Raw genomic sequence first — 144,179 nt, 5'->3', positions numbered from 1 at the left:
GCAGGAATCTTACTACAAACTCTTCCTGACCCCAAAGTTCCCCCCCGGCAGTACCCAAAAAGGCCCAATAGGAACGGAACGCCCCTTCATATGCCTTCCTCGTCCTGGGTGCTAAACTCTCTCCCACGAGGTTTTGTAGTTCGGGGCACCGAGAGACCAGAGAGCTTCGGGAAAGGGTGCCGCCACCGGGTCCGCTGTGGGCAGAAAACCCCAGAAGGCCTGCATACGGAAACGAGAAAGCGCATCAGCCGCTTGGTTCATCACCCCCGGCACGTGTCGCGCCCTAAACAGTACATTCAGTTGCATGCATAACAACACAATTTCCTTGAGCAGTCTCAGAACCAATTTGCATCGTGCTGCCTGACTATTGATACACTCAACCACGGTCATGTTATCAGACCAGAACACCACAGAGTGATCCCTAAACCCTTCTGGCCATGTTTTCAAAGCCACCAGAATAGGGAACAGTTCGAGAAAAGCAATGTTACTCGTCAACCCGCACTCATGCCACCATGACGGCCATTTTTGGGCCGACCATTGTGTACCCAATATGGCGCCAAAACCCATACTCCCCGCCGAGTCTGTCCAAAGCCCCAACTCCTCGGAAGACACCGCTGGTTTGTTCCAGACAATTCGACCATTGAAATCCGCCAGGAATGCAATCCAAATGCGCATGTCCTGGCGAACCTCTGCCGAGAGTCTCGTGCGATGATGTCCTTCCTTCAAGCCGACCATGGATTGTGCAATCGAGCGGGAAAAAGGGCGCGCCATCGGCACTACTCTTAGGGCAAAATTCAACTGACCCACCACCTGTTGCAATTGATGCAGGTTTACTTTCGTTGCACGAATACATGTCTCAAGGGATAACCTGAATTTTAACACTTTTTCCTTGGGTAATCGAAAACAACCTTCCACCGAGTCGAGCTCGATCCCCAGAAACTCGATCAAGGTCGAGGGACCCACAGTCTTACCTGGCGCCAAAGGCACACCGAATTGATTCATTAGGACACAAAATTCATGTAAAGCCTGTCCACACTCAGAATCCCCGGCTGCCCCCAAAAACAGAAAGTCATCGAGATAGTGCATTACATGTTGAAAACCTGTCTTCCTCGTGAATACCCACTGCAGAAAACAACTGAACTTCTCGAAATAGGCACATGAAATCGAGCATCCCATTGGCATACATCTATCCATGTAATAGCGACCCTGAAACTGAAAACCAAGTAGACGCTGATCGTCTGGGTGTACCGGGAGCAACCGGAACGCTGACTCGATGTCCAATTTGGCCATCAGCGTCCCGGGCCCCAGGCGATTCAACATGGCAACGGCCTCATCGAAAGATGCGTACCGCACCGAACATACTTCCGGGTCTATCGCGTCATTCACGGAAAGACCACGTGGGGCTGACAAATTATGTATCAGCCGAAACTCACCCGGGTCCTTCTTGGGGACCACCCCTAGAGGAGAACACACAAAATTAGCAACCGGTGGCAAATCGAATGGACCGGCAACACGACCTCGAGTCACCTCTTTCCCAATCTTTACCTGCACCACCGCCGTGTGCTGTAAGACCGACATTTGATTCTTACAGTTTGGTACCCCCTGAAAATCCCCCACTGGGATGCGGAAACCATATGAAAACCCGTTCCGTAACACCCCAGCGGAAGCATGATCCGGGTATTCGCTGAGCCAAGGAATCATTGCCATGGTATCAATCGGGGTCGGTAAAGGCGCCCCTCGGACTATATTAGACCTGTTTGGCGCCTCCCTTACCACCGTTATCACCCGTTTTGGCTCTGCACATGGACTCAGGATGGGATGGCTGCCCGCACCCACCACACTCATGTCTGAATTTGCATGACCCCTGGGGCCTGGTACATTTGCCTCTGTTAAAATTCCAACAGATCCCCCTTTTACCTGTGTTGCCACTCGGCTTCGAGTGGTACTCGTTACCTGCACCCGTCCGAAAGGGTGTCCCAGAGTTTTGGCGGGAGGATTCCCCCCCGTTACTCCCTACCAATGGCACCTTCAACATCCCCGTACTCTCCATTTTTTGCCAAGACAAGGAGTCGTAACAATCCCAAGACAACAATGGGTTGTGTTCTTTAGCTTTTCTAAACAGATTATCATAGCAGAACCACTGATTGCCCCCATATGCCACAGAATACTCCATAATACGCGACTGATAAATGGGTAACTCGGTCAACAACTCAGGCCTGCGCTCACCCATAATGGAAGTAAAAATGCCCCACGCTCTGCCCCAAGTACCAATGGTCTCGTCGACCTTAAAGGCGGCCATTTTTGCGCGCCAAACACTCGGATGCATGAGCTCCTTTTGACTCTTCACATGCTCGATCTCGTAATGGTCGGTAAGCAATGAAAACATGTTTACATATTTATCTGCCCAAATCAATTCCTTGATTTCTTGTGGGACGTGCTGGGCAATCTTCCCTTTCGAGAAGGTACAGACCCCTCCCCCGCAATCGGCAATGGCCGCTTACCTGAAGTAGACCCCACGCTTGTCGCCGAACTTGGGCCTGCTGTACTTCCAGCCGCCGGAACCTGTGGGGGAACAGAAGATGGCGCCTTCGCAGCCACACTAGATTCCCGCAGTTGCCTCATTACTGCCCGGGCGTCGTCAGCCGTGGCGCCCTCGCTATCGTTTCCCAACCACGCTGCCAATTGTGCCGCTAACTCGGGGGGCATATCCTCCCTGTTCACGGGGGTGACCACCACAGGGATTGGATTCCCCTCTTTCGGCACCGGGGTTGGCTCCTCTCGAAGGGTTTCGGGAACCGGGGTCTCTCCCCCAAGTGCTCCCCTTCTGGGCCTCTTGCTTTTTTCACCGGGAATTGTTCCCTTCAAAGGCCGTTTCGGTCCTCCCTCCCCGTCCTTAGCCTCAACCTTTTTCTTCAGATCGGCTATCTCCTTCATGAGTATGCGGAGCATCTCCTCGGTACCGACCCGCTTTCCGACTTTCTTGGGCATTCTCAGACGGGATACCTGTAAGACAAAAAGAGAGATTACAACGCTCAAAATTGGCTCTTCGTTCCGTCTCGAGCTCACGTGCAGCGGGGAGGTGCAGCTTCAGAGCACAGGAACAAGAGGATGCTTTCTTGGCTTCCGCTCCTTTTATCCGTCTTCAGGGTGGGCGTGAACCCGCCCCCGCCTGCCTCCGAGGGCGTGGCCGGCCGCGTCGGTGTCTAGGCCAGCCCACTCTAGGGCGGGAAAAAGGCGCGCCCCGGCTACGCCGCTTCGGGCATACCAGCCGAGACTCGCCTCCCGCCCAAGATGGCTTCCCGGGGGGATCGAGGTACTCCACCATACGTTCGGGGGGACCGAATGGTCGCCCCTTTCCAATAGTTTCACTTTTCTTTTACTTCCAAGAAAATTTTTTTTTCTAGAAAAACACGTGAGTAGGGTTGGGAAGTTGTGCCCCCATCCTGAAGAAGGAACACCAGTTCCGAAACATGTCGACGCACACCAGAGGTAATGTCCATAATAAAGACAATTAACTTCACCTTGCACTTCTTTTATTAGTACCAGCTCGAGGTCTCGAATAAAGTTTTTTCATAGAACCTACTAGCCAGGTACTTTTTAACCCTCACCACACCCTCCACTCACATTCTCAGATACCCCACCACTTACACCTTACACACACCACACATAGTCGACTCTGACAGTGCTCCTGCGTAGTCGCTGGTCGCAGCACGCCGCATCCCTCTAATGGGATGCGAAGACCCCGATGATGAAGCATGACACCAAGGGGCCTGTTGGTGTGTGAGGGGTATTTTTCACAACACTGAGTGTCCCCCATTTCTGGGGCCTGCACTCGGAGTAGGATTCTTTTTGTTTAATTAATAGGAAGATAGTGGGGCATGTTACCAAGGGCCATTATCGCCGCATCAGCGGGACTCTTTTCCGCTAATGCGGCTATAATTTCAGCGCCCTATTACCAAGCTGTTGCTAACACCAGTTAGCGACAGCTTGTAGGTGATAGCGGGCATTTAGGGGCCCACTTTGAAAAGCGATAATGACATGCAAAGGGGGCAAAGTGGGCGTGCCAAGATGCTAGCGACTGAAAGCAGTCGCTAACATCGCTATCTCCGATTACCAACTTTTGGAAATATTTGCGCTAAGCGTGAATATCTCCAAAAGCTAACGCCTGCCCTGAGCAGTTCTTAGCCATGTTATCCAATGGTGGGTGGATAACATGGCTAAGAGCATTAGCTCGGTAATGCATGAATATCGCTGACTTTTCAGCGATATTTATGCATTTCGGCCGATTTTTATCGCTTAGGAGATAATCTTTGATAATAGCAAGGATCCTAAGCGATAAAAATAGGCAACGCACGGCGATAAAATTATTGCTGCTAACCAAGCATAGCGATAATTATTGCTTATGCTTGGTAATATGCCCCTGTGTTCCCTGATGATTGGGAGTCCTCTGGTAAGCTATGGAGACAAAATATCTGATACCCACAGAAACACCCATAAAACGTCTAATAGTTAAACTTTAAACAATCTTTCAGTGAAATCATCTGTAATCAGCATCACAAAAATATAGTCTTCATAGATTTTACTTGCACATTGTCAAATGTTTTATTTTGAATAGCCAAGAATAAGGGGGCATATTACCAAGCAATAGCGATAATTATCGCTATTGCTTGGTTAGAGACAAAAATTTACCGCTGAGCTGCGGCGATTTTTATCGCAGATAAACCTTGGTATTACCAAGGTTTATTGCAAATGCGATAAAAATCGGCCGCAATCACTGAAAAGTAAGCGATATTCATGCATTATCGAGCTAATGCTCTTAGCCATGTTATCCAACTCCCATTGGATAACATGGCTAAGAACTGCTCAGGGCAGGTGTTATCTTTTGGAGATAGCGATCTTAGCGACTGTTTCCAGTCGCTAACATCTAGGCATGCCCACTTTGCATGTCATTAGTGATAAACATCACTGACATGCAAAGTGGGATCCAAGATGGTCGCTATCTCCTACTAGCTGTCGCTAACTGGTGTTAGCGACAGCTAGGTAATAGGGAGATAATTTTATCTCCGCTTTCTTGGCTTTTAAAGGCAAAAAAGCAGAGATAAACCCCCTTGATAATATGCCCCTCGATTCTTAATCACCTGTTGTTGTTCACATGTTTCAGTTTTTTTATTCATAAATCAATGCTCTGTGTACCGATTTCCTAGGTATGCCTGGCACGAATCGCCCACCGCTGAAACCACCCATCTGTTTCATACCACTTAAAGCTCTATGGTAGAGTGTAAGACGTGCAGCAGGTCTAGCACCAGTTTGCACTAAGCAGGGGAAACTGCCCAGAGCTTTTAGTAACTTTTATTTGTGGTTCTGCATAAAAGTTCCAGCATTACATTTTTCTGCAACCTTTTCTGATGGACAAGCACAGCAGAAATGTTAAAATCGAATCCGAGGCCTTAAACAAGTATCTGTGTGTTCTGAATATTAAACGATATAATACGGCATCTGGTCTATACCAAAAGATCCAGTGACTTTTCATTGATATTCAGCTGCTCTACTTTTAATCCAATTACTACAAATCACCAGTCAAAGTGTTCGCCTCAAATGTTTATTCTCATTTGGTTGCAATGACTTTGAAATCAATTGCTTGTGATTGCATGCAGTCGGTTTCTGATGGATTTTCATTAGGCGGCGTACACTGTCATTAAAAGCAATGGCTCTCTCCTCAGTTCAGTGGGCGCCATTTATTTCAGTAGACTTCCATCTTGTCTGAGCTGCCGATATTGACCAATCCGGAAAAAGTGGATTGCAACGAAATTCAATTAGACGAAGATAAACAGGAAGAGAATCAACTCGATGTCATTCATTACCCGACGCTAAAATCAGTGCATGCAATTTGAACTTGGTTGGAAGCAAAATATTAGATGAACTCCCCTTTTCTACTGATGTAAAGTCAGAGAAATATCCATTTCATCTAACAATTGTGTAGTATTCCAGACATGTTTATCTCGTCTAGTTCATTGGCCTGTAAAATGAGTTGCTAAAGAAATTCAAACATTGTTCTGCTCTTCATTTGAATGATCTATCTGGTGCCACGTTCCGTGGTGCCAAGGGAGGAGTAGTTTTATCAGTTTAAGGCAGTGAACACACCCAATGAATCCAAAGCCCATATTTATATTATTGTGAGTTTATGAAGTTTTTTGTTTCTTCGGATTTGAAAGAAAGAGTAATTAAAAAACCACTTGCCAGTGCGATTCTGCAGGAGGCAAGACCTTCTTTTATTTCAGGACTGCATTTAAGAGTGGTATGCAAATGTCTTTCCTTTGGTCACCTTTTCTGCATAGGAGGGGATGCAAAACCCGAATTACCTGTAGGTGGCTCACTTTTATCTTGGGTCTGGTAGGTGGGTGGAGTTACTGGGAATTATGCTGGGATCCTGAGTGTCCCCTAGAAATTTGAAATTACTTAGGAATCTGTAATTCAGGTCTGGATTCACCTAGTTGGTCATCATTTTGCATCTAGGGGCATATTCTCAAGGAGCTATTTCTGAGTTATCAGCACTTTATCGTAGCCAAAATGGCAATAAAACTATCCCCCCATTCACAAGGTGGTGATAACAGCCCATAGCACCAATTTACCTGCGATAGCAGCCACAAAAAACATCGACACAGATGACCCCGGCAACTGTCGCTAATGAGATGCACAGTAGGCGTTCCCGTGCCAAAAGCCGTGACAACACCACATCACAACATTCTCAACGACCAGCTAGATTGGCAATAAGATCCCAAAACAGGCGATAAGGCATGTTAGCAGCAGGAAATTAACACCTGCTCTGACCTGGTGTAAAGTCGGACGACAGCCTGCACCAGAAAAGGGAGCCCTGCCCAGAGCCACACCTGAAGGGCAACAGATGCCATTCATGGAGCCACTGATCATGCAGGCCGGACACCCAAGAGGGTCACAACACCCACCGCCACTACCCCCAGGACACCCCTACTACCCCCCTTGGACCAACACTGAGGCAGCGCAAAGACAGCAACCCTCTGAAAACGCAACAACCTCTTAGACCCAACACCAGAGAATGTCATTGCCCACTACAGGCCCAAAGGGACAACCATGCTCCGCATCCTGAACACCATTGCCCACAGGCTGAACGTACTAACACAGTGGACAGCCAACATCCCACCTCTGACAGTGCTTTTGGCCGTGCTGCATATGTTGGCCTCTGGTACCTTTCAACTAACAACTGCCAGAGTCGGAGGAGTCTCACAGCCAGCCCAAACCAAGTTCCTCACAACGGCCGTGGATGACATCATCGCCTTGATACCCCACTACCTATACTTCCCCATCATTGCGCAGGAACAACTGGAGACCAAGCAAGGCGTCTACGCGATAGCTGGCTTCCCGCACGTGTTGGGGGCAATTGACTGCACACATGTCCTACTTGTGCCCCTGTCAACACTGCACACAAAAACGGCAACAGAAAGAACACGTATTCCATCAATGTGCAGCAAAAGTGGTCCACAGGGGAATCTCCACCAACCACCCAGGCAGTGTGCAGGATTCCTGCATCTTCCGATAGTCCATCATCAACCAGCGCTACCAGGATGGCACCTATGGAAATGCACTGCTCGTTGACAAGTACCAAATGAACTCACCACACACCTCAACTCAACAATCATGCAACTCACAGCACTGGGAATGCACAGGTTACAAACTCACATACAACATGCCAAACAACATGACCACCCACCAGACACGACAGCACAACTTACTGTGGGAACCTGGGCCAGCATGCACATATGCCATCAACGGCACGACACCTCAGCCTTTAGGAAGAGTTTCAAGACTTATTTGTTGAGGGAAGCCCTGGCTATAGTCTAATACACTGCCCTGGTGCATTTCTGCGATATCAGTAGCTACCTGAGCTTTCTCTACAAGCGCTAAGAGACTTGCAGGTAATTACACGCTTTATAAACTACAATTAACATAAGATAACATAAGATAAGATAAGATAACATAACATAACATAACATTGTGGGAAGAAGTGGGGACCAGGCATGTGAGAAGGAGTGACTGATGAATGCGAATGTACACAATGCCAAGGGTGGCGTGGATGTGACGGCCAGACTGCAGTAAGTAGACCACACACATATCCATGTCAACATACACTGCTGGCGTTTGGAGTGTAGTGGACAGTGGACGCAACCATGTCACCTCAGCCAGAAGAGAAGATCACGGAAATGTAGCTTGTTACGTCCCCCCTGTAAGCGTGTGCGGAGTGGGCTGCCCCAGTGTATTATAGGCCAGCGTAGGGGTCTGAATAAAAAGCACGTAGCTCTGGGTATAGTTCTCTTCCAGAATGCCCAATGTCTCTGCCAGGGCGGCGCCCCTCTCCCCGCAACGAGGCCGATGCCATGAGCGGTGTTGCCTGCGATCCTGTGGGCCTGCTACATCCCAGACCACTTGTCCCAGAACCAGTCTTGGCCACCTCTGCACACCCATGCCTCAATGCTCACCTGCCGACACCAGCGTGTGTTGAAGAGGGCCCACCACGTGACGGTGCAAGCTCCAAACCCGAGGCCCGTGACCTTGTCAGCGTCCTCAGACCATCACGTCCTTCGTGAGCAAGGCCCGTGGTACTCCTTTCTCATTGACGTACTACACCGGCTTCCACAGCGGACTAGTAGGTCACACATTTGGAACTGAGTCTTGATTACACTATGGCAGCGGACATTATTTATGGCTGATTATATGTCACTATACTCCCTTCGATATGGTGCCACCAAGTCTGTGCATAGCTTTCCAACCACACGTGTGTGTGTGTGGGCCCACGCGGGCTACTGCCCTTAGGCCACACTACGCTTGAGTAGGTCTCACAGTTGGAACTGAGTCTTGATTTATTCATGGCAGAGTTCATATCGTTTCATACAAGAAGAGGTGTAAGAGGAAGACGCATGTAAGTCAGGCGGAATGAAGGATCATCGTTACGGAGTTGTTCAAACCCTACCAACAAGTGCCCTGGTGTTAAAAACTCTGTGCATCGCGCACCAATGGCACGTGGCTGTGGGCCCCAGCCGACCGCTGCCTCCGGTCTACACTGCGGTCGAGTAGGTCACTCATTTGGGAATGAGTCTTGATTTAGTAATGGCAGAGTTCATATCATTGTACAGGCCTCATTGCAGACTGCATCCCCTCTCATCCCCGGTGCCACTAAGTCTGTTCCCCGACATTCATGGACACTCTCTGGTTGAGCTTTGGTGGCGTCTGAGTCTATGGACTGGGGCTTGTCTTCATCCTCATGTAGCTGATACTGACCTGGTGGTAATAACAAGGCAGTAGCATTCCACTCCTCAGTTTGCCGCTTCCGGATGGCTTCTGCCCTCTGCCCTCTGCATCATGCCCCTGAGGACACATTCCACTGTCTCCAGCAGCCCTCCACTACATTCCCCATGGACATTGACAAGGACCCGCTCAGTCCGCGTTGCCCTACCTCACTGCACCGCAAGTCGCCCTCCTGTGGCGGTGTGCCTGTACCGGCCGCAGTGCATCCTTGGCCACTAACTTTGTGCAGCTCAAGTCAGGGACCCTGACTTCTGATATACTGGATGACCTCTGAGACGTTGGCCTTGGGGTCATCGACGCCATGTGTATGTGGCCCTGCACTATCCGCTGCCTCTGGCCTACACTGAGGTCCACCAGGGCTCATACATCAAATCGAGTCCTAACCGCCCGGACGTGGCATCACAGCAGCAGGCACAGGCCACCACTGCTAGGACCACCTCCAAACGCCAACTGCCAGAGTAAAAAATGTCTTACTGGCAGACTATCAGAGTTGCTCACACCTGTTGTGGATGCCCATCTCCCTGATACCCTGCTCAGCACTCCAGGTGCCACTAACACAGTCCACCACGACTCATCGTCCATTTTTGATAGAGTTTTGTGCTGTGGAGAGCTCACGCAGCAATGTTACATCAGGGAGTGTGGTACACCTGGGACGATGATTAAGAAGATGATGCAGGTGTAACACACCCCACTGCAGCTGCATCAGTAATATCCCGAAGGGACACAATCCTAGACATTTTCTTCACATGAGCATGCTCAGCTCTAATGCTCCAACCTCAGTTCACTGCAACTCACGAACACTTCTGTCTGCTCATTGGGTGACCTCTGTACTTGCACCAGCTACCACCATGATACTCCCCAGTTGTCTGGTGTTTTCTGTTTCTGTTGTAATAGTGTTCACTGTTATAGTTGTTGCCAGCACCAACCACTCCGTGAGGGCTGGCTTGCACTCACCCCACACACATCCAGCACAGGCATCACTGTACATGTGACCCTGCCAATAAAGACACCCGGCGCACATGCCCGTAGCCAGTCCCACAAACTATCTGCATGTGTTTGTGTGGTCATAATGTATGCATGAGGGCCCGTGCCTTACAACAATACATTGTGCTGTGTACAGCGGAGGCAACCATGCCCCGGCTGGCAGCGGGTAGGATCTTGGACATGTAGCTTTGTCGTCACCCACTTAATACATAAGAGGAGTGGAGTGGGCCATCGTACGGAGGTCCATTGTTGGTATGTGAATGGTAATTCTGGGACTCTGGGCGTGGTTCAGTACAGGGAATGTGCAAATGCACGTGTCTCTGTCGCAGTGTGGGTCTCCTTTGTGCGGTGTAGGTGGTCACTGATGGGACTTAGACACACAAATATGTGATGTAGTTTAGCTTCCATGTGCTCTGACCCCACCCGTACCTGTTTGGCCACCTCATATTGGCATTCTGACACCTGGCTTTTGAATGCGATGTGTGCCTAGGTAGAGTGTTGGGAGCCAGCCGTGGTGGTGGGTGCTTCCTTCTGTGGGGTCTGTGCAGGGGCTGGGGTCTCCGTTATGTGGCTTGTCTGCCCTGCTCCTGGGGTGGGTTGCCTAAGATGTCCATGAGCTGTAGTAGGGCGTCGGTGTCGAAGGTGTGGTGGTCCTCTCTAGCATCACTGATGAGTTGTCTGGTCTGCTCTGCTGGAGGTGTTGTTTGTCTCTCTGCAATGTGAAGGGGAGATGCATGTTGACATTGTGTTGACATGTATGTTGGCGCATTGTTCTGGTTTACATGCAGACTGTATGACAATGTACATTGTGGCTGTTTGGGAGGTGCTGCAAAATTGATGCGGGACAGTGGACATTTGGTGACGGTTGTGAGGTTGTACACATACATTTGAATGTACGCGAGTTTCCTGCTATGTTCGATGTGATTGGTCTGTTTCTGCGCATGAACGTATCCAATTGTGTCATCTGTTCTGCAGTGTCGGTGTTGCACAAGCTACCACATTGTCATGGGATGTGCTGTGATTGCTATGTGTGTGTGTGCTGCAGTGTCCCACAGGGATCAGTGACATGATCCTGGGTCATTGTGGGTGTCCAGTGTGCTACACATCGTTGTGCATGTGTGCCATTGTGCTCATCTCCCCTTATCCCCCCAGTCCTGGTCATTACTCACCCTGTTGATGTTGTGTCAGGACCTATCGAGCAGGGAGCTCCCAACTCCCTGCTCCGTCTCCACACTGATGTCTGTGGCCTCCGTTTCCTCCAGCTCCTGCAGTGACGCAGGACTCCCACCTCTTGTCCCTGTTGCTGCCTTCCTGTTGGCAGCGGGTTTGTGCTTGGTTTGGCTTTTCACATCATTCCAGCGCCTCTTGGCCTTCTCCATTGACCTCCTCGACACTCTGACTGCATTCATGTTAGTCTAATTGGGGGGCAGTTGATGGTGGTGTTCTGTCACCTCCGTGACGCTGATCTGGTTTTACTGCGGACTGCACCCCGTCTTCCTCTCCCTCTTCTCCTTAGCCTTCCCCATCCCCGCTGTTCCTTGCTGGTGTTCTGTGGGGCTTGTGGGGTTTGCGTTGACCTCTGCCCTCGGTCCGGGTGCATCCATGGTGGTACACACAATTGTTTTTGGTGTGTTCTTTTTGTAGCTTTTATAGTGCATTTTCCAGCATGATGCGTGATATTTGCAGGCCTGTCGCTGGTTTTCGCTGCATTAAGTATTGCTATTGGCCTCATCGCAACTTTTTTTGCGTTCGTGTTTTGCATTTTTGCAGCGTTGCGTTGACTTTTTCGCGGACATTTGACGCATTCTTGTGAGCCTTTCGCATGGCACCGCCATGTAGTAAATACTTAGTTAACACTGCGTTATTTGACCGCATTAGACTGCGATATGGAGAGCTGCTTTAAGCTAATGTTGCAGTAATTATCACACGTTCCTGAGAATATCCCACCTAGTATTTCATTCAGTAAAACTCTTCCAGTCGGTGGAGCTAATAGTGACCTGGTAATGAGGCCCTCAGGTATTTAAGGTTTAGTACTGAATTACAAGAATTTTGGAACTAGGCGGGGCATTTACCATGCCAAGTGCGTAAAATTACCCCAGGGTTCGGTACTTACCAACGTAATAAATACCTCCGATGGTGAGATTCCAACGTAACATGCGTATTTGTTTATTAACAAACCAAATTGTACATGTTTTTGACCTGCCTGACACTATTTGTAGAAAAACTGTGAGGGTGTGATAATTATCACACAACTGATCCCTGATTTTGCAGCCGATCATAATTTAGCCCTGAATTTGTTACGAGGACCTAAATCGAGTCTACTTTGGACTGAGGTCATGCAATCCATTTAGACTGTGCCAGCAGATAGCCTTTGAAAGTGGTGGATGCTGTGTAAGCAAAATAAATATATATAAAACAAACAGTAAATGCTTAATTAATAGATTGTGCCCTAACCCCTCTGCAAAAGGAATTCCATTTTGAAACACTGAATAGCTGCAAAATGGAATTCGTAATGCAGAAGACAGTCTATTTAAAAAGCATTTTCCATTTGTTAAAAGCATGGTGTACTGCAATAAATAAATTACTTTTATCCTACCCTCATTGCAGTACTCCCGAGGTTTGCTCCACCAGAGACCAATGAGGCTTTGTCTTTTCTATTCCAGCTCCTCCCAACATTGGCCCTAGAAGCCTGACCTGCCATCTTCGGCTGGCTGTGGTGAAAACAGCCGCCAGTCTCACATGCACAGTCCAGTTCCCATAACCTCAGCTGCTCATGGTCATCTCTCTCACTTTAGCCCCGCCCCTAGTGGAAAAATAGTGATGTCACAGGTAAATGAAAGTTTTAGTTTAAAAATGAGTCTCTTGGCCTGTGGGGGGCTCCCAGCAGAGGGTCAACGCCACCACGCTCATACAGAGGAACCACCTCTGCATTTAGCCGCACAACAGATGCCACTAGTTCAGAATTCTTCTACCCGATTATTAACAAGCATTTACAATGCAATGGTTTCGCCTTTTGAAAAGTTTGAGCTATTGGCATTGTAAATGACAACATTTGTATTTATGTGTTGGTTTTCGAAAACAGATAAATAAATGGCATTGTCATTTACAATGCCAATAGTTTAATCTCTGGCAAATGCCACACAAAAACACATAGACCCACACACACATACAGACCCACACACACCAACAGAGCCCCCCCCCCCACACACACACAGAGCCACACACACATATGGCTAGTAAGTAGTGTAAAACCCTAAAACTTTTTTACCTCTTGGGCATTGGTTGGAGTTTACTGATGAACTCTAGAATGGAGCAGCAGCCAGTCCCTGTTTTGCGTTAAATACTGCTCGGCATAGAGGTTTGTTTGAATTAATTTTACAGAAAAAAACATAATATACAAACAGATTGAAAAAAAAACAGTTGGGGTGAAATTGTCTGCATTCCCAGAACAGCTAACATCTCCAGTAAAAGGCGGTCAAACAGGTTAGACCTCACCCCATGTAATCAACATCAGCTGATCCACTGCCCGTGCTCCGGCAGACACAAGTCTAGTGTACTGAGGGTAAGCATGAGGCACCCTTACACTTGGAGCTTCCGCTTCCTGTTCTTCAGACAAAGACCCTGAAGAAACAAAACTGCGACAGGGTCCTCACTGACCCTTAGGCGCAAACTGCGCCCACTGCTGGAGCCACACAGGCTCTGACACCAAACACTGCAGCCAAATGCTGGAGCCACATAGGTTCTGGGCATATCACATGCCCAACGTTGGAATCCCCCCTCTGGGGACTCGTGAAAAAAAGGAATGCCCGTCGGAGCACTCAGGCTCTTAAAACACTCATGGGCCTTCTGGACCCCCACTGGGGCCTTTTAACAAAAATAGGGCATGTTGGAGCCTTCGCGGCTCGAGAGGAAATATGCCTCGTTGTTGGAGTCCCCCCTGGGGGTACTCAAAGTCACCAAATGCCCCCGGAGCCTCGCAGGCTCCCAAGATCCAAATGTGGCCCCTTCGGTGGAGCGGCCCCCTATCAGGCGGGGGCTGCTCAAGAACTAATGCGGGCGCGCTCCCCGCACTCACCGGGACTCTCCCTGGGCTCCTCTTGGTGCTCTCTCCTCCCCCACCTTCCTCCCCGGCAGCACCACTCACCAGCTGCTTCTCCGGGGCGGGGGCTCCCACCACGCTTCACCCGGTCCCCCATCTCGGGACCGGGACTTCAGAAGGTGGAGCCCTCGTGGCTCCAGGCTCATTCTTCTTCTCTCGGGGCTCCCTCTCGGTTACAGGAGCCCCGCAGAGGCCGCCGCCATCTTCCTCTCTCCCCCGGGACTTCCAGCCGGGCTACCCTGCAATTGGCCGGCCGGCCAACCACTTCCAGGTCGTCGCCGGCAGCGCGGCGGCCCGTTTCAGGCACTCGCAGGTGGGGGCTGAATTAACCGAGGAGTGGGCTCCCTCGAGTTTAAAATATTAAAAAATAACGGCCAGGTCCCCGGCAGGGTGAGCACCTGCCAGGGGATGAAATAATCGCAAATAAGCGAGGTGGGCACTTGCTAGGGCCACCATAAGCAGGGTGGGGACCTGCAAGGCAAATAAAGTGCTCCCAGCGCTAAAAGTTAAATAAAGCGCCTTTCAGCGCTAAAGGGACAAGAGAAAAGCGCCCTCCAGCGCTATAAGTAACATAAAGCGCTAGGCCCCTCAGAAAGGACCCCAATAGCAAGGAGGGTCCCAGCTTCCAGCAGGGAACCCTAGGAAAAGGTTTCCAGAGTCCAGAGTCCATCAGGTATCCAGGGGCTGGGCAGGGCTGAGGGAGCCAAGCCTTCCCCTGAGCCCAAGCAGCAGCACGCCCCTGGCAGGATTCAAGTCCAAAAACAAGAACATTTTTAGAGTGTCACAGCACCCTTTTTATACTCAAAATCCTTTGTCTAAAGGGTGCAGGCAGTGTGAGAACCAGCTAGAACTGGTTATAGGGAATTCCTTTCACTGGTCAGGCTAGGGACATCAGACGCATCCCAGGTGGTGGAGCCAGCATTGTGTGGGGAAAACCCAGCCTCATTCAGGACCCTCAAACCAGACGGTCAATCTACAAACAGGCCCAGGCTCACTCCTCCCCTCACATCAGCATGCTAAACACTCCATTCACCACCGGGGCAGACCCTCCCAGACTCTTGGAGCCAGGCTCACCAGCCAGCCTCGGCCAATCACACGCCAGACACAATTACACAAATATGCCAACTTCTAAAAGTGGCACTTCTACACTAGACACATTCATGCCGCATATATCATTACACAGCATTCAATCTCAAGGGTTCGCACATACCAAACTCGACCCTGCACTCCCCACACATCAGGAACTACCATGGGCATACATATTCCCCATTCATTCCTATGGGAGGGCAGGTCACTCACCACACATACACAGAGAGCTCACGCACGTTACACTGTACCACAGTGAAAAAGTGCGCAGAGGCCTAAAATCACCAACACCAGGTCACAGAAACAGGCTAGTACAAAGCAAAAAGTCTTGGGGTGAACCTGCCAAAAGGGCCGGGTCCAACACATGCCATGCAGAAAAAAACAATCCTTTTACGAGGTGCACGGTGAAGTAAAGGGAAAAATGAAACCAGAGCAATATCACTTATTTGAGCGCCATGGAATGGAGCAGGGCCCGGCTGACCTATCTTTGTATCTTTCAATGGCAGAAGTGCTGCTCGACAAGTAAGTGTGTAGGTTGGTGTTAAGGCTTTCTGTGGGATTGTTAGATGCCCTCGTGGGATGGTTTTTAATTTTGATTTACCCAATATTAACACAGATGTTCTCTGCAGCAAGCACAAAGGCTTGTTGTCTCCCATGCCTTGCAAAACACATATACTTTGTATTAATCTATTGCGATTTTTTTTAGCCTGAACTTGGCCTAAGGGCATTAGAGCGCTGTACATTTGCACCAATTACATTACAGAATGCGGGTGCATTTTCGAGGGAGGGGGAATAGACAGCGCGCTTTTACAAGTTCAAAACAGCCCGATTTTCAAATGGGGTAAACCTTTTCTATTTGAAATGGGGCCCTGGTAGGCATGCCAGGTAGAACACACCAGGGGTTAGCATAAAGTAGTTTAATGCTAGTGTCTGCATGCATTGGTCACTCATTGCCAACGGCTCGACAAGCCACTGTATACTGGAGCACAGTCGGATATAAAGTAAACGCAGCCGGCCTACTTTGGCTTGCTGTGCGCTGCTCCCCCAGCCAATAACGATGTTACTTTGTAATAAAGTACTTAGTTCCTGCAGCGCAATCAAAAAACAAAAATAAGTTGCACTGATCGGCTTGATAGTGTGCTGCACAACAGCGAGCAGCACAGAGGAAAGCAACCTCTCTCTCCCCAGGAGATGCCTAGCACCTTTCAAGGCTAGTCACAAAGAGGCCTCCGCAGATTGCTAAACCTAAATTATCAGCACTGCAGCCTGGCAGCAGTAACTGCAGGGCAGGTGAGTGGAGTCCAGCACTGAAGGCCGTGAGTATTTCACAGTGCCTGTCTGTGGGTCAGAAAACGGTGTTCAGACCACATGCCTGCCTGTTCTTGGCCCCTGCAGAGTCCACTGAGCGATTGTTAAACATGTCCTAATAGTAATTACTCTTGTATGTGAAAATGTGGGAAGGAGCTAAACGCAGCTGTTAAAATACTAAGCAGCTTCCAAGGAAGAGAAATCACTCTGTTTCCAGGTGAGGACAGATGGAGGATGCAAGGGGCTCAAGATATAACATGCAAAAAGAGTGAAAAGGCAGTGATGAAATGGAAGGAGATGACGTGTGAGCTATGCCGAGGGAGAATTTCAGAAAGAAGTCAGGAGACAAGATACATATTATAAGTAATCCCTGTTGCCGCAACATGAAGCTATAAAAGCAAGTTCCACTTCATGTATTAAACGAGCACCTATGGGCACACGGACAGCGGGAGGGGGGGCGGGAACACGAACAGCGGGAGGGGGGCAGGAACGGGCACACGGACAGCGGGAGGGGGGCAGGAACGGGAACACGGACAGCGGGGGGAGGGGCAGGAATGGGCACATGGCAGCGGGAGGAGGGGCAGGAACGGGCACACGGACAGCGGGAGTGGGGTCGGGAACGGACAGCAGGACATTGCGCAACCCACCCCTGCAAACAACACTTTCAAAATGGCCAAAACAAACATTTGGAAAAAAAAAAACACCGCCCAACGCCGCATGAGAGGGGCAAAAGCCTAAAATTCTCGGGAACGCCCACAAATCTGCTCCGGCATTGACGGACAGATCTCTGTTCCAATGGCTAGCCTCCATTTATGGAGATAGCTAATGGAACAGAGGTGCGGGACATGAGCACACATACTCTAGACATAAGATTTTGCCTGCGCGAAAGGCTGCTTGCGCTGCTTTCGACAGGCAAAACCTAAAAAGGAGGAATCTAGGGAGTGTATCTGTGTCAATATTTTACCATTAATAGCAGCATGATATCTAAGGTTAGGAAAATCACCTGCTAGACCATCTAGGAACCTTCTCTGGACTTTTTGTCTTAAACTCTGTATTCAATTAAGACAACCCTGTTCTAAATCTATTTTCAGTACAACAGCCATTCTATGTGTTGACAAATCAGAAACAGATGAGGGTTTGAGTTTTTTCTATGTCCATTCCTAGGTACTAGAAACATTTAAGACAGAGTGCCTTTGTGGGCCATCGTGACTCCTCAAATGTAGTAATGCTTTTAAAACATGGATTTCTGTTCAGCAGCTCCAACTCTCTAAAAGAATGATTTTACTGTTGTTTGTCGTGAACAGTTTTACAGAAATTATAGTTATTTTCTTAGCACCAAATATCTTCACAATTTCGGTGCTGTTTAAATATATTTATGCAGGAACAGGAGGATGAGACAGGACAGGGTAAAGAGGAGGAAAAGATAGAGGAAAGAGACTGCAGGGACAGGTGAGCGAAGGGTAAGGCAGTAAGGGAATAGATGGTGATGTGGTAAGGGTGAGGAGGGCGAGAGGTTAGAGGAGAGAAAAGGGCAAGGTGTGGAGATTGGGGAGGGTTAGGCTGAGAAGGGGAAAGAAGAGTGTTGGTAGGAAGCTGGGGCGCAACTAGCGCCAAATTGAGGGGGCTAATAGTTCCAGAAATGTAGAACCTAATTGGGGGGAGGGGTAATACTCTCAGCAATGTGTCCTTCTATAATGTAACTGGTGCTCATGTAAAGTGCCCCAATATCTTCGGTGGAGTTCAAGCTGTATGCAACTGCAAAAAACACAAGGCCTAAGGTTACTTTTCAGGAAATGCATTCTCACACAGTGGCAGCAAAAGTAGTTTGCACCTTTAAGGAATAGGCAGAGTGGAGGTGCAGGGGCTCTAGGAATGGATGAAAAAAACAACTAAGCTTCTTTAACAAGTAAATGGTCTTTTAAAAGACCTGTGAAGTACTTGGGTGCAGCAGCGATAAGACGCCATACCATCTTCAAACCATCACCAGGGTAGGAAAGTTAGCAGGAGAACTTGGGGCACTGTTAGGTTATTCTATGAACACAACTAAGGGGGTGAGTCGCCAACTCCCGAACGGTGGTGGCGACCCACCGGACATGTTTCCCCGCCCTCCCGCCAGTTACCTCCTGCCATATTACAACAAAAAGACCGTCGGCGACTTTTCCGCAGGCAGGCAATCTTTACGATTGCCTGCCATGCGTACCTGGGCCATGATATGGTGGCGATGCCTAGCAGGCACCGCCCGCCATATTATGATGTGTGCAGATTGAGGTCTTTCCATGGCGGCTGCCATGAAATGGCATGTGGTCATTGGCTTTGGTGTCTCGTTGTGGGCCCCCATGGTGTTGGGGTTGTGGGGGGTGTACTTGAGGGTACCATTGGTACCCCTCTTCATTGGCATGCACAAGGTGGCGGGCACCGCGTGGTGCCTGTCAGGTTAGGCATGTCAATGCACAACATGTTACTTTTACATTGCGGCGGGTGCTGCTTAATGCACCACCCACCGCAATGTAAAAGATGCGGGATGCGACCGCCAGGGTTCTGGCGGTCGGTCGCATTTTCTGTTAAGTTGGCGGGCGGCCCACCATCGTAATGGGGCCCTAAGTCGGAGATTTTTATGTGATGGAAAACTACCAATTGGGATCAGGAGATGACTGAGTTTAAGTATTTGGGTATCTCCATAGTTCATTCACTGGGGTGGTTTTAGTACCTAATTTAGTACAGATGGCAAAGGAGATTGCTTGGCTCCTTCTAAGGTAGAGAAACTTGCCACTGTTCATTTAATGGACGGTTGAACTTGATTAAAATTTCAGCTTTACCTAAGTTGACCTATCTTTTTAATTGTACCCCTCTCATGTTTCCCAAAAAAGAGAGGGAGAAAATACAGGGTAAAATAACAATTTTTATCTGGGCTTCAGAGGAGCAAGGCTCTCTTGGTAAAAATTGGGGAGGAGTTTGAAGTAAGGGGGTCTGGCCTTACCTGACTTAAACTTTAATTGCACGCCTTTCCAACCTAAAAACTGCAGGATGCTTCATAGGACACCGGATCGTTCAACATAGAGTTAGATTATATCAGAAATTATGACAGAACTGGGATCCACGGGCTTTCTATACAAATTTACAGCACCCATGTTTTTAAAAAAAGTCCCATTGAAAGTATTAAAAGCTGCAATTAGCCTTTGGTACAGGGTTAGGAAGATCTTGGGCATTAAGTATTATTCCAATTTCTTCCCAGTTTGGGATTCTCGGGGAGCCCCAGAATGTTTGTTGGATAGGCTGTCTTGCTTTGAGGGAGCCCGGGATGACCAGTTGGGGGGAATCATTATACAGGAGAAGGGCTTTCACCTTGGGAAGCAGCTAAGTCAAAGGCATGGGTTTCTCGTCTAGATTTAAATATGTACAGCGCTCTTCTTGGTATCTGAGTGCTAATTCCGAGATTGATAGTGCCTGGGAGGTTGAAGTACTCCTGAAAGATACGGAGGTTATAAGTAACGAAATCTCTATTTTGTATCGGAAGATGAGCATGAAATTTCGGAGGCACTGTATGGGACTTGGAAGGGAGTAATTCCTGAAATTGAGCTCCCACATTTGTGGTAAATCTCTTTGAAATTATTATATTCTTTGGTCAATCCAGCCAATCTGAAAAAGAATCACTTTTACACTATTAATAAAATATACGGGACACCTCAGAAGTTAGCAAGATGTGTGCGTCCCCTGACTCTAAGATTTAAAAGATGTGGTCATCTTGAAGTGAATGATGTGCATATGTTTGCCACTTGTGCTTCGATTAGTGGGTTCTTAAACAATGTGAGTAATACTATAGCGGGTTCTCGAACAATGTGAGCAATACTATAGCCAATATCCTGGGGCTCAGGATTGAGATGAGACCCGTGCTGGACTGATAGAAGTATATATACTTTTGTCTTGCTGACTGGGGCTAACAGCTGCATTCTCGGCTTTCTGACACACGACCGGGCTTAGCTCCGCCACAATCACCGCGACCGACCGGCCGGGCTTGGCTCCGCCGGTCACACCAAGACCACAATCCCCAGGATCCTTCGGGGCACAAGGCCCACGCCACGAATGAGCGCGCCAGGAGGCGCTTAAAGCAGAGACAGGTGCGGAGTCCTATGTAAACTTTCGTCTTGCTGACTGGGGCTAACTGCTGCATTCTCGGCTTTCTGACACACGGCCGGGCTTAGCTCCGCCACAATCACCGCGACCGACCGGCCGGGCTTAGCTCCGCCGGTCACACCAAGACCACAATCCCCAGGATCCTTCGGGGCACAACGCCTACACCACGAATGCACGCGCCAGGAGGCGCTTAAAGCAGAGACAGGTGCGGAGTCCTGTGGAAACTTTCGTCTTGCTGACTGGGGCTAACTGCTGCATTCTCTGCTTTCTGACACACGGCCGGGCTTAGCTCCGCCACAATCACCGCGACCGACCGGCCGGGCTTGGCTCCGGTGGTCACACCAAGACCACAATCCCCAGGATCATTCGGGGCACAACGCCCACGCCACGAATGAGCGCGCCAGGAGCGCTTAAAGCAGAGACAGGTGCGGAGTCCTATGTAAACTTTCGTCTTGCTGACTGGGGCTAACTGCTGCATTCTCGGCTTTCTGACACATTGCCGGGCTTAGCTCCGCCACAATCACCGCAACCGACCGGCCAGGCTTGGCTCCGCCGGTCACACCAAGACCACAATCCCCAGGATCCTTCGGGGCACAACGCCCTCGCCACGAATAAGCGCCAGGAGGCGCTTAAAGCAGAGACAGGTCCCTCGTCCCGCGAGGACGCGCGCGGGATGCACCGGACTAAGCCTGGACAAAGAGCGGACAGTCTTAGACAGTCCAAGACAGGATGCGACTGGACTGGGCCAACATCTTTGCCCGAAAATATCGTGAGTTGCACTACTTTCCACCCTCTAAGATTTTGAAAACTGTTGCTTTATTGTGGTGAAACTGAGTTTAATGTTTAATCCGGGACTCTAATCCACACTCGGGCATTAATTCATCAAGTTGCAAGCGGACTAAATATTATTCAGGTTGTCATGTCTAAACAAAAGACTCCTACTGTACCTAATAACACCATGGATAATTACCTAGTACACGTTGTTGCTAAGATTAATAGTGAGAGAAGGACTTCATTGGGTCTGAGCCTCTCCCCTACTACCATCATACCAGAGCCTACTTCAGTAGATTCACCGAATATGGATACTTGTAATGATAGTGCATGACTTGACCAATAATGATATCCTTATGCAGAATATATTGGCAACTGTTGTGTCTGAGGATGTTCCAGATATAGTAGAAAATATATCCCCGACCCAGTGCCCGTGCCTGCACCTAGAGTCACTAAAGGGAGTAATAAGGGTCAACCTAAACGTGGTGGGCTACGCTCGAGCAGAAAAAGACCAGCCTCGCCGCCCAAAAAATGTGATATGGACGAAGTAGGGGGGGAAAACGGGGGGAGTATATTTTTGAATGATGTCCAGCTTAAGAAATTAGTAAGCATGTTTGACTCCAAGATGAAGGGCATCATTAAACCATTGGTAGCAAAAATTGATCAACTAACAGAAGAGGTCCACAGATTAGGGGGACTTCTAAAGAAAACTATAGAAGAGGTGGGAGACATACCGAATCAAGTGGCAAGTAGAGTCAAGCCAAAAGGATTACCTGTGGGGCCAATGGTGGGGGGTGGAGAGTCTATAGCACCTAACCCTCCCCCTATTTATCATCAGGAGGTAGGGGACCACGTATTATCTGTAGATGGTACCCCTGTAAGGCTAGAGGGACAAACTGCATCATGCCCAGAAAAAGGCCCAGTAGAGCTCATCGTAGAAGCCTCCCCCCTTGTCTTGGTCCTGGCTAATGTACCTCCCTTGCAGCCAGGCCAGATGGAATCTGCACCGTCTTTGCTAAGTAAAGCACTACATTGGCTGCAGAGATAATCCCGCTTACTCTTGATTTGATTTGGTTGACTTGCTGGTACCCTTGAGGCGGAAGCCGGGGGTGTCGCTCTTCAATTTTTAAAACTGTATTTCACTTTGCACCACCAGTGTTTATTTTAAAAACGCTAACTGTGTTTAATTTGCTGAACCTACTTGAGCGCTGCTTGTTTGTGGGAAGACTAATTTCCCTGAGAATCGTCACCACCCACGTGAGTCGGGGCCACGCCCCTCCCAAATAGCCACGCCCCCTCCCGGAGGCTTAAAACCACCGCGCTGAGCTACAGCCGGTGTTGACTTGCTAGTACCCTTGAGGCGGAAGCCGGGGGTGTCGCTATTCAATTTTTAAAACTGTATTTCACTTTGCACCACCAGTGTTGATTTTAAAAACGCTAACTGTGTTTAATTTGCTGAACCTACTCGAGCGCTGCTTGTTTGTGGGAAGACTAATTTCCCTGAGAATCGTCACCACCCACATGAGTCGGGGCCACGCCCCTCCTAAATAGCCACGGCCCCTCCTCCACCTTATTACCATGCTCACTCCTCGGAAGCGCAGCGAACAAGCGCACGGGCACACCATCGGCACGCCGAAGACACGCCAAAGACTAGCCCGTCTGTGCCCGTCCGTGCCAGGACGGGGCACGGGGCAGAGGCTCATGCTCCACCTGAACAAATAAGGCTGGTAAGATCTTCGTCGGAAATGAAAGCGCTACGCCCTACTCCTAACCTTAGGTGCACTACACTTAATTTACATAAAACTGGAGTACGCTCCTGTGCTAACTGCAAATTAACCACTACAATATGTCAACCCGATCCTGACACCCCCAGAAGACACAGGAAACGCAAACTACAGCTTAAAAATGAGCCTCTAAAATACGTGTTCCTCAGTACCAACTGTCGCTCACTACCAAAACATAAACACAACATTTTTAACCTTTTATTAGACAACAATCCTAGCGTCCTCTTTTTAACTGAAACATGGCTACATGACAGCACCGGATCGGACGTTGCTACCGCCCTCCCTGACAACTATGCCATCGCCAGGATAGACAGGAACAAACAGCTAGGTGGCGGAATAGCAATTATTTTTCATAGAGATCTTAAATGCACGCTTGAACCAGTAGCTATCCCAGATTGTGAAGCGGGCCTTTTCAAAATTTCCTTGAACCCGAATTTCACGATGTCAGGCCTTTTGATATATCGCCCCCCCGGAAATTTCTCCCAATGGGCGTCAAATCTAGCTAATCTTATCACCCCATATCTTATCACCTTAAGTAACTTTTCCCTGCTGGGCGACTTTAATCTGCATCTAGAGGACCCCTCCGTCACCTCCTGTTCAAACCTACTTGATGACTTGAAGGCCCTTAACCTATCTCTGATCAACTCTGACCCTACCCACATAGCCGGCCATTTGCTGGACCCTATAATCTCCAACATTAAAGAGCTAAAATGTCTCGCCACCACGCTCATATGCTGGTCTGACCACCATCTAATAAAATTCAGCATTATTCTCCCACCCACCCCCAATTTGCAATACGACTTCCATGGCACATCCAGAAAAAATTGGAAATTAGTGGACCTAGAAATGCTCCGAGTAACAGCCTAAATATGGACAGCCTAGCGGCTGCCGCACAAAAGTGGCTCAGCGATGCCGCCAACCAATGCTTGCCCTCTTCTCGCATTAAAGGGAGCAGACATCGCCACCCGGCTCCATGGTTCAATGATATCTTAAAAACTGAACAATCTAACTGTAAAGCGCTTGAGCGCAAATGGCGAAAACACTACGCCCCTGAAGCTAAAAAAAGCTATCATGAAGCTAGGAATCTTTACCACACGGCCTGCGCAAAAGCACGAGCTGCATTCGTCTCAAAAACTATCATGGAAGCCAGTAATATGCCTAAAACCCTATTCAATAAAGTTAAAGAACTGGCTGGCGCTCACACTATAGCCTCAACAGTGCCAGGCGTTAGCATGCTTCTTCACGGAAAAAAATGAAAAAATCATCCTAGACATTAATGCTAACAATAAAGAACCACCCCCTTCCTCTGACTCAGAATTAACTCCCTCCTGTGCCAATGTACTGGAATCCTGGCCTGCCTTCTCAGTAGACAAACTGAAAATGATTCTTAAGACCATCAAATCCGGCTCCCCCAGGGACCCTATTCCAATCAAAATCATCAAGGAAGTTGACGACAGCTCCTTGGAGATTGCAAACCTTCTGAACTCCTCTCTTAACCTTGCCACTGTCCCAGCCATATGGAAACATGCCATGGTCACGCCTCTTCTAAAAAAACCTACAGCAAACCCGGAAATCCTTGCCAACTACAGACCTATATCCCTACTCCCTGCCTTCTCCAAATGTCTGGAGAGGCACGTGCACTCAGTTCTATCCAATTTTGCAGAAGAAAATTCTTTGCTGCACCCCTCACAGTCGGGTTTCAGGGCTGGTTTCTCCACAGAAACCGCCCTGCTTGGAGTCACTGAACACATTCGAAAGCTCCTTGACCAAGGTCAGACGGTCGCGCTTGTGCTACTAGATCTAAGCGCGGCCTTCGACACCATCTCCCACGAAACTCTCATCAAAGAACTGCACAAAAATGGTGTACGCGGAAAGGCCCTTGAATGGATCCGGTCTTTCCTGGCGGAACGAACCTTTCAAATTACATCCTCACGAGCCTCTTCTGATACCCTGCTGGCACCCCATGGAGTGCCACAGGGATCTATTCTAAGTCCTCTATTCTTTAATTTATATCTTAGACCCCTGTCCGACCTTGTGGAACAATCTGGTCTCACCCTTATGACCTACGCCGACGACTCCCAAATCATTTTTTCCCTATGCGAATCCTGTCCAAATTCCCCTTCTCTACTTAAAGTAGGACTCCAAAACATCCTAAACTGGATGACGAGAAACCAATTAAAACTCAATGGTGACAAGACAGAAATCTTGGTCCTGGGAAAACATCGAGATTTGTGGCCTGATCCGATGGGCGTTCTTCCTACCCTGGTGACCCATGTTCGGAACCTGGGATTTATTCTGGACAACTCCCTTTCCATGAATCAACAGGCCAGTAAAGTTACTGGTCTATGCCTCACCATAGTCAAATGGTTGAGGAAAATCCTTTGGATGCTGCCTCTTTCCACGTAAAAGACCGTAGTCAATGCCCTTATAACATCGCGGATTGACTACAGCAACATTCTGTATCTGGGAGCTAACAAATCAGTAGTCGGCCGACTACAATTGGTCCAGAACGCAGCAGTATGTCTACTGTGCAATATTCCTAAAAACTCCGGAGTCTCGAGTCACCGCCGGGAACTCCATTGGCTCAGGGTCGAAAACAGAATCCGCTTCAAAGCCCTGAACTATATGTTCAGAATTAAAGCGGGCACGGCACCTAAATACCTTCTAGCTCTAGCCCACCCCTACACTCCCAAGCGCAACCTGCGGTCGCAATCGGCGGCCAATTTCTGTGTGCCGAGATTCAAATTGGCAAGAGTAGGTGGCAGATCTTTCGCCCATCTGGGACCATCCCTCTGGAACACACTCCCTCCCTTCATTCGAAAGGAGGAAAATTATGCCAGGTTTAGAAGGCATGTTAAGACCTGGCTATTTGAACAATAATCTCAATAGCCAAAACCCTTCTTCTGGCTTCCTAACTAGCTGAGTCTAGGCGCCGGGAAACCCTTTTTGGGTAGCTGTTGCGCCCTACAAATTGAAAAAATAAATAATATTAAATTGATTTCTTCTATTCTAGAAGAGGAACTGTTCTGAATTCACGTAGACTACGTGGAATTTGGTGACAAAAAGAATGGTTAAGGGCGGCCAAATTAGTGACTGGGGTCTGAGTCTGGAAAATAGGTTCTCTGCACTATCCAATCTTAATGAATGCGATTGACTTGGCGGGGGTGAAAGCACCAAATTTAATGATTCAATAGTGCCTGATAGTTTCTGTACTACCACTGAGAAGGGCAGTGTGTCTATTGCACTCTCTGTAGGAGGGAGGGGACTACCTAACCTACCTAATCTCAATGACATAGGGCTAGAGAAAGAAGTCCCAGTTCAGCTCACTGTGAGCAACTTGGAGAGAAATATTGATCTTGGGCCCATATTCTCATCCTGTTAATCTAGACCCCGAAGCTGGTTTTGTGTCTACAAAACAAGATAGGCTGGCACCTCCAGGTCCAGGGCAAGCTTGCCTAACTACAGATAAGACAAGGCTGACTTTCCTTTCTTGGAATCTCGCTGGAATAGTCAATAAACTAACTTCCCCAGAATGGTGTGACTTCATTGACCAACACGATATTATCTTGTTTCAGGAAACATGGTCACTGAGTCCAGTCTATCGGCTTGGATTTCTTAACTTCTATACACCAGCCATTAAAAACACCAAAGGGCGCCCATCTGGAGGCTTGATAATTTGGGTACGGCAATCATTACAATGTAAAATCCAGCAAAGGACCCTTCCATCAAGTGATATATTGCCAGTCAACATTACGTGGGTTAATGCCAAAGGGGTGGCTATTTTCAATATCTATGCTAGGGGGGTTGGGAGGGGGAACACATCTGAAATAATATCTGTCCTTGACTATGAGCTTGAGTTGTTGCCAACTCAGCTATCTATTATAGTTGGAGGTGACATCAACACCACTTTCGAACCTTTACCACAAGAGGATCAGATTTTGGCCTCAGAGGAGGATAGTAAATGGGGAGTTCCCCAGCTCGAACTGGTTGTGATCAAGAGATGGTCTGCTGCGGCCATCCAAATTAAGAGTCTATGCCTAGTAAGGGGACTTAGAGCAGCAAATGGGCGCACCCCATCTGATCGCCAGGGGAGTAACACATTTGATAATGGAAGGTCAACTAGCCGAATAGATTACTTCCTGGTGGATATCAGGGATTGGCATATGCTGCTAGATATGATCCTAAAAAGTAGAATTGAAAGTGATCATAATCCTCTTTGCATGGATTTTAAAACTAATATAGGGTTGAGAGAATCAAGTCTCGGGGTGACAAGGTGACTTTAGATATAGTTCCCTCAAACAATCAGCGCCATTTAAAATGGGATAGATTGGTAGAAGATCCTGAGAAGTTTGAGGATATTAAAAGAGTAGTGGTCGAGGAAGTTAACAACTTGAAATTACATAGTAATAAACCAAATATTTTGGAAATTATGGCAGAGGCTCATACAATTTTTTTTACTAAGCTTCAAGGGTTCTTTTTGAAAACAATAAAACAAAGCAAGACTATGAAAAAGCTACCTAAGCGGGGCTGGTATGATCAATCCTGTAGAACAGCCCGCCAGAACCTTAGCACAGAACTCAGGTCTAGGAATATATCAGGAGTGAGAAAGTCCAGGGACATATATAGAAAAGCCCCAAAAAAAGCTAAGAAACAGTGGGACGAGGATCACTGGCGTGACTTGAAATTTGCTTGTGCTGCCAAAGATCAAAAGCAATTTTGGGCAATTGTTAAGTGGGACAGAGGAGGGACAGCAAAATCCCCACAAAATAATGTCGCTAAAAATCTGTGGATAGATTTTTTTAAGCCACAGTATGCCTGTAACCTAGATACAGATTGCCATATCTTACCCCCCACGGTCTTCTTCAACTGTAGAGTATTTACCATAAAAGATGTAAGTATTGCACTAGACTGTGTGACAGGGGGTAGAGCGCCAGGCATGGACGGCATTCCAGCCGAAGTGTTTTTAAGTGACCGGGAATCATGTTGTCAGTACTTTACATGACTAGCCAACTCTGTGGCCTAGGGTGCACTCATACCTAGTTCTTGGAAGGGTGCGGAAATAATTCCAGTTTTTAAAAAGGGCGACAAATCACTACCCAGCAATTACAGACCCATCAGTCTTATAGATTCTGCACAAAAACTGATGGGTCGATTAGTGCAGAACAAGCTTCAATCTTGGATAGTTGAGAAAGATATCTTGTCTCCATACCAAGCTGGTTTCCGACCCCTTACAAGTTCTATAGACCAGGTCTTCTTTTTTATAGCCCTCTATTGGAGGAATGTGACCCTGACTAATGGCCCTTTGTATGCTGTATTCGTTGATTTAAAATCAGCATTTGATCTAGTTCCACGGTCAAAACTTTGGAGTGTGCTTGCGGAAGTTGGTATAAGCCCAGAACTCCTAACGCTGCTCGTCCGCTTACATGAAAACAACTATGCTAGAATCAGGTGGGGGGTACAGGGTGAAGTGACTGACCGTTTCCCTGTGGAACGTGGGGTTAGACAGGGATGTGTCTTAGCACCCACACTGTTCTCCATATATATTAATGGCATTGTGGATTACCTAAGAAGGTCCCCCACCGATGCACCAGTACTAGCACGGGCCCGTTTGCCAGTCCTCATGTTTGCGGACGATACGCTGATAGTATCACAAACTCCTAGTGCACTTCAGAAGGCAGTAACTGCATTCGGTGAGTTTTGTCAGAATCGTGGTCTAGAGTTGAATACTTCTAAGACCAAGTTTATGTGTATGAACCAACGGAAGACATTCAAAGGTTCAATTACCTTTAATGGCACCCCATTAGAGCAGGTAGAGGCCTTTACATATTTGGGAATATCCCTTCAGGCTAACATGAGATGGAAAAACCATATTGACATGGCAGTTTTAAAATTTCATCAGCTAGCAGGTGTAGTAGCGCTTAAACATAGAGCCTCAATGACTAAACCAATCACCCCTGCTTTAGAAATTTATAGCATGAAGGTGATAACTGCTTCACTGTATGGATCGGAATTATGGGGATTTTCAAACTTGAAGGAACTGTCATTGGCAGAGAATAGGTTCTTGCGGCGCCTAGTTGGGGTACCACAAAGTACTCCTACCGTTCCTTTGTTGCTTGATCTCGGCAGGAAAAGTATAGAGGACTTAGCGCGTCTACGCCTTCTATTATATTGGAGACGGATAATGACAACCCCGGAATTACATCACTATGATACAGCACTAGTGGATATTATTAATGCTGACCGCTTTCATACCATCGTGTGGCTTAAAGAATTACGGGGTCTACTAACTAAGTTGGCCTTAGACCACCTTTGGGCTAATACTAATGCATCATGTTACCCATCAAAGATTATTTTGAAGAAAATGTATTGGGACATGGTTAGGACATCTGCTTTTTGTATTGGATCCAACTCCACATTAACCTGCCATTTTCTTGATATCAAAACAGTACCATCTTGTGAACCCTACTGGGACATTATCGAAAAGCCGCTCGACGAAAATTGTACTTTCAATTTAGACTTGGAACTCTGCCTGTAAACGCATTCACACAAAACTGGTCAGTGAATCGGGATGAGAAATGCCATCATTGTAAAGATCTAACTGAGAATGCTTCCCACTTACTGTTTGTTTGCCCTCTATATGTCTGCCCACGTCGTAAATGGATAAAACCAGTGTGCCTCAATCTAGGGACACGCAGGCACATAGAGTCGCTAAGAATACTGGAAACAGATTGTACACCCTACTTTGCGATTGCTGTTGCAAAATTCTTAGGATGGGCCTGGTCTATTCGATCTCGCACTTTACAATTATCGGATGTAGCTTGATGAATTACAGTCACCATGATTTTTATGTATGATCAATTCTTATAATAATTCTTGATGGAACATTTTAATTGCGTTATGGAAGTGACAGCATAAAGTGTTTAATGTGTGTTTTAAATATATATGAATTTTAGTATTAGTATTTATTGTGTAGTGATAGGATGTAAATTGCTTTTATGACTTGCTGTCGAATAAAGCTTTTGAAATTTGAATTTGAATTTGATATATAGAGTCACTTGGCCTTTTTGACAAGTCGCATAGGGGATTACTTTTGTATTTGGAGCTTCTTGTGAGAAGGCAGATCTGGAAAAATTGGCTAGAAGAATTATCTCCCCTCCCAGAGGATTAACTTAAAGATGTGCGGTGAACCTACAGGAAGGACTTGGGATGCACCCCAGGCAGAGTGGATACTATCTTGACAGATTTCTAAGGTGTAGTGGTGTGTCAGAATCAGAAAGTATACATAAGCTGGTTTACAAAATAAGGGATCACAGTGCATGGTAGTATGACCTACCTAATTCATATTAATTAGGGTGGTGGCAAATTGCAAATCAATCTAGTTGGCCAAAATTACAGGGATGGTGGCCTGCCAGGTCCAACAGACCACTGTCATTAGTTTTATATAAAATAAAACATTTTAAATCAGCTTGATTTTCTTGAAGGAAATAGAGGTGTTTAAACTTTTAAAAACATTTAAAAATTAAATTTTCAGGGAGAGTTTGCAGTTGTCCCCTGGACAACTGCCTATTCCTCCAGAAACATTTACTCCATTTCACAAAGGGAAAGGGGCCTACCTTCCCTGTTGCGTATAAGTTACCACCCCAACTTGGAAGTCAATAACTTTTCAAAGGTTGCAACTGGAAGGGACACCCACTGTATGCCTCTGCCAATTTATGATTTGGTAACCATTTAAAAACCCATTTTAGGAGTCAGTACATTTTCTATTTAAGAAATACCTATGTTGCAGTCGCAAACAGTCTGAATTTGAGAATTCAAGTGTTTGACACTTCAAAATAGTTTAGTACATGTGGCCCTTAGTCATGAAGTACCTTTCATCTCAAACTCAGAAGAAGCTACACACACAATACAACGTCACTTGAGCAGAAAGTAATGATCAGGTCACCATAGAATCTTCAGATAAAGATTATAGAGTTGTTGTCCAAGGCATTGAGCAATAGAATGATGGAATATGCCTTCATCTTATCAACATCGAGCATAATATACACCTTGACGATAATCCCCACTAAGTCATTATGGTTCTTTCTCACTGAGCAGGCCAGAGACAAAAGACATATTACTGAAAGAATTCCTGTTACTCAACAATAAATATTGAAAGATTTTTTGGAAGTCAGGAGTGCAAACCAGCAAGCTGAGTCTGACCTGCAGCTCGGCAGCGGTCTGGCGGTAGCCTGTGGTTCTTTCTGCAAAAGTCTTTGAACATTTTCTTAAGTCTCAGTGTATAAAATTAGGCAGAAGGAGTGCAATCTGACACTTATCCCAGGGCCCCAGTGATGGAGCAAGGACTCGTAGACGCTATCCTCTCAAGTAACTTTTAACCCTGTATTAACTTTGTATTGTGTAAATTAATATGCACAACAGACTACAGAAATAGAAAATGAAGCTTGCCTATGTGTTTTACTAACGAGTAACTTGGGTGAGATTCTAAAATGGCCGCAAACTGAAAATCTTTAGTATGTATGCTTCTACTGCATCTACGTAGTATGACTTACTTCCGCTTGGAGGGAATCTTTTGCGCTTGCGCAGTGGCTGACAAAATGGCTGCTTTGAACTTACATGCTTGGCATCTGCTTTGCCGAAGACTAAAACAAGTTATTTTCCTAGTGCTAGCGCGGGGAAAACATTAATAAGTAAATGGGGTTAGAATAGAGATAGGTGGTATATAGTGAAACCATTTATTTTTTATTTTTACCATTTTTTAAAAAACTTTTTCATTAGTGCTTATCATGGGCCTTTTTACATGAACCATAGTCTGTTCCCTCTTGATTGCTGCACATGCATAGTACAATCGAGCTGGAAGAAGCGATGTCATCTTGAACACCATCCAAGGTTAAGAAGGGATACTTTTCCTGGGAAATGGAACGACATGGATGGCAACCTGTGAACTTTTATAATTTGTGGCAATAATGTTGTGAATGCGGTGGGAATAAATACTTATGTATGAAGTTTGAATAAAGAATTAAGGTAATGGGTTTATTTACAAAGAGCGAACTGAAAAGAGTGAAATATAAGCATAGTGTGATGATCACCTCCCCTTGCCTGTCCACCTAGAGTTAGGAGTTTCATGATATTGAAACAATTTTGGGAGGTACACGAATATTGTAGGGTATAATTGAGGTAGTTCTTAGTTATTTAGCGTTTGAAATCGAGTTTCTGTCCAATGAGACGTCAATGCTGAATTCTGCAGAGGTCGGGATGCTGTCGGAGTGACGAGAGAAGCTGAAGAAGAATCAGATGCAGAGCCACTTTATCTTAAATTTATTTAATTAGAAGAAGATAGAACCTCAGCCTTTTGGTTCGTGAGGTGATACAGTTCGGGGGCTACTCTGTAATCCAGGTGAACTAGAATAAGTCCGTGTTGTCACCCCTCACTGAAGCCACGGTGGCTTTCACTCCAGACTACCCCTGGGCCCCACTTTCTGGCTGAACAGGGACGTGGACGAACTCTGGAGAGCTAATTTCGGCTGCGCTGTTGACTGGTTTGAGTCCAAGATTCCCCTCTGGAGCCGGTTGCCTTTGTCTTTGGCCAGTTGCATAGCTATCGCCAGATGGTGGTGCTCCCGAAGATTTTATATTTGTTCGTCAACATTTCCATCCCCCTCACTGCCCACATTTTTTGCAAAGTCCGCTCTTTGCTCATCACTTTGGTCTGGGCCGTTCGACAGCCTAGGATTGCATATAACATTCTTACCCTTCCGATGTCGCGCGGCAGACTTGGCGCCCCAGATTCGAAACTTTATGCCCTTAGTGCCCAGGCCAGTTTTCTTCATTTCTGGCTCCATCCCACTCCATTTCAGCTGCATGTCACAGTGGAAACTGACCCTGTGGCCGCTTATGACCACCTTGTTTGCCCCAGTGACACTCCCACGCACTGAGATTGATACGGTTGAGACCATACGCTGGGCCTGGGAAGGGCTCCGTACATTTTCCGGCTCTGGTGTGCTTTCCGCAAATACAATCAATCAATCAATCAGTGACACTTGTAAAGCGCGCTACATACCCGTAGGGTCTCAAGGCGCTTGGGGGGGGGGGTGCCGCTACTGCTCGAACAGCCAGGTCTTCAGCTTCTTCCTGAAGGAGAGGTGGTCTTGGGTCAGGCGTAGGTCGGACGGGAGGGAGTTCCAGGTCTTGGCGGCCAGGTAGGAGAAGGACCTTCCTCCTGTAGTCGCTCTTCGGATGCGGGGGACGGCGGCGAGGGCGTGGTTGGCCAATTGCCTCATCATCCGGCTTTCCCTTCTCTCCAAACATCTGGGATGGTTAAACATGCTACTCGCTTGGGGCTGTCTACAGTGTCGGATCTCTATCCTTGGGACACATTCTTCCTGCTCGCTGCTGACTACGGCCCCATGGACTCTCTACTTTACTATCAACTCAGGGCTGTTTGCAGGGAGCTTCGCCCCTCGTTTCCCCAGCCACCTCCCTCATTGGCCACTCTCGACTTCCTTTATATGTCCCCCTCCCCTCAGAAACTAGTCACTAAAATATATACCCTCACATTGGCAGCATCTTCCATTTCTACTGACTGGGAGTGTGGTAAGGACCTGGGTGTCGAAATTTCTCAAGCTGACTGGCTCTATTGTTGTAATCAGATTACACATCTGTCCCCAAACTACCGTCCATGCCTTATTCACTTTAAATATTTACATAGGCTCTACCGGACTCCCGCCCAGCTGCACAAGATGGAACTTTCTGGTGTGCTATTTCTGAGATCACCTCTTCGCTGGTCCAGCCCGATCCCCTGCTTTGCCTCTTAGGCTCCGTTAAATATTTCCCAGATGCCTCGTACCGCTTGATTGCCATGCTACTTGTCCTTGCACAGCATAGAGTTTCCATGTGCTGGGGCCGCAAGCCTGCACCTCAGGTCGCCCTTTGGCTTGAGGATGCATCGCGATATCAGACTCTCCTGTCCGAATTCTGGGACCTCATGCCAGCCAGATCCCGCCGACTTGACATATGGGGTCCACTTGTGTCTTACCTCCTAAGTCGCAACCCCAGCGCCCAGCAACCTCTCCTGCGCTCCTCGCCGGCATTCCGCCTACGTCGGCCGCCGGTGAAGGTCAATGAGTAGCTTGTCTCCAGCTCTCACTCCCCTCTGCTCGAACAACATCTCTCCCTTACTTAAGGTGTCTGTTTCCATGGTTCATCCTACTGTCCTGGTGCTCTCACAATATTTCTTCTTTGTATTGATTTCATGCGGTACGTATTTGAGGTAAATTTTGCTGAAATATATCGTCTGCCTGTACATGATGTCTTGATACAGTGTAATATTGTAACTTTGCTATGCAATTTTGTTCAATAAAGGTTTTTGAAAAATAACAAAATAAAATAAAAATTAGAAGAAGATCGCGGAACAATCTCGAGGAGGAAGAGAGTGTCAGAGAGGGGTGCTACGCAAGTGCAATTGCCACCTGACCCTATGCCAACATTTGTGAATCAGACACAGTACAGTACGGACACTGGATTTCAAGGAAGTGGTAAGAAACATTCTGTGGTTTCACAATATTTTCTGCAAAATAATAACGAAGAAAATAAATACGTGCAATGATGTTGCCTGTGGGGGGAGGAAGAGGAATGCGTACTTGGCGCGTCCTTGCCCGTAGATCAGTCAGGTCCATTTATTGATGGGAAGGTGGAAGGCAATTATATTACTTTCGTATGGGATACTGGTGCTACCCGTTCTACTGTGAGAACAGCAGACATTCCAAACTTATAGTTTAGGACAATGAAAGTGTAGAAGCATTTGGAAAATTATGAAACTGTTTATGTGAGGCCCCAGCATTAGATATGCCTGACTATATGAAAGAATTTGCACTATTTTTCTGTGAGAGAGAAGATTGTGCACTCTCAGACTTAACAGAAAGACACAAACTAAGTTGACGTCCAGTTGCATATTTTTCTGCTACTTTGGATCCTGTGGCTTCAGCATTACCTGGCTGCTTGAAAGCAGTAGCTGCTACTTGTATAAACATAGAACAAAGTGAATCATTGTGATGGGACATCCAGTAAAAGTGTATGTTCCACATTCAGTCAAGATTCTATTAACAAGAATTCAAACACAGCATCTTACCCCTAGTCGGATGACTAAGTATGGAAGAATAATTCTGGGAGCAGGAAATATGACTGTAATTTGGTGTACCATGGTAAACCCGGCTACACTATTGCCGGACTGAAAATGTGACGAAGTAAGAGATGTGGCAGAACATGATTGCTTAGATGTGACCAAAATTTGCAATAAACCCCGACCTGACATACAGGAAGAGCCTCTGAAGGTATCCGACCATGAACTATTCGTGATGGCTCATGTCTTAGGCTTGAGGAAGGAGGATTGAGTGCAGCTTATGCTGTATGCAAATTAACTGGAGTTGTTGAAGCATCCTGTTTAACTGGAGTCAAGTCTGCACAAGCAGCTGAATTGATAGCTTTAATAAAAGCATGCAAAATTGGGAAAAATGTGAAAGTGACCATATTTACTGATAGCCAATATGGTCACGGGTTGTGCATGACTTTGGACAACTTTGGATGCATAGGGGATTGATGACTTCATACGGAATGGGAAAGTTGTGAAATAACTATTGGAAGCAATACAATTGCCAAAAGAACTAGCAGTGGTCAAGTGTGCCGCTCACCAGTCAGGAAATTACTATGCGACAGCTTGCAATAAATTTGCTGACCAGGTTACTCAATATTGTGCTAGAAACAAAATGTCAATAAACGGAAAAATGGAAACAAGTGGAATCAGCTGCCAATTTATGTCATTTTCAGCTATTGAGACACGGGAAGAGGTGACACAGTTGCAGGATGAAGTGGAAGAGAGTGAAAGGGAAAACTGGATAAAGCAGGGTTGCGAAAAGAGGGCAGATTCTGAAGTGCGGGTGTACCTTGATGGTAGACCAGTTATACCAGATTGTTTACTCTCACAAATGGCGAGAATGTATCATGGAGACACCCATGTAGGTAAGGACGCTATGATATGACTATTCAGAACAAATTTGTACAGTCCTAGGTTTAGGGTAGTCACAGAGATCCTTTGCCAGAGATGTTTAGTTTGTCAGCAAGTAAATCCAGGCAGAAAACAGTGGTCAGTTGATGAAAAATTGGAAAAGCAGAAGGACATTTCACAAGATTCAAGCTAGACTTCATATCATTACCACTACGTAGGGGAATTAAATACGTCCTTGTGATAGTGTGTTTGTTCTCAAAGTGGGTGGAAGCATTCAAAATTTAACAGAAACTGCACTGTGCATAATACCCAGTGGCTTCTGTAGTGGTAGAACAATTGAATGGCACAATCAAATCGAGAGTGGCAAAAGTGTGTACATCCACTTCGATGAGTTGGCCAGATGCATTGTCTCTTGTACTGATGGAGCTCAGAAGTATTTCTGACAGAAACACAGGACTGAATCCCCATGAGATTATCATGGGAAGAACAATGAGACAAGCATATATATCAGGACATAAATTTCTGAATATATCTGATGATCTGGTATTGGATTATTGCAAAGGAACAGCTGACCTAGTGTGTTCTGTCTCTCACCAGGTTGGAGAAGACGCAGTGACCAGGCAGCCGGATCAAGCACATCCAGGAGATTGGGTGGTAGTAAAGAATCACACTCGAGGGTCGTACCTAGCGCCAAGGTGGGATGAACCACAACGTCATATTAGTCACCACCACAGCAGTGGTATGCAGGTCTACCAAACTGGAATCATGCCAGTCATACCAAAAGGGTGCCAGCCCATGATGAAGAAGGACCACAAGTGACTCAAACAATTGAGGCAGCTGAGGTTGTGCAGTTGAAGAATCTATAGCACAAGTTTTAAGGGAGACTGACAGAGAACAACCGAGCCCAAGTCAGGAGGATTGGAAATCAGTGGTTGCCATACCGGAATTGCTTATCAAAATAAGTAGTAGAACCAGATTAGAGGAGCAGGAGATTAGAGAGGACCAGATAGGTATAGAAGAACACACTCAGAAAAAAGAGAACCGAGAAAATAGTGACCCTGAGCAGGACCAGACAGGGACAGAAGAACATACTCCGGAACACAGCCAAAAACCCTGAGCAGGGACAGATAGGCATAGAGGAACACATTCAGACAGCAGACTTGTAGTAAGACCTGAACAGGACCAGCTAGGAAAAGAAGAATGAGTTTGGGAAGAAGAAGAGAAATATAAGAGAGTCCCTGAACAGGAACAATTAGAAGAAGAAGAACAAATTCAGGCAGAAAAAGCCACACAGACAAGACCTGAACAAGGAAAGGTAAAAGAAAAACTCTGAAGATGAAGAAAATCAAGTTGTGCCACAACATAATGAGAATAAAAGAGCTTGTGAAAGAGGTGAAGAAGGTAAAAGTGCAGTGTAATCTAAATGGGTCAGAAAAGTTGATAATTGTCCAGGGGGAGTCAAAAGGTTAAAATATCGCTTAGGAAAAAACAATGAAGACCCAGAACAAGTAAATGAAGTCACTAGCCAAACTCAGATTGAGCAGTTAGTCCCTAAAAACAATCAAAGAAGTCCAAGGATTTGAATAATAAGTTCAAAGGACCTGAATGGACTTATGTGATTCCTGAGGAATCTTGAGGAATTCGAGAATGTAGATTTAAATGTGGAATCTGATGAAGAAATAAATTCTGAACAGATTGACAAAAAGGAAGTGAGGCCTTAACATTTCGAATTCGTAAATGAAGAAAGGATAGGAATCTTCTTGAGTCAAAATGGCTGAGAACAGAGTTACAGAAAGATCAAAACTAAGTTGTATAAAGAAATGTTGTAGCGCTTGCATCTGTAATATATTATCAGTGAGTTTAATATGGCTATGCTAAATAATAGCTGTTCCTTATCTTATGAAGAATGATACAAATGCTAATAAAAAGATTGTTAACCAAAAAGGAGATAGAGTAGAATTAGAAGCATCAGATGCAACAGATTTACATCATACCATAACAGATAATGACACTTCATTAAATGTATTTACAAAGTTATTCTTTCAGTATGTAGACACAAAAGAGATTAGTGTTATGTTTGTATGAAATTACCTACTTCAGTAGCTGTGGGGGATCCGTACCACCATTTACCTTTAACATATGGTATTTAATGTAGCATATTGTCAAGTTTATTTTATAGAACAGGAAAACTGCAATATTAGTATTCTAATATAGATGTAGTATTTACAGAAATTCCTATTCGAAATAATATGAATCCAGTATGCAGTAGTTTAGATGCACAGTTTACGGGTGAATTTTTTCTAGCTATGAAGTCATTAGATATAGAAAAGGCACATAAAACAATCTAACATGCTCATTACGTGAAGAAGAGAATTTTTTTTAATTTAGTTGAAGAAAGGAGACAGGATTTTCAAAGGAAAGCTCCTGAACAGAAACACAATATTCCACCATGGGCTGAGAAAGAGGGAAGTTATACAGCTGGCAAGGATCATGCTGCGATATCCCTAGACTTTGTGAAGATAGGGAAAATATGTCTCCATAGATAAAAGACAGTTTATTCATTGGTTCCAGTGAATATGAACATAACTTCCTAATTTTGGGAGGTTGGGTATTAAAAGGGGTGACTGATCCAGTATTTCCTGGAGTTTACTACGTGTGTGGGAATAAAGCTTATTAGAAGCTGCCTGCACGGTGGTATGGGAGCTGTTATTTCAGAATAGTATTTCCAAAAATCAAGTGAAGAGAATCACTAGAAACAATGAAAATGCTAATGAACTAACCTGAAGCATGAGAGCTAGTTTTACAGAAATAATAGGTGATATATTTAGTGCATTGATGCCTTCAGTGGGAGTTGTTCTAAATTCACATAGAATCTGTGAATTTGCAACAGTAGTTGATCGTCGTTCGACTGATACTGCTGGAGGTTTCTTGATGATTAATACTGAAATGCTTGCAATTAGATCTATAGTTTTGCAAAATCGACTAGCGCTTGACATATTATTGGTTAAAGAGCGCGAAGTCTGTAAAATGTTGAAAGCACAACATTGTTGCACTTACATACGGGATAAAAGTACAGAAATTAAAGGATATATAAAGAATATAACAAAACTGCATGAAGAATTGAAACCACTGAAGGTTGACAATGTATGGGAAAGACTAACAAGAAGTATTACTTCTGTAGGTACTTAGTTTACTAACATAGGGAAAGGTTTCCTTGGGCAAGTAGTATTTCCCTTAGTAGGTATAGCAAAAATAGTTTTGTCGATAATAGTATGGTGTAAGTGTTGCACTAATAAATTGAGAAGGCGGAGATATGAAATAAATGGAAAGGGAACCAAAAGAAAGTATGAAGAGATACAATTGGTGGAAATGAAGGGAGAGTTATATGACATGATAGGGAAATAAAGAATAAAGAAAAAAGCAAGAACGAAGAAAGAAAAGAAAGTGAAAAATGCTAAAGTTAGCATCTGATTAGGGACGGGTAATTTTGTGATGGCCTTAAAATGCCATCAGAGTGGGTATTGATAGAGGAAGGACTCGTAGAAAAGAGACTTGCTTGGACGCAATACTCTCGCGTAACTTTTAACCTCTTATTAACTTTGTATTGTTCTAAATTAATATGCACAACAGACTACACTATAGAAATTGAAGCTTGCCTGTGTGTTTTTCTAACGAGTAAATCGAGTGAGATTCTAAAATGGCCGCTAACTAAAAATCTTTTGTATGCATGCGTCTACTGCAACTACGTAGTATGACATACTTTCGCTTGGAGGGAATCATTTGCGCTTGCGCAGTGGCTGAAAAAATGGCTGCTTTGAACTCACATGCTTAGCATCTGCTTTGCTGAAGACTAAACCAGGTTTTTTACTAGTGTTAACGTGGGGAAAGCATTAATAAGTAAATGGGGATAGAATAGAGATAGGTGGTATACAGTGAAACCATTTATTTTTTATTTTAACATTTTTTAAAAACTTTTTCAATAGTGCCTATTATGAACTTTTTGACGTAAACCATAGTCTGTTCCCTCCTGATTGCTGCACATGCGTAGTACAATCAAGCGTGGTGTGATGATCACCTCCCATTGCCTGTCCACGAATATTGTAGGGTATATTTAAGGTAGTTCTTAGTTAGTTAGTTAGCATTCGAAACCAAGCTGCTGTCCGATGAGATGTCGATGCTGAATTCTGCAGAAGTCGGGATGCTGTCGGAGTGACGAGAGAAGCTGAAGAAGAATCGAATGCATAGCCACTTTATCTTAAATTAATTTAATTAGAAGAAGATCGCGGAAGAATCTTGAGGAGGAAGAGTGTCTGAGAAGGGTGCTACGCAAGTATCGGTGATAGAGAGGTCATCTATCCTTTCCTGATTCCTGTCCTGAAGCCTTTGGCTGCCAGATCTTCCCCTGGGGACCCTTCCCTGCCCCTTGGCCAGGGAGTTGGTTTTCACACAATACTCAGAAACTATAATTTTGTTTGTATTTTTTTTAATACATTTTTATTGCAAAAATCATCACCGAAATACAGAGATATACACCCACAACTCTGAGGCCGGTAGATTGTCAATATGAGGCATAAAACACAGCTTTATAGCCCACATCCCGGAGGCAGGGCAACCTCACTGTTAAGGATTGTATCTCTCATCAAAGTGTTAAGCGCGCCTGCTGTGCAACAGCGACCGTAAACAATGCACACATTTTATAACAAACAAAGAGATGTCAACACGACTTACTACTATCAGGACCCTTACTGTACGCATCAGCTTTTAACCTTGGATCCTATGTATATTTACCCATCCAAACCCAACCCCCCCCTCACTGATCTTCTCCAATGCCGCCTGATCATCCAACCAAGAAATCCACACCGTCTGCCAGTTTAGGTGTGGCCCCTTTCCCTGCATTTATGTGTGCCCAAGAGCGTGTGACTACAATATCTTCTATAAAGTAACAACGTTAGTCCCTACTTCAGGCTCTTTAGTTGTCTCACCAGCAGAACCCATTCCCCTACCCAGCAGGTATGTTGTGTATAGCCCCCAGAAGTTCTTTAGGTCTGCTCCGTGGTGGGAGCAGCTCGCTGAAGTTCTCCGATTGCATGCAACAGTAAAGAACGTCGTGTGATCACTGCAGTACTGTGAGCAGGGCCCCCCCGCATCCAGCACATTGCTACTCTGCGTTTTGCCATCAGCATGCCCATGTCCACCAATCTGCAAATTGCCTTCAGCAATGTTTTGGAATATCCCAGCAGAGCCATGGCTGGTTTGGGAGGAACTTCTGAACCCACCCTGCCGCTTAGCTCGCGAAATACCTTTCCCCAGTAATGGAAGACACACGGGCAACTCCACGCTAAGTGCATTAAATCTGCTGACGGGTAGTGACTTCTTTCACAGGTTGCCTCCTCTCTCAGCCGATATATTTGTAGTCTCTCTGGTGTGTAGTACACTTTATTAATGTATTTAAAATGTATGAGTCTGTGCTTGCCGTGCAATAATATTTGTTTTGTGTTGTTACAGCAATAAGATCACATGGTATCGTCTATTGTCATGTCTAGATCACGTTGCCAGGCTCCGCCCGAGAACAGGTCGCCCGCCTTGTGTATGTCTAACCTTTGCAATGTTCATGTGACCCCTCCATCTCTACAGGGGGCCAGCCAGACCATCCAGTCTTTCCGGAGAATATATCAGTGCCCCTGCTTGTTGCTGCAACAGGCTGTGCCATGCATGCCTTGTTGAGTTCAGGGAGTCCAGTATGCCCATCCTGCAATCTACCGGCTCAAAAATAACTGCTGGGAGTGGGAGGGGGCAGGCAAAGAGCTTCTCAAGTCGTAAGGTACGGTATGTCATCCGCTCCATGGATCCGACTATGTGCCTGCACTCACTGTGCTGCTCTATAGTACAACTCTAAGTCAGGCGCGCCAAGCCCGCCTAAATGGTATGGCAGAGTAAGCACTCGCCATTGCACCCGTGCCTGTTTACCCGCCCAAGCCAGTCTTATTAATGATCTGTTATTTCTGGTGAAAAAGGAGCGTGATAACACTATCGGGATATTTACAAACAAGAATAAAAACCTGGGCAGTACCACCATTTTCATAATAGAGACCCTGCCAATTAGAGACAGTGGCAGACTAATCCAGATTTTGATGTTGTCCTCTAATTTAGCCACCGCCGTACCATAGTTTTCACGGAACTTGATTTCCGAGTCTGTGTGCAGTCTGACGCCAAGGTATCGGACCGAGTCATCGGACCATTGTAGAGGATACTCCATCTCAAATTGCATAGTGGCAGGTGTGAGCGGAAAGGCTACGGACTACGACCAGTTAACCCTTAACCCAGACAGTGCTCCAAAGTGCACTACCTCTCTAAGGTCCTTCGATAGGTTATTTTCTGGATCCCTCACATATAACAATGTATCTTCCGCGTACATAAAGACCACAATGTCATAGGTAGGGAATCTTACACCCCTATGGCCATGATATTCTCGTAGCGTGCATGCCAAGGGCTCTGCGATTCAGGCATACAGCGTCGGTGACAAAGGGCATCCCTGCCGGGTTCCCCTGGAAATAGCAATGGCTTCAGTAACTAGATTCTCCAGATGTATGCGAGTCATTGGAGCGTTATACAACACTCCTATCATCTGCAAGAAGACGGGCCAAGTCCCATTCTGGTCAGCACCTGCCACATAAAAGGCCACTCCACCCAGTTGAAAGCCTTCTCCATATCCAAGAAAATCGTGATAGCTTTCGTGTCGCGTCTTACGTGTTGCATCGTGCCAAATACCGTTTGCAGATTGTAAGTGAGGTTCCTATCTGGTATAAACCCAGCCTGTTCTGGTGCCACAAGTTCCGGGGATAACAGGGCCAGGCGATTGGCCAAGACCTCAGCAAACAGCTTGGTGTCAACATTTAGCAGAGAAAGCGGCTGGTATGAGCCGCACTTCCGGGGGGCCTACCCGGCTTGGGAATAGCTACCAACATCGCTTCTCTCATAGATTGCAGCCTCTAGCCTGACACGCAAATATAATCAAATAGTACTGAGATGTGGGGGAGCAATATATCAAGAAAATACCTTGTAGAAGCCTACTGTGAACCCGTCCGTCCCTGGGGCACTGGACGACCGCATTCTCACCAGCACCTTTATAATCTTGTCTTTTTCAATCAGAAGCATAAAGAACTCTCTATGCGTGTCAGAGAGGAAGGGTAACTTGATGTGTTCCGAATAGTCTAGGATTTTCTCGTCCATGTCCAACGAGCGTGAAGCGTACAATTGCGAGTAATATTGTTTGAACCTGTTCGCAATGTCCTCTTCTTTTGTTAGCAGTTCGCCCTCTTCAGATTGAATTTCAGTGATCAAAGTTTTGCTGCATTTAGCTTTGAACATGTGGGCCAGCACTGATCCCGGTCTATCTCCCTCCCCGTATGTGTGCGCGGTGTCATATTTACCCATGTGTTTCACTTCACTATCCGCCGCTTCCTGATACTTCGCTAATAAGTCCTTCAGTGCGCCTGTACCTTCCTCGTCGTTCCCCGCTGACTGACCGGACTGTAGTTCCCCCAGTTTCCTCTCTACAGTCAATAACCTTTGTCGTAATGAGCGGAGTACCCCCGACGAGTGTTTAGACATGGCCGCCCCTGGAATGTACACCTTGAAAGCTTCCCATACCATCTGAAAGCTATCCACAGAGCCAATATTAGTGGCAAAATATGTATCTATAGCTTCTGTCATCTCTTCTTTGAAGACCGGATCTGGAAGCGAGTAAGGGGGAAAGCGCCATTTAAACGGAGGTATCGTTTTCTTGGGAGTGGACAAGACCCGTAAAAGTGGTGAATAATCTGATAGAGTGCGCTGCAGAACCTGACAAGTACAGATCTGAGACATGATGGAAGTTGACACCCGCCAATAGTCTATGCGTGTGTGTAAGTTATAATATGCTGAGTAATGTGTGAAGCCTCCGTCTTGTGGGTGCATTTCTCTCCATACATCTGTGAGACCCTTGCTGATCATTACACATTTAATAGTTCTGGCCGCTATCGCCAGTCTCCTCATTGGGCCCCCTGATCTGTCGAGTTCGGGGTTTTAAACCAGATTAAAATCACCACCCCAGAGTATTTGTATCTCCGCATTACCTCCGATCGTGTTAGCCACATACATTTACCATTAGCAAATTCAATCCCCTGCCCTGTAATTTAGAGATCACAAATCGGCCCTCCGTGTCCACCGACAACTGCTGTATCGCATAATCAGATCTAGGACTAACTCATGTCATCACCCCTCTGGCGTTAGTTGTGAAACCCGAGGCATAGACATAGCCCGAGATTCCCGAACGTTGGGCAATGCAATGGCAGGTGAGTCTCTTGGAGTAAGGCGACATCAATATTATATCTATTGAGATAGCTCAGCACTTTGCACAGTTTGCGCTGGTCGTTTAGGCCTCTAACATTCCACGACAGTGCTCTGAGGGAATCAATAAGTTGCAGAGCAGAAGCTCTGCTAGTCATAGCCATTCTGTCTTTCAAGCATCATAGTGTGTCCTTGCACCTTTGACCTACATTTGTAATGTGCATCGTACAACATCTCAGTTCACATTTCTAACATAAAAAACAACATCACCCCTACCCTGCTCCTCCCTCTCTCTGCCCACAGCAGACCACTCACAACTCGGTCGCGCAACATCCCTTGTAACACCCCGCGTCCCCCACCACCCCTCCCAAACTTAATTAACAATAGTACTATTTGTCTCCCGGAGGCAGAGGTCGCTCTGTGTAACGCTATCTACCAAATACAGGCATTCTCTCGTCCTGACCTCCCCACACCGACTCATAGAGCCACAGTCCCCGCTTTAGAGCTTTCTGCGGTCACTAGTGTCACAACCCCATGCACAATCAGATCTGTTACCCCTACCGGTGCCTTGCATCCTAGAGCGCAACCCCTGAGCCTTACGCTACAGCAGAGATAAAATCCCTGAGTTATCATCTTAAGTCTAAAACCAGACCACTACTGTCGATTACAATGAAATGGCATATATAGGAAGCACCGTGGGTCCCAATCTCCGCAATGTGTACAATCCCAGCATACCACCCTGCAACCCACCCCCCCTGTTCCCACAATACTTATCAGTTAAGTATGAGTAAATGAGTCTCAGTCCTGTTCTTCAAGCGATCCTCCTGCCGCCTCGTTCATGAGTTGTCATTCCGGGCTCAGTCGCGGTTCTTTGGACAAGTCTTTCAACGCCTTGTGCAATGCCTTTGGATCAGTAAAAATGTGGGAGCGACCCTGTTTATTCACACGGAGCTTAGCCGGATACAGCATGGCGTAGTCCAGGCATAGTTCCCGCAACTGTTTTTTCATGGGTACAAATTGCCTACATGCCTTCTGCACTCGAGCAGTAAAATCCGGGTAAAGTGAGATGGATGATCCCTTATAAGTCAACTCTTGTTTTTCGCTCACTGTGCGCAAAGCGGCATCTCTGTTCCGATAATTTAACAGTTTCACTATGATAGGGCGCAGCGGGGCACCAGGTACTGGTCGGGGCTCCAAGGAATGATGCGCTCTCTCCACTAAAAACATGTTAGAGAATACTTCTGAACCCATTAGGCTCACCAATAACTTCTCCACAAAGTGTTCCATGTTACCAGTCTGCGTTGTTTCCGGCAGGCCCGTGATTCGTAGGTTGCAGCGTCTCGAACGGGCCTCCAAGTCCTCTGCTTTGTCTTGCAACACACGTATGACCTTACGAAGCTGTTTATTATCGCAGTCTAGTGTAGTATGCCCCTCCTCAAGCTCCGTGAGTCTCCGTTCGGACATGTCCAACCTCTCTTCGTGTTTCTCCAGCCTTTCTCCCATTCTATCCATTCAGTATGAAAGGGAATAGATTTTTGTGCCCAAGGAGGTGATGCCACCCTGTAAACCTTTTTCCATTGACAGCAAAATACTCTGGATATCCAGTTCGTCCTCCATCGGGGTAGAAGACCTATGGGCCCCCTCTGTCGAGGTGTCATGTGACTAAGAGCGTTTTTGTTCAAATGTGAGCTTGGATTGCATTCTGTCCATTCTTCCCATATCCGCCTTCCGGTTAGGGCGTCTCACTAGGGCTATTTGCAATGCTCCCGCAGAGAGCGACCCAATTGAGGCCGAGCAGAGATCCGTTACTTTGGTGGCCGCCAACAACGTCGCAATCCACAATTCAGGAATAGCACTCCTCGGCGCCGGCGAGATGACTTGCACCAGCGATCAGGAACTGTGCTTGTCGCCATTTGTGACTCTGCCGACTCACCGACCGCCACTCCACCAGCCACCTTCCGGCCGCACTATACTACCTCCAGACACGACTTGTGCCTCAGACTCCACACAAGATATTGCCCCCAATGCCTCTCTCTGGTCGTCCTCCTCTGTGCTGCCACAATTCCAATTCCAGCTCCCAGTGCTGGGCTGACCTGTGGATATACTTGTCAGTAGCTTCTTCCTTGAGGGTGACCCCGGTCCTGTATTATAGCAATAAGATCATGCTGTCGTTACTGTAGGATGCCCGCGGGGGTCTGGATGAGTATCTGCCTGCCTCTTCAGGGGCCTCACACGCCGTGGCTATCCTCAGTTCAGGAAGAGCACCCCCTGCACTGGCACGTTGACTTGCACTTGCAGGTAGGAACTGTGCTTGTCGCAGTATACACCTATGCCGGCCCACAGACGGCCACCCTGCCAGCTACCATCTTGCCGTGCTGTGCTGCCTCCAAACACATCCTGCACCTCAGCTTCATACAAACTGTTGCCCCTAATGCCTCTATCCAGTCCGTCTTCTCAGTGCTGCCACTGTTCCATTCTCTGTACCGTATGATAAACTGACCTGGGGTGTATTAGGCAGGAGCCCCGTCCCGTGAAGGTGATCTCAGCCCTGTGTCACTGCACTTGGATCAGGCTGGCGCTGCAGTAGGATGTCCCCGCGGGTCTAGCTGATCGCCGCACAGCACTGCTCCATGCTTTACTCTGCCACACATGTAGCGGGGTTCTGGGTGACACCCTTGAACCCCATCCTGCTGCCTTTCTGCCTAGCTTGTAGAGACTGCCTGCACGCAAATCGGCAGCCTCGCGAGTCCGCAGGGGGCCACTCAATTCCGCGTCTCCGACCTCACAGTGGGGGCTCTCGTCTGCCTTCGCCGCAGTCAGGTCCCACAAGGCACCTTGGCATCAGCGGCCCAACCCGCGTCGGGGGTCATCGCGCTAACAACCGCTCCGGGTTAGTTCAGCGCCAAAGCTGCTCTCCCAGCCTTCACTTCATCCTGGGACAATCTCCAACGTCGCCGATGACTTAGCCACTCCGCACAAATCGTTTCAGTTACCAGGTCTCTAGGACCAAGGAGCCGGCCAAAATTCGCAGTCTGCAGTGACACGAACACAGACAGCGCTCCGCCCCTCATCGCAATTGAGCCCGGGGAGCAGCGGCCTTATAATGTGAATCCCGGCTGTATCTCCATATGTACTGGGGCGGAGAGTACAAGGACAGCTCCTCGCAGTGTGGCCGCAGTCCGATGTTCAAATTACGATCAGGTGAGCATGTAATAGCGGTGAGCTGACGGATAATTCCAGGATAGATTGCCGGTGTTATGGAGATCGAGACTCAAGCAGCCATCTTGGTCTCGAGCAAGCACCGCCCCCCCTCTGTAACTATAATTATATGTCTGTTTATGTGCCTATGTCCTTTTCTCTCTATCCTCTCCTTTCCATGCATAGTCATTGAGTAGTACAAATGAATACATTTGAAATTTAATCTACCTAATCTTCCTTCTTATGAATAATGGTGACAGTACTGTACTTGTAAGTGGTGGACATGAAATCAATCTAGATAAAGATTTTTCCTGAGTCTGTGGTTATTACATCAAAATAAGTAGATGTATTGATGACATGTCACCAAAAACTAGTTCAACTAATTTGCTCTATTGACCAGAGGAAAGAAATTTTTGATCAGTGAAAGATTAGTTGAGAATAAGGCAAGACTAATCCAGAATGATAAAAAGTACAAACAAATTTTACCCATCGGTTTATTACCAGGAAGTGTGTATGTGTGTTTATGGGCCCAGGTGAGTATATGGTGTTAGATTACCTGTTGCTGGTAACAGGGGCAGCCACCAGGAGGGTCCAGGGCAAGGCCAGTTAGAACCGGTCATCTGGGCTCTTCAGGAAAGTAGGCTTTTGTATCACTGTAGCCTAACAGATGGCTTACCAGCTAATCCTTGGAGTCCACTATTGTGTCCTAGGTTCAAGTGGGAGCAGGCCCAACCCTTGGGGTCTCTCTCCACATGATGCAGCAGGTGCAGTCCTCTTTCTGAAGTCAATAGCTTTCAGGAGGGACAGCTATTATTCTGTCTTCCTCAGGTCTAGCAGCAGTGTTCTGAGAAGGTACTCAGGGGTGCCCCTTTTATGCCTGGCTCTAACCTGTGGGTGGAGATGACTCCCTAAACACTAGGGAAAGAATTCTCATTGGCAAACCCTACCCACTTTTACACTGCTTCCTGGGATTTTGCTCTGCCCAAATATAACAATGCAGAATCTGTATTCCCTAGGTCAGCGCTCTGGGCACACCCTTCAGGTGTGTCTAGGTGTTAGACCTGTCAGCCTTACAGTGGACTTACCCGAACAATGTTGTCTTCTTCCCTCCTGTTTTAATAAATGTATTTTTGTTGGCCCTAGGACTCTGCACACTTTACCATTGCTAACCAGTGCCAAAGTGCTTGTGCTCATTCCCTAACACATGGTAGATTTGGCTTACACCTGATTGCTCCCTAGTAGAGTGGTATACCATATATCCAAGGATGGTACAAAATTCTAATAGTAGGCCTGCAGCACTAATTGTGTCACTCACTTACGTAGCTCCTCAAAACATGTCTCAGGCCTGCCATTGCAGCCTGTATGCAGTCAAACTGCCAATTCGACTTGGCAAAATAAACACCTTACCAGGTCTAAAACTCCCTTTTGATACATTAGTCATCCCATAGGACAGGGTGTATAGTATTTAAAAAAGTTGGTCATGTACTTTTCAGTTTTACATGTCCTGGTAGTGAAAAACTCCTAAATGTGCTTTTCACTACTGTGAGACCTACCTCGCCCATGGGATAACATTGGGTTAACTTATTACATTTACTAAGTAAACATTTTTATTTGGGAGCAGGAAGAAATATCATTTTTGGTGTCTAAGGAATTGCAATTTAAAATCTTCTTTAATGGTGAAGTCAAACTTTAATTCATAATTCTTAAAATTGCATTTGTAGAAGGCTGGTATTTTCTTGTTCTAACTATGTTGAACCGTCAGCTTGCTTTCAGATTGACATGCTTAGGAGTATTTGGCAGTTGGCCTTTGTGTATTCCTCCAAGACAGCTACACAATAGAGGGCGTGGATGTTGGCAGGATTGGCCATCCAAGTATAATCGGGTGAAGAAGTGCACAGCCCAACTTGAACTTCCAAGACACTGCTTTGGCATACACAAAGAACGTCACACTAGCCTATTGTGCCCTAAGACATCCTGGGACCAGTTTTGGGAGCTAGGAATTCCAGACACTTCTGTGGGGGAATAACCTCTGAAAGTCTTTCCCACTTTGACACTGACACTGGGTATAAAAATAGGACCCTCGGATCCACTCTTCAGTTCACTTCTAGACCTGTGGAAGGATTCTCAGGGAATTGTCCTGCTACCTATGGCCTGCTGTGTACGTCAAAGGATTGCCCTGCTGCCTGAAAGCTGCCTTGTGCCCTCATAGGCCTGACATGATGCTTGAGACCTGTTTTCCTGTTTGAACTCAAGACTTCCAGAATGACTCCAAGGACTAGTTGGCTGGCCTCCTGGTCAAAGCCTCAGGTACAGAAGGCATCAACCACCTTGAAACCTTGTTCCCAGACTCAGTGTGTGCTGACCCTCCAAGTGATGCCCTTCCAGTCTAAAATCTCTGGAAGTGGTGGTAAATGTACCCACTTAGCCAAAATCCCAAACTTGGGAATTAGAAAAAATATGCTCTTAGCACTGATAGGAGACCGGGAACTACCTGCTTGCCGATCCGCCTTCATCGCCGGTTGGCCTGACTTTGTGGCAGATTCCGCTATGTACATTGCCGCAGTAGCAAATCCTGTTCAGTGTGTCCTGTAGAAGGGGTACCTGGCCTCATGGAGCCCTCTTTGACACAGCTTTCAGCTACATTCCACTGGAGATTTTCAACTGCAATAAAAAGGCTAAGTCCGGGCAGAGAAATCTTCACAGCGTCCAGCAGCTCCTCAATGATGATGCCTATTCCTTGGACACCGCAGGATGGCTTGTCCTGCTGAACTTTAACTTCTCAGACAATTTTCTTAATAACTTCTTCCTAATGCAAGTGGAGACAGACACAGTTCACTTGGAGTATCCAAACCGTGCTCCGTTGCAGTCGGCCATAAATTCGACTTCGAACCGGTCTTGCGCGACTAGATATCTGCAGTTGGCTGTTTGATCTTTTAGGTGCTATTTTTCATATGAATCTTTAAAAATTCATGAGGCTGGTACTACTGACTGGATCTTTGAAATGTTGGTGTCAAATATTTTACTAACATTTACTTTCTTTTTTTAATTTGTGTGTTATTTTTTTGTGTTCTGTTTTCACATTATTACTGTTTAAATACTGCATAAATACTTTACACATTGCCTCTAAGTTAAGTCTGACTGCTATTGTGCCAAACTAGTACATGGTTAAGCACAGGTTAATTTAGCAACTTTTTGGGGTTCTCTCTGACAAGGTTTGTGGCTGGTGTTTGAGTACGGTTTCACCCCACTCAGCCACATCCTAATTTCTCACACTCTCACACAGAAATGAGGAACAGCACCTGAAAAATCAATTTTGGAAAGCCCGCAGAGGTTGGTTCAACTATGGTTACATGGCCAATGGCATGCCTAGGTGTGAGGTACATTTGCCTCTGACCTGGGATGCCCCTGTGATGCTTGTATGGTTGGAAGTCACATCATCCAGGCAATCCTGTCTGGAGGCGACAACTCCCGCCAGCCAAAGCCCTTTTCTTCCTTTTCCTGAGAGCAACTCACAACTCCCAACAGGCTGCCAGGTAACAGTTGGTGATTATTTCTGAAAGGGCTGCTACAGGCTTTTGGGAAGGAATTTGTTTACTCTCTAAAAATGCAATTTTCAAAATAGCGATTTAAAAATCCCACTTTACCATCAGATTGGATTTCAAATTCCTATTGATTTGAGTCCTTCTATCTAAGGTCAAACATGTAAAGGGAGAAATGTCCCACATGGCACATTGCACTTTATAATTGCATATTTTGTTTTATATGTATTGAATGCAGTCTTTTATCCTAACCTGTGTTTCTTATATACTTGGGCTCTATATTTTAAATTGTGGGGGTTCTGCAACTGGATTTTTATTTTAACATGTATTTTTACCGTAATTGGGTTTTATGTCTTTGTATTTTTTAACTTTCATGGTTTTCTTCTACGAAACTGAATAAAGTTGATTTGATTTGATTGGAGTCCTTCAATCAAGGCTCTAGGCACTCCCAAAATAAATGTATATATTATAAGGGGATGTACAGCAGCTCGGTGCTTTTCTAAAGAAGAGCCAGCCTTGCCACTGTGAAAAATGGCTTCAACGATTTTTCACTACCAGGACATGTAAACTTAAAGTGCACATGGCACCCTGCTTTAGGGGCACCTAGGGCCTACCTTAGGTGTGGCTTATAGGTATTAAACAGGAAGGGTTAGGCCTAGCAAAGGGTTTGTTTTGCCAGGTCGAAACTAAAGTTTTAAAACTGCACACTCAGGCTGCGGGGGCAGGCCTGAAGACATGCTTTGCATTGTCACTCTAGTGATGGCACAATTAGTATTAGGAGTCCCCCTAGTGAGATTCAACGTACATACCCTGGGTATGTATGGGTAAATTAAATATACCAATCGTGGATTTGCCAATTCAACATGTTTTAAGGTTCAAAGCACATATACGGGGCGCTGCACTGTAGATCCCCAATGTTACAAAGTCCATATACCAGTAGCATCAGGGCCAAAAATTGGGAGTGAACAGAGAAAAAGTGACCTTTCCTTACAAATCCTTTTTGAAAATATACTGAAACCAACACCTTCCCTGAATACCATAATCAGTCCACGTGCCCCTCGGGATGGTTTTCACTATGGTAAGTTCCTGTGCCGAAACTGTCAAATAAAAGCATGACTTCTTAGGGAAACCAATATTCTATCTGCTAAACTTACATCTACGACAAATAATACCTAAAGTCTAAGAGAGCATGCTAAAGCTCGTGGGAAAACCTCCTTCTACCAAATGAGAAGAAATCTCTTGCTAAAATCATGTCTCCACTTGCTGTCCTCTTGCAAACAAAGTGGTCATAATAATCAAAAAATAAAAGAACATTCTAAAGACATTTCAAGTTGTACTGGACCTGCCACTGCTCTTCCTCAATCTTGGCCGTAATCTGAGTTACTACATTATTAGGGCCTATATAACCATTAGTCATGATGGGTCACTCACAGGTCCATCAAGTGTCATTCAAATTGTTCAGGCAGTACCAAAGTATTTAAACATCAAACTATCAATCATGAACTTTGATACTCTGACCGTAATACCCAAATAATACCTATTTTATCAGAGGTCCCTGTGGGCTGGTTCATATTGGTCAAACTTCACAAAAATTGAAGGCACTCATCAGCCAGAACAGAAAAGGGAAAAGATGCAAGATGCCAAATACACGCTGGTTATTTCAGCTGACTACATTGAAAACGACTTCTTCTGGCAAGTCATAGATGTTGTTTGCAAGCCATCGAGAGGAGTAGTCAATGTCATTCTGTCTAGACTGGAATGCAATTGGCACTTTCAATGCAACTTTACTACCTCAGGCCCCAATACTAGAGAAGAAAGGAATGCAAATATATGGGGCCCATTATGATGTCGGGCGGATTGCCCCCACCAGGCTGGCAGTGGCCATCGCCAGCTTGGCGGGGATAATCCGCCCGACATCCACTCCTGATTTCCCCCCCCGCCATATTAGTATGGTGGGGGGGACCTCGGCGGACAAAAAGACCATCCGCCGCTTTTCCGCCCCGGTCGCCTTGCGGCCGGGGCGGAAAAGGAATAACATGGTGGCGGTGTCTATCAGACACCGCCAGCCATATTATGATAGGCATTTTTCAATGCCTTTCCGTGGCGGCAATGCCGCCACGGAAAGGCATGCAGACTTCACGCTGGGGGCCCCCTGTGGGCCCCCAGAGTGAAGGAGACTAGGGGGGTGCACACGGGGGGTTACCTGTGGTACCCCCCTGCATTTGCATAATCAAAGCGACAGGCACAGCGCGGTGCCTGCCGCTTTGATTATGCAAAAGCAAAAGTGCTTTTTAAGCATTGTGGCAGGCGGTGCCGAGAGCACCGCCCGCCACAATGCTTAACATGCAGGATGTGCCCGCCACTGTGGCGGGCACATCCTAATACCCCTCACGGGACCCCCGCCTTTTATGGCGGGAGGTCCCTATTACCACGAGGATGGCGGGCGAGCAAAGTCCGCCCGCCATCCTAATGACGGCTCTTGACTGTTTTCTGGACCTGCCACAAAACAACATGTGCCTAGTTTCTAATATGTCTGGTCAACTACCATGTTTATGGACCATCTTGGTCATCTATGGACTTAATAAATTGACTATTAGAAGTATTAATAAATATGTGTTCTAAAAGTACAATAGAATTGCACCAGAGTGCATATTAGCTCATCAAAGCTTGTAATTTTGCAAACTCTTTAATTACATGTGAATTGTTATTTTGTGTGTATGCTCCTCCCAGGAGGTTCTCGTTAGTGTTATGTTTATAAGCCACTGTCATCTAATTTAAGTTTTCTACATGATATATATCTTTGTTTTACATGAATATGCATTTTCAACCCTTTTTCTTCTATGAAAGTGTATTGGCCTCGTCTGCGTGGATTTCCTCTGGTACAGCATCCGGACTGTAATACACAGGTCATGCCCCCTGCAGGAGGTGCCTTAATGTAATTCCAATACATCATTTTCATGCGATATGTACACCAATTTCCCATAATATTTCATTTAGTGCAGTCTTGACCATCTATAATTCCTTTTGGGTTGTCGAAATGACTCCTTTGACTCCTTCACAGACAAAGTGCTGGAAACAGAGTAGCATATAATTAGAAAAGATGATCAAACGTATGCATACATTGCAGGTCCTCACTTTCAGTGTTCCACTCTGGAAGCCTCACTCTTGCCTGTGCTGACTTTCACTTACAGTGGTACAAAAGGGGGTGGTGATGGATGGAGCATCTGAACCAATCAAACACTCACACCCAGTCAACAGATCTGTGTTTAATCCATCACCTTTCTTTAGCCCACTCTGCCACCCCAGTTCAGACATGGCCATATGCAAATCAGTCTGACCCTGTGCCTCATGGGAACAGTCCAGCCCGAACTGCCAAGCCATGCCTTCCCTGGACCGGAAACAAGCTTCCTAGGACCGGTTTCTGGTATTACAGCCGTCTTCAGCCAGGCTTGCTTGAATCCAGTGGCAAAGTGAGCAAGGGACTCACGTCTGAGCATACCCTGCCACACTTATGGCGGCCAAAAGCGGTACAAAAGGGGGTGGTGATGGACGGAGCATCTGAACCAATCAAACACTCACACCCAGTCAACAGATCACATACAGAGCATGCTGGTGACGTCTTATTACATTTCCCTGAAGGCCCTGCCCTGTACATATGTTAAGAGCTGTATCGTAACATTGTATACCGTGCTCACTTATTTTGTAAGACAACAACTGGTGCTGCTGTGTTGAACCTTTTGGGTTTGTAGAGCTGCTTTACAATCCATGTCCTCATTTATTTCATTCTCCAGTCTGGAAAGATGTTATTTTCGCTTACCCATTACTTACACACTTGAAGGCATATTTACTAATATATCACGAAGCTCAGCAAGAGAATGTTCTGCATTGCATGAAAGGGGGTCAGCAGATATGCACCATATCTACTAAGATTGGTCGCACTTCTTTTCTCTCCTAGCTCTGGTGACTGTGTGTTAGGATTCTTTCAACTTCATTGACAGCTTTGTTTTAATTTAGTTTCCACTGTCACTGTGTGGATAATACAAGTAAATCATTTCCCAAAATTTTTTATATAAATGATTCCCTTGTTGGACTTCAACCCCTTTTCGTAGTTTATACCCAAGCTCACAAGGGATTATTGGTTTGCATTCTTCTTGGCATGCACAATGTTGCAAGGGTACCTGCATTATGGGTGGGATTGTTTTTGTGCAGGAAAGGATGTTTCTTCACAAACGTAATCCTTACAGGCATATTCCTTTTTCCATGTGTGCTGTAGAAGCCAGCACACATTCAAACTTGCCAATGAACCAATTCAGATGTGAGACTCCCAATTGTTTGAGACCAAAATGAGTCATGGGGATAAATAATACCCCTACATTCTTTTCAAAATCTCTCTCTTTGCAGCATGAAAATGTTGGCATGTATGTACACAAAGAAAGAGTAAGTAAAGAGAAGAACTGAAAATATTTCTCCACGTTACATCTCTGATGGGTAGGTGCATAATTTTTGCCCAAACCCAGGTTTACAGATGTTTGTAAAGCTGGGTTTGCTTCAAAATACATTAGTGGATACACTAGAACGGATGTATGATGTTACAACGCATACTTTTACCACGCGTGCCTTTACAACGTGGTATTTACAACGAAAACCTTTACAACGCATAGTGCTTTGGGGTGCTGGATAGTGAATAGTTTAATTTACTATTCCAACTCCAGTCCCCGTGGACACTAGGGAAGGTGTTGGATAGTAAATTAAACTTATTCCCTATCCTAGAGCGCCCCCCAGCGCAATGCGTTGTAATGGTTTGCGTTGTAAAAGTTGCGTCGTAAAGGCACTGCGTTGTAAAAGTTGCATCGTAAAGGATGTTTCCCCACTAGAACACCTAGTCTCTCTCCACGTAATGCCAAACCAACATAAAATGATGCACAGCAGCGCTATGCAATAAGTTTCATAACTTTGTATTTACTAAGCAATGCAAAGCTGTTCAAATTTACTTTGTACTACTTTTGAGGTATCCTGGTCCAGTCTTCTTGAGTGCTATGAATGTAAGGGTGAGCAGCCTGTTATTGATTTTCTTGTGGGTTGGTAGCCAGTGTAATGTCTTGAAGGGAGGGGTGAAGCGTTCTCGATGACAGACATTTAGTATGAGGTTTAGTATGAGATTGGCTGCTGTATTCTGGATAGTTTCAAGTCTGCTGGTTACGTATTTTGGGACTCCAGCATAGAAGTTGTTGCCGTAGTCAAGTCTGCTGCTGATGAGGGGTGTAACCATCTGTTTGGTGTTGGGTGGGAGCAATCTGAAGATTATTTTCAGTATTTTGAACAGGCGGAAGCATGTCAGGGTCACCACATTGATCTGAGCCATCATATCTGACATGTTGTTGATGATGATTCCTAGTGTCCTTGCGTCCGTGCTGAGGATATGTGAGGTCTCAGATTGAAGGCCCCCAGATGGAGCTCCAGATTCACATTTCCTTGTGGAAGATAATCACTTCTGTTTTGTCTGAGTTGAGTTCAGACAGTTGTAGAGATTAACAAGTTGTGTATCATTTGCATAGCACAAGAGTTCTATGTTGGGTACTCCGATGATTCTTGCCAGTGGGTTCATGTATATGTTGAAAAAAGTGGTGGGCTGAGGGAGAAGTGCTGAGGTACCCACAGTTGAGTTCTCTGGTCTCTTATCTGTTGGTTGGCAGGTTGATTGACTGGATTCTTCCAGTGAGCAATCATCCGAGTCATTTGAGGGTGTGTCCTTAGATGTCTGATTCATGTAGAGGTTGGATGAGGACGGAGTTTGAGAACTAGTTGAATGCAGCTGTGAATTCAAGGAGAATGAGGGCTGCTGTCCCTCCCTTTGTGCGGTATCCATTTTAAGTCATCAGTGGCTGTGATTAAAGATGTTTTGGTGCTGTCGTTAGGTCATAAACCTGATTGCGAGATGCTGAGAATTTGCTGATCAGCGAGTGAAGCTGCCAGGCATCAATTACTGGCCCTTTCAATAATATTGGTGGAGCATGGCAGGAGAGATACAGGATGGTAGTTGGGGAACTTAGTATCTTAGTGGGGTCTGCAGTAGGTTTCTTCACCAGCGCATTGAAAGTAAGTATGGGTGAAATTTGTGAATTCGCGGTTCGTGAATTCATGCAAAATCGGATTCGCGATCCGCAAAATTCGCGAATTCGCAGATTTTTTTTTGCATGTTCACGGGGTTTTTTGCGTATTCGCAGGCCGCTTGCAGCGCACATACCGCGCAGTTACCCATGCGGTCGTACATGGGTGCGGCCATCTTGTGCGCGTTGCGTATTTCCGTTTTCAGGCGGTATTGGCAATCTTGCGTTGTGTGCAGTGCGCTATTACGAGTTCGCATGCGTTTTTGCGTACTCGTGGGGGAAATATCGCGCAAACTTACCCACGCGGTCCTCAATGGGCGCAGCCTTCTTGTTTTTCATTCATTGCTATGGTTCTGGGCATGCTTTTTCTATCCAGCTTCAATCTTTGCCATCCTTTGTTTGTTTGAAGTTTTTTTATGATCTTTTTTACTTATTATCTGTCCCTCAATTTTTCTAGATCTATATTTTGTGTTTTCTTCTACATTTTTTTACCTCTTTTTTATTTAATTCTTCCCTATTCTCTTTCCTATTTATTATTTCCATTCCTGTCCAGGACCATGGCAAAGGGAAGGAGAAGGGGAAGGGTTCCGCACCCCGTACCCGGCTCCCATGCGGGCGATTGAGGGGTGAAAAATTCATAGCCCGGGTAATCTGTAGCGCGGAGGAGGTGGCCGCACTGATTTTTCATGTCCAGCGCCGCCTCCCCAGGACCATCGCAGCAGGCGGCAGGATCGCTGGTGGGTACGGGCTCCGGGAGCGTTGGCAGCTATGGGGAAGGTGTGCCAGGCCATGTATCAGCAGTCTCAGGTCCGGCGCACCTACAGCCAGGCCATGCACTGGTGGTCCGATATCCTGGACCGTGAACACGACCTGCTCCACCTGCTAGGGATCGAGATCCCTGGGCTTGGTGAGTAGTAGTAGATATTTAATCACTACTCTGTTTTCTCCTGCTCTATGTCATCATATTGCAAATGTTTGTTTTTTCTGAAGAGCAATAATGCTGCCGATTACATTGTAGGTAAATTATGTTTCAAAATATTCTGTGATTGCATTGCAGGTGCACTGCTCGCCTGCTCAGTGGCGGTGCTACTATGCTTACTTGTTTTAGATTTTGTGCTCATTTCATTGGCCTGAGTGACTAATATCCTAGTAGACCACATCAGATATGTCAATAAATTTAGTGCAATTGATGTCTATCTCCCCGAAATAATTTGTTATTGTTTTTTTTTAAATGTTTGAGTTGGTTGACGATAATCATCCATGTTTGTGTCTTTCTTTCATGTTGTACATCGGCGCTGGCGGAGAAGGGACAAGATCAGGAAGGCCAGGATTGGTCCAGCGAGGCCTCCTCTGCCGGCCCCCAGTAGGTTTTCCTTTTAATATTAATAATTATACTTCCATATCTTTTACAGCACCTATTTTTTCCTAATGTTCCTCATTCACGTAGACTGTTTCTAAATTCTTATCCTGCCTCTACTATGACTTCCTGTGGTACTACTAGATTATTTTTAGGCTGCCTGTGTAGCTAACTAAGCTTGCACAGTTGGCAAAAGGTGTTAAACAAAACTCCCATTCTATTCAGCAGTAGCTCTATGCACTGAGTGCCGTCCTCTGGATTGTCCATAATGTCTTTGGAAGTCTTCTAAATGTTTATGCTTTGACAATTCACAACAATAAAATGTCAATGGCCACCAAGAAAGAATAAGATACTAGTTTACTTGTTGATTGGATAGGAGGACAATCCATACTACTACAGTTGCAGGGACTATTCTGAACAAACAGAACTATGGACATGAAATAGTGCATTGTTTATCAATTATAATAGATGCAGTTAGACTTTCCACATACCAGAATTTAAACCCCCAATCTCCTTACTGACTAGCAAGTGTGTCAGAGTCATTTAGCTCCCAAATTCATCGATGATTGATCCCCAATGATTGTACAACCCAGGACATAAGTCAGAGTCCCGACCTCTCAGAGCCACGGACTCATGCTTGCAAATTGCAAACCCCTTCCCTCACTCGCTCATGACCAAAAACCACAGAGTCTATGTAAGTTTTAAAGCTTTTTTTAAAGTAAAAACATTTATTAAATCAAGTTCAGCATACAACATAAACGGTGGATTGAAAATTGAAAAGTGCTTAGTGATTTCACACATTAATTGTGGGCGAGCCCTCACCAGGTTGGAACTTCAAGTCTTATTTGTGGTGCTGAATTGTTGCTGACTCCGTCCAAGTGATGATGATCGGATCTTGCTCTTGTTCTTATGTTCTTAGAAGGGAAGCTTCTGTCTGTTATGAGAAAAATGGTGCTTGTTAAAAAGCAAGCATTCATCAGTTGTGCCAAAAGGTGTAGCAAGACATATTACGGCTAAGCATAACTAAAAAACACCCTTCCCTGAAAAAAGGGCAATTAATACTAGGGAGTGGTGTATATGGCATCTAAGAATCTGAAATATATTTTCTAGGCGGAACATCGGCACAGCCATGCACCGGTGCCAGGGCCAGCGCGGAAGTGGGCACTCCTGGGGCGGAGGCGGTGCAACAGCCAGCGGGAACTGCTGTGGGGGATGCCACGGGAGTGGCGGGCAGTGGTAAGCTATTATATTCCTTACTTATTGAGATTGCAGACTGCAAAGTGTGCTCTCTGCACAGGTGTATATGTTGTACAGTACAAGTATACTTTACTGTTAAGAAGACTTACAAATTTAGAACTAAGTTTTTATCAACCAGGTAGTAGCCTCCTCTAAATTGACTTCAACTCAGCTGTGAAAGTTTTATCGAGAAGCCAAGTCAGATCAGAGATGAACTTGATGGATGGGATGAACGAAAAGGGAAAGAAGGGTGTAAGTAAGTGTGGAAGGACGAGCGAGTTAAAAAGTAATGATGACTGGCAAAGAATGATACGTGTTTTTGAATGCTGCCCGAGTTGGCTGGGAATATGATGCATGGCCGGTTGAAGGATGAAGCAAGGATGGGTGGAAGGAGAAAGGGAAGAGGACTGCCTGGGTGGGTGAAACAGAAACTGTATGTGTGACCAATATATCCTTTGGTCCAAATTCAAATGCAAGTCAAGCACGGATGCATGGCTTGCAGTTTCCAAAATAAAATGAAAATGTTGTTTTTCCGTGAGAAACACTAAGGTTTGTCCAGTTGAGACATTAAGAAGAATGATTGACATTTACTTTGAATGGATGGATGCATGGATCATGGTACTATCTCACTCATAGATAGCATATGTGTATGTAGATAGAGTAGACGGTCACTAGATAAAGTAAGTGTTACTTTGAAGAGCATGTAACACTGCACCCGCACGTCCTTTCAAGTGTAGCAAAGGCAAGGAAAAGAAGTTGTAATTTTTCCGAATACTACCATGAATAATAGCAGTAGTTTGTATTGCAAGCACAACATATATCCGGCGTTTACGGGGGCTACTCACTACCTCTGTTAATAATTTTAGTACAACTCTGTCATTCATGTGTGGCCTATCAGTGTTCACTCAATAAAAAATAAAGCACCTAAAGTCATCCCATATGTAGGCAAATATCCTCTGAAGGGATAGATAATCATATTATTTATCTTCTTCATTTTCCTTTTCCAGTAGTCATTGGCACTGTAGGGTGAAAGTTAAATTAATTAAGCAGTAGCTCTTGTAACAGAGTATTCTCAGTGCCACCCGTAATAGAAAAGTAAGAGCTTCACCACCTGCATGTACTGCATTGGTACAGTAACGCAAGTCTGTGTCATCATGGCTTGCGTCTGTTTTTCTCGGGTGCAAGTTGACTGCGTTGGCATTATGCCGGCTTCCAGAAGTTTACGTACCAATTTCACTAAACAAGAGAGAAGAAGAAGAGTAAGACTGGTGTACTGTCATAGTCAACTCTAATGTAGTGAGTACATATAGTGCTCGTAGAATTGATTCCTGAAACTCCCACTAATGTTAGAGCAGAGGCTGACGAAGTGGGCGGTTAGATAGATATAGGCCACAAATGTTATGTACTGTGCTTGCAAGTTGCTAGTTCTACTGTGACACAACTTTCTGCTGAATTATTTTGTGTTAATCTTGAAGAGCATTGGTTACAGTATGTCTTTCTTTCTTCATATAGATGCTCCTTCCAAACTGACTCGGAAGGAGCTGGCTAGACGTGCCCGACAAAGGAAGCTGAAGGTGATTGTCGCCGAATATCGGCGGCTGGTGGCCCAGGAGGAGGAGGACACGCAGTCCACCACAACATCCACCGCGACAGTTGCATCCTCCTCCGCGCTCCCTGGGTCATCCAGTCAGCGCAAGCCTCCAGTGGTACGGAGCCGTGGTACCTCAGCCACCCGCCACCGCCAAGCAGCCAAAAAATCAGCTGCCCCCCACAGCAGGTACAAGGCCCGCATCCACCGCCTAACCCTCAGGGTGTCCAGCCTTGAGCAGGAGATGAAGAGAATGAAGAGCCTGCTCAAGAAGAACCTCCATGGGGAGCAACGGGCCAACCTGGCCAAAGGACACCAGCGCCAGTAGAGGAGGAGAGACTGTCCCTTGTCCCTCTTTTAAAGACTTTTGGGGGTGGGAATTGGGAGTTGGGTTTTTTCTTTGACTTTGGGGACTTTTTTACGGGCATTCTTTGGGGTTAGGGAGCGGGGTGGATCGGGTCTTGCAGGATAGTTTATTTTTGTTACAGATTTAACCCCTTCCATGCTGATGACAGAACGGTTCCGTCATCAGCGTCGGTTGAGCTGTGCTGATGACTGAACCGTTCCGTCATGACTCTGCCCGCGCAAGGCGGAGTCAGCACAGGCGGGAAATACGCCCGCACGCAAGGGGTTAAATAATTATTTACTTTCAACTTAAACATTGCGTACGTGTTTTTACTGTTTTGCGGGGGAGGCGGGGGTGGCGTTAACTGCTTGTTTGTTTTCCTGAAACTTAACTGGCTGCTTGATTCAAATTGTCTAAGTAATTGCCCAAATGTTTACAAAAGTAAGTGCCTCTCACCGAGTTAGTAAATTCAATTGTCCTACTACTTTAGTAGTACTACCGTCAGTCTCTCCTCTCTCCTCCTACTCCATTATTCTTCCTCCCCCAAACGCTTATTTTACTTGTGATTTGTGTTTGAGAATAGGCCTAGGGTTAGGCACAGGGCTGCCTGCATGGCAACTGGCGATGAAGGTTGGCAATCCTGGGCGGATGAAATGGTATTGTTGTGGTGGTAGTGGTGGTACACAGTGGCAGTAGCAGCATATGAAAAAAAAGAAAATTAAACCTTGAGTGTCCTGAGCGGATCATTACAACAGTACGATATATAGTATAGTACACAAGAACAGTGCCATAATTTAGCCCAACAAATGCTAAAGTTTCCAAAGTATACTAGTTGCGTGGAGTTTGGCTTTGGCTACTACAAGAAATAGTATTGAAGGTGAAGGGCACAGCAGCGTAATCATTTGCCACGTGTAGGAGGAGGATGTTTTCTGTTGCTTTGACCTTATCCTCCCCAGCAAGTATGTGGAATTATTGTTGTAATTTACTCACACCTCAATGAAAACCACACAGCCCGGGGGAAGAGGGTTAAGGTTTGAAACTTGGATGGGAATGGGGTTTGTGGGGAAAGTTTTGTTGAGAAAAGAAAAAAAGACACAGCATGGACAAACAACAAATGAAGATAAAAAAATCTTTGGATACGAAGCAATCCATAAATCTTTTAATGGACATAAAGGAAGTGCATGCACTACTGCATGCATGAAGTGGTTTGCTAAATGGATAGCTTACTGTAAAGTAAGTAGTACTTTCTACAATGTACTAACTATGAAGAAACAATGTGACAGTACAGGGCTGCAGTAATTACGCAATTTCACTTGCCTATCTGCCCTCAGAGAGACGAACCAGTTAGTACATTAAATTAGTTTAAAAAATAGCAAAGAAAAAAGTATACAATGGCTGGAGGGATGAATTGAAGCAGAGAGCAAACAAATGCACAGAGTCACACTCACAGAAGTTCACAGCAATAACATTACTTAAAAGATAAGTAGAAATGAAGATGGATACTGTAACTGTATGTTGTTGTAGTTGTCCTGTTGAATTTGGGAAGTTTTTCGCGGTACTCCTCCATTCCATATGACGCTCCGCCGATCAATGTTGGGGACCAGAAGACACCTTGTCCACTTGAATTGCGGGTCGCTAAGCCTGAGGTAATCCTTTTTGCCATTGCACAGGGTAAAAGCCGGCCTGTAATTGTTGATGGAAAAACAGGAAGTGATATTAAAACACCACGGAGAAAAAAATATAAGGTACTCTGTGCAGTGCAAAAATAACACTTTCAGTTTCAGAGTCAACAGTATTACAAAACATACAAGCATAATTTTGAAAGTGCGTACTCTGAGTCTCCTTTTCAAGGATAAATTAGTGTGGGCGAAATTTGTGGATCTTTCCCCTCAAGCTAGGGGTAAAATGTAAACTGCAATTTTAGAACCCTAACTCTAACCCTAACCCTAACCCTAGTCCCCAACCCCCCTTTTTCACCATGGATTTTCTCCAAACCACTTGATTCCAATATTAGACCTTCCCCACATTGCTCCAAGACCCCCCAAACACCAGGAACCCCCCAAACAGCCCCCCAAAAACACGAAAGTGAGCGAAAAGTCTGAAAAGTGAAAATCTTTTTTACCATGGATTTTGTCCAAACACTTGATTCCGATATTAGACCTACCCAGCTATGCCCCCAGACCCCTTAACCCACCCGCAAAAAAGCAGAACACCCCCAAACAGGCAAAAAGCAAAAATGCAAAAACTGACACTTAGAAAAATGTAGGCCTAGTTCCCGGATCACTCCATGCGCGCTCTGCAGCTAGGCCCTAACTCCCCTTTCCAACCATGGATTTTCTTAAAACCACTTGCAACCAAAATTAGGCATGCCCAGCATTGCTCCAAGACCCCCCAACCCCCCCAAACACCAGGAACACCCCCAAACAGCCCCTCGAAAACACAAAAGTGAGCGAAAAGTCTGAAAAGTGATACACTTTTTCACCATGGATTTTGTCCAAACCACTTGCGCCCGATATTAGACCTTACCAGCTATGCCCCCAGACCCCTGAACCCACCCGCAAAAAAGCAGAACACCCCCAAACAGGCAAAAAGCAAAAATGCAAAAAATGACACTTAGAAAAATATAGGCGTAGTTCCCTGATCACTCCATGCGGGTATGCACCTGTTACAACGCATTCGTTACTCCGCACTACCATTACAACGCGACTTTTACAACGCATACCATTACAACGCATTGCGCTGGGGGGCGCTATAGGATAGGGAATAAGTAAAATTTACTATCCAACACCTTCCCTAGGGTCCACGGGGACTGGAGTTAGAATAGTAAATTATACTTACCACTATCCAGCACCCCAAAGCGCTATGCGTTGTAATGGTATGCGTTGTAATGGTCGCGTTGTAATGGTAGGTAGTTGTAACGGTATGCGTTGTAACATGGTACATCCCTCCATGCGCACTCTGCAGCTAGGCCCTAACTCCCCTTTCCAACCATGGATTTTCTTCAAACCACTTGCAACCAAAATTAGGCATGCCCAGCATTGCTCCAAGACTAACCCTGGGCGAAGCACTACGCTACGCTCGCGGAGTTTGCGAAGTTTGCGCAACTTCACACTACGCGAGCTGCACGTAGCACAGTGCAAACACGCGTAGTGCAGCGCTCATTTTTTGCTTGTTTGCGGTCCTCAACGTCATGTTCGCGACCGCGAGCAAGCAAAATTACATCCCGGCGAGATTCTCAACGCGGGGAGGTAAGGTTTCTCATTGAGAGTGGTTGCGCATGCTCGCGACCGCTCTCAATGAAAAACTACCCGTTCGCGTTGAGAAAGCTGAAGCTCGAGTAATAATCTACTCGAGCAGCAGAGAACTACAGCTTGCACTGTGCAAGATGCCGTTTTCAATGATTGCACAGTGCCGGATGCTTGTCCGCACTGTGCAATCATTGAAAACACATCTTGCACAGTGCAAACATGCTACGACGCAGCTCGGGTAGTGCTACGTGAAGTTCGCATAGTGCGAAGTGCACTTCGCGTAGCTTCGCGTAGCTCTACTTCGGGAACTACGCCCACCCTTATCCAAGACCCCCAACTCCCCCCCCAAACACCAGGAACCCCCCCAAACAGCGCCCCAAAAACACGAAAGTGAACGAAAAGTCTGAAAAGTAAAAAACTTTTTCACCATGGATTTTGTCCAAACAACTTGATCCCGATATTAGACCTTACCAGCTATGCCCCCAGACCCGTCAACCCACCCACAAAAAAGTAGAACACCCCCAAACAGGCAAAAAGCAAAAATGCAAAAACTCACACTTAGAACATTTTCAGCCAACCAGTCAACATCGGTCCAAATGCGCTCTGCAGCTAGGCCCTAACTCCCCCTTCCCACCATGGATTTTCTTCAAATCACTTGCAATCAAAATTATGCTGTCCCAGTAGTGCTCCCAGCCCCCCCCCCACAAATCTAGAACCCCCCTTAACAACCCCCCAAAAACATGCAATACTGGTATATTCAAAACATGTTAAATTGCGCTGTTCACAAAAAATTGCTGTTTTCAGCACTTCCACTGCTTTGATCCTCTTGAAACTTACATGGACACTTGTTCCAGTGATTCCCAAGAATCTCAGCAGGGCAGAAAAAAATCGAACCACTGTGCTCTTTGAAGAAGAAGAAGAAGAAGAAGGTCTTCGACTAGTTTTCACGTAGTTTTCACCCAAACACACGCGCTGGCAAACACCAAAAAAGGCCAAAATTCTGCCAATTCTGGACCAACGAACACCAAACCTCCCTAAAACCTTGCCAACATCATTATGAACGAGCCTGCATCGGGCCCTGAGCCCTAGACTCAGCGGGAACCCTACGAACTTAAACCCAAAAAGCCTAGTAAATCGCACTGAACCCTAAACCCTAGCTATGCTTTGGCCTGCCTTGACCATCTGCATGGCCCTGCCGCAACCATGGGCCAAAAATTAGTTCCGCTCAAGAATTTGCGATTGTTCGGTAATTTAGCGAGATTTGTGAAATACCGAAAAACAGCAAATTTCGCAAACATAACGGATGTTTGGCCCAAGCTTGGGGCAGTGCCATGCAGACGGTCAAGGCAGGCACCACTGAGTGAAGCGACCTGATGTAGCATACCTAGGCTCTTTGTCAGACAGACGAAGCATATCTAATTGTATGCAGCAAGCCACATAGCCCCAATTGTACATGAACTGCTGTCTGGAGTGGACTCTGCCTGGCATAACAACAACAGTACACTGCCTCGCCCTCGACCACTACATAACACGAATAGACAGACATGTAGTTCTGCTGTAGTAGTTGTTGTAGACTGGTTTACTTGTTTGCCACTCACGAATTGGCCATAGTTCTTCCGTAAACCGACGCTGATGATCCATCCATCCCAGTGAGTGACTGTAAAGAAAAAATATATATTATTTAATCAATCATCATGGTATATTGGTAATTGAGTCCACTCCAAGGAAATTTTGCATACTGTAAAATGCAACATAGTGGCCCCTGAATTTGTAGTACAATTTGAATTAAACAAGGTAAAAACAAAACAGAGTAGTTGACATGAGTTACAATTACTGTGTAAAATATTAAATAATAACTAAGACAAGACATATGATTCATCATTTCATGCACAAAAAACAAACAGCAATCAGTTTGATCAAACCCAGACAGCCATTGCTGTCCACTGCATGCCATCTTCTCAATCATCATTACCTGTTCTACTTTTTGTCCGCATCTTCTTTGGAATTGAGGGCCCACAGGGCAGCCTCTCCTGTCAATATCAGAAGAAACTCTGTCAGCAATCAGCAAGCATGTAGTCAGTCAGTAATTTCAGTCCCACTTGAGGGGACTCATCGTAATCCATCCATCTGCCTTGAGGAAAATGGATCGGGGGAGTCTGGAGGAGGAGTATAGAGAAGCATGATTGAGTTGTGAACTTGTGAACCTCAGGAATGCAGACTGCGGCACCTTCAAATCAATAAGGAAAATAAGATGAAGACAGTGCTGCTGATGGATTTGTTGTGATTAGGTGATTAGAGTTTTGTTGTGGTAAAAGTTGCAAAACAAAGAAAGACACACAGGAATAAAAGTGAATAAGGACGAAAAAAAGGAAGTCATTTTCAGGCCTCGGTGTCAGGGAAGTAGAGCTCTTCCTCAAACTCTATGAATTGAGACGGGAGTAGGTCAGCTAACAGAGAAGAACTTCTGTCACCTAAGTCAGTGTCCTCTTCTTCCTGCGTTCATTCAAGTACTTTGTAATCTGGTGGTATGAAGTGCTGATTCATCTTGATCAGTGTTAACCTCTCCACATTTTTGGGCGAGAGGCGGGTCCTCTTTGAAGTTACAATGGCACCAGCAGCACTGAAAACACGTTCAGAAGACACGCTTGCGAGTGGGCAAGACAAATAATTTAGAGCCAGGTCGATGATCAGTGGCCACAGAGGCATTTTCCTGTACCAATACAGCAATGGGATCTTATTAACAAAGACCTCTGTTGGGTCATCCAGATAGGCCTGCAACATCGACTCAAGGTTCTCCACGATTGCTCTACTTTGCGTACCATCTGTGACCTTTGCAGCACTGGAACGAGCAAACCCTTGATGAGTTAGCCAATCCGCTTCCCACAATATTATGGCTGGGCCTGGTGCAGGTGAAGATGATGATACGGTTGCTGCTGGTGTTGTTAACGGCTGTGAGGGAAAGTGACTCCCTTCACCCACGTCGGATGGCCTGCTGATTCAGTTGGACTTCTGCCAGCTCCTTGAATTTTCTGCCAATCTTTTTTGAACCGAGTGGCTGACACAGCTAGCCATTGTTTGTACCTTGAAACATCTGCTTCATCAAAAGGAATGAATGCTTTCCTGGTCACTGCCTTTTTGTACCATGGATCCAGAATAGTGGCACAAATATAATATTGTTCTGTATGTCTGTTTTTAAGCCTTTCATTGTCAACTAGGCGGCTTAATAACCTCTCCGCCAACTGATATGGATCTTGCTTTTCAGCATCATCTCTGAACGTTGAAGACACCACCTTCAGTTGGTGCTCTAGCATGACCAACAATGGGATAGCTTTGGCCAAAGAACAGTCCTCCCTGCTGACTTCACGCGTGAAGACCTCAAAAGGACGAAGCATGTCTGTCAGCCTTGCAACTAGCTTCCATTCCTCTAACTCTAGCCTCATGTCTTTCATAGTAGAACCCCGTCGAAAGACATACTCATTGATTACCATGCACTGCTCAGACAGACGCTCAAGCATGTGAAAGGTTGGTTCCAACGTGTTGCCACCTCCTGGATGAGTCCTTTGACTGGCAGTCTACGTTCATGTTGAATGCCCCTCAGATGCATCCGGGCCTTAAAAGAATGGCTGAAATGAGTGCAGATTCTTCGGCAGGTGGTCAGTAACTTGCTGACTTTGTTTTCATTTTTCAAGAAATCTTGCACCACCATGTTAATACGGTGAGCCAAACACAGCATTCTGAAATAATGCCCTGAACTATATTACTGCGATTTTATCCGTGGAAACATAACCAACTTTGCAATTTCTTGGATGCAGCCATTCAGAGACCTTCCTATCAAACTCCTCCAAAAGGTTAGGTGCAGTATGCGTTTTCTCCATGGCAAACATGGCTAATGTTGCATGTTTCCGAGTAGCTTGAAAAAGTGTGTCCGGGTCAACACCTGCACTTGACCTGTCTCTAACCCCTGCAAAAGAGACCCAGTGTGCAGTGATGCACATGTAATCAAGGGCTTGGCAACTGGTCCACATGTCTGTTGTCAAGTGGATAGTGTGAACAGCACTCTTCTGCAAAGCTGCCCCAATCACCTCCAGCACATCTTGATGTAGTGCTGGAACTGCAACTCTGGCAAAATAGGACCGGCTAGGAACCTTCCATTTAGGGCAGACTGTTGCCAAAAATTCTAGAAACCCCACCCCTTCCATGAAAGAAAAAGGGAGAAGGTCCGCCGCTAGCATGTTAGCCAGCTTTGCGTTATACAGATGTACCTTTGGGTGGTTGCGTTCAAATGGCGCCTCCGACCACAACAATCCGCGAATGGTGGGCTGGACCATTTTACATGATGATGATGATGACTTCTTCAAACCAGTTAGGCCCAGTGATGTAGTTTTTCGCATTGGTGTCTCTCCCAGACTCTTAGTGTGCCTCATACATGTTGCAGGGATAGAGGGTGTGGGCGATACCACTGCAGTGCTGCTGCCAGGGGTACCGGGTGTACCATAAAAAATGTCTGTAGCTTCTTCACTTCCCCCTGCATGATCAGCCTCTCGTCATCATCAGATGCAATATCAAGGGATACATTTGGATTTGTTTTTCTTTTGGCTTCCTCGATCTTACGTAGGTGCGACTCCCACTGGATAATGTGGTGTTTTTTGAGATGACCTCTCTGGCCTCCGGTACCATAGTTGATACCAAGCTTACCCCGACTAACTAATGTTTTACAAATCGAACAAACGACCATGTTTTCCGCACTTTGGCTAACAGTAAAGAAGTCCCAAACTGGGGACTGGAGGTGTCTGCTGGTGGTGGAGGTGCTACTTTGAGTTTCAATGCCGGATGAAGTGGATAATGGGCGTGGCTGAATTAGTTTCTGTTGTTCACTTACAGCACCACTACTTGAGGTCGAGCTGGATGGAGATCCTTGCCGGCCCTTCTAACAAAAAAATATGGAAGCTGTAGGTCGTGTTGGTGGTTTTTTTTTTGTTTTTTTTTTAATCCTCATCTGCCCGACACACGTCCCTTAGATGCAAAGAAGACAACCCGACCAGCTCACTGCCATTGGGAGCAAGGCCCTGGAAATTGAGCCGCTACACACCTAGGCAGAACTTTTTATGAGTTGGTGGGAACAACCATGCCTCTTGTTAACGATCTCAAGGCAACTCATGCCTGTAAAGCCAGTACGTGAATATCGAAATCGGGGCAGACCACAATACTGAACCATAGAGTAGGTGGGCTTAATCATCGGATCTTTGGGGAAAAAAAAAACCCAAGAAGGCAAAGAAAGCTTCACTTCCACTCTGTCAAAAATTTCCAAAATGTGAGGTTCTGGACTCTACATGATCTTTTCAAGTCTACCTTGGAAGTTTCATAAAGTGAGGTTAGCCATGCGGAGTGAGTGTGGGGGGGAGGGGTGGTATCCACCCAATGCATGCATATCTGCTGTCTTGCCAACAGGATGGCATAGAATAAAAAGGACCGCGCTACCCCAGTGATATTCTGGTCAAAACCGAAAATGACAAGTGGTAAAGTTAAGGAAATGTTGGTCTTAATAATTGAATCCAAAGTTGCTTTGATCTCCATCCAATAAGTAGATATGTGGGGGCAGACCCAAAACATATGTATATCGGAGGCTGCTAACAGTTGGCATTTATTACAGCATTTCCCCTCTTGATATTTGGATAAACGTAAAGGGGAGAGATATGCCCGGTGTAAAGTAAACAAATGGTTTCGTCTAAGCCAGGCGGGCTTAACCAATTTATACAAAAGGGAAAAGGATTCTATCCACCAGTCCTCATCTAGTGCCACAATTTCTCTACACCATAGCTCCGTTGGGAGATTAAAATCCCCATCTATCTCTTCCAATATGGACCAATACCAAAGAGCCACCTCCTTACCTCCTATCTGTTTTTCGACTAGCTGTTGTTCTAGAGGACTAAGTCTCCCGGTATTAGGGTCTTTCCTGATTAAATCTCTGGCCCAGCTACTGATTTGTGTGTATTTAAATCTTGATAGTGTCGGCCCTACTTTCTCCCTAAGGTCCTCCCACCCTATCAAGATGCCTCCATATAACAATTCACCCCATCTAGAAAGCCCAGCTGTAATTAGGGGGGTTGCCAGAGAATTTTGCAGGCACAGTGGAAGCCCAGGAGAGTCCCAAATCCGAGCGTAGTACGCCAACCCCACTCTACGTTTAATTTGTACCCATGACTTCAGTTGTGTTAATAGAGTCTTCAGCCTCACCTTCTTGAAAAACTTTCGATCTCCAAACTTAAATAGAAACCCGTCTAACGGGAGGTTTGCCCCTACCAGCATTGCTTTAAATAAATTCCCATTTGAAGTGAGATCTGGTGACTTCAAGAGCATTCTTGAGTGGGAAAGCTGGAATGCCCAAGAGTAGTACTGCAAGTCTGGGAGGGCCAATCCACCTTTTTCCCTCCTCCTCCTCAATTTTTTCCAAGCCAACCTCGTGGCTTTATAGCCCCAAATGAAGGAATTTATTTCTTGTTGGCACTTGAGAAGTTGCTTAGAGTCAAATGCAAGGGGAATTGTGTTGAAAATAAAAGTCAGTTTCGGAAGGATAGACATTTTTACAATGTTAACTTTCCCGAAAATTGATAATCGAAAACCCACCCAGGATCTCAAAAGGGCCCTACACTTTCTGGCGACCAGATCTAGGTTAACTTTTGCTAAGACTTCAATGTCTTGCGTTATTTTGACTCCGAGGTAGCAGATTGAGGGTGTCACCCCAACGCCCGGATTAGCAATATTCCACGTCATAAGCTCAGTCTTATCGGCATTGATGTCATAGCCCGAAATACTTCAGAATTCCTTGGCCTTTTCGACCACGATGGGAAAAGAGTTTGCTGGATCACTGGTGTTAATTGCAATATCATCAGCGTATAGCCCTACTTTCCTTTCCCATCCGCCGAATTTAAATGAAGAAATTCTTGGATCGTCCCTGAAGGATTGTGCAAGAGGCTCAATGTATATGTTAAAAAGTAAAGGGGACAGGGGACACCCCTGTCTTGTTCCCCTAGTAATCCGAAAGGGCTGGGTACATGCACCATTGACCATAATGCTTAGACTGGGGTTTGCATATAGGAGTCCAATTGATCTCCGAAAATTTGGACCGAATGCAAATTTCTTCATGGTCTCAGCTAAGTATGCCCAATTTACTCAATCGAACGCTTTAGTAGCGTCGAGGGTCATAATGGCCATAGGAAGAGAGAACGTAGAGGCTATGTCCACTGCCCCAATTAGGTCATACGTAAGGTCCGAGAGCTGTCTACCCTTTATGAAGCCCTTCTGGTCAGTGTGAATTATTGAGCCAACCTCACGTCGTAACCGGTTCACCAACACAGCTGCAAAGAGCTTATAATCGCTATTTAGAAGCGAGATTGGCCTATAGGAGCCACACTTAGCTGGATTGTTCCCGGGTTTCGGGATCAAGACAATAATCGCCTCGCCCCATGATTTAGGAGGGGTCGCACCGTTTACTAAGATGTCATTAAAAAGTCTTGTGAGCACAGAAACTATTTTCGGGTGCTAATACTCGCAATAGTTCGCCGGGGAGACCATCAGGGCCTGCTGCCTTACCCCGCTTCACCTTTTTAATACTTTCCCTCACTTCTTCCTCTGAAATAGGCCTGTCAAGATGATCTCTTTGTTCAGAGCTAAGAGTGGGAAGAGTAATCTTCTCCAACCATCTAGATTTTGATATCGGGTCCTCCGAGGTCTCTTCCTTATATATTTGCTGGAAAAACTCCAGAAATGCTTCTCCAATATCTCTGATGGAAGATCTTTCAAGTGTTTCCCCCTCTACAATGATATGCTTTATATGTTTTTTGGCCTGATCAGATTTCATTTTCCATGCGAGGACCTTACCCGCGGATTCACCGTACTCAAAGTTGGAGAGCATTCTTGCTTCCCATCTCAGTGCAACCCTCTCTTGAAGAATATTATCTAGCTTCTCTTTTAGGTCTTTACGCTGCTCCTGCTCCATATTAGTCCCATTTCCGGAACCGATACATTGGTCCAAGGATGCAATATCCTTTTCGATATTGGCGATCTTTGCCCTATATATTCTCCCTCGATAAGAGGCCCTATTAGTTATATAACCTCTCAAATAGGCTTTATACGCCTCCCATACTATATTTAACTGAGTAGAGTTTGTGTTGGTATCCATGAAAAATGTTGTTTCTTGGATGAGGAGGTCAGTTTCTTCATCCTCTAAGAGAATCGTGTAGTCAAATGACCATAGAGTCTGAGAGGGTTGCTGAGCCGATTGTAAAGAAAAAAATATAGCGGAGTGATCTGATAAGTGCGAGGGCAGGTATGTTAAGTCCTTTAGGGGGTCTCTTAATGAGTAACTAAAAAGAGCGTAGTCAATTCTCGACTTGTGGTTATATTTGTGATTGTGGTATGATACGCCAAGTGCTTCGCCTGCTCTCTCCCTCCATGGGTCCGCCAATCCGAGCGTTGACATAACATCCCCCAATGCCTGCCTGGATTTCTTATAAGTTAATGCCCTTGAGTTGGGGGATTTGTCTAATTTTGGATTGAGTACCAAATTAAAGTCTCCCATCCAGATTATTGGACCTTGAGTTGTTAGGAGGTGGCTCTGAATTTTATTCAGATATGAGGGATCATCCTGATCGGGTCCATAATAGCCAACCAAATTATATGGACTACCATCTAGACTAACTTTAGCGTATAGCCACCTACCACTAATGTCTTCCTCATGGGCAAGAATCTGTGCTCTTATTTGCTTTTTGAAAATAATTAGTATACCACGAATATTCGCATTATGGTTGGTACAAATAAAACAGTCTACCCATCTGATTTTACTCAACATTTCCCTCACTTCTTGTTGAAGAAGATGTGTTTCCTGAATGACGATGACCTGCGCTGGAGAGTCCCTCAAATATTGCAATAGTCAAGTCAAGTCAACAGATCTTTATTCGGAATAAAAACATCCATAAAAGTACAGGCAAAATACAATTAAAACATTCAGTTCAGTAATGACATCTGAAAAAATGAATCAGAGAACAATCAAGCATGATCAAATTTCATTTACAATTTCACATCTAAGCACAGTTTGTCCCTTCATAATCCAAACAGGGTTTTTAAGAGAAAATTTTTTGGAGCACAGTTTGAAAAAAAAAAAAAAACACACAGTTTTAACGACCATAGTTAAAAAGGATGGCTGGGACAGCATCATAATTATATCTACATAAACATAAAAGCTATTACAAAAAGGTAAAGCGTGCAGGTAAAAATAATCTCTAAAATGCATGATAAAAAGTGCAGTGTGCGATGATTATACCTCAATGTTAAGAGTGGTTCTTAATCTGACGGCAGCTTTGAGAAAACAACTCACCCTAAAAGTAACTTCATCTGATCCCAATAATAGGAAAGACCTCAAGGCTGATTTAAAATTAGTCAAATCGTTTTTTCTACAGTAAGGCATTAAATAATGTCCGGAGAGCTTTTTATAGAAACCACAGAAGAACAAAAAATGCATGAGGCTTTGTTTCATGTTAGGGTTGCATGGACAGTTTAAAGTTTCAAGGTGTTTATTGTATCCCAGAGGGAAGTTCAGTAGATTAACTATACTCCCATCTCGGAAGCGAAACAGTAAACCCCTAACCCATCTGCTGAGATGCAGACGTAAATATCTGTATGGTGGACCAGGATTTTTAGTATGTGGTTCAGAATAAGCCAAATATTTTACAACAGTGCATTTAGTCAAGTTCTTTCTTGCACGCTCTTCGCTGTACAAATCGTACAATGCCCTAAGAATAATGGTCTTGTGGGAGCGATTTATTAAGTTTGGTGTTGTAAACAGAGAGCCCATCCCCACGCTTACAAGGCAATCTTTTACCGCTTTCAACCATGGTATATGGTGTCCCCTATCGCATTTTAGGCAATCTAAAATAATTTCACGGGTCAAAGTAGCAGCTGTGTTGTTCCATATCTTTATTCAGAAGAGTGCTGGTCTAGATCTCACGAAATCTTCTATGTATGGAATATTTAATTCATTGTGACATACATAGCTGGGGGAACAAATAACCCCACCCAGCACCTTCCGGCAAAATCTATTTTCTTCTCTTTGGATATGGGAGCAGTTAGTATAACCCCAGACTTCGGCGCCATAAGTGCCGGTTGGCATACATTGGGTTTGATAGATCTTGACCAGGGGTGTTATTACATCAGCGTGGTTGGGTTGTCTCAAAGAGGTTACGCAGTTAATGGCCTTACCCAACTTGTTCCTTGCATAAGATACATGTGCATGCCACGTACCGCTGTTTGAAAATAGCAACCCTAGGTAGGGGAAAGTGCTGGTGCTTTTTAAGACATTTGACCCTGATTTGATCTCGGGGATCTTGTAATTTTTAGGACCACAACTCATGATCAGGGATTTTTTAAAATTAGTTGTCAGACCTAAATCGGCCATAAAAAGGACGAAACCTGAAATTAAAATGCGGAGTGCCTTTGGAGTGCGGCCCATCAAGACCGCATCATCCGCATAAAGGAGGGTGGGTATAGGAACTCCATTTACGTGAGGTACATCTCTGGTTAGAGTACTCAGAGAGCCACTTAGCTTGTTGATGTACAAAATAAACAGGAGGGGGGCCAGCACGCACCCTTGTCTGACCCCCCTACCGATGCTAATATCATCAGAGACTTCACCAGTTTGATTCACACGCACACATGCTTTTAAATCGCGGTGTAAAAAGGCTAAGAAGTGTACCAGATGCTCATCTAAGCCATATTCAAGAAGGGTAGACCAAAGGCGGGAGCGATTAACAAAATCAAAAGCCGAGCTCAAGTCCATGAAACCAAAATATAAAGGGGATTTCTTAGCAATGTTATATTTTGCCATGATCAGGTTCAAGTTTAAGCATTGTTCCACCGTTCCGACACTACTACGGAAACCAAGCTGGCTAGGGTGTAGGATGTTATTCTCGTCCGTCCACGTTCTAATCCTTTTAAATATGATCCGTCCCAAAACTTTCAAGGTGTTGTCAATTAAAGAAATTGGGCGGTAACACCCAGGATCCAGCCTATCGCCCTTCTTAAAAATGGGAACAATAATGCTACGTGACCATGTTTCTGGAATTTGCCCGTCTGTTAGATTGTTAAAAACATTGCAAAGCAATGGGGCCCAAAAATCGGGCTCACATTTTAGCTGGTCAATAGAGAGCCCATCAGAACCGGGCGCTTTATTCCCAGCACTTTCTAATATAGCATCGGCTACCTCGGATACAGAAATATTCAGTGGGTGTAGGGGAAGTAGGGTCAGAGGAGGGTTATCTGGTGTTGCATAGATTTTTTCTAAATGTGCAACCCAGGTAGGACCGGTGATGTTACAATTAATTTCGGTTAAGTTAGAACCAATAGATCTTATCTCCTTTACCTCCTTCCAGAACCCAGTGGTATCTTTCAGGTCAGCAGATCGTGCCAGGGAATCCCAGTGGGTTTTAAGTAATTCATTTGATCTAGTGCGTAGGGTACGTTTGTACTCTGCTCTGAGCAACCTTACTCGTGGTATATCCCTAGGTTCAGCTTTTAGGGCAGCTCTAAGCATCCTATTTGCTTTGGAACATGGGGCATCAAACCATCTAGGTGTTTCCTCAGCTTTACTAGAAGCTGGTCTGGAAATCTCACCTTTAATTACAGAACAGAGTTCAGAGAATGATTTAATTATGTTAACCCCATAGTCATCAATAGTGAGACAATTTTCGATCAAGGTTGGGTGTTTTTTAAAAATTCCTGCTAGGATTCCCTTATTGTCTGCGCCCTTCCAGATTACCCTCAATTTATCTGTTGAGACTTTCAAATCCCTTGCGCCTATTTCATGTCTTGGACGCTTACCCCTCGGCAATGATAGGTGAATGGCAATCGGGTAATGATCACTGTAAATTTTACACACTACTTCAGCCTTTGTTAAGGCCTTGGCAACAAGAGGTGAGACGAAAGCATAATCAATTGTGGTGCCTCCCCCATGACCAATAAAAGTGGAAAATGGGGAGGCGCTCTTCTCCATACCTACATATTCCATACAGTTGACAAGTTCACTGGTAGCGAGAAAATTTGACAGTTCTATGCCTCTTTTGCATGGGGGATTTCTTGGGTGTATATGTGCATTAAAGTCCCCTCCTAAACAGATACCATCAAATTTCCCATGTATCTGTCCATCCATAATTTCATTGATAAAATCAAATAAAAGAATAAAATTTGGATTAGGTTGGGACGAAAAATCATTGTTATAGAAGTTGATCAGACATAGTCTTGTCCTCTGAGTATTTGAAAGTGCCATGAAGCTAGGACAATTGGTTAGTAGTTTATCAACTTTTACTTCTGCAGAGATTTTTATCCAAATGGACAATCCACCACTTGGACGGCCAAACAGGGGGGCTAGGGCAGTCCTGTTGTGGCAACTGTACCCCTCAAGCAACAGGTCCTCAACACACCAAGTTTCTTGGAACATTAATATGTCATAACAATTGACCCAGTCCCTCCAGGAAGAAATTTCCATCTTGGTCTTCAGACCAGCGATGTTCCAACTGAGAATTTTTAAGTTATTATCATTCCTCAAACAAGGGCCCTGGTTAGTTCCTGAGACAGGTTTAGCTGTAACATGCCCCTGTTGTTCACATAATATACTAAGTGGAGAGATCTCCAATGTTAACGGGGCTGCCTCAGGGGGTTTTTCCACTGGCTGGACTATAGCAAAGCACACAGAAGGCAGTTGGGTGCTTTCGGAGGGCAGTCAGTCCAATGTGTCCAAGTCCTGAAATATTCCAAACCTGTTATATAACGGAAAAACTGGTGGGGGCTGCACCATCTTGTGGGGAGGACGATAGAAATAATTTAGCGGTAGGGGGGTCACCACAGTAGATGGACCGTGTCGAGCAAAGTTGTTGTTCAACAAGAATTTTGCAGTGCCCGGGTTTCTAAAGTTGATTACAATACAGTCCCCGTTGATATTTTTGAAAAGAGGACCAACCCAGGTTACTCGCCGTGTGGATATGATCTCTTTAGAAATATCATAACCCACCCCCTTGTGTTTTGTTAACCAGTCTATACACTTATTGTGCAATTGAACCCACGATTCGCCTTGACCTTCCCTAAGCGGTGGGATACCAGCCAGAACTAAAACATAAGGACAAGCCTCAGGTGGAAGGTGTAAGGCAGGGCCTTGATGTTTTATAGGCCTGGTGTCTTCATGCGAGGTCTTCTTGTAGCGCTGGCTGGGGTTGGCGGAGGCCTTCTGTACTGTGGTGGTCTGTATCGCTGTGTTACTCTTATTATTATTATCAGTTAATGGTCCGTTTACAGCGATAGCAGAGGCAGAAGGTTTGGTCGAGGTGACAGGTCCACGTGTAACATTGCGTGATGGTAAGGGGGTATTAGTTAGAGGGTCAGGCGGGTTGCTGCCTCTTGTACATTTGCTTTTAATCACCGTGGGTGTAACAGACGGCGTTGAATTTGTGATAGCTTGTTGTTCCACAACCCTGTTAATGCCATGGTCACTGCTGGTGAGGACACGGGCGGTGGATTCAAGGTCTTTTAGCAGACGTTCTACTCTCATTTTGTCCAGGTTCGCTGTGCCTTTTCTCTTGGCATCCTCGTTTTTAATTAGGTTTTCCAGTTTGTCAAGTCTTTTAAAAATATTATTAAATTGTTTGATCATTTGACCTTCAAGGTTTTTAAAAATGGTATCTGCAATAGTCTCAATAAGGTTCCCCTCAGATTTGGAGTAATGACTAGTTTTGTCATTTACGTTGGGGGGTTCAGTCTGGGTGGAAATGGATATAGAATTTGAATCGTCGTTATTTATAACGACGACGTCACCCAGATGCTGTTGTTCCTGCGTGGATACTATATGTTGAACCAGCTTCTGTTTCTTCCCCCTATTCCACATACTTTGTGGAGTTGGTTGGTTTATACTCCTTAGTGGCTGCTTCCTTTTGTTGTGGGTTAATTTGGCAGGGCCCCTCTTTCTCTTGGCTACTGCTTTTTCAGAGACCTTATTGGTAGCCTCTGTGGATGTTGATACCGGGACAGGATCAAGAGCTACATCTGGAGCTATGTACGTAACAGTTCCTTCATCGTCTAAGACAATTGGCACATCAACAGCAGGATATGAGGGTTTTACCACAATAACTTCAGGGTTTATATGGGTGTTGCCATTGGAACCACTCATAACATGTGGTTGGTTGATGCTCATAGGACCCATAGAGAATCTCCTTTCAGTCTCAACAATCTCATTGAATGCGGTATCTATCAATGTCTCAAACGACGTTAGCAGTGATACAGGGGACTCTGCGTTCTGAGTAAGGATATCAACATTATTGCTTGTATCAGTGCAATCAGCCATTATAATAACCTGTTTGAGGACTAACCTTTTCGGGAGATGTTGGAGGGGTGGCCCGCCCGACCACTGTTGACCTCTGAGGGCCTCAGAGGGCCCGCCCTTTGCCCGGGCTTCGTACCGCTCGCGTCCCGCGACGCGGGGGCTCTCCTGCCTTTCAAGCCCTCTGGCGCTCTCAGGAGCGCGACCCGAATCACTGTGTACGCGCCGCCGCGAGGCCTGCCGGGATTTGTGGTCTCCCGGAGCGGCGGCGCGGAGTCCGGTGTCCTGGGACTCTTGGCAGTGGCGGCGGAGATGGCGGCGTCCCCTGGAGCCTTCTTTGCTGCTTACAGACTCGTGGCGGTGGCGGCAATCATGTGCGTGGTTTCCCCCGCTTTGCCGGGGCTCTCCTGCCTTTCAAGCCCTCTGGCACTCTCAGGAGCGCGACCCGCGTCACTGTGTACGCGCCGCCGCGAGGCCTGCCGGGATTTGTGGTCTCCCGGAGCGGCGGCGCGGAGTCCGGTGTCCTGGGACTCTTGGCAGTGGTGGCGGAGATGGCGGCGTCCCCTGGAGCCTTCTTTGCTGCTTACTGACTCGTGGCGGTGGCGGCAATCAGGTGCGTGGTTTCCCCCGCTTTGCCGGGGCCCTCCTGCCTTTCAAGCCCTCTGGCGCTCTCAGGAGCGCGACCCACGTCACTGTGTACGCGCCGCCGCGAGGCCTGCCGGGATTTGTGGTCTCCCGGAGCGGCGACGCGGAGTCCGGTGTCCTGGGACTCTTGGCAGTGGCGGCGGAGATGACGGCGTCCCCTGGAGCCTTCTTTGCTGCTTACTGACTCGTGGCGGTGGCGGCAATCAGGTGCGTGGTTTCCCCCGCTTTGCCGGGGCTCTCCTGCCTTTCAAGCCCTCTGGCGCTCTCAGGAGCGCGACCCGCGTCACTGTGTACGCGCCGCCGCGAGGCCTGCCGGGATTTGTGGTCTCCCGGAGCGGCGGCGCGGAGTCCGGTGTCCTGGGACTCTTGGCAGTGGCGGCGGAGATGGCGGCGTCCCCTGGAGTCTTCTTTGCTGCTTACTGACTCGTGGCGGTGGCGGCAATCAGGTGCGTGGTTTCCCCCGCTTTGCCGGGGCTCTCCTGCCTTTCAAGCCCTCTGGCGCTCTCAGGAGCGCGACCCGCGTCACTGTGTACCCACTGTGCAATATTCTATACCTCCTACTCTTAACACGCAGGCCATTGACATTCCAGGACAAGAATTTTATTCCCATCAGCTGATGTCCTTGCCCCTACCCCAACTCATTAGGTAAGTATAAAGATTACATCTCCCAAAAAAAAAAAAAAAAAAAAAACAAAGGTGTAGAGAGTAGTAATACTAGAGGTGGGTAATTGTCACAAAAATTTCCAGTCCGAGTTATTACTCAAGGAATTTTTCCCTTTTTATTTGTTTATATATATATATATATATTTTATATTTTCTTTTCTTTATTTTTTTCCTTTTTTTTCTTTTTCTTTTTTTTTTCTTCTTCCCACCCTTATTTTTTTCTCTTTTTTCTTTTTTTTATATATTTAAACACCCTCTGTGAAAATTCCACTTTCCCCTATCCCCTTCTTATTTTTTTTCCATTTTTTTCGTTCCATTTCCTTCCTCTTTTCTTTTCCTTTCTTTTTTCCTTTCCCTTCCTTTCTCCCTTCTCTTATTTATTTATTTTTTTCCCTTTTTTTTCCCTAATTATCCCTTTTTAACTCCATGTCCTTAGGTGTGTTACTACCATACCAGACACACAAGTGGATAGGTAGAAGAAAGAAAGTGCCTCCAATAGCGGAGGTGAATCCTAGAATGTCTTTTATCTCTGTATCTCCCTAATATTTTATCTGAAGGCTTCCAATATCTAGATGGCTCCCTGTTGTTGGTCGCTAATAGATGTCAGGAGTTCAGTGCCTCCAGCGGGGAATGGATGTTGTGCATTCTATTGTTATACATAACCCTCAGGAAGGCAGGAAACCTCATCTGGACAGTAGCTCCCAGAGCCCTAAACTTCTCCATTTTCTGACCTAACTCCCATTGTCTATCAAGGGTAGTTTTCGACAGGTCAGACCTAACAACATAAGAGAAATCTGGAGCTTTTAGAGCTGTAGATTTAAGTGCTAAATTCAATATCTTCTCCTTAACGGAATAGGTTTGAAAGTTCACTAGGATCTTCCTTGGTTTTGATCTCCCCTGTTTTAAACGGAACGGGTCTCTGTGAGCTCGTTGAATGTCTTTTTCCAGGTCTTCAACAGATTCCTCCAGGTTCAGGGACTCTTTAAGCAAGGAAGCAACAATTTTTTTCATTGCCTTGCTGCGGGTGACATTAAATGGGTCCTGGGAGTTGGGAGGGGAGGAGTGCAGGGGAGGGATACAGGAAGCACAGTAAGAAAAGTTTCGGGATCAAGACAATAATCGCCTCGCCCCATGATTTAGGAGGGGTCGCACCGTTTACTAAGATGTCATTAAAAAGTTTTGTGAGCACAGAAACTATTTTCGGGTGCTAATACTCGCAATAGTTCGCCGGGGAGACCATCAGGGCCTGCTGCCTTACCCCGCTTCACCTTTTTAATACTTTCCCTCACTTGGTGAGGTAGTGTGGCTCACTGGTTAGAGGTGGCAGACCCGAGAGCAGAGGACGGCCCGGGACCAGGGTTCGATTCCTGGCGCGGCAGGTTTCTGGACCAGGGTCAGCGGACTCGATAATTCTCTCGCCTCGGTGCCCACTCTGATCAGCGATCACACTCGGCAACTCTGGGCATTAGCTTGCCTCATCTTCACTAACGGCCCCACCAGACCGCCGGGATGCCTGGTCTCACCCTGGAGATACCCATTAAGGGACCATCTCTCAGGGAAGCCAGGAAGGGTTTCGCAGCGGTCGAAGCGCCTTGGGACCCCTCCGGGTAAGTAGTGCGCTATATAAATGCCTATACATACTTCTTCCTCTGAAATAGGCCTGTCAAGACGATCTCTTTGTTCAGAGCTAAGAGTGGGAAGAGTAATCTTCTCCAACCATCTAGATTTTGATATCGGGTCCTCCGAGGTCTCCTCCTTATATATTTGCTGGGAAAACTCCCGAAATGCTTCTCCAATATCTCTGATGGAAGATCTTTCAAGTGTCTCCCCCTCTACAATGATATGCTTTATATGTTTTTTGGCCTGATCAGATTTAATTTTCCATGCGAGGACCTTACCCGCGGATTCACCGTACTCAAAGTTGGAGAGCTTACTTGCTTCCCATCTCAGTGCAACCCTCTCTTGAAGAATATTATCTAGCTTCTCTTTTAGGTCTTTACGCTGCTCCTGCTCCATATTAGTCCCATTTCCGGAACCGATACATTGGTCCAAGGATGCAATATCCTTTTCGATATTGGCGATCTTTGCCCTATATATTCTCCCTCGATAAGAGGCCCTATTAGTTATATAACCTCTCAAATAGGCTTTATAGGTCTGTATCTCCCTAATATTTTATATGAAGGCTTCCAATATCTAGATGGCTCCCTGTTGATGGTCGCTAATAGATGTCAGGAGTTCAGTGCCTCCAGCGGGGAATGGATGTTGTGCATTTTATTGTTATACATAACCCTCAGGAAGGCAGGAAACCTCATCTGGACAGTAGCTCCCAGAGCCCTAAACTTCTCCATTTTCTGACCTAACTCCCATTGTCTATCAAGGGTAGTTTTCGACAGGTCAGACCTAACAACATAAGAGAAATCTGGAGCTTTTAGAGTTGTAGATTTAAGTGCTAAATTCAATATCTTCTCCTTAACGGAATAGGTTAGAAAGTTCACTAGGATCTTCCTTGGTTTTGATCTCCCCTGTTTTAAACGGAACGGGTCTCTGTGAGTTCGTTGAATGTCTTTTTCCAGGTCTTCAACAGATTCCTCCAGGTTCAGGGACTCTTTAAGCAAGGAAGCAACAATTTTTTTCATTTCACCCCCCTCTTTTCCTTCTGGAACTTTCAAGATTCTGATATTATTCCTCCGTGAGTAATTCTCCAAAGATTCCACTCTTTCTTTTGTTGCATTTCCATCGCACCTTAAGTAGTATATCTTCTCATTTGCAGAGTCTAATTTGGCTTTTAATTCACCTACTGTGCTTTCGAGGGTATCTGTCCTCTCCGAGAGAAGATCTACTCTCTTATCAAGGGCATCAAACACCGCTTTTATCTCTTGCTGGTTGCGCTTAGATTCAGCGAACCCACTTTTGATCTCGTGTAGTAAATCTTCCAATGAAATCCTCTCCTGCGTCTCTGGAGTTTCACCCACTAAGGGAGTAACTTCGTTAATGTTTCCTTTAGCCTGAAGAGCTGAAAGCCCGATCTCCTCCGAGATATTATGGACAGGAACCCCTGAGTCCGTGTCCGGAACTTCTAAAGGGGCAGCCCCTTGGGTGTTGTCTATACCACTCATCTTTCTAATTTCTTCTTGAGGTCTGCAGGTGACTTCTAGGACCTGAGGCAACACCTTAAAGTATGATCTAAGTGAGGGCGTGAGCCTCACAGCACTACTTTTAGTGTTTTTGGGTTTTGGTATAGCGCCTAGTTTTAAGTCTTTTAAACCTTTTAAAACAGACAACCGAGGAATTGTAGCCGCAGTGACAGTATTAGCATAGTTGGCGGTGTAATCCCAGGTAAAGACAAAAATAGAAGAGTCCTGGGTAGTCTCACTAGGACCACACTCTAAATCGTTTGCTCCCTCCTTTGCGTTGCCAGGATCAAGACCCACTTCAATGGTGGTATCAATAAGGGTATTATCAACAACAATAGCTATAGCTGAAGTCCATATCTCATCACCCCCAGTCACTGATATCTTGGCACCCTTAACACCCCCACACCCCTGCCCGGACACCTTACTTGAGGGTAGTGCTTGAACAGGTATTTTTCCTGCTCCTTCCTCCTCTGGTACTGCCTTAGTCCTGGTTTTAGATTTAAGGCGACAAATCCTCAGATTTTTCTTTTTATCCACGTTGGGAGTGGATGTACCACCTGATTGCGTTCCTTTGGTAGTGGCAGGGCACTTTTGAGAGGAATGAAGGCTGCTAAGATCCCCAAAAACTCCACGAGCTGCCGCTCTGCGGCTCCTTCGCAGCTCCACGGCTGCCTCTGCCCACCGGGAGAGAGAGGCGGAAGGCGGGACCCTGAAGCCGCACATCCACCAGGTAGGCGTTCTCTCTCGAAGCTGAGCTCACCCGTAGGAACAGGGGCTAGAGCCGCTAATCCGCTGTGTCCCCCCCCAGCGGGAGACCGAAAAGTCTGCGCAGACCTCCGTAGCAGTCCTAAAGCTCTCCGGAGACAGCCGACAAACAGATCAGCGGCACGGCTAATGCGAGCGGACGGAGCCGCCCGTGTCTCTCCTCACAGCGCCCGCTCGCTCAGAACGGCTCCTATCACGAAAAGAACGCCAAAAAGTGCAAAAGTAAAGGCAGAATAAGTCTCCAGTAGTAACCACGGTCAGGTCCAGGACCAGTACAACCGGCAAATCACTGCATCTTCCAAGCTGGTAAGAGCCTGCCGACTATGTTACGCCGTTTTGCTGGGCTTGCAGGAGCTCCGTGAGAAAGACGCGACCCGCCCTAGCCGGCGGCCGCCATGTTTCCCCGTACTCCAAACTGTGAGGCAGCCAGGTCGTGTTGGTGTTGTAGTTAAGTGCGTTGGTGGTGGTACCAGTGCCACGCCGCCCACATCCCGCTCTGCTGCATGTCCGTTGGGGCTGGAGTGACGACTGTGATGACTGGGTCATCGTCAGACTGTTCATCAACAGCAGAAGACACCACTTCTTGTTCGTCGTCATCACCCATAAGTCGAAGCCTTGCAGGAACCTTCCTTTTAAGCTTAGCTACCTTTGTCGGCTCATGGCGTGCCTCACTCTCAGACTGCATTTGTGGGTTCCAATCAAGATCAAGGTCATCAGAATGAAGAGGGCTTGAAGAAGAACTTGTAGTAGTAGTAGCCCTCCTTGACCTTTTTCTTGCTGGGGATCTGGAAGTCAATGGATCATCATCAGGAGGAGTGGCTACCACGGATGATACCTCCTCTTGAATATCAATTTCCTGATGTGCCCCTACTTCTGGAGGAACAAGCGTTGTAAACAGTTGTGCCGCTCCATGAACCTCTAGTTGCACCTCTCCATGCACCTGTCCATGCGTCTCTCCTTGCGCTTCTACTTGCGCTTCTCCTTGCGCCTCTCCTTGCCTATGTACTTGCGCTTGTACTAGTTGCACCTGTGGTTGTCGTTGCGGCTGTGGTTGTTGAACACTCGTCAGCTGAGTTACACCCGGCGTTGATTGGATGGTACTTTCTTGTGATGAGCCAACATCACTGGTCGATGGTGATTGAACAACCAAAGTGGCTGTCACAGCAGCACTCATGGTCTTGGACCTAACTTGGCGTGGTGGCACTTAGCCCAATGAAACGGAGGTGCTGCTTCCAGCTTGGTCCCCGGCGGACACCGCTGCTGCGGCAGGTGTAGATTTTATTTTCCTAAAAAAGGTGCCGGTGGGCACACCAGTCTTCTTGGTAGGTGGTGCCATTTGCTTCTTCTGCTCCTTCTTACTGGCAGTGGCACTGGCAACTTTTTTCACTGAGGCTCTACGGCCACCTTTCTTTGGTGCCACCTTCTTCAGATGTCAGAACAGCAGGCCGCAGTTGCACGAGTTGCAGAGTTGTCTTGTCTGTGGCCACACGTGACGTCACGTGACGTTGTGCTGCACACACCGCTGCAGGACTTCTTCCTGGCACTGGTGGTTCTCTTGTGCACCTAAAAGCAATGGAAGCCAGAGGAACATCAGATAAACACCCCAAAAAGTCGAAAAACACACAAACATCACCACAATCCAATGCCATCCATGCCCTCAATGATGTTTAAATTCAAGACACCCCACAGAAAGACTAGGTCCATGCACCACTGAGTACCCCTGGGCATAATGGTTGAAAGCAAGTCAAACTGGGTGCAGGCCTGAGCACACTGCCTGGCTTCAAAATGGCCCCTTGACCCCCACCACATGGCCAGGCCCTGCCTGTACCAGGCCTCAAAATTTTATTTATTTATTTTATTTAAGGTTTTTGTAGAGCGCGTAGTAACCCGTGAGCATCCCAGCGCTACCCATCCACATGGCCAGGCCCCAATAACACCCCAAAAAACCGAAAAACACACAAAAATCACCACAATCCAATGCCATCCATGCCCTCAATGATGTTTAAATTCAAGACACCCCACAGGAAGACTAGGTCCATGCACCACTGAGTACCCCTGGGCATAATGGTTGAATTTGAAAGCAAGGCAAACTGGGTGCAGGCCTGAGCACACTGCCTGGCTTCAAAATGGCCCCTTGGCCCCCATCACATGGCCAGGCCCTGCCTGTACAAGGCCTCAAAATGGCCCCCACGCACATGGCCAGGCCCCAACAACACCCCAAAAAGTCGAAAAACACACAAAAATCACCACAATCCAATGCCATCCATGCCCTCAATGATGTTTAATTTCAAGACACCTCACAGAAATAATAGGTCCATGCACCACTCACTACACCTGGGTCTACTGGCTAGTGAGACTTTACAGACACCCCAAAATTAAAAAAAAAATCAACATATAACAGTGAGCTAAGCTTCCATGACATGAATGAGAATTAAGTAAAAAAATAATCACAGAAACAGTTGTATCATGCACCCATGGGCCTACTGGATACTGTGGATTTTAAGTTGTGAAAAACGTTTTAAAACTGTAGTTGACTCAACTGCAATGCCCCAAACAAACAACACCAACTTACTTGTAAAATCTCAAGTCCAAAAGTGATCCAAACTCCAAAGTCCAAAAAGTCCACAAATACAAATATCAGCAGCAGCCACAAAAAGTAATCCTTCCAGCTCCAGATCCAAATAAAAAGTGACCAGGACATGGACAAAGCACTGGGAGGAGCCTGCTGGACAGGAACAGGAAGTTGGAGACTCTGGGGCACTTCCTTCCTCACCCCCACAAAAATGGACTCCTTGCACCAAAAAGTGCAGCCAAATGTCAATCTGAGGAGTTATTCTGATCAAAATAATCATTTTCAGAAGCTTTATGCTTCCTGTGGTGGATTTCTTGTGCAGAATAGCATTTTTTGCAATTTCGGGAAATTCAAATATACCGCCGGAAGTCAGATGCGCACCCCATCTACGTGTTCGGCATTGTTTACTCACGCAATGCGCGATCGCAGGCCATTATGACGTACTCGCGTTGTCAAACTCTCGTTGTGCAAGATGGTGAGCCACGATGAAGTAAATGCGTTCAAAAAACTCTTGCGCGATCACGCAGCAAGATCGAAAATGGCACAGCACACGCAAACCGGGAGAAAAACAACTCGGCGGACTCAGAATTAAGGTAAGTCAACGCCGCGCGCACTATATTTTATTTTTCAAGCGCGACCAAGCAAAAAAATTCGCATCTTGCGAATTTGCAGATTTTTGGGCACATTAGTGCGAGTCGCAGACTGCGAAATTGCCAAAAATCTGCAAATTTGCGCGCGAAACGGATTTTATGCCCACGCTTAATTGTAAGCTGTGTCTTTCCATGTTTTTGGTTTAAAGGTTGTGGTTGCTTAGGGGCCTGGGTCCAGGGGCATTGATGGCCAAGTCTGACATAGAGTCGGCATTTCGTCTTCTCCCGGTGCATCAGGATGATCACCACTTGCTGGGTTTCAAGTATGATGGGAAGTATTGCATGGACAGATGCATGCCTATGGGTTGTTCTATCTCTTGTGCCTATTTTGAGATGTTCAGTTCCTTCTTGGAATGGGTAATGAGGCAGGCAACCGGGCATCAAGAGGTCATGCACTACCTGGACGACTTTCTCTTCCTTGGCAAGCCTGGGTCTCAGGAGTGTGCGCGGGCACTGCAGGAATTTTGCGTGCTCATGCGGGCTCTTGGGGTCCCGCTGGCGCCAGGAAAGACAGTGGGGCCTGCCACTTGCTTAGAATTTCTGGGCATTGAAAGAGACTCTGTGGAGTTTTGTTTTAGGCTCCCAAAGGAGAAGGTGTCAAGGCGGCACTGCACGCGTGCCTGGCCAGAGAGAAGGTCTCTTTACAACAGCTCCAGGAAATGGTAGGCCAATTGAATTTCACGTTGAGAGTGATACCAATGGCTCGCCCCTTTTCTCGCTCAATTGCGGAGGCGATGAAAGGTCTGCGAGAAAAACACCACCGCACTAGAGGTTCGCCAGGACATGCACATATGGTTGGTATTTCTGGAGGGCTTCAATGGCAGGGTCGTGTGGTCCGGCCCCCCCACTACTTCAGCAGAGTTAGGTTTATGGACTGATGCTGCTGGAAGTGTTGGGTTTGGTGCCATCCTTGGAAACAAGTGGGTCACCCACAGGTGGCCGGACGACTGGGTGTACAGTGAGTTGACAAAAAACATTGGCTTTCTGGAGCTGTTCCCCATATGGGTTGCATTGATGGTCTGGCCGGAACATCTGCGCAACAAATCAGTGATCTTCTGGTCAGACAACATGAAGGTGGTAGAGTGTATTAATCAACAAGCGGCACGCTGTAGGTTCATACTCCGCCTCTTGAAGGAGATTGTGTTGAGATGCTTGAAATTTAATGTTATATTCAGGGCAAAACATGTGCCAGGTGTCCTCAATAATGCAGCTGATGCACTCTCTCGCCAAAATTGCAGGTATTCAGGGAACATCTTCCAACAGCAGAACCTCATTTCCCGTCAACAGATTGGTACCCCAAATTACAGGACCTCGTGGCTCCTAGCTTAGCCCCCAAGACAAGAACAGCGTATGAAGGGGCGTTTGGTTCATACTGTACTTTCTTAGTGCGAGACTTGGAATCCAAATGGGCTCTGGAGAATAGCTTTGCAGATTATCTGGGTAGATTGCACCAGGAGGGTCGCTCAGTGGCAACAGCTAACAGGCATAGGGCAGCTTTCTCCTTCTAAGCACAGGCAAAGGGAGTAAAAGACCCAACTAATAGCTTTGTAGTGCGTAAGGGCCTGAGGGGTTGGCGCCGCCTACAGGGCAGCACAGCTAACACTAGAAAACCAATAGGCTTGGGGAGGTTGACGGCACTACTGCCTGCATTGCATGACATCTGTAGTTCAGACTGGGAGATACATTTGCTCAAAGCAGCCTTCACATTGTCCTTCTATGGGGCTCTGAGACTGAGCGAGTTGATTGCAGCCTCCAAGGCAGATAGGCAAGGGGGTATTCAGTTTCTGAACACAACAATACAGGGAGACACATTGTGGGTGACAATTTTGAGATCAAAAACTGATCAGGAGGCACGGGGGAGACTGTGGTTCTGCACAGGGCAAGGGCCAATCCTTGCTGCCCGGTACACCAAGCAGCGAGGTGGATTGTTGGGTGGGCCGCTCTTATTGCACTCCGACGGCACCCCTTTAGCTAAATACCAGTTCAGAAGAGTCATGGAGTTGGCCATTACCAGGGTGGGTCTTGACCCGAAGGAATTTGACACACACTCCTTTAGGATAGGCGCTGCCACTGAGGCAACCACAAGGAGTTTGCAGGTGAACAGTGTTAAGAGAATTGGGAGATGGTCATCCAATTGCTACAAACGTTATGTGCGGATACACGTGTTGTGAAGTACCTAGAGCTTTGCTGACATTAGGCTGTTTTTCTGTTTTTTTGCAGTCTCTTCGCTCTGTGACGCAGGCGGAGGACTCGCTGCGGGTCATCATCAAGGTTCATCGGCAACTCATCGCGGCGTAGACAATCAGGAACACAGGACGCAGTCAGGCAGGGTTTGGATTGTTGGTCATTCATATGTGAATCGTGCTAAACATGTCTTTTTTGCAGGCAAGGGTAGAAGGGAGCTAGAGCACAAAGGATTGTCCATCTCCTTCTTTGGGAGGGGGGTCTCTGCCTCAACCAATTCCAGGGTTTGTTTGCAGAATTGGTCGCCCAACATGCAACACCGCCGACGGTGGTAGTTATTTACCTTGGAGGGAATGACCTGGCTAGACTGGGTAGGAGGGTCCTTCTAGAAGAGATCATCTCAGCAGCAGGTTGGGTAAGGAGGGTTTGCCCTGACTGCACTGTAGTTTGGTCTCAGCTTATACCTCAGCTGCAGTGGCGTGGGGGTGATTCCGTCAGGGCATTGAATCACTCGGTAAAGAGGATCAATACCAAGTTAGAAAAACTTTTCCGAACCACCCACTTACAGACCATCCCACATGGGACCATTTGGGGGGATGATTTGTACTTACAAGATGGGGTCCATTTGACTGAGGCAGGGAATGCAATATGGTGCGACAATATCCTATCTTGGTTGAAGGGCTTTGTGAGGTAGGGATGGCCTTCAGGCAGGAGTTGTGGGGGGCCAGATCGTCGGGAAACAATGCTGGCCTGTGGCGGTAAGGTCATGGCGGTGCGGCGCCCCCCCTCTCCTCCGGCCCCTCAGTGGTGGGGGTGTGTCGCGGGTGGATGACACGCACAGCGCACCCCACCACCGATTGGCTGATGCCTCCCCCGTGACCCAGAAGCGGTTGGACAACTTCCGGGGCAGAGGGGTGGGTTTGCTGGGGGGCGGGCCGTCGGGCCCTAATGTGGTAGCCCCCTTTAAGAGGCCCGGGGAGCGAGCTGGGCGCCCTCTTTGTCCCTGGCTCGCTCCCCGCATATCTCATGTGCCCCACACTCGGGGCGTTTAATTTTCCCCACCCACCAGCCCTAGAAAACAAGCTACTAAACAATGCTAGTCATAGGTACTATGTAAGTTTGAACTTAGGCCTTTTTCCCGTTAATGTGTAGGAGGTTTGACATAATTTTATGAACTTAGGCCTTTCTCGCGTTATAGCATGTGAGTTGTTGTGATTAATTATGGTTTTGTATGCCTAGGCCTTTTTTCCTGTTCTAGCTGTGATTATGTTGCCATTAAAAAATGTGATATTATGTGTGCCTAGGCCTTTTTCCCCACTAGTGCAGCATGCGTTGGATTACTATGGTTTGGTTTTTAGTTGAGTATAGTTGTCCTTTAGTGAGGTTCTCCTTTTTTCTCTAGGTTCATCGTCGTATTTATTAGGGTTGGTCAGGCGGTAAGGTCATGATCGGTGAGCAACAATTTAAGGTCCTAGGGGGGGCGTCACCATCCACGGAGGGGGCGGCCCAGTGGGAGGGGCCACTGGTCCCTCCTAGAACTTCAGGGGCAGGAATATCCGCTAGCTGCTAAAAATGCGGGGGAGGGAGTCACGCTTTCCTTAGGCCAGTAGCCCCCCCGCACATACATCATGACGTCATTAAATGACGCAGAATGTAAGGGCCCTCCTTGGTTAAATGGAGTTCAAGATGCCGATGGGGTAGGCGGTCCCCTGTCGCGCATGCGCACCTGTAGGTAGGGGCTTGGTTAGTAGGACTTAACACCGGTTAGCGACCTTGCCGTCGGGCCAGAAATGTTAGAATGCAAAATTCAGACAGGATGTTTGATTCGGATAGGAAACACGCTGTATTAGACTTTTGTTAAGGTTAGCCTTTGATATCTGTCTTCAATACTGTAATCTAATGTCGAATTTTGTTTTTATAACATATTGATGTAATGTTGTTATTCATACTTTTATTGTTTGTATAATAAATACGGCCGGGGGGTCCCTGACCCCCTGCCTTACAAAGACAACTTGCTTATGTCAATCCTTCAAGGTGCGGTGTGGGAAGCTGGGAGGGGCGGGTAGCCAGTCACGGACCATGAGCTACCAGCACCAACATTAGTGTATTTGTTCAATGTAACACTCTACTCCAAATACCTTAAAATTGTTATGAACTCTGTTTGATCTTCTCAATTACGAGGATTTTGACGTCAAAACCCCCCTTACGTCTGTGAGGAGTGTACAATAAGTCCAACCCCTAAGAACCCGAGACCTGGGTAGACCGAATATGAAATCTAATTGCAACCTTTGGAAAGAATCTGATGCTGTAAGAGGAGAGAGATAGTCCTTCATTAGGAGAAGAGAAGCACTTCTTTGTTTTAAATACTTAACAGGGATTTTACATGCTGCCACTCAACCAGTGGTGAGAGCTAAGAAGCGTGCGCACTGGTGTACAATACTGGCTAACAGTCTAATTGGTGCCACCGCGCTCTACTCTCAATGGTCCCACCGCCACCGGGCCATCAATAATCTAAAACCACCTATACAGAAAGGAGCGCTTATTCATAATGTTTGGAAGCTAATTGCTTCAATGTTTCTATCTTTCAAGAAAAGTCCATAGGCCATCTTTAATAAACAACCAATTTATGTTTTATTTAAAAAGCTTCCGATATTGCATGCAGAAGCCATTACAATGAACAATCCAGCCAACGCGTTTCGTCCACATTAGACATCATCAAGGCTCCAAATCCCATACTCTTTGAAGACTCTGTAATACCTGTCAAGGCTCTAATCAATTATCCCCTTATTGAGGGTCTATCTGAGATTAGGTGTGTTCACGTCCAACGCTGCAGAAAGGATGAGAAATGTAGATGACAGCAGGACATCGTCAAACAGACAGGTGGTTTTATTACTCTTCATACGAGGTTTGCTGAGGTTTGTCATTGTGTAGGAAAACAAAGAACAGGAGCGCTCTGATGGTCCCTCTCCCTCAGGGTGTGGCTGTTGTGTTCCACAGACCCAGCAGACACTTAATGACCTCAGATTGGCAGCTCAAAGGCCTGCAACCTATTGTTGACCACTGTGAGATGAGCAGCGGAGTGACAGAATTCTAAATTTTGCTATATATGGACAGTAGTATGTAAGTAGACAGTGCCCCACAGTCTGGCAGGAACATCAGCAAGAACAATGATTGAAACTGGGTGGCAAGTGAGACACCACACAGGTGACATTCATGGGAGTCTTATCTGCCAATGTCCAAGGTACTCTTGCCCCTTCCGCTCATTCAGACAGAGTGAGAATGAGGGCAACTGCCCACCACTGGCTTCAACTCAGTTACTAACGTATGCTTTTCCTGCTTTGGATGCAATCTAGATATGCTATGTTTAAATATTTTTTTTTGCAGTTTTGTATAGTGTGAACTTGGCCCAAGGGGATTAGAGCACTTTACATGAGCATAAGATTACAAAAGTCATGTTGTTGCAGTACCAATGGGCAGCAGTATTATAGTCAAAATATATCAGGAACTTCATTCTATGCAATCTAAATCCACATGTGATTAATCGTGAATGAAAATGAACACTCCTAAATTTAAGGAGTTCTTCTTCAGTATGTCTCTATGACAGTCTGGTGTACAGTGTTATTTATGAAAAGTGATTATTACATCTGCTGTTGGTGTATTGGTTGGACACTTAGGGGCCGATAACGCTTGCGGAAGGACTGCCACCACCAGCCATGATGGGCTGTCCTTCCATAATCAGACCGCAATTTTCTCCCCACTACATTATGATCGTGGGGATAATCACGTTCGGACTGTGGCGGACTGAAAGACTGTCTGCCACGGAACCGCCACAGGCAATCGTTGTGATTGCCTGATGGAGTGGTCTACATCCATGAAATGGTGGCGTGCCTAGAAGGAACCTTCTGCCAAATCACGATGTTGTCGCCAGCCAGCCTTTCTGTGGTGGGTAAACCGCCATTGATCGGCTGTTGGAGAATGGTTTCGGGGGCCCTTTGCGTGCCCCCCTTGTGTTGCGGAGAGGTGTGGGTGCACTGCGGAGGTACCCATGGTACCCCCCTACATTTCACAGCACCAATGGCAGGCACCGTATGGTGCCTGCCAAGTAGTACAGTGAGATGACCAACATGCTGTTTTAACATTGTGGCGGGTGCCATGGTGGCGGTCACATCCTGATTTGGTGGGAGGAACCGCCAAATGTATTGCAGACCGTCCCAGTCACCACAACAATGGTGGACGGACTTGACTCTTAGGGCCTAATTTCGATGTTGTTGTGCACCAAAATTCATCTGCAACCACAGTGTCTGTCTCTGCGTTTTGAACTGTAAAACTACAATTTACTTCTAGCTTCCTCAGCTGAACGTTTGTATCTTGCCACATGACAAGGCTTTGAGCTAAACGCCCATTGTTTTGTCGATGTCATAACAACGTAGAAGCAGCCACCTGCATTCTACTCCTTTGCATTAATAAAAGTACAATTTATTCAGTGCAACAAATTAACAGCCAATGAAAATAATGTGCAAAGAGGCGTTTTGTCGCAAAACTACAGATTAATTGGTTTATGGTGCAAGTTACATTATAGTGCTGCTGTTTACATAATGTCATGCCATACACATTTTGTGCTTTCATTGTCCTGAACACTATGAATGACGTGCAATTTGGGAACAGCCAAGCCTTTGAGCACTTGTCTTTCATGTAGGCTTTGCTTTTAGAACATTCTTATTTTTTAGTAGTGAGGTCTAGATGCAGCGTGGTTCTTTTGTAATAGGTCATGTTAATGATAATTTGATTATTTGACAAACACGCGCTGGCTATTTAATTTCCTTAAAGTACATTGCACTATTGCAGTTGTTATGATTTGATTTATGCTAATTTCTGGTGAGTGAACTCACTTTTGCTTTCTATAACGTTAACTATGATAATTGAATAAATCCACAAATATGAAATGAAATGAAAAATAAATGTATAAAGCGCGAAACATTCACCCGAAGGTGTCAAGGTGCTAGCTCATCAGACAGGACATACCGGACAATTTTAAAACCTCATCAAAGATGAAAAGCCATGTCTTTAACGCCTTCCTGAAGGCCAACAAGTGTGTTTCTTCTTTTAACCTCAGTGGACACGAATTCCAAAGTCTGGTCGTACCGACCAGACAGCTCTTTACACCCCAAGAACACTTCTTGAACCTGGGGACTACCAAATTATTAGCATGAGCTGAGCGAAGATGGCGGGTAGGGATGTATGGTTGCAAATTCTGTTTGAAAAAGGCAGGCCCAGCGTCATGAATAGCCTTAAAGTCTCTTCACTGGTAACCATTCTAACTCTTTGAGCACAGAGGAGGCAGATTTATGCTTTGGAATGTTCAGCAATAAACATGCTGCAGCATTTTGCACAATCTGCAACTTGGTCAAGCATTTCTTCTGAAGGTTAATGAATAGACCGTTACAGTAGTCGGCTCTAGATAAGACAAGAGCCAAGACCACTAACCTCCGCAGATCAGCCGGAATAATCGGAAGAATCCTTCTAAGTAATTTTAGTGAATAGAAGGATATGGATGTGAACTGATTTGCATGGCCTTCAAAGGAAAGCATGGTGTCAAACGTCACTCCCAAGTCCTTTACCTTATTCTTAGGATTAGGTAGCGAGCCCAACTTTGAAGGCCACAAAGCAGGGGGCCAAATATTTGTGTGGCTGCCGAAGAGTAAGACTTCGGTCTTACTAGAATTCAATTTCAGACAATCAGTGGTGCACAGACAAAATATCGACTCAAAAATATCGAATGGACAAAATATCGAGTTAAAAATATTGATAATAATAAAATATCGATATCAAAAATATCGTTGGTCAAAATATCGATTAAAATAATGATAAAAAAATATCGAGTACAAAAATATCGACAAAATATATATAAATAGTCAAAGTAAAAAATTTCAATAATATGTAGAAAAAAGGTAAAAAAAAAATATATATATTAATAGTAATATAAATTGTAGTTAATGTTTAGGAGCGGGATGTTGGGTTAATAGGGGATAAGGGTGGGGAGTAATTTAATAATAATTAATTAATTAATATATGTTTGTAAATATTTTTAATTAATAATTAATTGGTAAGTAATTAATATTAATTAGTTAATTAAATAATATAATTTTGTACATATTTTTAATTAGTAATTAATTGGTAATTAAATAATATTATTTAGTTAATTACATGAATTAGAGTAATTTATTTATATATAATTTTTAGTTATTGTTAATTAATTAATTGGGAAAAATAATATTAATTATTAAATTAATTACAGCTAATGTGCTAATACATTTACTTTATTGTTATTGTTAATTAATAATTAATTGGTAATTAAATAATATTAATTAATTTTGGGTAAAGGAGTATTTTTAGGGTTCAGGGTCAGTTTTCAGTTTTTGGGTAAAGGGATATTTTTAGGGTTCAGCGTCAGTTTTCAGTTTTTGGGTAAAGGGGTATTTTTAGGGTTCAGGGTCAGTTTTCAGTTTTTGGGTAAAGGTTTTTTTTTAGGGTTCAGGGTCAGTTTTCAGTTTTTGGGTAAAGGTTTTTTTTAGGGTTCAGGGTCAGTTTTTGGGTAAAGGGGTATTTTTAGGGTTCAGGGTCAGTTTTCAGTTTTTGGGTAAAGGGGTATTTTTAGGGCTCAGGGTCAGTTTTCAGTTTTTGGGTAAAGGGGTATTTTTAGGGTTCAGGGTCAGTTTTTAGTTTTTGGGTAAAGGGGTATTTTTAGGGTTCAAGGTCAGTTTTCAGTTTTTGGGTAAAGGGGTATTTTTAGGGTTCAGGGTCAGTTTTGGGTTTTTGGGTAAAGGGGTATTTTTAGGGTTCAGGGACAGTTTTCCCTACTGTTGCACCCACTGGAGTGGAAATAGTAATTTTAACCCCTACGCTATCCAACGCTTTCCCTACGCTTGCACTCTTTGGAGTGGGAATAGTTTTTTTTACACTTCTGGTATCGTACGGTAATATAATAGTATCTTATTTAATTATAGTATGTTACTATATATATATGTTTTAACAAATTAGATTGTAATTTTTTTTTATTATTTTCATGTAATATTTAATTATTATAAGGTAATGTAAGTATTTTTAAGTATATTTTAGTAATTACATTTTAATATTAATTACATTTAACACTGTTTTTAATAAAGTCAATATTTTTTACATCTATATTATTGTAAACGATATTTTGAACTCGATATTTTTGTACTTACCTGTTTGTAGATACAAACTCGATATTTTGACTGTCGATATTTTGTCCACGATATTTTGGCAAGTCGATATTTTGTCCCTCGATATTATTTCAGTGATCCTCAGTGGCCATCCAGTCCCCCACCTGGCGAAGACAGGTATGGAACTGTGCCGCTTTGTCTGCCGATTAACCTGTCACTGAAACCACTATCTGGGTATCATCGGCGTAGGAAATAGCAGAGAAATCCAACAATCTAATTAGCCTTGCCAATGGAGAAACATAATATTTAAAAAGAGTGAGGCTCGACGACGAGCCCTGTAGTACTCTGCGTGGCAGTGTAAAGTTTGGGGACTTGAAATCTGAAAGAGCCACAAATGGTTCCCAGCCAGACAGGAATTACTTAAGTAAAGCAAAAGATTTCCCTTTAATGCCAATCCCCTCCAGGACTTCCAATAATTTTTGATGATTCACAGTATCTAATGCGGCAGAGAGGTCAAGCAGCACAAGTGCTGCGTTTCCTCCTGCATCGACTGTCTGCCTAATAAGTTTAGACGCTGAAATCAGTGCCAATTTGGTACAGTGGTGCTTTCTAAAGGCAAACTGAGTGGAGTCCAGAAAGTCATGCTGTTCAATGTAGTCTGATATAACACCATTCATGGCTTTTTCCACCATTTTTGTGGGAAGAGAGAGTCTGGAGATTGGGCGGTAATGGATTCTTAAAATTAGGATTTTTCTCAGTTTAGTAGTAGTAAAGTTAGGAGTCCTAACTCTACTACTACTAAACTGAGAAAAATCCTAATTTTAAGACTTTCGGTATTCACAGAAGGCATTTAGGAGTCCTAAAGTTAGGACTCCTAACTTCTGTGAATACCGAAATGAGTAAGTGCCTTCTGTGAATACCAAAATGGTAGTAACTTTAGGATTTTGTCTTAAGTTAGTTCTGTGAATCGGGACCACTATCTTTAGGAGATTGTATAGCTCAGTGAGCTGAACTACAGGCTTTCAAGATGGCGCTTGAAAATACCGATCGCGAATTCCCCACACTCATAGTGTGCGATTCTTATTACGGCATCCAATCTTACAATGAATTCTTGCAGAACTGGGTTCAAAATGGTTTCAATGATGCAAAAGGTGGCACAATCAAGCATAAATTGCTTTGGAAACAAGTAGTTCAATTACAGAAAGAACTACAAAAGACTCACGCGATCCATACACTGAGTCATCAGCGTGATGGCGTTCACGTTGCAGGGAATTCATTGGCTGATGAAGCCGCAAAAGCAGCTGTGCAAGCGGCTTCCGTAGCTGCAATCACTCGTCCAAAAACAAAAATAGACAGCGAAATAATGCAAGCTGTCACTGCTTCAATAAAAGACAGTAGTAAAACACTTATAAAAGGCTTTCCACTCAAGTACTCAAATATAACTGATGCAAATAATGTTCCTTTTGCTCGAATCCCTGGAGTGAGGGTTAGAGTAATCCTAAACATGGAACATAGATTAGGACAAATTTCAGCACCACATGAAGGACTTGCCTCTGCACACTCAGGTGTTTTCGCCACAGTGTCATTATTAAAGCAAAGATACTGATGGCCGTGCATGAGGAAACAGACCCAAAACTATGTTTTGGAATGTGAAATCTGCCAGAAAATGAAAGTTTCAACAGTGAAACGCCCAGCCCAGACCCCCCTTTTAATTTCAGATAAACCACTAGCATGTGTTTACCTGCACCACTATGGTACCTTACAAAGGGGTGGCAACTATAAATATATCATGGTCGCAGTGAATTCATGCTCAAGATTCATTTGGATGTGGCCTCAGCGCTCGGCTGACGCCCGAACTGTTATAAAAGATTTGCGAGTCTTTATTGGCACATATGCAATATGCATGCTACATTCTGACCATGGTCCTACGTTTAGCTCTGGAGCTTACAAGGAGGCCATTGCCAACCTGCGCGTTGCATTGCTCTACTCAAGTCCATTCCATCCTGAGGGAAATTCGGTAGTGGAAAGAAAAAACCAGGACATAAAGCAATCTATAACAGCTAGGGTATAAGGCTCGGCTGACAGGTGGGTCAAACATCTAATAAGTTTAAATAATCTGCCAAGAAATTCTCTGGGTGGAATCACTCCATATGAAATCCTTTTTGGTACTAGAATGATTGTCGAAGACCTCAATTGTCATTCTTCAGTGGTAAAACAAAAGCCCTTTGATATCAAAGACCGTTTGACTGTTTTGCAGGACTTAAATGAAACACGAAGAAGTCTAAGCAACACATTACAGAAGCCAACGACCACTGAAAAAAAACACTTGTCCCAGCAAGACCTGTGTGGATTCCAAAGATTGGGGATCTGGTCAGAGAAAAAATTGCGGATAAGAAGGAATTTGGGCCTTCTTACAGAAAACCAGTACATGTGCTAGCAATCCACGGATCAAGAACAGTGTTACTGCCGCCCCTTACTGGAAGAAAGGAGAACCGGTTCTTGTCCATCGAACTGGTAAAACCACATCATGTGGCCGATAATAAGCAGTAGGCCCAGTGGACTCCAAAGATGTAGCAGACAACCAAATCTTGCTACTCTCCAAGAGGTTCAAACTGAGAGACTCATCACCTTTGAAGAATCTGCAGTGCGAAAAGAAGGACTATGCAACAAAGCCTTTGAACTTGTGCCTCTTGAAACCCAAATACCAGTTCGTCAAGACACTCCTGTCTACAATGATATAGCATCTGACTATACTAATATCACAATGGATCAAGTAGCTCCAATGATTTCAAGTACTCCTGATGCAATACCAACAATTGACAGAACTGCCTCTGGCTATTTCATCAACTTTGATACGTTTTCTGAGGATCCCAGTAGCCAGCAAATATAACTTTCAAGGAACAAGTAATAGAACCTTTTCACCAGCTTGCAAATACATATCTGGTTTCACCATGGGTTGAATTTTGGATTTGGATGTTTCTCCTACTATGGCTCATTCTTGTTTTAAGTTCGAGAAAGCTGATAGATTGAAAATATAGTCAAATGGACACAACAAGTAAGAATATCAACTTGCTCCTGAAACCACACAAGTCATCTCATTGTGAACAAAGAGACCTGTCATCAGTGAACATCACAGCTGTTCCTCTACCTGGTTGTATAGCCTGGGACAGAACTGATTATGACATTTATGGTCCTGTAGAGCTGTTGAAGCTTCCACACCAATTTAAGGTTTCCTTGAGTGACTTTGTTTCACCAAGAACATTTTCTGATGAATGGGACTTTGAGACTGTTAATAACATGATGGCAGACGTAGAAAGGCCAGCAAATTTTTCAGAACATGAATACTTAGAAGGTTCATCAGATTATGAAGATAGTGTGGCTCACGGTGTAGAGCAGGCAGACCCGGAAGCTGAGGTCAGACCCGGGACCAGGGTTCAATTCCCGACGCGGCAGGGTCTTGAGCTCAAATGTCCACGGACTCGATAATTCTCGCTTCGGTGCCTGCTCTAGTCATGGGTTCTCACTCTGCAACTCTGGGCATTAAGCTTGCTTAATCTCCACAATGGCCCCCCTGCGGCGGGATGCCTGGCTTTCACCTTGGGGATGCCCTGTAGGGGCTATCTCACAGGGAAAAGCCAGGACGGGTTCCCAAGGCAAGCGCCGGGAAACCTCCGGGTAGCTGTGCGCTCTATAAATGCAATAATAATAATAATAATAATGAACAAATTTAATGTTTTAATCATTATGGTCATCATTATTTGCACAAATCTGCAAACCCTAGAAATGCTTTTTCTTATAATCAATGGGGACATTGTCCAACGCCACCAAAGGGTAGTTCAAAAACATTTTATGAAAAATGTCCATACTTCTCAGGTTTTAATGTCACAAATCCAGAAACATTTTACTTTAAAAATGTTAATAAGACAGGAATGAAAAGTATGTTGACGAATACTAAGCACATTTATTCTGCAGCCTTTTATGATCAATTGTCCACATCAGGTTTTGACTTTTGGAAAGACAACATTGAGACAAAAACTGTCTGGGGCACAAAAGACTTGCAGGTGCAAGATTTAAAAGCCTTATTCAGAGCCTGCATCATCCCAGAACAAATAATGGTTTTCAATCACACTGTTCAACAGACATCTTATCTCGGCCTAGCTAAGATAAAAGACTTAAACAAACCGTCGATACCTAAACCCACACGTGATAGTAATAGAACTACAGATGAGGAGGTAGACATAAAATATATTTTACAACAAAACAGAAATAATCATGATCGGAAAAAATTGTTAATGTGGCCCACAGACACGAATAACTGTCAAGATAGATTCCTGAACAAGACACAAGGGCTTACAGTAACTAGGCCAGATCCAAGATGTAAATGTAAATGTATAGGCATTTATATAGCGCACTACTTACCCGTAGGGTCCCAAGGCGCTTCGACCGCTGCAAAACCCTTCCTGGCTTCCCTGAGAGATGGTCCCTTAATGGGTATCTCCAGGGTGAGACCAGGCATCCCCGGCGGTCTGGTGGGGCCGTTAGTGAAGATGAGGCAAGCTAATGCCCAGAGTTGCAGAGTGTGATCGCTGATCAGAGTTGGCACGAGGCGAGAGAATTATCGAGTCCGCTGACCCTGGTCCAGAAACCTGCCGTGCCGGGAATCGAACCCTGGTCCCGGGCCGTCCTCTGCTCTCGGGTCTGCCGCCTCTAACCAGTGAGCCACACTACTTCACTAGATATGTCGAGAGACAACATCCAAAGATAATAACAACATACAGTATAGGAAAACTGTGTCTCGAGTGGCTACAAAAATCCGCACTCCCAGATATAAAACAACACTTAACTTTACTTAAAGAGGGTGTTGTTTTGGGAGACTTCTTACAAGGACCTTGTAAACCACGTCATAAATGTTTCATATATGCTGGTATATATGGTGCTTATAATGAAGCATGGAAAATCAGGCAAATGGAAACTGCTGAACGAATACGAGAAATTGTTCGTATTAATTTAGAGAAATCCCTCTCTGTTGTTGACAATGGGTTAATGACTCTGTCATCCAGAATTTAGTCTTTGGACAGCATTGTATCCTCTACCATAGACATTATGGAACATGAATTGCTCATGTTACAGCACGGACAGTCTCAATTGCATTCTATAATGCTGCTAGGCTGAACATTACAAAATCTTCGTTCAGACTATGTGCCTTGACGTCTAATCAACACCACGTCATTGTTTACTGGATTTAACCTAACAGATAAACAAATCTATTTGGCACAGAGGGGAGCAGACTATACGGTGCTGAGCATAGAAAAACTGGAAAGATTACCAGTAAGCATTTGTTGGAAACCGCCGTAGAATGGATAATACATGGCACCATCACGTTGCCAGTGACAATTTGCCAGTTTCAGCATTGCTGGAAACACATACCAGCAGGCCTGTTTGAAAGGTTGGGTAAAGAATACATAAAGTCGACCTGGGATTTACCAAACACACACTAATGTTGGAGTGGTCAACGGGAGGTATTTCTTAATGGCAAAAATTGCAAAAGCACACTGAGCGGTACACTTTTATGTCAGGGTATTAATTTGCATGGAGCCTGCGATGGTTCTTCAACCAACTTATCCTGCCACCTGCAAGGTTCTCCGGCAGTGGTGATAGATCCAATTTTTAGGCAGCTTTCCAATGGGAGCTACATAATGTTGAATGATCACAGCTGTTGTGGAATGATGCCAGGAATAGCCTATCTCGTTAGTGTGTCAGCCAGAGTCACTTGTAGTATGCAAGTCTTGATCCCTAAAACGAAGACAGACGAGGAGTCGCCGCTATGGCCTTCACTGAACATCTCTTCTATAAGAATTGATACTTTAAATTGAAAGCCATTCTTTTACAAAAAACTGTGCCACTGACCTCGACCAAAGAGACGTATGATCTGCAAGTTGCAAGGTCCGCTACAGAGATACATGCCGTGTTATCAACGAACTGCCCCATACATTTCGCAGAAATGTTGGGTCGTATCTTAAACATGTCTGATACCACTGGCATTGTACATGTATTTAAGACAATTTTTTCGGGACTGTTAGCACCCTTTGAGGCAGTCCTAGGCATTTTTCTAAACTTCTTGCACTCTGTGTTCGGCGGCCTGCCTCTCATTTTGGGACTCGTGGCAGGGATACTATTCCTATTCCTTCTGCTTTGATATGGCAAGTCCAGTCACCAGCGATACCCAGATTACCATGGAGAACACTCATCTGGCAATACAGTATCGTGAGCGCATAATACAGATTCTTGGCTTGGCTCGTTTGAGAGATCTGAATACCACGTGGTTCCTATCATTCAGACCAATCTGGCAAGATTGCATCTTACCTGTTCTACGATGCCTGCTTTGTGGAGAGGATTGCGTGTTGGATATTTGTCTAACACTTCCATCAGCACTGCCAACGGATGTTGACACTTTGCTTGGTTCGTTAACGGCTCATGCATTGTGTTTTCCCCAACTGCTACCAATCCTGATGACGGCATTCATTGAGGTCTCACCAGCAATTCCAGCTGACGGTGAGATACGTGGACCAACAGGCACACAGGTACCATCTACTGGGAACATTGCTAATGCAATTGACTCTGGCGGCGATGCTTCTCATCTGTGTATGATTGATCTACTTAATAAAGTGGCTCAACTTTCACCTACTGTGGTAGATGATTTCTATGCTAGCTTAGAAGATTTAATGTTTTCTCCTGACACCGAGAATAACTTTTGAAATCAGCACACAGCGTTCTATCAACTTTGAATTCAACCTTAGTTTAAAAAAAAATAAAAAATAAATAACTTCTAGCTTTGAAACTCTATTTTTCTACGATTTGATTTGACTTTTTTCAAAACTGAACTTTGGCACAAAGTAATCTGCTTAAAGTAGAACTATTCTTAGAGAACAAGAATTCTTTGAATACTTCCTAGAAACAATATTGATCTTATCCACAACCCAAACCAGTTTATATATTCTGCTATGGGATGGTCTCGACCTTTTTCTTCTGTGTTTAAGAGCCATTTCAGAAATGTAATTTTCAGGATTCATTCAGTTAACACAGACACAGAAATCATAACCATATTTAGACATAGCCCATACTGTCCAAATACAGGCATGGATACTTCCACTAGTTCCGAAAAGCCACAACGATTTCTTGGAAAGTTCGGCTTCAGCAGTTAGGGACTTCCCCTTGCTTGAATATTGATTTGTCCAAGAACGCATGGAGTTTTCAAAGAACTGCGATTCTTTGATGACGTTATTATGTCCAACTTTACGTCAAACTCTGCACCTTCAAGGTATAAATATGCCCACACTTGCCCTAGCAAACACACGGTGGTTTGAAGCAGTTCGACTATCTAACTGCCCGACACAAGGACCTCAATTCCTTGAAAGACAAGTGTTAGTAAGGTGTGAAGTCGAGTTCCTCAACCAGGTCCATCGTGTTATCTTTACTAATAGCTGGGTTCTGTTGAGAGATTCTAAACTGACATTTCTAACCCTCTACCTAGACTTTTATTTATCTAATAGGACTTAAGCAAGACCCTGACAAGACTTTTATTATTTTGGAAAAAACAATTTCAGAATTCTAAAGTTAATTTATGAGTTCTGTTGTGTTATCAGATGGTAACCAAGTAGTCCAACAAATGCAAGTTTGTATCCCACCACTCATCCACCAAAGTAGAAACTGACTCTGTATATACTGTACCAAAGTAAGGTACCATGTGTACAGAGTCCACAGTCCCCAGAGGTTTGGCAGAGAACTAAAGTTAGATATAACCTTACTCTCTAAAGTGGTAGCTTGGTCGAGCAGTAAGGCAGTATCAGAGGACAGTATAAAGTAATTGTTGTACACACTCAGTCAGCATATGGTCTCACACACTCAACAACTGAACTTTAGGCCAATTGTTTTGTATCAAAAGATATATGTGTGTTATTCCAAACCTTAAAATAAATTGGGGCTATATCCTGAGTTTTTCTTATCATATTTGCTAGGTGTTCAATGTATTAGTTAAAAAGGTGGGGGGATAACGGACAGCCTTGTCTCGTCCCCCTTTTGATTTGGATTGCATTTGATAGGCTGCCATTTATAAGTATTTTTGCTACTGGAGATGTATATAAGTTCCTTAGTGCTCTTAAAAAGTTCCCTCCTAGACCATAGTAAGATATAGTGCGCTGCAGAAATGACCAGTTCACTCTATCAAATGCTTTAGCAGCGTGATATGTAAGAACAGCTATTGGGACCTTTTCTTAAGTTGCGATGTCAATTGCTCCAATAAGTTGGTGGGTAAGATCATATAGTTGTCTTCCCCTTATGAACCACTTTTGGTCTGTATGTATAAGTTTACCCGTGATGTTTCCGAATTGTGTGGCTAATATTTGAGTAAAGATCTTATAATCATTATTTAATAAATATATGGATCTATACGACTCACAATTAAGAGGGTCTTTCCCTGGTTTTAGAATCAGGCTAATGGTTGCATCATTCCATGATTTAGGGAGAATAAGTCCTTCGAGATAAATCTTACTAAACAAGTCCACTAATCTAGGGATCAATGTTTCTTTTAAAACTACATAAAACTCATTGGGGATGGTGTCTGGGCCTGCTGCTTTCCCTTTTTTTGATCTATTTAGCGCATTTATTCGACTTACTGGTGTGTACAAGTGATTTAAATACTTCTTTCCCCATAATTACTAAGCTACTAACTGAATTTGGAGACATTTCAGGTTACCAAGTTAATATGCAGAAAACAGAAATAATGCACTGGAACCTAGAATCATCAATAACTGCATCAAAAAACAGTATTAAGTATCTGGGGATAGAGGTTTTAAAAAACATAGACGAAATTGCTCGGTTAAATTTGAATTTAAAAGTCAAGGAGATGAGGAAACTGTTAAAATCATGGAGATGTTTATCCCTCTCCTTTTTGGGAAGAGCGAATGTCATAAAAATGTCTATCCTCCCCAAGTTTACTTTTTTATTTAATACAATACCACTGGAGTTCAAGACCCAATGGTTAAAAACGATCCAAAGTGAAATTAATGGCTTCATATGGGCCTCCAAAGGCGTACGAATAGCATAGAAAAAGCTAAGTCAAAAGAAACATTGTGGGGGTATAGCTAGCCCGGACATGCTCGCCTATTGTTGGGCTTTTCAATTTACGAACACAAGAATTCTTTTTAAACCTCATGTCCTTTACTCTTCCTACTGGAAAGCTGTTACAGAAGAAGATCACTCCCTATATAAATTTGGTCATCCCAAATACTTTAAAAAGATTAAATTAAAGGTATTGCGTGCGGCGCACAAGTTATGGTATGATATAAGGAGAATGTGGAAAATCCCCTACTATATTCGGTTGGCACCCATATGGAGATCTCCAGGAACCCCTGACTGTTTAAAAGATTCCTTAGCAATAGGGTTGAAGGATGTAGGAATAACAAGATGGGGCCAACCGCTGGACTGTGGCATGCTACGAAGTTGGAATGCTTTGCTCGAAGACTCACAGGGGAACATTTCTAGATTTAAATATTATCAACTGTGGAGTTGGGTAAAGGACCAAGAAAAATTCTTAGTAACCATGGAACAATTAGAAACTGAAATTCAATGCGAACCGAGAAGAAGGAAATATCAATCTGGTATTTGCACTTGAAACAAACAAGAGACGAAGAATTTACAACCGCAGATGACATTTGGAAGAAGATCTTCCCAGCTCAAGATTTACAACGTCATGGGCAAGTATCCTGCACTTTTTATGGCAATTTATAGTTTCTACACCTCTTAGGGGAAATCATCTTTTTACTTTACACAGTTCATATTGGACACCGGAAAAGTTATCTAAAATGAGTAACCAAGAGGAGAAAAAATGCCTGAAATGTGGGAAATTGAGGGCAAACGATATCCATATGTTCTGTTTGTGTCCTCAACTCGAAATTTTTTGGGAAGAAGTGGGTAAGATTATTGACCAAGCATTAGCTACTACTATTGAGTTAAGCCCATTTATTATTATATTTGGTATTTTGGACGACAATAGCAAGACGATTATTTTAACTAAAAAACAAAAATGTTTACTATTTATGTTAATTTTGCTAGCCATGCGCGAGATATGTGTAAATTGGATCTGTGCCACTCCTCCAAATGGGGTAGATTGGCTTTGCTATGTAAGAAGGGTCAGGATGCTTGATAGGGCCAGAAGGAACAGTAAGAAAACTAAATACTGAGAACTTTGGGATGAGAATATGAGGTAGGGTAGGGAGGGCTGTCCAATTATTTTAACATGCGAGCAAACAAATTGTAAAGAATTGACGTGGAGGTTAATGACTGTTCAATTCAATCAATTTGATGGTTCTTGGACATGACCCATGAATGATATGAAGGCGTTCTTCATTTCCTTGGAAGGTAACGTGATATGGGGATCTTGTCTACCATAACCTCGAAAATTCGCATAAATGAGGACAATAAAAAAAAAAAGATATAGTTGTTTTATTCTCGAACCAACAATGTATCAAAATGTACTTTTTCAGAATGGATTACTTTAGTTAAATACTTTTCCAATAGGCAATAGACTCTTTAAATACAATAGTTATAGTTTGTTGCAATAGGCAACATCATTTCAAACACAATGCAACAGTGAGGTCAATGGGAATTTCTAGTTAGATGCAAATAATTACTTTATAGATTATTTTTCTAATGACAGGACTGTCTCCTAGATTCAGTCCCGGGACATATGCTATAGACAGTTGAGTAAAAGCGTTTTGGTTACAGTAGTGATTTTTAAGGAATATTATTGTATGTTAAAAGTTGACAGAAACTTTTCTGGATGATATTACCAATGTTATCCTATGGCAGGAAATTCACTTTGCAGGTAAAGTATGTTTACGTTACTTTTGTAATCCAGTGCTAGACTCCTAGGTTAAGCACTGGGACCTCAATCTAAAACAGGCAAGTAATTACGTGGCACGATTTTTAAAGAATATTTGTAAGTTTCAAAAATCAACACTTAGAAACTTTTTCAGCAAAAAGCAGGCAATGATATCCTGCGAAAGGAAATTTAAGTTACTGGTAAGTATGATTAAAATTACTTTGTAGGGTCAGTACTGGTTTAACAGATGCAGCACTGTGGTCTCTCCTGATAGCAGGTGAGTAAATCAGAATTCGTGGTTCGGCTGATTTTAGATGAATATTTTAAAGTTCCAAAACTCCACACTAGGAAGAATTTCCAAGTGAAACCAGTCAATGTTAGCCTATGGAAGAAAAGTGAGTTATCGGCTTTTAGGTAAGTACTCGACTGGTAGAGTTAAGGTTCTGGGCATAGACTCAGGGGTCTCCCAGGGTGAGGTAGGTAAACTCGGTACACCCTCAGAGGCACAGGGGCAGCCGGGTGCAGAGGTAGTTAGGCCCAATGTTTTCCAATGAGAGGCTGGGGACCTTCGGTTGGTGGCTGCTGGCTAGCAGGCCACGTGGCTGTGGGAGCTGGGCTCTTGGTCATTTGCTCAGGGCAAATGGGGAAATTGATTAGGCCAAAGGGTGCACTGCCAGAGGCACTCGGGCAGCTGGGTGTAGGGTGCTTTAGAACCGTCGGGTGCTCAATGTTATTCAATGGATATCTTGAAAAGGGAACAAAGGCTGCAGGCTCGGGGACGGAGATTCTTCAGGAGCGACAAACACTTCGAGGGATTAGTTGGGATCTTGGAGGATAGGTAGGCACCGCGGAGTTGGCCACAGGAGGCCGGGGGGCGAGGGGTGCAGGGGTGTCTTTGGATGTCAGGAAATCTTTCCCTCTGCTGGTCGCGGTTGGAGGGATCCCTGGTTCTGAGGCTGCAGGCGTCATCTGGGTCATCAAGTAGGGTCCTTCGGCACTGGATTCCAGGTCAGATTCGCCGGGGGATGTCCTCAGGGTCTTTGTCTACTCAGGTACAGGCCGAGCTCAGAGGGTGAAGAGCGTGCTGGATTCGCGGTTCCTGGCTAGCACCAGGGGTATTGCTGTTTGAGCAGTACCACTGCTCATGGGAGTCAGGACTGGTGGGGGCCAGTTGTTGAGTACAGCAAGTGGCCTGGAGAAGCTCACAAAGATGGCATGCCTTTGTAGCTTCTCCCTGCCCATTCAGGGGGAGGAGACCTAGCACCTCGCCCAGGATGTGCATTGTTGAAGGCCCAGGAGAGCGGGGGGCTCTCCACCCAGGGGTACAGCAGCATGTCTGCTGTGTGGCAGCCTAGGCAGCCTCTCAGACAAGATGTGGATTGTAGGTTAGGTGTTAGGGGCACCTCTAAGATGCCCTCTGTAGTGCATTTTACATTAAATCCCACACTGGCATCAGTGTGGGTTTACTGTGCTGAGAAGTTTGATATCAAACTTGTCAGTCTTCAGTGTAGCCATTATGGTGCTGTGGAGTTTGTAATGACCACCTCTCAGCACCATAACCTCTTAATGGCATCACTGCACTTACAGTGCCCAGGATTGGCCCTGGGTACTGTAGGGGCACAGGGCTCATGCACCTATGCCCGCACCACTGGAATAGGGCACCCAGCTAGAGGGGTGACTGATATATGCCAGGGCAGTGAGTTTGTGGGCATGGCACACAGGGATGTGTGCCAGGTCTACTCTTTGTTTAGTTCTGCAGCAGGACACTCAGCCTGCAAAGGCATTGTGTGGGTGTCAGGGTGCAGGGCTCTAAAGGGTGGCACAATAAGTGCTGCAGCCCTTAGGGGTCTTCTCCGGTCACATTGCCCTGGGTACCTAGGGTACCATTTACCAGGGGCTGACATGTGGCTAGAGATGCCAATTGGGTTTTAGCTTCAATACAGTTTTAGGGAAGGAACACAGGCCCTGAGCACCTGATTGGCAGGGGCCAATGGCACACTCAGTCAAAGCATATCAGCAATTCAGCAAAAAGTGGGGGCATACCATGCAAGAAAGTTGGCACGTTCTCACAGTCAGTGGATGGAGTAGCGGGACAGGGCAGTTCTGACTATGACCAACTAAATCAGCAACAGGGTAAGTACCAACAAGGGACAAGGAAGGGGAAATACGTAATGTCATGCGGTCCAGGCATCTATGTCCCAGCCCTATCCCACACTGTCTGTAGGTCAAACAGTAGCCATCTGGCTACTCTATGTTCGAGATATGACATAAGTGGGAGGCTCATGGGCATTTTGATAACATATTGGCATTACGACAGACTCAAAAGCATCATAAATGAGTCCTAACACACATTGAAAGAGCAGCAATGTGCTGCGTCTACAAGATAATGGGAATTTCTGTTGTAATTGCATGCGCTGGGGCACATATAGTAGATGTACATCAATGCAGGAACTCCGTCACCATAGTTCGAGGGCACCTACGTTGTTGTTACCCAGCTAAATGTGCGCCAGCATAAAGGAAAGCACATGGATGCATTGTACTGTCCAATCCTGCACTTTACTATTCACACTGTTTGGTGCAGCAAGATGTTTTCTTGCGCTGCGCTGCGCTGCACCACACGTCTAAGAAAGATGCTCCTGGGCCCATGCACATTAACCTAGGCTACAAAATTGTAGCATACATTTGGTATCTCACAGGATCAACAACACACCTGAGGGATGGGACATCTGTGGGCCATGGCTAGGGCTCACTGGCAAAATATTGACCCTCAAAATATCGCCATAACAAAATATCATGACTAGAAAATCGATGTGAAAATACCAGCATGCTATACTAATAATGGTAAGTTGACAGAAATATCAAAAAAACATATTGTTGTAAAAATTATCATTGTATTAAATATCCTTTTAAAAATATATATATTAAAATAATAAATATTAAATATATTAAATAGTAACATTAATTAAAAAAATAATAGATTTAATATATATTTGGACAAACATAACAAATAAACTTAATGAAAAAAGTTAAACATATATATTTAAGAATTATTATATATTTACATAGATCTGCTCAGAAAAACATGTATAATATATATTTTTTCTAACATATATATACATGTAACAAATAAATATATATGTGTATATATAAGGAACACTTTCTAGCGAGAGGGTGTAAAACTGAGATCATTAATGTAGCAATAACCAAGTCTAGGAAGCGGGCCAGGGATGATCTGCTCCAATACAACAATAAAGAAACTGAGGTGTTGGATCCCGCTAATGAGCCTTCCAGATTAATCCTAACATACTCAAGGCAAGAAAAACAAATTAGGGGTATTATTAGGCGTAACTGGCCCATTATGTTCGACGACCCCGTAATACACTGCCTACTACCTAAAATGACAGAGATTACATACAGGAAGACTCCATCAATAGATAATGCGCGTGTTAAGAGTAGTCCGGAGGACGAGGACCCAGGGATCTGGTTAACAGCTAGAAACGACTCTTTTAAATGTTCAAGCTATAAAGCCTGTCAATATGGCATAAAGAATACTACTTACCAAACATCATTCAATGGCAAGATGCAGCCGATTATAAACACCTGACCTGTAAAACAGAGTAAGCAGTCTACCTATTGGAATGCAGCTGCAACCTTCACTACATAGGTAGCACTAAGTTAGCTGGTCACAAGAGGAGCCCACAACACACAAGGGTCATAGTTAATAACAATGCAAGTTACTCAGTTGCAAGACATTTGAGAGAGTGTCACAATAGCTATCTCAAAAATCTGAAGTAGTTTGTGATTGATGCAGTGCCTGCGCAAAAAATAGGTGGCAACTGGGATGTTATGCTTGGACGCCTAGAGACAAGGTATATACTGGAGCTTGACACCCAGGGGCCCATTTTGATGTCGGGTGGATTGCCCCCGCCAGGCTGGCGGTAGCCACAGCCGGCCTGGCGGGGTCAATCCGCCCGACATCATCACCAGAATTCACCCGCCATATTAGGATGGCGGGGGGGACCGCGGCGGACGTAAAGACCGCCCGCCGCTTTTCCGCCTAAGGAATAATATGGTGGCGGTGTCTAATAGACACCGCCACGGAAAGGCATGCAGTCTTCACTCTGGCGGCCCCCTGCGGGCCCCCAGAGTGAAGGTGAGTAGAGGGGTGCACATGGGAGGTACCTGTGGTACCCACCAGCATTTGCATATAAGAAGCAGCAGGCACCGCGCGGGGCCTGCCGCTTCTTGTATGCAAATTCATACATTCATTTTTGACATTGTGGCGGGCGGTGCAGAGAGCACCACCCGCCACAATGTTAAAACTGAGGGATGCGCCCGCCACTGTGGCGGGCGCATCCTAATTCCACCATCGGGACCCCCGTCCTTATGGCAGGCGGTCCCTAATCCCGATAGGATGGCGGGCGGACTAAATCCGCCCATCATCCTAATGACCCCCCTAGTACCCAGGGGGCATGAACACAAGTAAGGATTTGCACACATACCTTTAATACTCTGGCGTGCAGGTTTGTGCAACTGTTATATATGTCCCAATTCAGATGTTTGTATGGCCAATTTTATTATGACATTTTGAAAGATTACCAAGGAACTGTTTCATTTAAAACCAAGCATAGGTTTTAGGATTTCCTAGTTTTTAGGTAACATATGTATATATATATATATTACTGGATTTTATATGGATGATTTCAATCTTAATATATATATATATATATATATATATATATATATATATATATATATATATATATATATATATATATATATATATATATAGATGCACTTTACAATAAGGGTTGCCTAGATCGCTGTAATTGGATCGGACATCTCTTTGCAGACAACGTATTGGAATTTGCATTGAATGCATTATTATGCACTTTAACCTTTTGGACCCCATCGAATTTCTGAATTTTTGTATTTTTACATATCATGCACTTTAAGTATTGTTGCCGGTAGGCTATCAGGATATTATGTAAAAATTAATGCCACTGGGTACAATCAGTTCGAAGCATGTAGCACTTTAGTTCAATTTGCACAGTAACCTATGTTGTATAATAAAGAGGGGTTGAGCACTTAGGGGCCCATTACGATGTCGGGCTGATTGCCACCGCCAGGCTGGCAAAAGCCACTGCCAGCCTGGCGGGGGCAATCCGCCCGACATCCACACTCGTTTCCCCCCGCCATATTAGTATGGCAGGGGGACCTCGGCGGACGGAAAGACCGTCCGCAGCTTTTCCGCCCGGTCGCCTTGTGGCCGGGGCAGAAAAAGAATAATATGGTGGCCACAGAAAGGCACCCAGAGTGAAGGAGGGATGGGGATGCAAACGGGGGTACCTGTGGTACCCCCCAGCATTTGCATACACAAAGCAGTAGGCACCGCGCGGTGCCTACTGCTTCATGTATGCAAATGCATGCATGAATTTCTAACATTGGGGCGGGCGGTGAAGGGAGCACCACCCGCCACAATGTTAAAAATGAGTGATGTGCCGGGCACTGTGGTGGGGGCATCCTAATTCCAACATCGGGACCCCCGCCCTTAAGGCGGGTGGTCACTCTTTCCGATGGGATGGCGGGCGGGAAAAGTACGCCCGCCATCCTAATGAGGCCCTTAGTCACTTTTCTTCCATGTATTTTCTATTTAGCATAATAAAGTGAACTTTACAAATTTGAGGACGGGCAGGAAAAGGTATATTCATTATAAATGTATTTGGATTGTCAATTACCATGCTGACTAGGCTCAAATGCATAAATAGTGTAACAGGCTATATGCACCAGTCACTTTACATAAAGCAATGTTTGAAGTATTACCGTATTGATGTAGTATGTGCAAATGCATGCTAGGAAATATTAGGGTGGCAGACATTAAGTCTGCAGGCACGATAAGTTTTAGTGAAACCACATTTGTAAAGTGGGCAATAATCAACAGGACGATAATGCATTGAAGCCATTCATTAATTTCGAAAAATTCGAAATTTCTATCTGCACGCTAAGGTACCAAAGTATTTGTTTTTCATTGTATACAAAATGTTTTTTTTAAAGTATTTTATACTCCTATTTAAGTGGATTCAAGCTTGCCTGGCTGATGAGGGCTGTTAGCCTGAAACCGGTCCCAGGATGCTTGTTTCTGTTCTAGGGAAGACATGGCTTGGCAATTCGGGCTCGACTCTTCCCATGAGGCACAGGGTCAAGACTGATTTGCATATAGCTGAACTAGGATGGTGAAGTGAGCTAAAGAACGAGGATGGATTCAACCCAGATCTGTGACTGGGGGTGAATGTCTGAAAAGTTTCAGCGATCTGTCCATCATCTCCTTGTGTTTGCTTTGTTTGCCCTAAGTTGACAGGGTATGCCCAGACATGGGTCCCTTGCTCACTTTGTCACAGGATTCAAGCTAGCCTGGCTGATGAGGGCTGTTAGCGCGAAACCAGTCCCAGGATGCTTGTTTATGGTCCAGGGAAGACATAACTTGGCAGTTCAGGCTGGACTGTTCCCATGAGGCACATGGTCAAGACTGATTTGCATATAGGTGTGTCTGAACTAGGATGGATTCAACCCCAATCTGTGACTGGGGGTGAGTGTCTGAAAAGTTTCAGCGTTCCGTCCATCATCTCCTTGTGTTTGCTTTGTTTGCCCTAAGTTGACAAGGTAAGCCCATATGTAGGTCCCTTACTCACTTTGCCACTGGATTCAAGCTAGCCTGGCTGATGAGGGCTGTTAGCCCAAACCGGGTCCCAGGATGCTTGTTTCTGGTCCAGGGAAGACATGGCTTGGCAGTTCAGGCTGGACTGTTCCCATGAGGCACAGGGTCAAGTTTGATTTGCATATAGCTGTGTCTGAACTGGGATGGTGAAGTGAGCTAAAGAACGAGGATGGATTCAACCCAGATCTGTGACTGGGGGTGAGTGTCTGAAAAGATTCAGCGTTCTGTCCATCATCTCCTTGTGTTTGCTTTGTTTGCCCTAAGTTGACAGGGTATGCCCATATGTGGGTCTATTGCTCACTTTACCACTGGATTCAAGCTAGCCTGGCTAATGAGGGCTGTTGGCCCAAAACCGGTCCCAGGATGCTTTTTTCCAGGGAAGACATGGCTTGGTAGTTCGGGCTGGACTGTTCCCATGAGGCACAGGGTCAAGACTGATTTGCCTATAGCTGTGTCTGAACTGGGATGGTGAAGTGAGCTAAAGAACAAGGATAGATTCAACCCAGATCTGTGACTGGGGGTGAGTGTCTGAAAAGTATCAGCGTTCCATCCACCGTTTGCTTTGTTTGCCCTAAGTTGACAGGGTATGCCCATATGTGGGTCCCTTGTTCACTTTGCCATTGGATTCATGCTAGCCTGGCTGATGAGGGCTGTTAGCCCAAAACCGGTCCCATGATGCTTGTTTCCAGTCCAGGGAAGACATGGCTTGGCAGTTCGGGCTGGACTGTTCCCATGAGGCACAGGGTCAAGACTGATTTGCATATAGCTGTGTCTGAACTGGGGTGGGGAAGTGAGCAAAACAACGATGATTGATTCAACCCAGATCTGTGACTGGGGGTGACTGAAACGTTTCAGCGCTCTGTCCATCATCTCCTTGTGTTTGCTATATATATATATATTTATGTACATATATATGAATATATATATATATATATAAATATATATATATATATATATACACACATATACAAATAACATAACATCTTTAAAAAAAAGATCATTCTAATTAAATTAAAAAAGTAAATAACTTAACATTTAGTAAACATATTTTACACATTAAAAACAATAATAAATAAACATTTAAATAAACAGAAAAATATTAACAGAAATGATAACAATATAAAATAAATATAAAATGTTACATTTAATACATGTGCTATTCCCACTACAATTTATACAAAACTATGCACACTACTATTGCAAATATATAAAAAATGTGGTACTCACACTTCACGCAACGCAGTGTACAATATACAAATCTTCCTCCTATGAATGCAACAGTAGTGAAAGTGTTGGATTGTGGAGGGGCAAAATGTACTATTCCGAACTCCAATGAGTGCAACAGTAGGGAAAGTTCTGGATTGCAAAGGGGTAAAATTTACTATTCTCACTCCATTCAGCACAGCAGTAGGGAAAGCCTTGGATTGTGGAGAGGTAAAATGTACTGCTCCCACTGCAGTAAATAGAACATTAAGGAAAGTGCTGGATAGCTGAGGGTTATAAGTTACTATTCTTACTCCAGTCAATACAAAAGTAGGGAAAGTGTTGGATTGCGGAGGGAGGAAATTGACTATTCCCACTCCAGTCAGAGGAACATTAAAAATAGATAAGATACCATGAAAAAATATAAAATTATTTAAAAAACAAAGTAAATAAAGAGGTACACAAAAACTACATATATATATTTAATATTTAAATGAAAAAAAAATAAAAACATATCATATTGTTAAATACATATCACAAATAACTACAAATATGATTGTAAATGAAATACAAAAATAATTTTCAAACAAATACACGCTTTTATTTAGAAATTATTTATTAACAAAAAAGTATTTATTACATACATTTTAGTTAGTTACTTCCCAAACTCACAACCTGCACCTAAAACGTAACTTTAGAAAACATCATATGTACACTATTAGTATAAATATTTATCAACAATTGGTTTATTATTAATAAAATATAAATGATTAATTAATTGTAATTAATTTACTTCTCACAATGTACCCTCACAAAACACACAACACACACATTAAATTTAACAGAAAATTCAGTAAATGATTTACACAATTATTGTAATTAATTATCAATTTAATAATTCATATTAATGTAAACATTAATGATTAATCACTTACAATTAATTTACTCCCCACACAATAATGTAATGTAAAGATGTCTTGTAAAATGCTTGAATCACCCCACATGGGGTATCTCCGCGCTGTAGACCGCTGGGGAACCCGTCCTGGCTTTCCCTGTGAGATGGACCCTATTGGGTATCTCCAGGGTGAAACGAGGCTTCCCCGGCGTATGTGGGGGGCCGTTGTTGAGATGAGGCAAGCTAATGCCCAGAGTTGCCGAGTGTGATCCCTGGTTAGAATAGGCACCGAGGCGAGAATTATCGAGTCCGCTGACCCTGGTCCACGACCCTGCCGCGTCGGGAATTGAACCCTGGTCCCGGGCCGTCCTCTGCTTCCAGGTCTGCCGCCTCTAACCAGTGAGCCACACCACAACCCTACAAAACCCAAATTCCACATCTAAAATCTGAAGAAATAAAATATAATTGCACAAGGTATGTATGTAAATGTATGTAAATGTATAGGCATTTATATAGCGCACTACTTACCCGGAGGGTCCCAAGGCGCTTCGACCGCTGCGAAACCCTTCCTGGCTTCCCTGAGAGATGGTCCCTTAATGGGTATCTCCAGGGTGAGACCAGGCATCCCCGGTGGTCTGGTGGGGCCATTAGTGAAGATGAGGCAAGCTAATGCCCAGAGTTGCCGAGTGTGATCGCTGATCAGAGTGGGCACCGAGGCGAGAGAATTATCGAGTCCGCTGACCCTGGTCCAGAAACCTGCCGCGCCGGGAATCGAACCCTGGTCCCGGGCCGTCCTCTGCTCTCGGGTCTGCCGCCTCTAACCAGTGAGCCACACTACCTCACAACATAATTAATGATCAACTAAACAAATATTAATGAATAGAAACTAAATATTAAATTAATTAACACTAATTAACGTCCCACCCCTTATCCCCATAAGCCCCACAACCCACATCTAAAATTAAACTTAAAAAAATAATAATGACTCAATCAAAATAATTGTCACTTAAATAAATAATGGTATTTAAGAACTAATTAATAATTCATTTAAATTAATTTACTCCCCACGCTTTACCCATACATATAAACCCCACAACCTGCATCTAAGCAAATTAATTGATTACACAATTAACATAATTTATTATCAATTAATTAATAATAATTGTCAAGGATTTATTAATTAATTAAAAATTAATTACTTCCCACCGTTTAGCCCTACATTACCCATAACCAGCAGCTAAAAAAGGATACACAATAATATAATTATTTATCAATTAATTAATACTATTAATCAACAAGTATTTATTAATTAATGAAAAATAAATTACTTCCCACACTTTACCCCGATAAAAACCTCAACCTGCACATAAAATTGACATTTGACATTAGAAAAAATCTAAATTTACCTAATGCATCTTAATTAAATAAATAATATTAAATACAAAATAATCGATACTTTCTTAAAATTAAATTATTTCCCACCCCTAAAAAACCCAAAACCCGCTACGGCACTAAAAATAACAGTAATACATTACATTTAATAACTACAAAAATTGAACAAATATATTAACAAACATGAACAATAATTATACAATATATTTACATCAAATACATGTAAAATATATGCAAAAATACATAACAATAATTTAAAAACTATATTTTAAAGAACTATGGGCCTCATTATGATGTCGGGTGGACTTTTGTCCGCCCAACACCTTTGTCGTTTGGAACCACCCAACCTTAGGTTGGAGGTTCTGACCGCAGGGTAAGAATGCGATCCATAAGACGGTCACAAACATCCATTTTTCAATGGAAGCTTTTGCAGTGGGCAGAAAAGGCCTGCAGCCAAGCTTCCAGTGAAAAATTGATGTTTGTAAACATTGTGCACTGTGCGCTAGGCACCACACAAATGTTTAGGGGACGCCATAGGTGTCCACCAGGCCTCATCAGGGGCGTAACACAGGCCCCCAAGCCCCCGTGGTGCACCTCCATGTGGCTTGCAAGGTGCCCTCTCAAACTTAGTTACGTCAGTGGGTCTCATAGCTGAGAGCTAGGGGAATGGGGGCCCTCCTAAGGGCTCCCATAGTGACTTTCTGTCAAATTTTATATGTCGCAATGGACAAAATGCAAACGCTGTTGGAAACCGACATCGTAATCCTGACAGTGGAGGTGAAGCTGGTTCCGCTGTCATACAAGGGATTACAATTCCACTCCTCTGAGCCCATCGGAAGAGGAGCACAACCCACATGTTTCCATCTGACTGCCATCCTCATTTTTTATATATTTTTTTATTTATTTAAAAAAAAATATTTTTAATAACATTTTTTGAATGTAATATAATATTTCTAGCTGCTCCACAGTGGTAGAAATATGCAATTAGAAGACCAGCTGCTTTCGTATGGCAGGAACATTAGGGGTATGAGTCCATCTGACGTTGCTGCAATGTGAGTTTGAGGGGGAACTGGGGGAGATAAACTGTGGACCTTGTGCTGGAAGGGGGGGGGGGACGGAGACATAGGCAGAGGAGTAGGGTTGTGGAGGATGTCCGGATCACATCAGCTGCATTCAGTTAGGGGAGTTTCACAGTGTGGCCATCCAATAGAAAATGCCGTCAGACACTACAGGATGAACAGCTTGCACCAGTGTGCCCAGACTACTGCAGCTAATTTGGGGGCGGGGGGCTGAGGATTACAAAGTGTGTGGCCTATTGTTGTGCTGGCGTCGCCGGGGCCGCAGGGTCACACTGGGAGACGCTGCAGGTACTGCGCGCGTGAGTCTGTTTAAACTGGTGGGACAACAGGGCCCACTCTAACGATATGGGATGCTTGCGCTGGCCCTTTGCTTCCTCCTCCCTCAGGGTTTCCTCCTCCGCCTTTGCCCGTTTTTGTACCGCCCACACCCAGGCCTCTAACGGGGGTCCCGATGCTGCCCGCCAATGCATGGCGATGTTTCTTTTGGCTAAAAGCAGGGACAGAGCCTACAAAATAGTCCCAGAGCAACCGCTTCCCATGAGTGTAGCTTAGCGAGGCCCGTGAGTGTGCGGGTAGAGTTGAGTATGGTCGACCAGTATTGCTGTAAACCTGGGCAGCCCCAGAACATGTGTTGAAAGTGTGCATCTGGTGATTGACATCTAGGACAGAGGAGTAAGGTATCTGGAAAAATCCGTTGAAGGCGCGCTGGTGTCTGATACGCCCTGTGTAAAATGTAGAACTGTATGTTTTTAAACCGCGCGTTTCTGGATACTTTCTTAGGGAATTCCAGCGCTCTGACCCATTCCCTGTCATGTAACTGTCGGCCGATCTCGTCCTCCCAGGTGGCTCTCAGTGCATGCAGTGGCCTGTGTGCAAGTTCCCTGATAGACTTATACAACCAAGTAACAAGGTGTCGGCTGATGCCCATGTAGAGAATGGTGTGGACGACCGGGTGTGTTGCCGGCTCGCCGACTGTTAGATCACAGTATGGACGAAAACTGTCTATAAGTTGTCGGTGCGTTGAAAACTGTCCCGGGGGGAGGTCGTAGTCCTCTATGAGCTGTTCATATGGACGAAGTTGTCCCTCTGCGAACAGCTCCTCCGCCTCCGTTATCTTAGACTCCATCCATGCGTGGAGCATGGTGTGTGTGAAATAGGTGTCCCTCCTTGTCCAGCCGACCACCGGTAGCCGTGGGGAGTAGTACGGTGTCGTCGCCGCGATGTGATGTATCCTTTGCATACACCGGCGAGCCACCGCCACCTGCAATGGATACGTCAGACGGGATTTGGTGCCTGGTAGCAGTAGACGGCGAAGTTCGGGGACAGGGACAGGGTCCGCGCTGTGCAGGTCTCCCCAGTGTGCCTACCTGCCGTCCAGTACGACAGTCAGCGCTGCCAGGAAATACGACTCAAAGGCGGGGGTGCCAAACCCCCTGGGTGGCAGCTGCAGTTTGGCGAGAGCTATACGGTGGCGGCCAGCCCCCATACGAGTGCTCAAAGGAGCTCATCTATTTCACAGAAGAAGCTCCCAGGTGGAATGACTGGCAGATTCGTAAAGGAATATAATAGTCTGGGAACAATGATTTATTTATTTATTTATTTGTGACATTTATAAAGCGCACTGTTACCAGACGGTGTCCTGGCGCTAGATGACCGCTCCCCTGACTAAGCCCCGAATTAGTGAGTGAAAAGCCATGTTTTCAGGAGTTTCCGAAAAGTCATTAGCTCAGTGGCCTGTCTTAGGACCAGTGGAAGGGCATTCCAAGCTCTCGCTGCCCCCAAAGAGAAGCTTCTGCCCTCCCATCGAGCTTTACTGGTTCGTGGAATCACGATCAGACCCTGGTCAGCAGACCTTAGTTGTTTACCAGGCTTGTACCATTGAAACTACTGGGCTAGGCATGGTGGGCCCAACCCCCTGAGAGCCTTAAACACTGTGCATAAGGCCTTAAAGGCAATCCGTTACTGTACCGGAAGCCAGTGCGGCTTGGCCATCTCTTGAGAGACGGAGGCGAACTTGGGAGTGCCTGTGGTAAGGTGGGCAGCTGCATTTTGCAGCACATGCAGCTTATTAAGCAGGCCATGTTGGGCATTGAGCAGTAGGCCATTACATTAATCGAGCCGTGACAGGACCTGCGCTGTCACCACTGTTTTCCTCTACTCATCGGGCAAGAAGGGCAGGATCTTGCGTATTGTCCTCAGAGTGAGGTGGATCACAGATGACAGAGCGTTTACTTGGGGCCTAAAGGTCAGTTTTTCATCCATCAGAACCCCAAGGTTCTTAACCTTCTAGACTGGAGAGGGAGGAACACCCAACTCGTCCGGCCACCATTTTGGGGTCCAGAAGTTATCTCTGGCCCCAAAAGGCAGCACTACGGTTTTCGCCGAGTTTAGTTTTAAGCAGTTCGTTGTCATCCAGTTACTGACTGCTAACATACAATCTTTGAATCTGCTGGCCGTACCGTCTTCTCTCCAAGGAAGCTGTGACACCACATTCTGTGTGTCGTCTGAATAAGATGTTAACTCAAACCCATGAGAGCGAATGACTGGTGCCAAGGTGAAAACATGTACATTAAACAGGGTGGGGCTCAGGGACGAGCCCTGGGGCACCCTGCAAGGGAGCATGAAAGGTTTTGACTCGAACTCCCCTAGAGCCACCACCGGACTTCTGTTAGAGAGGAAAGCTTTCAAGATCTTATAAGCTTTTCCCTGGATCCCGCAGGCCTGCAAACGGTCCACCAAAATAGCATGGTGGACCATATCAAAGGCCGCTGACAGGTCCAACAGGATCAGGGCGGCTTTGCCTCCTGCGTCCAACACTTTCCTGATGTCTTCAGTTGATTTAATTAAGGCATACTCCGAGCTGTCCCCGGCTCTGAAACCATGATACGAAGGATCCAGAGCCTGCACAGCCCCTTAGAATGCACTGAGCTGACTATTCATAATTCCCTCTATTAACTTGGCTGGTAGAGGTAACCTCGCAATGGGGCCGTAGTTGTTTGGGTCAGAGATGTTCAAGTTAGATTTCTTAAGAAGGGGAAGGATTGAAGCCTGTTTCCAACAGGATGGAAAATCGCAAGTATGGTGGCAATAGGGGCAGCCGCTAGTTTAGCAATAGCAGCCGGGCACGGGTCACAAGGAGAGCCCGATTTAATGCTCAGCAGCCTCTTCCTTACCTCCTCCTCACTGACAGGGGAGAACCTCAAGAACCTGCCCTCCTGTATATTAACCCCAGCAGCTTCCTCGCTTAAATGGGACTGATACAGGAACCATCCCTCTTGTGTGTTAATCGTCTCGATCTCCTGACTGTCAACTGGCAGGCTGGCCCTAACGTGACCGTTCAGCGAGTTAAAGATCGTCTCAACCTTATATTGGAAGAACTTTGCTAAGTCCTCGCATAGTTCCTGACTGGGGGACGCTGTATCAGGCTTGGGGGCTGCCAAGCTCACGACTGCCTGGACAAGCTCCTTTGGCAAATTCTTAGCCTCCTTAATACGGCTAGTGAAATAGGTTTGTTTTGCCTTCCCTATGGAATCTTTGTAAAGTGCCAAACCCGATTTAAGACTCCTTTTATCAGCCTCACAATAGTTTTTCCGCCAAACCCGTTCTAATTTCTTGCAGATGATCTTGTGTTCCCTAATCTCCTCAGTGAACCAAGGGGCCGAGGGCCATACGCGCGTAGAATGGCGGTGTTTGGGTGGAGCTAACTGCACGCAAGCATGGTCCACCCAGTTAGTGTAATTTACCGCCGCTTGGTCCACATCTAGTGGGAGAGACACCATAGAGGATCCCAAATGGCCCTCGAGGGAAGCTCCCTCTATCTTATTTCACTCCCTGCAGGTCTTCGCCGGTGTCCTGGCCTGCCTCAGTCTAACGGGAATAACAGTGAAGATTTTAAAACAAATTGCCACTTGGTACGACCAGGGAACTGGTCAGATTGAGGTGAATTCAACATCCGGATGATTGGAAAAGAGACCATCGAGGGTATGCCCTGCCTTGTGCGTGGGGCCCATCACCAATTGTTTCAACCCAACCCCATACATCCTCTCCAGGAGCTCCGATGTGTCAGGGTCTGAGGAATTATGTATTGGATGTGGATTTGTAGAGCGCGATTGCTGCCCGTGGGCGTCCAAGCGCTAAGAACCAACAGAGAGAGAGGTTTTTACTGAGGGGAGTTGAAGAGGAATGTTTTAAACTGTTTCCAGAATGAGGAGAGATTGGGGTTGGCTCTCAGATGAAGGGGCAGGGTGTTCCATATCTTGGAGGCATTGTGAGCGAAGGTCCTACCGCCAGTTCTGGACTTCTTTATTCTAGGTATTATGGCCATGTAGGCCTGGTTTGATCGAAGAATCCTGGTAGGTTGGTAGTGAGAGACTAGGTTAAGGGTGATGAGGGGGCCTGTTTTCCAGAAGGCCTGGTGCGCGATACACAGGGCAATTATCTAAATGAAAGTTAATATCCCCTAAAGCGGTAAAGGTTTTTGCACATACGGCCTCCTCTAGTAAATTACCTAGTGCCGTTAGTAACGGGGTCTTAGTCCCAGGTGGCCTATATAGTAAATTGGTGATTAGACAGGATGAAGTTAAATGCCAAGGCTTCGCCCAGTTCGGCCGCCACTGGCTGAAAATTCCCTTTAATAGAGCTATGGTAGAGAATCGCTAGCCCACCACGTCTCTTACCCGGCCTGTTTTGAACATAACAACGGTAATTAGGAGGGGTGGCCTTGACGATGTCCGGCCCCAGCAGCATCTGTCCAGGCTTCGGTTATGAAAGCCACTTTAACTCCCTTATCCTGTATCAGCTCAAGCTATGTTTGACTAGGGATCTGGCGTTGAGCAGAAGGCATCTGACGTCTGCCGACTCGCTCTCTACCTTCTTGCTAGCTACCTTAGCAAAGGACCTGCTCGTGTGCATGTAGATAGTCGGAATTATACTGTTACAACTGGGGCAAAGCAGTACGAAATCCTGCATACCCCTGTTGAACTCAAGGCATGCACATCTCGCGGTCCGGCCCCCCCAAGGACATCAATGTTTTTCAATCGTACAGTACTCGGCATACCTTACCTGGCGATCCCCGGCCAGGGGTACTGGCGCTAGGCGCGTGTCCGGCGCGGACGGGCTTGCCTTTGGCACACCTTTGGCACGCTGACGTGTCAAAGTAAACAGAGCAAGATCTCTATCTCAGCCTGCTCCTCACCCAGTAATTAAAAGTTGATCTCCTTGTTATTTTCCTAAAAGATTAAAAAATGCTAATAAAATCGCAGCAGCCATAAGCAAAAGATCTGTGCGAAAAACACGTGTTTTTAAAATGGCAGTTAACACAATCAGCGACCTAGCTCCCGGCTCACGCCTCAGGAGCGATCAAGGCTGCGAGGTCGCGCCAGCCCGTCTTTTGCAGTGCAGGGGGTGTAAAAGACGAGTCCGCTCGCCTTGGCCCGCTCAAGATGGCGGCCATACGGGCGAGCATCTGGTCGTGTTTTCCCTCGTCCCTGACGAATGCGCTATAGCCTGGGGAAATAAGCAGAGCAGGATCTCTATCTCAGACTGCTCCTCACCCGGTAATTAAAAGTTGATCTCTTTGGTATTTTCTTAAAAGATTAAAAAATGCTAATACAATCGCAGTGCAAAAACACACATTTTTAAAATGGCAGTTAACACAATCAGCGACCTAGCTCCCGGCTCACACCTCAGGAGCGATGATCATCTTAGCTATGGCTACCCGACCGATCGGCACCAATGGGAGGATCCTCCAGAATACCACCAACGACCTAATGCCGGCTAACACCTTACGGTGATTGCCCTCATAAATGTCAGCGGGGGAATGGTATAGGTGGACACCGAGATAGCGGGGGGCACCCTCACTCCAGGGTAGACTCTATGTACCAACTCGCACCTCCCGTGGTTCAAGGGACTGGTGCAGTGGATAAATCGTGGATTTATCCCAGTTCACCTGGAGACGAAACACCTCTGTAAACTCCGCCAAGGCCGTCCATATGGGTGACAGATCCGCAGTTATATCTCAGATTTACAGAAGAAGGTCGTCCGCGTACATGGAGACGCAGTGGACAGTGTCTGCTATGGGAATGCCCCAGGCAGTTCCCTCCCGGCGTAAGCATATCGCCAGGGGTTCCACCGCCAAGTCGCAGGACAGCCAAAAGATAGAGCCGAAAGAGGCTGCCCTGTCTAGTTCCCCTCTCAACCGTTAGCGGACACAAGATGTACCGAACGAGTCTGACTCAAGATGTAAGGTTACTATATAGCAGCCGTGTGTACCGTAGGAGGGTTGGACCTATCCCCGCCCGTCGCAGGACAGCCAAAAGATAAGGCCATGTTAAAGTGTCAAAGGCCTTTTCAAGGTTCAGGATGATACAGGCTGCACGGGAAAAGGTGTCCCCCACCTGATCTTGGACATGAAACAGTCGCCATATGTTCTGGGACATGTTCCTGCCGGGAACAATCCTGCATTGGTCCGGATGGACCAAAGGGCGCAATATTTGTTCGTATCAAGTTGCCAGGATTTTCCCCAAGATCTTGAGGTCAGCGGATAGGAGTGTGATGGGGCGGTAGGAGGACAATCTTTGCGGGTCTCTGTGAGGTTTAAGAAATGGCACTATGAGGGACTCACGGAGAGAGCCTGGAAGTTCTCTACTCTCAAATGCGTCTGCAAACGTTGCCGCCAGACGAGGGACCAAGAGGGTAGAGAAGGTACTGTAGTACTCGAAGGGCAGACCGTCTAGTCCCTGTGCCTTGTTCCACGCCAGCGTGCGGATCACGCAGGAGACATCCACCTTCGATATTTTAGCATCTAGTGTGGTCTTACTGGCGTCCGTGATGTGCGGGATCAGCAGCAGATCTAGGAAATGACTTATCGCTTCCTGCCGGAAAGTTGTCGGGGTGCTGTAAAGCACTGTGTAATGCTTCTGGAAGGCGGCTAAGATGTCCAACTGGGATCGCACTAGGACTCCTGCGGGAGTCAGGATCTCGGTGATGGGTTTGGTGTCAGTGTCTTGTTTTACTAACCACACTAAAAGCGTGCCCGTTTTGTCCTCCTTATGCACCTGGGCAGCATAAGCTCTAAAGTTATATTTGCGCAGGTCTGCTAGAGCAGCAGAATATTGTGTTTTGGCCTCAGCTACCTGGGCCACCGTTGCAGCGTCAGCATCCTCCCGTTTCGTGAGTGTGGCTAGCTTGCGTTCCGTGTCGACAAGTGTTTGCTCCAGTCTGCGGCGTACCCCCACTACCTGCTTGATACATGCCTCCTGAGCCACTATTTTAAAAGCATCCCACTCCACTAGTCTGGAGGTGGCGGACCCCGCGTTGTGAGTGAAATTCTCTTGGATACCCTGCATGATCGCGCTGGAATACCTGGTCTGTCAGACAGTCTCGTGGGAGGCGCCATGTGGGCCCCGGTGGGTGAAGGGGCCTCCATTGCACGCGCAATATGTGTGCATCGTGGTCTGAGATTACCCGGCGTAGATAATCAGTGTTTTGGACTTTAGGAATCAGTGACGGGTTGCATAAGAATCTATCTAACCGGATCCGCAAGTTGTGAGGGATGGAGTGAAATGAGTACAGCCTCGCCTGTGGGTGGTTCGCTCTCCACGCGTCCACTAATACCCAGTGACTAACCCAGAGGCGGAATTGTTCGGACCATGTGAGGGCAGGAGAATGTGGTGGTGGTGGTGGGTGTGATCTGTCAAGTGCAACAACGAACTCGCAGTTGTAATCGCCCCCTAAAATCCATGGGAGAGATGCAAATTGGGTCAACACGCCTGTGAGGGAATACTAGAACCTATCTTGCTGGACATTTGCATATATGCTGCCCAGCAGAACGGGTTGTCCGTCTAGTATTCCTTCTAACAGGGCATACCTACCCTCTTGGTCCACTACTCTGCGTGTTATCACTGGCGTAGTGAGATGCGTCTCTTGCAGAAACGCAATTTGTGCATGTTGGCGCTTAATGTAAGCGTAGGTTGTATATCTCTTGCGTGGTGTGTGGAGACCCCGTGTGTTTAGGGTTAGAATATTAACGTCTGTGCACTGCATTGGGGAGCCTGATAAACACTGCCTGCGCCATGGAGCGCGATCCTAAGTGGTGAAGTTCTGGGTGCTGATAGTGACCTAGGCACGTTGTCCTCATAACGGGCCCATACCAACCCCCAACCGGATGTGCTGGTTGCCCCAATGCTCGTGTCCCCCGTGGGGTGTAGGGTAAAGGAAAACAGGGTGAGTAAAACCTGTAACTGGGTGGGGAAACTGTCCCAATACCTGGGGCTTATCAGCAAACCCGATACGTCCAAACCAACGCTCATAAAATAGGAGAGCGAACAGTCAATTTGTGGGGGTGACCGTGCGCGCCTGCGAGGCAGGGTCCCGCCGGGGCGTTAGAAGGATCAATGTTCGTCGTTGAAGAGTGTAGTGCGTCAAACATGCCGTGACGTGTAATGCAGGTAACTTCCTGTTGAGATCACCCGCTTACCCATGCCCATTGGCGCGGGATGCTTCCGGGCTACTTCTTTTGTTGTCTTCAGTGCAGGGGATCAGCAATTAGAGGAGTGACCGGGGGTAGGGTGATAGAGTCAGCTGTGGAATGGGCCTCGTTGCTATCTTCTTCGCTTCCTGAAGAGAAGAGGTGGGGGAACCCCCTCAATGTCCTCCTCTGGAGGGGGAGCCCCTACATCAATAACAGCCTCGAGGGCCTTGCGACGGTCTCGCACGATCTGCTCCAAGTCTGGGGAGTCAACAATATGGGGCCCTGCACGCTCCCTTAAGACCTGTCGTCCCTGCGTTTGCGTCGATTGCGAGGTGCGCTTCCTGTTGCGTGGCGACCTTGGTGCGCGCCCTCACAGTGCATCCACAGCTGGACCTTGTGTGCAGTGGAGGTCTGCCCATTCATAGGCATCTGCTGCAGTGGAGAAGAAGTGTGTGGTACCGGCATGTATGATTTTCAGGCGGGCTGGAAATAGCAGAGAGTACTGAATGTCATTCGCTCGCAAGCGACGTTTCACCTCCAGAAAGGACGTTCTGACCTTTTGCATCGCTTTGGCGTAGTCAGAGAAGATCATGACATGCTGGTTTTCAACTTGCAGTGGACCCGCATGCCTGGCGGCCCGCAGCACCACGTCGCAATCTTGAAAATGAAGGAATATTGCGAGCAGTGGGCGAGGGGCGCTGCCGGGCGGTGGTTTGCGTGCAGGTACCCGGTGGGCTCGCTCTATGGAGAAAAAAGCTGTGCGGTCCTTAGTTAGGGTGAAGGATTTGGCCCAGGCCTCCACACATTCGATGGGGTGTGCCCCCTCAATGCCCTCCGGCAGACCCAGCACTCGTATGTTGCAACGTCGAGAACGTCCTTCTAAATCATCCAAACGCTCCTCTACGGTTGATAGGCGGCCCAGGGCCGTTTGAAGAGTTTGCCGCTGCGCACTTAGGGCTGGCTGTATATCAGCGAAGGATCTCTCTCCCTCCATCATCATATAGGCTAATTTCGATGGTCGTCGCGGATAAGGTTGATGTCCGTGGTGAGGGTGCCCAGGCATTCCTCCATGGACGCCCTGGAGAGTTCAATGGCTGCCAGGACTCGGTCCAGTTTGTCAGAGCTGGTCGGGTCCGGCTGGGTCTTGGATGGTTGAGGGAGTGTGCTGATGCGGGGTTGATTTTCCGGCACCGTCTCTGGGACCGATGTTTGTTGAGTGGCAGTGGGCTTTCCCATTCTGCTGTCCGTAGGTATCTCCCCCGCTCCCTGCAACGTGAGCCGTGGAGGGGAGGTCGGAGTAGCGCACCCATGGGAGGCGATCACCCTGTTCGTGGATTTCTTGTTGTAGGTGCGACGTGCACCCGCAGGTTGCCAGCACCCCAACGGGGCCCGCTCCGTCGCACCGCCAGCCGTGCCTTCAGGGGGTGTACTTATGTCACAGTTGCTCCCTGTCTAGGTCGCCTTTCGCCCCCAGAGGATGGTAGCAGCGCTCGTCCCGGCAAGCCCTCGGGGGCCAGCCACGAAGAACGCAGGGTCTGTGAAACTCCTGTGGCCCAGTGATTCTTCGGGTAAAGCTCAGGTGCCCACTCATTGCGGCTGGGAGCGGGGCGGTTGCCTGGTGTTTGCCTGTTCACTGTGCCCGGGTCGCCATGTTGGGGTCAGGCAAGGGTAGTCCGTAATTCGGCCCCTCGAGCGTCCTGGCTAGACAGGGGGGGCCGCATGTTATGCGCCGCTCACCTTCTGGAGCGCCGTGCTTTGGGCCTCCGGGGCGGGCTAGTTGGTGTACTCGAGCGCCGTCACTGCGCGGGTGCCATTTTGAAGTCAGGCATCCCTGGCACGATAACTATGCTGGTCCAGTCTGCTGGGGGGGGTCCGTGCTACTGGCCCCAGAATCTGCCCCGCTGAATGTCGGAGAGGGTCAACGGCGCCGTCAAAGGCGTAGGGCCTCGTGGTGACACCGCCGTTGCAGTGCCGATGTCAGGGTCCGGCTGCTCGCGGACCTCCGCCGGTGTAGGACTGGTCTGTGGTGGTTGACAGTAAAGGATATAGAGTCAGCACCTCGCTCTGCCCGGGCACGGGGTGCTCACCGGGCTCACTCGCACCCGGAGATTGCCTGGCCCGGCGCAGCGCTGAAGGGTAGTCCGGCTAGTGCAAGTAACTGGTAGCCGCCATTTTGTGTTTGGGCCCGGGGGCAGGTGTCACCACCCGCAACTCTGCGGGCACCGCAGATCGCCGTTGTTTTCTAGCACCCTCCGGTGCAGTCACAGTTCCGCTGCCAGCGGAGGGGATTCACCCCCTTTGTTGACGAGGATGTGCTGTCTTCTGGGCCGCCCGGCTGCGGAGCCTCAGCAGACCGCGTCCGCCATCGTGGCTTGCTTAACCACGCCCCCCTGCTGTCCCCATAATACTGCAGTCAGAGGCAAACCCTAGATGTCAGACGGAAAGCCTCTGATAGACTGCTCTCCACCCATCACCCAAATAGGACCCTACATTTTTGAAAACTATATTAATGACCAATATTTAAAAAAATCAATATTACTTACCTTCAAATTGATATTCTTGAAAGCGATGTTCTTGCTGACGATATTTTCATATCTCAATATTTTGGACACAATATTTTGGTATCTTGATATCTTTTTTCGATATTGGCTACTACCTACACATAGGGATATGTATATTGTCACTTTCGCACTCACCTAGAGCAAACCACATGGTACGCAGCTATCCTGGGATGCAGGCTCATACCACATATGTAAGCTGGAACATAGCACCTTACATCGCATGCGTTTACAAAGCATGTGATTACAACATGGTCGATACAATGACCGCACCGTTACATCGCAGTACATTAAAACGCAAGTCATTACATTGACTTGTTGTCCGAGGGTCCAGCTGCCGCAATGTCCAGGATCTACTTCTGGGAAAGAAGTGGCAACCCTAGAAATTGTTGCATTTGTTCATGTAGCCTTCCTTTAAATAAGCAAGTATTCTTTTATGTTTTGGGTTCGGGAGTGTGTTTACAGCGTGTGTGTGTTTGCAGTGGGTAGCGTGTGTGTTTGCAGTGGGTCGCAGACAAGGGAGGGTGGGCAGCCCCTGACACCGTCCATGCCGAGGGTCCCACTGCCATGGTGTCTGGTAACTATCTCTGCAACGTTAGACATTGTTGCATGTTTGTTCCTGTAGCCTTCCTGTAAAAAAACGATTTCTTTTTTTAGTGTGTAGAGTGTGTTTACAGTGGACAGTGCAGGAGGAGCACGTGTCACAAAGGAGGTAGGGTGGGCAGCCCCTGACACCATCCATGCCGAGGCTTACACTGCCCTGTGTCTGGGAAAGTAGCAACCCTAGACATTATTGTGTGTTTGTTCTTCCTGGAAGATCATAGATCCTAGTCTGTAAACGCAGCCTGCCTTCTGGCGCTGCCTACAACTCCCTGTGCGCACTTTTGTTTAAACTGAACACACAGCATGAAAAACAAGGGGGCATATTATCAAGGGATTTATCTCTGCTTTTTTGGCTTTAAAAGCCAAGAAAGCGGAAATAAAATTATCTCCCTATCAGGAACAGGGTGCTAACAAGCAAATGCGCATGTTAGCACCCTTTTTCTCTACGCTTTCCCTTGCATCTCTAATGAGATGCAAAGGGGGCGTTCCAGAGAAAAATAATGGGAGAAATGTTGTTAAGCGACATTTCTCCTATTATCAAGGATATTGTTAACCCTGTTAGTGATAAAAAAGCAGCGCTAACCGCGGTTAGCGCTGCTTTTTTTACACCTGGTATTTTCCTGACTTAGCCATGATATCCTATGGAAGGTGGATATCATGGCTAAGATTGTGAGCCCCTATCATCAAGCTAACGCCAAACTTCGAGAGATTATCGTTGGTTTTCCAGCGATAATCTCTCATTTGGCAGTTAGCGTAAGGATTTTTGTCACTTCTAAGATAAACGTTGCTAATAGCAAGTTATCTCAGCGATAATTTCCGGGGATGCTTAGCGATAAAAACATTGTTGCAAAGCCTAGTTAGCGATAAATATCGCTACTCGTTGGTAATATGCCCCAAGGTCTGTACTGACAACGAATCATCTGGTAACCCTGGTGTAGTGTGTGATTTTCACAAGTTATTCCTAGTAGGAATGTCTCAGCATTTCATCTTTCTGAGGTTGAGGAATTCAGTACAGCTGAGCAGAATAGTAACTACATCTATTAATTAACAGTGATAGCCACCCGTTAATAGGAATAAAAATGATAATTTACATTATCAGAGGACGGTTAATGAATCTCAAAACTCAAACTTGGTTCACCAATTCCAAAGTTAGCTGCTTTACCAGTTACGTTACTCGACTGCACACAAAAACAAGCATTTGCAATGCAATAGGTCTCGCATTTACGCGAGTTTGAGCTATTGGCACTGTAAATGACAATGACTTTTATATTTTGGTTTTTAAAACATAAATAACTCAAACGCGCATAAATGCGAGACCTATTGCATTGCAAATGCTTGTTACTTCTACAGTGTCCCTCTCACATCTCCTAGGCGCTGACTTCAAGCTGCCTACTCTTTCTGCTATGTTTTCTTTGCACCCCGAAGGTGAGCTTGCTTCTGCATATTGCACTGCACAACACCGTGGTATATCTCTTCTCTGTTCACGGCATCACTTCTGCGAAATTACCATTCATTTGTAAATATTGTCATACTGAAGCTAAATAAAATGAAATGTCAGACTTTTCAGGTGTGCGGTTCCAGTTTGTTCTGCTGGTAATATATTTGACCTCTGCCTGCATGCTTTAATACCGGTAGCACAAATACCCTAGATATTTATATTGACATACTGTGGGTGTATATTTTGTGTTGCCACTGATACAATCTTACTCCAGTGTTAATAGTTCTATCATAAACAGTTGCATGAAATAAATTCTCTGCATCCAAAGTATGAGTGTTGTTGATCTCTACAGAGCAGTCCTCACAGCATAAGTAAATATCATATAATGAGACATGTAAAGGCTTTCAGGTTTACACTGCCCATCAATTTCTTGGATGGTTGATGGAATATGCCTTATCATTCCAAGTTTAGGATTATATCTTCAAAGGTGCAGCCAACCCTCCTATGACCTTGATGTTCCCCACGACAAGTCCAAATGAATGTGAAGCTATAACTTAATGGCGCACAGATTTGTGGAAGACAAGTGTGTAATGTTATAAAACTGTCATTTGTTTTCATAAAGTGGCCGTGAAAGAAGTAGAATTATGAATAGGACAGTATAATCCCTAGAAGCAGATACTTCAATATGGATATGTAATTAGTGTAAAACCTATATCTGTTCCTTACTCCAGAACAGTCTGCAGGCATCATTGTGCACTCCAGTGAAAACCGTCTGATATTCGAGATTTAATTACATTTGGCACTCCTGGTAACTTGAAAAATTCCTGCTCCAAATAGCTCAGTAAAAGTGTTAAAAAACAAATACATGTGTCACCTGGTGCTATATCCTTGTTAGGCCGGGTAATTGATCAGGCAGGATAGGGAAACTGTGCAGTGTAAATGTATGCAGTCACTCCAGCTCCTGCTAACTGTATAACTTGACAGTGAATTTTCAAGCCCCGCTCTGATGGCATGAACTTGAAAAATATTGCATTTTTTTGTGATAGGACACGGTGAAAAAGGATAAAAGAAACACTTAATGAATTTATTGTGAAATACTTTACCCCATGAGTAAGGTATAAAAATTCGCCCTATATTTAATTCCATATGTTATATACGAGAAGAAGGATCCTGCATTGCCTGTAAGGGATCATTTTTTAAAATAAAAGTTTGCACTCGGTGTGAACGCAGAGTGAAGATATGGCTTTGAGTGCCAGCACTGTTTGTCCATTCTAGGGCAAAATAGGCATTGGATAAGTTCTCAAATGATTTGATGCACATCTACCGGGAAATACAACTACTAGCTGAATGTTATCATTCTTTGTTAATGGCATTATTACTTCTGGGGAAGTTAAACCCTATTAAGAGCCTACCTTAAAATGTTGTCAAACACCCAAAAGGTGACGGGAGGGTTCTTGCAATACATCTATCAACTGCCAGTTGCTCGGGTAGCATTCCTGCCCATCGTTCGTTTGCCCACCATGCCACCTCAGAATAGACTCAGCCATATCCAAATCAGTATTGACCCTGCTCCTGCAGTTACAGTCTTGCCCATACTGCCTTACCAGGTGCTCTCTGAACCGGAAGGCAAGCAGCCCAAGTCCAGGTTTTGCCCTGAATGGGGCTGCTTAGTCATGGGTGGCTTGGTTCCAGTTGCACAGTGAGCAAGGGATCCATATCTGGTATTACGTTTGGCCACTTAGGGCGTAATTTCAAAAACACAAAAGGTGATGGGAGATTGCTTGCAATAAGCCCAGCCCAGGCAGTCACTCAGTGTAGCATCCTAACCCAAAGTTCCTTTGACTACGATGCCACCTCAGATGAGACCCAGCCATATGCAAATCACTCTTCACCCTGCTCCAAAAAGAACTGTCCAGACTGAACTGCCAAGCCAGGTCCTCTCCGCACTGGAACAGAAGCAACCCATGACTGGTTTTGCCCTGATTGATGCTGTTCAGTGGGGTGTATCTTGGGTCCATTGGAACAGTTAATAGGGGATCCACCTTTTGTGTGTTTAATATACCTTACAATTAGTGGCCAAATTACTTAAAAGCAGACTGGAAGAGGTAATTTAAGGAGTTGGCTATGCCACACTTTTGTGTTGACTGATCCCATAAATAAAATAGCTGAAGAGTTGGGGCAGTGGCATGTTATCACCTTTAGTTAGTTGTAAACTGCTGCTTTTCACAAAAAATGTAGTAGATTTTGCAGATGTCTCGAAAACAACTATTGTGTACAGCAGAATATCATGCACATAGCAAGATAACAACACAACAAAAACATAACAGAGAACAACACAAGAAAACAGAACATTGTTTACCTATTCAAGAAAAAAATGGGAGCTCTTCCAATATGGCTACCCTCCTAGAAAACGAGGAAACCAGTACATACACTTTCTATAGACCAAGTCTTAATAGATATGGGTTGCCCACCTTATACTAGGCTGTTGATATGGCAGGGTGTGAATGTTGGACACTGACGAGGTTGACTAGAATTTTGGCTAATGAAGATTATTAGTAAGGAGCCAGGCCATTACCATCTCATCTATCTTCCAAATCCATTGCCTTGACGTGGCACATAAAGTGGTTGCCACTTCTGCAACTCCCCTTTAACTACATATCAGTCACCCCTAAAGTAGGCCCTAGCTAGCCCTATGGGCAGGGTGCAGTTTAGGTACAAGGTACGACATGTGCCTTAACTGTGTGGCATGTCCTGGTAGTGACAAACAGACTATTAGTTTCTCAATGCTGTGAAGTTGCGCTCTCAGAGGGATGCATTGGGGATTCCTTGATCTGTGCTTCAGTGGTAATTTCTGATCTGAGAGGGGTAGCATAACCATGTGTGCTAGTTTTGGAATAGTAGTGATAAATCCTGCTTTTGGAGAAAGCAGATTTATTATTACTATTTTAGAAATGCCACTTTTAGAAGTAGTAAAATACACAAGATGATGGACGAAATGTTGCACAATGGCAAAATATTCACCCCCAGTCACAGATCTGGGTTTAATCCGTTATTTTGCTCACCAAGCCACCCCAGTTCAGACATGGCCATATGCAAATCAGTCTTGACCCTGTGCCTCATGGGAACAGTCCAGCCCGAACTGCCAAGCCATGTCTTCCCTGGACCGGATCAAGCATCCTAGGACCGGTTTCTGGCTATCAGCCGTCTTCAGCCAGGATAGCTTGACTCCAGTGGCCTAGTGAGCACGGGACCCACTTCTGGGCATACCCTTCCCACATAGGGTGAACAGCAAAATACACATGATGATAGCCAGAAACCAGTCCTAGGATGCTTGATTCCGGTCCAGGAAAGACATGGCTTGGCAGTTCGGGCTGGACTGTTCCCATGTGGCACAGGGTCAAGGCTGATTTGCATATGGCCATGTCTGGGGTGGTGTGGAGTACAAAAAAACGATGGATTTATGCCCAGACCTCTGTACTGGGGTGATTGTATGACATTGTTCTGCATTCTGTCCATCAATTATTATTTTTGCACTTTTAGAAGTAGGCATTTCTGGGAGCTATGTGCCCTTATGCCCTGCCTGATGTGTATTGATGATCTAGTTCTGACTGACAGGTGAGCGGGGATGTGCATTCACTACAGCCAGTCCCTAGGGAGTTTGAGGTGTGTCTTGCCCTGCCTGGTGACTCAGCACTAGGCTGAATAGGCCTGGTCTGCATTTGAATAGGGCTGTGCCTGCCTTCCACAATGATGGATTCGCCCCCTGTGGTGTGTCTGGGGCCAAGACTTACACTGTGAATGGGGAGTGTTGTGCAATTGTAAATATATTTTAAAATGCCCTTAGAACTGGTTTAGACTGGGCTCAGAGCCCTGTGCCAGGGGAGAACAAAGACTTTAGGACTATAAGTATGGAGGGTGTGACCCCATGTTTTTATCTAGAACTTAACTGAAAGAAGACACTGTGTGGGACTTGTGGCAATCAGGCTGCTGGACTTCCAGGAGGAACCATCTAGGGACTTGATTATTCTGGGGGCTGAGAGAAGGAATGCTCCTCTAATCGGGTACCCCTTGTGCTGGCTTGCTAGGCTGTGCCCTGCTGGTGTGTCCCCAGCACTCTTCCATGAGTGCTGCTGTGCCCTTGGTCTGGGCAGATTTGAGTGCTTTGTTTTCTTGGGGCTCTTGGCCCTGGACCTGGGCTTGGAGCGCTTGGTTTTTCAGCCGTACAACAGCGCGCTTTGAGAGCACTGAAAAATGTGTTGCCCAAGGAGTGCGCTCCCGCTGCAGTGGAGCACTTGGGCGCTTCATGATTTCTGTGCCGCGTGTATATGAGCCCCTGGTGTGGGCTCGTGTTGCGGTGGGCACTTTCAACTTTGTACTCCTGCAGCTACCGGTAGCCAGGCCAAAGATAAGTCTGGTGGGGTCGGGTGGGGTCCAACTGCAAGAGGGAGCCACGATGTAGGCCAACATGAGGGAAGCTCCTCCAGTGCAGTCAAGACCCCCAGGCAATGCCAGGTAACCAACGCAGAGCCAAAGGAAGAAGGCAGGGCTGGCCGAGAGAAGGTTGCGAGGCAGCCGCGCCTTTGCCTTGCCAAACGGCAGCTGACCTGGGCAAGGAGGCCCCAACGGGGGTGAGAGGGCTCCTGGTAGGAGCGAGAGGCCCTACAAGGTCCCTGCACATGGGGGAAACTGTTAGGTCAAACCAACAAAAAGTAGCAAGAGGTCAACTCATATGCAAACCGGCTAGTTACTATTTAAAGGAGAAGTCAAACTAATAATGTGTGCTGTAAAAGTCACGCAAAGGGTCGCCCTTTCCTATGATAAAAAAAACCATCAGTCACCCTCGGACCCTCTTCCCCTCTGTTGTGTATAAGAAACTGTTAGGTGCCATTTTCATCGGGAGACCTGGCGGAAAGCTGAGTGGTAGGAAATTTGTGTCAGCCCAGTTATCCTACAACTATCCTACAACTTTCCCACACGACACTTTGAGAAAAAAAGTGATTTTTTCAGCTAAATTTGAGTTTGCAGGGGAATCTGGGTAGGTAAACGTTGGTAGGGCCACGCAAGCAATACCTCCCTGGACTCCCTCAGGTATATAGTTTTCAGAACTGTGTGGGTTTAGCAGGTTTCCCTAGATGGCCTCCAAGCATGGGGCCAAAAAACCAGGTGACCCCCATTGCAAAACCAGGTAGTTTTGTCCTAGGTAATTTTGATGTCTCCATAATAAGTTTGGGGCCCTTACCTGTTGCAGGTACTTGGCACACCCATGCGAGTGGGGTACCATTTTTATCGGGAGACCTGGGCGAATGCTGGGTGGTAGGAAATTTGTGTCAGACTGGTGATCCCACAACTTTTCCACACAGAAATGTGGGGAAAAAAGTGATTTTTGTCAGCTAAATTTGAGGTTTCCAGGGAATTCTGGGTAGGAAAATGTAGGTGGGTACACACAAGCCATACCTCCCTGGTCTCCCCTGGGTCTCAGGTCTCAAATGTTCAGAAATATGTGGGTTTTGTAGGTTTTCCAAGATGACTACCGAGCCTGGGGCCAAAAACCCAGGTGACTCCCTCCTTTGCAAAACCAGGTGGTTTTGTGATAGGTAATTTTGATGTCTCCTCAATACGTTTTGGGCCCTTGTCTGTCACGGGTACTTTGGCCACCCACACAAGTGAAGTACCATTTTATCAGGAGACCTTGGGGAACACTGCGTGGTAGGAAATTTGTGTCAGCCAAGTGATCCCATATCTTTCCCACACAGAAATGTAAGAAAAAAGTGATTTTTTTAGCTAAATTTAGGGCTTGCAAGGGATTTTGGGTAGGAAAACATTGAAGGGTCCATGGAAGCCAAACCTCCCTAGACTTCCCCGGGTATCTACTTTTCAAGACTGTGTGGGTTTTAATAAGTTTCCATAGATGGCGGCTGAGCCCTGGGCCAAAAACCCAGGTGACCCCCCTTGCAAAACCAGGTCATTTTATGATGGGTAATTTTGATGTCTCCACAATACGTTTTGGACCCTTGCCTGTCGCGGGTACTCGGCCCACCCATGCGAGTGAGGTACCATTTTTATCAGGAGACCTGGAGAATGCTGGGTGGTAGGAAATTTGTGTCACACACTTTCTCACACAGAAATTTGCGAAAAAAAATTTCAACTAAATTTGAGGTTTGCAGGTGATTCTGTGGTCGACGCAAGCCATGCCTCCCTGGGTGTCCTAGGTGCCTAGTTTTCAGAATTATGTGGGTTTGGTAGGTTTCCCTCGATGGCCGCCGATCCCATGGCCAAAAACCCAGATGATCCCTCTTGGAAAACTAGGTTGTGTTGTGATAGGTAATTTTGATGTCTCCACAATACATTTGGGGCCTTTGCCTGTTGTGGGTACAAGCCCCACTCCCACCAGTGAGGTACCATTTTTATTGGAAGACTTTCGGGAATATGAGGTCGGTGAAATTTTGTAGATCCACGCAGATTCAAGAACTTTCCATCACAGAAATATGAGGAAAATGTGTTTATTTTTACTAAGTTTGAGGTTTGCAAGGGATTCTGGGGAACAAAACCTGGTGAGAGGCACACAAGTCACCCCATCCTGTATTCCCCTTGGGGTCTAGTTAAAAAAATTAAAGGTTTGCTAGGTTTCCCTAGGTGCCGGCTGCGCTTGAGCCCAAAATCAACTGGTAGGCATAGCAAAAAAAAGTCAGTGCCTAGTGGCTTTTTGCCGCCCTGTGGGGGATAGGGAGGATATGGCATGATATGCCCCCAAAGGGGGCAGAAAGACTGTGGCTTTATCTTTAGTGGGGTGGGGGCATTTTCTCTTGACCCTCCTGGGCAATCCCCACCCCACGTATAAAAAAACAAGCATAATCGCTGGCGCCTAGTGGGTTCTCTGAAGACTCCTGAGATCCACTAGAGAGAGGTGCCATTGGAAAAGGGAGATTCTCCCCTTTCCAATTATACTTCTTCTGACTGTCTAAATGCTCTGGGAGGCTGAGCACGTAGAAAGTGAAACTGAAATGAGCCTATTGGCTCATTTCAGTTTTGGTTTCTGTGCAATGACATCAGTGCAATGTGCGCGCTGATTGTCCTTGCACAGAAACCAGGGGAACAGCCTTGGGAGCTGGGGAAGCTCTTACTCTGCTCCAGAGGCTGTTGGGGGTGAAAGGGAATCCCTCTGGTGTCCACACCAGTGAGATTCTTATATGTAGTTGGACATTTGACTCATATAAAGCCAGAGAAATTCTTCCGTTTTAGTTAGTTGAGCTAACTATAACTCGCTCGCCCGCAATGCACTGGTAATGACGTCGCATATCACATCCCTCATGACATAGTCAGTGACATCACTGATGACATCACTGATAATATCTCAAATTACATCACTGATGACATCACTGATGACATCATCCACGTGATAATTTGATGCACATACTGATGCCCTAATATAAACTTTAATAAAGGCACTCTAAAATACAGACTACTATTTTTGAAACCATACACACAACAATGCCAGATACTACATACCAGTCACTATTTCCTAGGTCTACACACACATCCAGTCACTTATACATGCAGTTATTCATGAATACAATACTATAATATGCACTCATACAACTATACATTCAGTCACACTCCGCCACTCATCCATAGAGTTACTCACACACCTAGTCAGTTATGCAAAGAATCAATCACATACCCATTTACTCATGTTTACATTTATACACACAAACTCCATTATTTATAAAAATACCACCACTTATTTATGCAGATACTAACAGATACTTACTGTCTTATACAATCACTGATACAAGCAAACACTCTTTTAGACACCCACTCTATAAATAACTTACTCCCTGTATAGTCATTAATATACTCCAACACTTACATATACTGCCTTAAAACATATGTAGTTACTCACACATATACCACTGAGACATTCATTCACTCACCAACACACCCATACACACACTAACTCACCCATACAGCCCTTCCCAGATGCACTTTTGAACCCATACAACCAGTGATTCACTCACTCAGACATCTATGCGCAGAGTCACACACCTTCCCACCCACCCACACAGACACTCAGGCACCCATACAGATACTCAGACATCAAATCAATAACCCATGTAGATACTCGTGTAGCTACTAACCAACACATGAAGCCGCTTACACACCAACAGACTAATACAGACTTTCACACAGTTTACTCACTATACCATGCATTCATTAAGACAAGTTCAATCACTTACTTATACAGTCAGTCATGCACCTACTAAATAATCTATTCAGGCACTTGTAAAGCCACTCATTCTTCAATACTCCTTGGCATAGATATATATGAAAAATATTTAAACTTTACAGAAACACACATTCACTGGATGATGTCATCTGTGATGTCATCAGTGATGTCATTTGAGATGTCAGTAGTGATGTCACTAACCATGTCCTATATACATATATATATATACTAGCAGCCCGCCCCAGCGTTGCCTGGGGGCAATGAGGCTTCAGGGCCAACCGCCCGCCCAAGCCCCCGCCCGCCCTGACATTGCCCGTGCATGCCCATGCACGGACACGGACCAGGCCCCCCTCCTGCCCCGACTCCCATCCGCCCTGACTCACTCCCACCCCCCTCCCGCCCCCCTCCCACCCCGACTCATTTGCGCTCCGACATTTTCCTTTACTGCTGCCTCTTCCAGCTAATAGCACTGCGAAGGTCCTTCTTGCCTCCCCCTGCATCACAGAGTCTCGCACTGAACTTTCCCTTTCCTTACCTGTGCCGCCGCTCCTCACTGCACAGCCGCTCGTCACTGCACCGCCTCTCCTCCTTCGTCGTCATCACGCACGTCGCGTCGCGGTCATCACGCACGTCGCGTCACAGCCAGCGCTAGGTCCCGGCCGGTGCTACTTTCAGGGGACTACTTTGTTTTCAAACGTAATTTTTTTTATTTACTTTTGAAAAAAAATTTATATAGCCTATGTCCATCTACACACCCTGACATTTTCATAGATGTATCGGGTGTGTAGATTGGCGCTGTGGTTCCCGAGTTTACCTGGCCAAAAGGTGCAAGTTCTCTCTTTATAATAGTAGTATAGGTATATATATATATATATATATATATATATATATATATATATATATATATATATATATATATATATATATATATATATATATATATATATACATATATATATATATATACATATACATATATATATATATATATATATATATATATATATATATATATATGTATAAGCACTTGTAGAAAACTGAGATTCCATTACCACCGGAGCATAAAGATCAAAATATGCAATTAGGTCAGAAGGAGAAGTGAAGGACTTGGTGATATCATTTTTCCAGATACGCATCACTGCAGTATCAAACAAACCATATTTTATATCAATCTTCTCTCAATCTAGGGCATGTGTCAGAGAATTGCTTGTGCATGACTAAAGTTTCTTTTATAAAGTCTTGATGGAAATAAACTTTATGTCCTTCAACCATAAGCGTAGGAATTTCTCTGACAGCCTTACAAATAAAATTATGAATCACTTCAGAAATTTTATTTTCAGTCAGGAATTTGTGCTTTAAACGAATCACAAATCATTGGTCTCCAAGACTCAGTTAACATGATTATACTCAAGATAACAGGAGTACTGTTTTACAGTGCTGTACTTATCAGGGAAAAACAATATACGTTCAGAATGTCTATCATGGTTGCCTAGTCCAGGTCCATGGAAGTTGAGTATGATGACAATTATGTTGATGTTGGGGCAAATGTGGAGTATATCTGTACATTGCAAGAGGGAGATATTTCAAATGATTTCTGGGTAGAATAGTAGAATAAGATAGCAAGGATGAAGTATTTAAGTTGGTAAGAGTACACACTTACAAAGAGTGGCCCTCATCCAAAATATCAGAAGGTTTCTTGGACTATCATCATCATTTATTTTTATTCATTGGATAAAACAACGTTAGAAGAATACAAACAATGTCATTATTGTAAAAACCATCGCTAAAAATGTACATAATATAATAGTAGTCAATAAAACAGATTAACCCATTCCACTAAAACGGTACATCTATTAATCAGGTCTCGATCTCTTGGAGCCAAAGCAGCTTTCACAAATAATAAAACAGGAAAAGTAACATATTCATTAGGAAACATTTGGGATAAAACATGGCTGGCCTTTCTTGGTCTAAATTCAGTTACTTCAACAGGGGAATTAAAAACCGCTTTCTTGGCTAGCTAAAATAGGAACAAAACATTACAAAGTGCGGAATGTCCTGCGGAGACTTATTGTCAAAAATCACAAGACAACCTTGCCTCAGACTGCAACCAACCACATGGGGAGGCTAAGAGATGATGAAGTTGGTTAACACTAAACCTGGCCAATCGAAATCTATCTTGCTATCTATGGACCTTGGTTAAATATGGCTCCATCCCCTGCATGGCATCATGAGTGTGAACTGTCATCTACCGTGATTAAACTCATGAGCAGACTGCCATTGCAGGCTGCTATATGTGTGCACCCACACCTATAGTGTGTGTGTGTGTGTAACCTGCCACTGCAGGCTTGTGCATGCACATTGACACATGAATTAGTTACATTTGTGTCCCGCCTGTTATTGCAGACTTGAGATGACGCTCTTGCACATCTTGTGTTGGGGACTATGGGGCACATTAGGATGGCGGGCGGACTTTGTCCACCTGCCATCCCTGTGGAAAACGAGACCGCCCGCGGCCTGAGCGGCGGTCCCACCATGCAAATCATGATGCGCCTGCATTTGTAACATTGCGGCTGGCGGTGTTTACACCAGCACCCGCATTTACATACACAAAGCGGCCTCACCATAGACAAGCCCCGTATTTTCCACTCCTATATCTTCCTAAATAGGATTAGTAAAGTTACCAAAATACATTTAACGCTGTTATCTTTTTAAACATACGTATTATACATACGATTGTACTTTTTCGTTGTTTCTGAAAAAAGAGAATTCCACATGATTAGTGGCAAGGGGCCCCTCCTTAAGACTCATCCTATTTAGGAAGATATAGGAGTGGAAAATACGGGGCTGGTCCCTGTATGGTACTGACGAAAAGCCTGGGGAGCTTGAAACATGTTGACCACACACTGATTTAGCCCTGACTAAAGGCTAAATAGCAGTGTCACCCCCATTTTAATATACCTATCTAGGAGCTAAATAAAATTTGTTGAGGCCCACTAGCACAGTATTTTTAAGTTCACTTACACCCACTTAACCACCATCTCACTTTACACCACACATAGTCTTTTCACAACAAAAGTGCTCCTGCGTAGTCCACTAGTCGCAGCATGCCCCTTTTTGTAGAGAACTG

The sequence above is a fragment of the Lissotriton vulgaris genome, chromosome 2_1 (genome assembly GCF_964263255.1).
Source record: "Lissotriton vulgaris chromosome 2_1, aLisVul1.2, whole genome shotgun sequence".
Lineage (NCBI taxonomy): Eukaryota > Metazoa > Chordata > Amphibia > Caudata > Salamandridae > Lissotriton > Lissotriton vulgaris.
Note: the sequence above shows the minus strand (reverse complement) of the source record.